This window comes from Staurois parvus, unplaced genomic scaffold (assembly GCF_062004578.1).
Source record: "Staurois parvus isolate SC_StPar_1 unplaced genomic scaffold, SC_StPar_1.0 ptg000222l, whole genome shotgun sequence".
In the NCBI taxonomy this organism is placed as follows: domain Eukaryota; kingdom Metazoa; phylum Chordata; class Amphibia; order Anura; family Ranidae; genus Staurois; species Staurois parvus.
Genome location: NW_028318018.1, coordinates 639,944 through 742,577, shown reverse-complemented (window position 1 = coordinate 742,577; position 102,634 = coordinate 639,944). Strand labels below are relative to the sequence as shown.

The following is a 102,634-nucleotide window of genomic DNA, read 5'->3' as shown; positions in this document are numbered from 1 at the left end:
AATATGAGGGCAGACAGGACAATTCCAATACAATTCATTACAGGAGGAATCAGGGGGCCGGCTTGTTAGAGCTTACAATCTAAAATGGAGGGTCAACTGATACAAAAGGTAATAGTTTGGGGGGATGGGCTGATGGAGAAAAAAAAAGTACAGATATTAGGTGGGTGCAGGATAGGCTTCTCTGAAGAGAAGGTGTCACGGTATGGGAGCGTGCCAATTATTAATCCCCTTATTAGTGCCTTGTATCACATGCCCTCAGTGTCCTGCTCTGTATTGTTCCAATTGTTCCCTGTGTCACTAGGCCAAATGGCCAAATCAAATTACTCTGGGTCCCCTCCCTCCTGGCCAGCTGGCTGGGAGCTCTCTGCACACCTCCCAACCTGCTTTTCATCTATGCAGACATCATCCCTGGCCCCAGGATGTCCCTGTCACCAGCCTGATTCTCCCTGGGGTCTAGTGTTCCCTTCCCCCTCCCGGTTGCCAAGGCGACCGGGGAGCGTCCTGCAGCAGTTTAAGAGGTGGATGCTGGGAGCTCCTATTCATTCTGGTGTGTAGTCTGCAAGGGATCTCAAGCTTCGGCGAGACCCTTGTGAATAGACTCTGCAAGCCTACCCCAGCTTCACGGAGACCCCACAGGAGGGAAGAGACAACCAGAGAAAGCCTACCTGTGATTGCGAGAGACCCCACAGAAGGGGGAGAGACTATGCCAGCCTGTCTGCTTTTTGCCAGAGGCCCCACAGAAGGGGGAGAGACTAACACAGCCCATCTGCCAGAGCCAGAGGCCACCTGCCTGATCCGGACTCCACAGGTACCTGCATTCTGCTTCTACCCCTGGGAGACCAGGCACCCTGTTGGATCCGTGAGTACCTGCTTCCCCCCTGTGTTACCTGAACTGTTGCGGTGGTGACTCCAGGCACCCCTCTCCTGTGTCGGACTACCCCTGTTACAGGGACACCCCCTTGGCTCTCCTAGTGGACTAAAGTGGGTGGGGCCCCCTCGTTACCCTTTAGTGGCAAATCCACCCTCTCTGCCACCCAACGTATTGAAGGACTGCCGTCTGTTTGTCTCAATAAAGCTTTGTGCGTCTGCCATCCACTCTGTGTGTTCTGTCCTGCCTTCCCTCCGTTACATACTGGTTGGCAGCGGTGGGATCAGGACACTGAGGAGATGGCAGACAGCGAAAGCCAGCAGATGCAGGAACAGGCCCGGCCCAGTGAATACAGGAAGTGGACTGTGGCATGTCTGCAGGAGAGGGCTGAGGAGCTGGCCCTTTCCTGGAGGGGCCTAGCCAAAGATGATCTGATCACCGCCATTGAGGAGGCAGACCCCAAAGACGCCCCAGGAAAAAGCAGATCAACCCCAGCCTCCCCAGCACGCAAGGATCCTGGGCCCAAGAGCCCCTGGCTTACTCGGGTGGAGGAAGAGATGGCCCTCCTGGGGTCAGACGCGACAGCAGAGGACAAGCGAGAGGCTATCCGGAGGGCGCATGAAAGAGAGAGCCAAGGGAGCCACCGTGACCTAAGCTGCCCATCCAGCCCCAGGGCCGCGGGATACCCCCCTCCCCAGGTCAGCCGCAAGGACTTTAAACCCTTCACAAAAGCCGCCGAGGATGTAGAGGTTCTTTCAGGACTTTGAGCAGCAGTGCCAGCTCATGGAGGTGCCAAGCACGGATTGGATACGGCACCTCGTGGGTCTGCTCGAAGGGGGTGCAGCTGCGGCCTACCGCACTCTGGACTATGTGGATGGCCGGGATTATGCCCGGGTCAAACAGACTGTGTTGGAATATTATGCGGTGACCCCAGAAGTGCACCGGGCGCGCTTCCGTGACCTTCCCTGCCATGTGGAACCGTCCTATAGGATGTATGCGCACAAGATGTCACAGTCCTGTTGGAAGTGGCACCGCAGAAGAAATCATTCAAGCATTTTTGAAGGAGCAATTCTACAACCAATGCCCGGCGAAGGTGCACGGATGGGTAAGAGAGAAAGCCCCTACCACCCTTGCAAAGGCGGCTGCCCTGGCTGATGAGATTCTGGCCATCAAGCCACACTGGAAACGGCAGTCCCCTGAGCCGTCAAGGGCCCTGCCCCCCACCACCTCTGCCAAAACGGGCCCCCCACCTACCACTGCCAATCCCGCAGGGCCAGAGCCCAGTTCGCAGGGCTCCCCATGAAGCACCGCTGCTACGGATGCAACCAGCCAGGGCACCTCCAAGCCAACTGCCCCACCTCTCGAAGCCGGCGCTTTACCCGTCCGGTTCACTACCTGGAACTCCATCCAGCAGAAGAACCACTGCCCCCGCCTCCCAGCGAATGGATGAGCCCCCCAGACGCCAACCAACCCTGGGGGGTTTACAGTGTCCACCCCCCCGGGGGCTTCATACTCCACCCAGAAACAACGCCACCTGCAGGCCGTGCGGGTAGACGGGCAACCAGCCACCGGTTTTCGGGATACAGGGGCCTTCCTGACCATCGCTGATCCCCGAGTGATCCGGCCGGAAGCCATCCAACCTGGCCCTGGATTCGCCATCGAGCTGGCGGGAGGAGCCAGACATCACATCCCCAGGGCATCCGTGCGCCTCGACTATGGGTTCGGGGAGCAACAGTGCCAGATCGGCGTCATGGGTGGCCTCCCGGGGGATATCCTGCTCGGCAATGACCTAGGGGAGCTACGATGCCAGTACGTCAGGGCGGTGACCCGGTACCAAGCGGGTCGAGGTCCTCCTCCAGATGAAGCCACCATGGGACCTTTCCCCAGCATGCACTCGGTGAGCGAACCCCTACCTGACGCAGACCTTCCCCTGACCTGGGATCGGGAGACCTTTAAGCGGGAGGTAGCCACAGACCCAACCTTGGCTAAGTTTAGGACCCGGGCTGCCGGAAGGCGGCAGGAGGGGGATGGGGGCCAGCTTTGGTGGGAGCAGGGGTTGTTGTACCGCACAGTAGGCCCAAGCCGCCTGGGTCAACCCTCTGCTAGCCCCACACAACTGATAGTGCCCAGACGGTTCCGGTTCTCGCTACTCCAGATAGCACACGACATTCCAGTAGCTGGCCACCTGGGTAAGAGGAAAACGGGGCTGCGGCTGACCCAAGCCTTCTACTGGCCAGGTATTACCCAGGACGTAGCCCACTTCTGTCAGACCTATGACATCTGTCAGGAGGGGACGCCCAGGGGACCACCCCAAGGCCCCTTACCCATCATTGACGAGCCCTTTCAGCGGGTAGCTGTAGACATCCTGGGGCCCCTGGCCCGGCCCAGTAAGGCCGCAAGCGGTACATCCTCACGGTAGTGGATTATGCCATCCACTACCCCGAGGCTGTCCCCCTGTCCAGCATCTCTGCCCCCAAAGTAGCCGAGGCCCTAGTCACCGTTTTCTCCCGGGTGGGTTTCCACAGCGAGATCCTAACAGACCAGGGTACCCAGTTCATGTCCGAGGTGGTCCAATCCCTCTGGCGCACGTGCGGGGTACGGGCGATCCGGACCACTCCCTATCACCCCCAAACCAATGGCCTCTGCGAGCGCTTCAATTGCACACTGAAGAGCATGCTGAGGTCCTTCGTTGATGGGGAGGTGGACTGGGAGAAGCTCCTTCCACACCTGCTGTTTGCATATCGGGAGGTACCGCAAGAGTCAACGGGGTTCTCCCCCTTCGACCTCCTGTACGGGCGGAAGGTCCGCGGTCCCCTATCCTTGCTCCGGGAACATTGGGAAGGGCAGATAAAGGACACAGGTACCCCCGTCATTCCCTATGTTCTCGAGCTACGGGAAAGGCTGACCCGCCTGGCCACCATGGCCCACAGCCACCTCCAGGCAGCCCAGACACGTCAGAAGGTCTGGTACGACCGCAAGGCACGCGGCCGCGAGTTCACTGAAGGGCAGCAGGTGCTCAAGATCGTTCCCAACCCCCAGAACAAACTCCAGCACATCTGGGAAGGACCCTACAAGGTCCTCCGTAAGATAGATGAGACTAGTTACGTCATTGGTCTCGACTCCCGCAACTGCCAACAGCGCACGGTCCGCATCAACATGTTGAAAGAGTACCATGACCGGGCTCTGCCAGTGCTCGCTGTCTGCCCCGCCTCCACGGGCGGAGCAGATGAGGGAGCCCTGCCCGATCTCCTGCAAGCCACCAAAGTCACCACTCCCCTAGATCAGATTCCCACGGGGGCTCGGCTGAACCCCCGCCAGATGGCCCAGATGCGGGCCGTGATAGCGGACCGGGCCGTCGCCTTCTCAGCCACCCCAGGCCGCACCGGGTTAGCCCTCCACCACGTGGAGACCCACAGTCAGAAACCCATCCAGCAGTCTCCATACCGAGTCCCCGAATCCGTGAAGGCAGCCATTCGGGCAGAACTCTCCGAGATGCTCCAGCTGGGTATCATCCGACCCTTCCGCAGTCCTTGGGCCTCCCCGGTGGTGCTCGTGCCAAAGAAGAATGGGACCACCCGCATTTGCGTGGATTACCGGAGGTTGAATGACTACACTGTCAGTGATGCCTACCCCATGCCCCGCATAGACGACCTGCTGAACCGTCTGGCCGGAGCCCGCTACGTTAGCACCCTAGACCTCAGCAAGGGCTATTGGCAAATCACTCTTACAAAAGAGGGCGTTGAGCGCTCCGCCTTCATTACCCCGTTCAGCCTGTATGAATTCCTCGTCATGCCCTTCGGCATGAAAAACGCCCCTGCCACCTTTCAACGGGTCGTGGACCAACTACTGGAGGGATGCCAAGAGTTCGCGTACGCTTACCTAGATGACATAGCTATCTTTAGCGACACGTGGGAGGAGCACCTGGCCCACGTGGGGGCCATCCTAGACCGCATCTGCAGGGCCGGGCTGACAGTGAGACCAGACAAGTGCCAGCTGGGAATGGCAGAGGTACAGTACCTCGGGCACCGAGTAGGGGGGGGACACTGAAACCTGAGCCAGCCAAGGTTCAGGCCATTTATGACTGGCCCACTCCCCAGACCAAGAAGCAAGTGATGGCATTCCTCGGCACTGCCGGCTATTATCGTAAATTTGTACCTAATTTCAGCTCCATGGCCCAGCCCCTGACCGACCTGACCCGGAAGAACAGTCCCCGGATGGTGATATGGACCCATCCTGTGAATCCGCCTTCCATGCCCTCAAATCCGTCCTGGCGAGCAACTCCATCCTGGCAGCCCCTGACCACAACAGACGCTATCTCGTGCAGACAGACGCCTCCACCTATGGCCTAGGGGCTGTCCTCAGCCAAGTCAACGAGGCTGGGGAAGAACACCCCGTTGCCTTCCTCAGCCGCAAACTACTGGACCGGGAAGTTGCCTATGCTACAGTGGAGAAGGAGTGTCTGGCCATAGTCTGGGCCCTGAAGAAGCTACAGCCCTACCTGTACGGCCGGGAGTTCACCATCGTCACCGACCACAACCCCCTCACATGGCTGAACCGGGTGTCTGGGGACAATGGGCGCCTCCTTAGGTGGAGCCTGGCCCTCCAGCCCTACAACTTTACCATTCGTTACAGGCGGGGAAGCCAGCACAGACCCACAGTAGCTAGACCCCACAAGTGCCTTCCAGGGAACCCGGGTGGGTCCCCCTTATCGGCACTTGTGAAAAGGAGGGGGGAGGAGTGTCACGGTATGGGAGCATGCCAATTATTAATCCCCTTATTAATGCCTTGTATCACATGCCCTCAGTGTCCTGCTCTGTATTGTTCCAATTGTCCCCTGTGTCACTAGGCCAAATGGCCAAATCAAATTACTTTGGGCCCCCTCCCTCCTGGCCAGCTGGCTGGGAGCTCTCTGCACACCTCCCAACCTGCTTTTCATCTATGCAGACATCATCCCTGGCCCCAGGATGTCCCTGTCACCAGCCTGATTCTCCCTGGGGTCTAGTGTTCCCTTCCCCCTCCCGGGTTGCCAAGGCGACCGGGGAGCGTCCTGCAGCAGTTTAAGAGGTGGATGCTGGGAGCTCCTATTCATTCTGGTGTGTAGTCTGCAAGGGATCTCAAGCTTCGGCAAGACCCTTGTGAATAGACTCTGCAAGCCTATCCCAATTTCACGGAGACCCCACAGGAGGGAAGAGACAACCAGAGAAAGCCTACCTGCGATTGTGAGAGACCCCACAGAAGGGGGAGAGACTATGCCAGCCTGCCTGCTTTTTGCCAGAGGCCCCACAGAAGGGGGAGAGACTAACACAGCCCATCTGCCAGAGCCAGAGGCCACCTGCCTGATCCGGACTCCACAGGTACCTGCGTTCTGCTTCTACCCCTGGGAGACCAGGCACCCTGTTGGATCCGTGAATACCTGCTTCCCCCCTGTGTTACCTGAACTGTTGCGGTGGTGACTCCTCGCACCCCTTTCCTGTGTCGGACTGCCCCTGTTACAGGGACACCCCCTTGGCTCTCCTAGTGGACTATAAGTGGGTGGGGCCCCCTCGTTACCCTTTAGTGGCAAATCCACCCTCTCTGCCACCCAACGTATTAAAGGACTGCCGTCTGTTTGTCTCAATAAAGCTTTGTGCGTCTGCCATCCACTCTGTGTGTTCTTTCCTGCCTTTCCTCCATCACAGAAGGGTTCTCAGGGATCATCTAAAAGTGGACAGAGTAGGAGATAGACAGATTGGGGTAGGGAGTTCCATAGTATGGGAGAGCCTTGGGAAAAGTCCTGGAGATGAGCATGGGAGGAGGTGACAAAGAAGCTAGAGAGTAGGAGGTCTTGGGAGGAACAAAGAGAACAATTTGGTTGGTATTTTGAGACTGGGTTAGTGATGTAGGTGGGGGCTAAGCTGTGGATGGCTTTGTAAGTTAGTATTTTGAATTGAATTTGTTGGCAGAGTGGCAGCCAATGAAGGGATTAGCAGAGAGGAGTTGGGTTGGTTCCTGGTCAATCAGCCACATTCAATCAGTGTATGGTCATCATAACCCGAATGGTGTGTATGAGTAGAGGGATGATGAATAACATCCTCCCAGGAGGAGAGACCATTCCCAATCATCCTACAAGACTTCATTCAATGTCAATCTGCAGCTTCTACAGCCGGCATCGAAGTACGGACTGAACTTTTCCTGTTCTGTTCTTTGTCCAAATGGCGGACTAATTGCTGATATATAGTAGCTGTATGTCTACCACTTCTAGACAGAGCACCTTCCTTCCTGTCATTGGTGGTAAGAAACCAGCGGATGGCTACCAGTGATGTCACCCGGCCCCAGTCAGGAGTCCCCAACCATGTAAGTAAAGGGGCGCAGATAGCATGACATCACTAACCAAAAAGAGTCACACGCTCATATTTGGATAATGACATCACCCTGGAGACCGCGCCCCTCTTTTACATTTAGCGTATAGGGACCAGAAGTCGTCATTCATGGTCAGTGCAATAATGGATCATATGTATTCTCTGGAGTTGTCATCATGATTGATGCTGATCTGCATTGCTGGACAACATGGCTGACGGATTTACAATGATGGACATTTTAAAGTCTTTCTATTATAGAGCGTGGATATAGGGAGTGAGGGGTCCAGGGAGAGCGGGTATAGTGAATGCGAGGTCCGGGGAGAGCGGATATAGTGAATGTGGGGTCCGGGGAGAGCGGGTATAGTGAATGCAAGGTCCGGGGAGAGCGGGTATAGTGAATGCGAGGTCCGGGGAGAGCGGATATAGTGAATGTGGGGTCCAGGGAGAGGGGATATAGTGAATGTGGGATCCAGGGAGAGCGGATATAGTGAATGCAGGGTCCGGGGAGAGCGGGTATAGTGAATGCGAGGTCCGGGGAGAGCGGATATAGTGAATGCGGGGTCCGGGGAGAGCGGATATAGTGAATGTGGGGTCCAGGGAGAGGGGATATAGTGAATGTGGGATCCAGGGAGAGCGGATATAGTGAATGCAGGGTAAGGAGAGCATGGATATACGGAGTGAGGGGTCCGGGGAGAGAGGATATAGTGAATGTGGGGTCCAGGCAGAGTGGATATAGTGAATGCGGGGTCCAAGGAGAACAGATATAGTGAATGCGGGGTCCCAGGAGAATGGATATAGTGAATATAGTGAATGTGGGGTCCAGGGAGAGGGGATATAGTGAATGCGGGGTAAGGAGAGAGCGGATATAGTGAATGCGGGGTAAGGAGAGCGCGGATATAGGGAGTGAGGGGTCTGGGGAGAGCAGATATAGTATATGCAGGGTCCAGGCAGAGCGGATATAGTGAATGCGGGGTCCCAGGAGAACAGATATAGTGAATGCGGGGTCCAGGGAGAATGCAGGGTCCAGGGAGAGCGGATATAGTGAATGCAGGGTCCGGGGAGACCAGTTATAGTGAATGCGGGGTCCGGGGAGAGAGGATATAGTGAGTGCGGGGTCCGGGGAGAGCAGATATAGTGAGGGGATATAGTGAATGCTCTCCCCGGACCCTGCATTCACAATATCCCCTCTCCCTGGACTCCGCATTCACTATATCCGCTCTCCCCGGACCCTGCATTCACTATATCCGCTCTCCCCGGACCCTGCATTCACTATATCCGCTCTCCCTGGACCCTGCATTCACTATATCCGCTCTCCCCAGACCCTGCATTCACTATATCCGCTCTCCCCGGACCCCGCATTCACTATATCCGCTCTCCCCGGACCCCGCATTCACTATATCCGCTCTCCCCGGACCCCTCACTCCCTATATCTGTGCTTTCCTTACCCTGCATTCACTATATCCCCTCTCCCCGGACCCAACATTCACTATATCTGGTCTCCCCGGACCCCGCATTCACTATATCCGCTCTCCCCAGACCCCGCATTCACTCTATCTGCTCTCTCTGGACCCCTCACTCCCTATATCCGCTCTCCCCGGACCTCGCACTCACTATATCCACTCTCTCCTTATCCTGCATTCACTATATCCCCTCTCCCCGGACCCCGCATTCACTATATCCACTCTCTCCTTATCCTGCATTCACTATATCCCCTCTCCCCGGACCCCGCATTCACTATATCCGCTCTCCCCAGACCCTGCATTCACTATATAGCTCTCCCCAGACTCCGCATTCACTATATCCGCTCTCCCCAGACCTCGCACTCACTATATCCACTCTCTCCTTATCCTGCATTCACTATATCCCCTCTCCCCAGACCCTGCATTCACTATATAGCTCTCCCGGTACCCTGAATTCACTATATCCGCTCTCCCCGGAACCCGCATTCACTATATCCACTCTCCCCGGACCCCGCATTCACTGTATCCACTCTCCCTGGACCCTGCATTTGCTATATCCGCTCACCCAGACCCCACATTCGCTATATCCGCTCTCCCCGGACCCCGCATTCACTATATCCGCTCTCCCCGGACCCCGCATTCACTATATCCGCTCTCCCCGGACCCTGCATTCACTATATCTGGTCTCCCACAGTCCACAGAACATGGAAATACAATTATTTTAGTAAATTTAAGCATGTACATGTACTGTACTGAGTTGTAAAGTGTCCCTTGTAAAGTGTCTCCTGTGAGAAATGTTTGGGCCCCAAAGATCCCCATCATGGCCCCGACACACACAATTCTTTTCACTCAATAAATTCTTTATTATAGTTTTACTTCTAACAAGATTGTAATCATAGAATCAGGAAATAACAAAGGAAGGAATCTGATTGGTCAGGAAGATCCCTTGTCTGGAATGTGGGGGCGGAGTCATTATTATTGGTGTACAATACAATACACAACGTGTTCCATTATTATAACAAAGTATTGTAGAAAAGATCCCAACATGTGACATGGCTGAATGAATGCTGGTCATATTAGTTCATCTATTCTCTAAGTGGGGCGGTATCTATTGGGCCAATCCCTTTTACAAACCACACATAATATCACCCTTCAAAGTGAAAACAGAAACAATTTGCACAAAATCAAAGAGTAGAAATATTTTCCGGTGGATCCCCTCTACCCAGACCCCATATGTAGACATAGAACAACAAGCTGTGTTCCCTCTCGTGCCGCACTCCTCCAACCACCCAAACCCACACAGAAGCAAAGGGAAATAATGAGAGGAAAGTTCCCCCCTAGTTTGGGGCGGAGTTCTCCTTCCCTCCTGTTGGGGGATGGGAGAAGGATGGACTGAAGACAGAGAGACGCTTCGGGGTCACCACTGTTCTGTAGAGCCTTGAAATGAAGGACATCAACTTCAGAAGTTCTTGTTGTCTGTGTAAAGTTCCCCGATAACGAGATCTGGGCTCTCCCGGCTTCTAGCTCTGTAACCCGCTATATCAATATCAGGAAACGCAACTCCGACACCCAAGAAGGGCTGAAGTTGTGTCCTTCATTTCCAGGATCTACTGACCACTCTGCACCCCGACATTTACTGCACTTCATCCATGTCTTTGGGGGCCTCTCATCTCCTTATGAACTGTTTCTTCCATGATGAAGATCAGCCATGGAGTATATCTGAGGTGTATATCAGGGTGTGCTTCTTCCCCACATGAGAGCTGGGATGTCCAGCAACATTCATCTAGAAGACATTTCCCGCACTTAAGGCACTAATACACCTCTAGGGTTGTGTGGGACCCCTGATGTACAGGAAGACAGGACTTGAGTGAGGAACATTTCCCTCACTCAGGACAGGAATACGGCTTCTCTTCCGTGTGGCATCTCTGATGTGCGATAAGATGGCATTTCTGTGAAAAACTTTTCCCACACTCAGGACAGGAAACCGGCTTCGCTCCCGTGTGAGATCTCTGATGTCTGTAAAGATCGGACTTCACTGAAAAACATTTCCCACACTCGGGACAGGAAACCGGCTTCGCTCCCGTGTGAGATCTCTGATGTCTGTAAAGATCGGACTTCTCTAAAAAAACATTTCTCGCACTCAGGATAGGAATACGGCTTCTCCCCTGTGTGAGATCTCTGATGTTTGTAAAGATCGGACTTCACTGAAAAACATTTTCTGCACTCAGGACAGGAATATGGCTTCTCCCCTGTGTGAGATCTCTGATGTCTGTAAAGATCGGACTTCACTAAAAAACATCAAACAAGAGATCCATGTGCTCAAATCCATACAGCTAGTGCATGCATTTATCCATCAGGTGCTAAAGGGGTGTAACCACATTAACTCTAGAAATTCTGAGGCTTAAGCTGCCAACTGCGTCAAAGTAATCCCTCTATGGCCAGTCCTACTCTGCTCTGCCTACGCAAGTGCTACTGTGGACACAATGCTAACATAGGAGAAAAGACACAATGGGGGAGAGCTACAAGGTTCAGGTCTGGCTACTGACCCAACAATACAACAAACAAGAGATAGGACTGGCCATAGAGGGATTACTTTGACGCAGTTGGCAGCTTAAGCATGTATGTTGTTGCATAGTCTGCTTGAAAGGGTATATACCAGAGTGCAGAGGGTCCTCAGAATTTAGCTAAAAAACATTTCCCGCACTCAGGATAGGAATATGGCTTCTCCACTGTGTGAGATCTCTGATGTGTGTAAGGACTGGACTTCTGTGAAAATTTTTTCCCACACTCAGGACAGGAATACGGCTTCTCACCTGTATGAGATCTCAGATATTGGTAAAGACTGGACTTCATTGAAATAATTTCCTGCACTCAAGACAGGAATATGGCTTCTCCCCCGTGAGATCTTTGATGTGTGTAAAGACTGGACTTCACTGAAAAACATTTTCCACACTCAGAACAGGAATATGGTTTCTCCCCTGTGTGAGATCTCTGATGTTTATAAAGATTGGACTTCTGTGAAAAACTTTTCCTGCACTCAGGACAGGAATGTGGCTTCTCACCTGTGTGAGACCTTTCATGTTTGACGAGGTCTGATTTTTGTGCAAAACATTTCCCACACTCAGGACAGGAATACGGCTTCTCCCCTGTGTGAGTACTTTTATGCACATTAAGATTTGATTTATAGGGGAAACATTTCCCGCACTCAGTACAGGAATATGGCTTCTCCCCCATGTGAAATCTTTCATGTCTGTAAAGATGAAACTTCACTGAAAAACATTTCCCACACTCTGGACAGGAATATGGCTTCTCCCCAGTGTGAGATCTTTTATGCTCATTAAGACGGGATCTATAATGGAAACCCTTCCCGCACTCAGTACAGGAGAACTTCTTCCCTGTTGGAAGGCCGGCCCGGTCCCGTACAGTCTGAGGTTCCTCAGGATACGAGGAATCTGATGGTCCATCTACACTGGGTGGTGCCGGATGGACATTGGAGGGAGCCGGGTTTTCTCCTGGACTATACTGTGTGATGTCCTCATCTTCTACTTTCCAGTCTGGAGACAAAGTGAGACAATCCTCGGAGGTTTTCCTCATCTCCCGGCCATGTACTAAAATACAAAGACAAAGAGGATTACTAGACAGGAGCTGATTGGTTCCCCCAAACCAAGACTCCGCCCACATTAGGCAGCTTGGTCTCTGAGGAGCTTACAATTCCACCCTCAAGGGAACTAGGAAATGGCTCCTCTGATCTCCTACCAGGTCATTTTTTTATTCATGGACCTTAGTCAGAGAGTGAGGAAACAAACAGAACTGTCTTTTATAGGAGGGACAGTGATGAGGGGATTATAGGATGAGGGTCCCCACTCCCTCTATCACTCATCACCATCTTCCCTACACAAGAAGTACTGCACTTCCTTATTTAGTCCATGATTTAGTCATGAAGAACAGCGGGGCTGAGCCCCACCAGAGGTCAGAGAGTGAGGATGGGGGGAGAACAACCAAGATGAAGACTGGACTGATCCTGAAGACCACCATCATTGGGGTATTGACTCCTCCCTCATTATCACTTTCTGTTTAAGGGTCCAAAGTTGGAGGATGTTATCACATTATTATCACCATGTAAAAGTCTGTGCTCCAATCACATCATCCGATATAAAATGTCCAGCTGGGAGGAAATGGGTGCAAAAGAAGGATTATATAATTTACAATTTATTATATATTATACAAATGTTAGGACTATACAATTCATGATGTAATGTACAAAAGAGTATATAGTGCAGGGGTCAGGAGTATGTAATGTACAACACAGAGTATATAGTGCAGGGGTCAGGAGGATGTAATGTACAACATAGAGTATATAGTGCAGGGGTCAGGAGTATGTAATGTACAACATAGAGTATATAGTGCAGGGGTCAGGAGTATGTAATGTACAACATAGAGTATATAGTGCAGGGGTCAGGAGTATGTAATGTACAACAGAGTATATAGTGCAGGGGCCAGGAGTATGTAATGTACAAGTTATATAGTATAAGGGTCAGTACTCACAGAATTAGTATTCTGTAATCAGTGGAAGCTTAAATGTTTACTGTAGAGGGGTGGTGTTGAACGTGGTATACTTGGACAGGGGGTGGCTGTGGACGTGGTATACTTGGACAGAGGGGCGACGGTGGACGTGGTATACTTGGACAGAGGGGCGGCGGTGGACATGGTATACTTGGACAGAGGAGTGGCTGTGGACATGGTATACTTGGACAGGGGGGTGGCTGTGGACATGGTATACTTGGACAGAGGGGTGGCGGTGGATGTGGTATATATGGACAGAGGGGTGGCTGTGGACGTGGTATACTTGGACAGAGGGTTTGCAGTGGACGTGGTATACATTAGCACAATGTATACAGTCCTCCGCTCACTCTGATGGGAATACATTGGACCTTGTTTTCTCCCGTCTTTGCACTCCCTACAACCTCACAAACACCCCCTTTCCTCTCTCTGATCACAATCTCATCACCTTCACAGTCTCCTCGTCTTCAAACACCTATCCCTCCAAGCAGCAAACAATTACCTGCAGAAACCTTCACAACTTGAACCCGGCTCCTTTCCACTCTGCAACTGACCAACTCTATGACAGAATCTCTCCCCTGTCCTGCCCTGACCTGGCCACTGCTGTCTACAACAGTTCACTTTCATCCACATTAGACTCACTTGCTCCTCTAACCACACGAAGCATCAGGCCCCGACCATTACATCCGTGGCAGACTGACCACACCAGACATCTTAAATGACATGGTCGTGCGCTGGAGTGATTGTGGTGTAAAACCAAATGCCACCAGGCGTTCATCAGATATAAATCTGCTTTCTTCACATACAATTCCTCTCTTCATGCTGCCAAACAAGCCTACTTTGTCACTCTCATCAATAGCTTGTCATCCAGTCCTCATCATCTCTTCTCTACTTTTAACTCTCTACTTTCTCCACCTCCACCCAGTACCTCACTCACTGCTCACAAGATTGCAAATCACTTCAAAAACAAGATTGATGCAATTCGTAGGGGCATCGCCACTGCACAGACATCCATCCCACTTACCATACCTTATACTAAACCTCCCTCAACACTTTCCTCTTTTGACCTTCCTACTACTGAAGAGGTCACTAAGGTTTTCTCAGAAGCCCATCTCACCACGTGTACCCTGGATCCTGTCCCCTCACAACTACTATGGTCACCCTCTTCTTCCATCCTATGCTCCCTCACTCACATCTTCAACCTATCCCTCTCTAACGGTGCCTTCCCCACCCCTCTAAAGCATGCACACATCACTCCCATACTTAAAAAGCCCTCCCTGGACCCCACCAACCTGAACTACTTAAGACCCATCTCCCTGCTGCCATTTACCTCTAAACTCCTAGAACGCTTAGTCTACAATCCCCTGAGCTCCCACCTCACCGACAACAACCTTCTTCACCCTTTACAGTCTGGCTTTCACTCACTACACTCCACTGAAACTGCCCTACTAAAACTCACTAATGATCTACTAACTGCTAAAACCAATGGCCACTACTCTGTACTCATCCCAACCAATGGCCACTACTCCGTACTCATCCCAACCAATGGCCACTACTCCGTACTCATCCCAACCAATGGGTCACTACTCCGTACTCATCCCAACCAATGGCCACTACTCCGTACTCATCCCAACCAATGGCCACTACTCCGTACTCATCCCAACCAATGGCGACTACTCCGTACTCATCCCAACCAATGGCCAGTACTCTGTACTCATCCCAACCAATGGTTACTACTTCATACTCATCCCAACCAATGGTCACTACTTCGTACTCATCCCAACCAATGGCCATTACTCCGTACTCATCCCAACCAATGACCACTACTCCGTACTCATCCCAACCAATGGTCACTACTCCGTACTCATCCCAACCAATGGTCACTACTCCGTACTCATCCCAACCAATGGTCACTACTCCGTACTCATCCCAACCAATGGCCACTACACCGTACTCATCCCAACCAATGGCCACTACGCCGTACTCATCCCAACCAATGGCCACTACTCTCTACTCATCCCAACTAATGGTCATTACTCTGTACTCTTACTGCTTGACCTCTCTGTGGCTTTTGATACAGTTGACCATCTCCTCCTCCTCAAAAAACCCCACTCTCTTGGCCTCAGAGACTCTGCTCTCTCCTGGTTCTCCTCCTACCTTTTGCAGCACTCCTTCAGCATTACCTATAATGCTACCTCCTCCTCTTCACTCCCTCTTTCTGTAGGGATCCCTCAAGGTTCTGTTCTTGGACCCTTCTCTATTCTATCTACACCTCCTCCCTTGGTCACTTGATAAACTCCCATGGCTTTAAGTACCATCTCTATGCTGATGACACACAAATCTATCTTTCTACCCCTCACCTCACCCCTTCAGTCTCCTCTCACATTTCTAACCTACTAAGCAACATATCGGCATGGATGTCACTCCACTTCCTCAAGCTCAATCTTTCCAAAACTGGGCTCTTAGTATTCCCCCCAGCCCGTGCCCCCTCCCCTGACTTCTCCATCAAGATCAATAACACAATCATCAGTCCCTCCCTCATGTCAGGGTACTAGGTGTATTCCTAGACTCCCATCTGTCCTTTCACCCCCAAATCCAATGGCTGTTCTAATATTGTAGACTTCACCTCCACAACATCTCCAAGATACGCCCGTTCCTAACCTCGGAAACCACTAAGCAACTTATTCAGTCCCTTGTTATATCTCGCCTTGACTATTGTAACTCCCTCCTCGTTGGCCGTCCTCATCGCAGGCCATCCCCTCTTCAGTCTATCATAAATGCTGCTGCCAGATTCATCCATCTTACTAACAGTTCTATATCTGCCACCCCTCTCTGCCAATCCCTCCACTGGCCTCCATTCAGTGTCCTTCACCCCTCTCTGCCAATCCCTCCACTGGCCTCCATTTAGTATCCTCCACCCCTCTCTGCCAATCCCTCCACTGGCCTTCATTCAGTATCCTCCACCCCTCTCTGCCAATCCCTCCACTGGCCTCTACCCCTCTCTGCCAATCCCTCCATTGGCCTCCATTCACTATCCTCCACCCCTCTCTGCCAATCCCTCCATTGGCCTCCACCCCTCTCTGCCAATCCCTCCCTTGGCCTCCATTCACTATCCTCCACCCCTCTCTGCCAATCCCTCCATTGGCTTCCATTCACTATCCTCCACCCCTCTCTGCCAATCCCTCCACTGGCTTCCCATTGCCCAACAGATAAAATTCAAAACACTAACAATAACGTATAAAGCCATTTATAACTCCGCCCCAAATTACATCTCCGATCTTGTCTCTAAATATCACCCAACCGTACTCTCCACTCCTTGCAAGGACTCCTCCTGCTCTCTAACTCCCTTGTTTCCTCCTCCCATGCTCGTCTCCAGGAATTCCCCTCATCCTCTTTCTTCAGGGAAGCCTAGCATGCCCTCAGCTAATACTGGAATCTTCTGCTCTTCCAACCAGTACAACCCCCCACAGTTACTACCTTTTGTACCACTAGCCCCTCCCTCCTAGATTAAAAGCTCCAAGGAGCAGGGCCCTCCTTTTCCTCTTGTATTGAACTTTATTGTTGCTGTATTGTTGTCAGGGCTGGAGTGGGGGAATAAACAGGCAGGCCTTATGGTAAGGTCACGCACCGACTGACGACAGCAACCACCCACAGGCTGGAGTCCCTCAGGGCACGGAGTCTAGGCCCCAGGCTGCCTTTCACCAGGGCCCCTGATGGTGGGGATGGACTTGACGCAGCCTGAGACCAGGTAGCGACCCCCAAGTAACCTCAGCTGCGGTAACGGCTGCCGCCAATGGCGTATAGCTGGTGGGAGCCAGATGGGAAGACATATAGCGTGGTCGGACAGGCCGGGTCAATAACGGCGGGACAGACAGTACAAGACAGTAGGCAAGAATACTCAGGTCACGGGTCGGTATCCAGTAGAGCAACGAGAGCTGAACAAGAGCTTGCGGCAATGAAACATACAGGACACAAATGCAAAGAGCAGCTGCAGACAGCAGGCTTAAATGTGATCAGCCACACCCTCCTGGAGGAGGAGACACAGAGGCCTGAAAGCATAAAGGCTCCCACCTTGCTTTGCAGAAACCTAAGATGGATGCCAGCACATGGAGCAGCAAGCTCTGAGGAAAGGTAGGACCTTGACAATTGTCTCCCGTTATATTGTAAAGAACTGAGCAAACTGTTGGCACTATATAAATCCTGAATAATAATAATACTTGGAGGGGCGTCAGTGGACGTGGTATACTTGGACAGAGGGGTGGCGGTAGATGTGGTATACTTGGACAGAGGGGTGGTGGTGGACGTGGTATACTTGGACAGAGGGGTGGCGGTGGACGTGGTATACTTGGACAGAGGGGTGGCAGTGGATGTGGTATACTTGGACAGAGGGGTGACAGTGGACATGGTATGCTTGGACAGAGGGGTGGTGGTGGACGTGGTATACTTGGACAGAGGGGTGGTGGTGGACGTGGTATACTTAGACAGAGGGGTGGCAATGGACAAGGTATACTTGGACAGAGGGGTGGTGGTGGACGTGGTATACTTGGACAGAGGGGTAGCGGTGGACGTGGTATACTTGGACAGAGGGGTGGTGGTGGATGTGGTATACTTGGACAGAGGGGTGGCGGTGGGCGTGGTATACTTGGACACAGTTCCCCACACACGGCTAATGTGTAAGGTAAAGTATATAGGCTGGAAAAATCTGAATGTAAATGGATAGAAAACTGGCTAAAAGATCATATTCAGAGAGTAGGGGTAACTAATTCATACTCTGCATGGTCTAGGGGTGTCAGTGGGGTACCCCAAGGTTCAGTGTTATTAGTGGGGTACCCCAAGGTTCAGTGTTATTAGTGAGGTACCCCAGGATTCAGTGTTATTAGTGGGGTACCCCAAGGTTCAGTGTTGTTAGTGGGGTATGTAGCAAGTGAGCATAAAGAGATGGACGCGGTCATCCATCTTGCTAAAGATCCTCCATCTTGTATCACTTCTATTCCCAATCAGCTTCCCTCCAATTTCCCCCCTCCCTCAGGAATGTGGTCTGTATGATACCAGAGATCACAGGCACAGTGGGACAGCTCATGGTTATAAATCCCAACCTAGCTTGTGCCTGGATGTCTGTTAGCTTCTCAATCTGAGATATCGTAAAACCATAAACCAGTCCTTCACTGAGCTTTAAAGACATTCCAGCTAGGTATAAAACAGACTCACATTTAAAAATCCCCTTTTCCATATAATTTGATATCTGGAGAGATGAAAGACTTACATAAAACCAGGAATATATTCAGATCGGTCATTTTAATACAAGTCGTCTGATACCTTACACCCACCTAGCTGAACTCTACAGGAGAGCAGAAAATTATATCTCCTTAACCGTCCCAAGCAGGTATGTCATATTTAATATCTAGACGTTCAGCAGATCATTCTGTATATTAATCTACTAGTGGCTAGGCTGCTACATGCACCGAGGGTAAATTATGAATCATGATATAAACTGCGAGGGATTTTGGTTCTAGCTTGGGTCTCCGCCTGCAACACCCTCCCCAAATGAGGCGATTGGTTCTCTGCTTCAAGGAGACACCCTGCTGAGTTCCAGGAAAATACTTTTATGCTTGGAGCAGAAAGTTAAGTTGAGTAGGTCGTGTTGAAGTTGAAGAATCCTCCCTTTTAACATCAGAAATAACTTTGGGAGATAAGGCACCCTTTTGGCTCAGGACCCTTGAATCTGCATAACCCAGGACTTTTGACAAGTACTCTACCTCTCTAAACTTCTGTTATCTCTTTGCTGTGTTATTGTGCTCTGTATTTATATAATTTTTCTACATCTTTTTCTGTAAATATTTTTATTGCACCCTTTTGATGTTTTAGTAATAAATCTTACTTTCTGAAAGTGTTGAACTGTTTCTAAAGCTCTTTAATGCAAACTAAGAATCCCTGTCTATGAAGAGCGCTACTGTGTGTTTTTAAACCTCTATATATCTCTGCCTGCAGTGACAGTGGTATACAGACGATTATTCAACATCATAGTGTTATTGCTGATATTGGCGAGTTTTCTCCTTCTCTGTACAAAAAGGAGGTGGTGGCAGTGTGAAGGGTTAATTGCGCAATTAACCTGACCCAGTAACAATCACTCTCAGGCTGCAGGTACACAGATTGTGGTCCATTAGCTGGAAAACCTTTGTGCAGGGTGCAGCTGGGAGTGGCACTGTTACATTGCGGTTTTAGATTGGCTAGTCCTTCGGTCACGAGTTTGGTGAGAAGGGCTGGGGATCTGACGTCACAATCATCACAGGATACCCCAAGGTTCAATGTTATTAGTGGGGGATGCCAAGGTTCAATTTTATTAGAGGGGTACCCCAAGGTTCAGTGTGATTAGTGGGGTACACCAAGGTTCAGTGTGATTAGTGGGGTACCCCAAGGTTCAGTGTGATTAGTGGGGTACCCCAAGGTTCAGTGTTATCAGTGAGGTACCCCAAGGTTCAGTGTTATCAGTGGGGTACACCAAGGTTCAGTGTTATCAGTGGGGTACTCCAAGGTTCAGTGTTATTAGTGGGGTACCCCAAGGTTCAGTCTTAGTGGTGTACCCCAAGGTTCAGTGTTATTAGTGGGGTACCCCAAGGTTCAGTGTTATTAGTGGGATACCCCAAATCTTGTTTCTAACCTCGGAAACCACTAAGCAACTTATTCACTCCCTTGTTATATCTTGCCTTGACTATTGTAACTCTCTCCTCATTGTCCGACCTCATCGCAGGCTATCCCCTCTTCAGTTTATCATGAATGCTGCTGCCAGACTCATCCACCTTACTAACCATTCTGTATCTGCCACCCCTCTCTGCCAATCCCTCCACTGGCCTCCACTCAGTGTCCTCCACCCCTCTCTGCCAATCCCTCCACTGGCCTCCACTCAGTGTCCTCCACCCCTCTCTGCCAATCCCTCCACTGGCCTCCACTCAGTGTCCTCCACCCCTCTCTGCCAATCCCTCCACTGGCCTCCACTCAGTGTCCTCCACCCCTCTCTGCCAATCCCTCCACTGGCCTCCATTCAGTGTCCTCCACCCCTCTCTGCCAATCCCTCCACTGGCCTCCACTCAGTGTCCTCCACCCCTCTCTGCCAATCCCTCCACTGGCCTCCATTCAGTGTCCTCCACCCCTCTATGCCAATCCCTCCACTGGCCTCCACTCAGTGTCCTCCACCCCTCTCTGCCAATCCCTCCACTGGTCTCCATTCAGTGTCCTCCACCCCTTTCTGCCAATCTCTCCACTGGCCTCCACTCAGTGTCCTCCACCCCTCTCTGCCAATCCCTCCACTGGCCTCCACTCAGTGTCCTCCACCCCTGTCACCGTTCACCCAAATGCCACGCCCACAGCGACTAGCTAACCGAGGCACGCACGTGCGGACATGACTTGGGGTAAGAGGGAAGAAGGAGGACTTAACTTATAATATATCTACGTATATAAGACCAGCCGTGATACACTTTCACAACACGCACTACCTCTTGGCCACCACCAGAAGGGAGACTCCACTCCAATCCAGCTAGCCGACCACACACTGGCAGATACAAATCCTATATACAATCTGGTGCACTGATTAGAGTTGAGGAGCAGCCCAGCAATCACACACCCTTTTAGGATCCCTCTAGCTATCCTACAGCTAGGAACCCGGTGTGAATCACTTTTCCACTGTCCACACACCCCCACACCAGACACACCACAAACGGTAGCTTGCCACCACACAACAGTTTATCCGCAGAACGGTCTGTTGGGACACCCCACACACACAGATCTCCGTCTGGCAGATCCGTTGACTTTACAATCTGCACACAATCTGCCAACATGCAGTGGAATTGCATATAGATTGGCAATGAGCTTGACCGAGCATATAAAGGCACTAAAATACAATACAATCTAATCTCTCCAATCAAATCTCTCCGGAGATATGAGCCCGTGCTAAAATACACAGAAGTCACTTATTAATTTTAAGATTTAATATCCTGAAAGTGGGGAGTGCATAAAATATGTACAAAGTATACAAAGTTACAGAAAATACAAAACATACAAGAAGACACTCAAATGACTATTCACTATAAAATAAAAGGGAATAAATAACAGAAATAAAACTTTTACCAAGATCTATCCTGCTACTGGAGCAAGTCAGAGAAAGTCAGCAATCTGTTAGTCAAATAGAACTGGCTCCATACGAATCACCCTGTCTATATCTCTGGGTCCTCAATTTATGGGAATATGGACGTAGGCTGGACATTAGTTCTTGGCCAATTGACTCTGGGGGGTGTTCCTGTACCCGCCCACAGGATGTTCTGGGTGCTGACCTGCCCAAAGTCAACTGGACCAGGAACGGCTTGAATCACCAAATCAGGTATTGAATTTCCAACACCAGCGCATCAGTCCGATTGCGACAGTACCAATCACTGTTCCGCTATCGCACGCCACATAACCATTTCCTGCATTTTTCTGGGGTTCTACATAGGTCACAAATATAGTTTTATATGCTTATGTAGCCTACAGAATTCCCCATCAGAAGGAAGTATTTTCATCTCTCTGCAACTGCAATTTTAGCTTTTACATACTCCTTTGATCTCCTGATATACTTCAAAGCTCTGGTCTTCCGCTGTCATGAAGCCAACCCGTCTCCAGCCGTTTCCTTCCATGTTTCCCCAGAAGGTGACAAATCTTATTAGCACCCAGGTGCCACTTCTAGCCTGAGGAAGCTCTGTCTCTTTTCAAATGCTAATGGCTGACCATCTGCCTCTGAGTACCAATGGCTGAATATTTCTTTAATGACAAGAAATTAACTACATTTACAATTACATATTGCTACAGGTCACATCTTATCTACTCAATTCTGTACATTTATGTCACAACCCCTCTCTGACAATCCCTCCACTGGCCTCCATTCAGTGTCCTCCACCCCTCTCTGCCAATCCTTCCACTGGCCTCCATTCAGTGTCCTCCACCCCTCTCTGACAATCCCTCTACTGGCCTCCATTCAGTGTCCTCCACCCCTCTATGCCAATCCTTCCACTGGCTTCCCATCCAACGGATCCAATGGATAAAATTCAAAACACTAACAATAACATATAAAGCCATTTATAACTCCGCCCCAAATTACATCACCGATCTTGTCTCTAAATATCACCCAAACCATACTCTCCGCTCCTCAAAAGACCTCCTACACTATAGCTCATTTGTCTCCTCTTAACATGCTCATCTCCAGTACTTCCCCCATCCTCTGGAACTCTCTACCCCAATTTTTCAGACTATCACCTACTCTGCTCACTTTTAGTCGATCTCTGAAAACTAATCTCTTCAGGGAAGCCTATCCTGCCCTCAGCTAATACTGGAATCTTCAACTCTTCCAACCAATCCATCCCCCACAGTTACTACCTTTTGTACCACTAGCCCCTCCTTCCTAGATTGTAAGCTCCAAGGAGCAGGGCCCTCCTAACCCTCTTGTATTGAACTGTATTGTTGCTGTATTGTCTCCCATTATATTGTAAAGCGCTGAGCAAACTGTTGGCGCCATAAATCCTGTATAATAATAAGGCTCAGTGTCATCAGTGGTGTACCTCAAGGTTCAATGTTATTAGTGGTGTACCCCGAGATTCAGTGTTATTAGTGGGGTACATCAAGGTTCAGTGTTATTAGTGGGGTACCCCAAGGTTCAATGTTATTAGTGGTGTACCCCGAGATTCAGTGTTATTAGTGGGGTACATCAATGTTCAGTGTTATTAGTGGGGTACCCCAAGGTTCTATGTGATTAATTGGGTACCCCAGGGTTCAGTATTATTAGTGGGATACCCCAAGGTTCAGTGTTGGGACCCTTATTTTTAATATATATATAAACAATATGGGGTGTGAGATTATAAATCCCATTCCAGTCTTTGCAGATGACACCAAGCTGTGCTGGGGAATAACGTCCTTACAGGATGTCTCCAACTTACAAACCGACCTCAATGCTCTGTGTAATTGGGGTATTATGGGGCCAATGAGGTTTAATGTTGATAAATGTAAGGCTCTGCACTTGGGGGCTAAGAATATGCATCATACATACTAGGGGGGGACAACTGGGGGGGTCAAAGGTGGAGAAGGATCTGAGGGGGTCAATTGTGGAGAAGGATCTGGAGGAGTCAATGGTGGAGAAGGATCTGTGGGGGACAATGGTGGAGAAGGATCTGTGGCGGACAATGGTGGAGAAGGATCTGTGGGGGACAATGGTGGAGAAAGGTCAGGGGGACAATGGTGGAGAAAGATCAGGGGAGGTCAATGGTGGAAAAGGATCTGAGGGACATTGGTGGAGAAGGATCTGGAGGGCAATTGTGGAGAAGGATCTGGGGGGGTCAATGGTGAAGGATCTGGGGGGCCAATGGTGGAGAAGGATCTGTAGGGGTCAAAGGTGGAGAAAGATCAGGGGGAGAATGGTGAAGAAAGATCAGAGGGGTCAATGGTGGAGAAAGATCAGGGGGTCAATGGTGGAGAAGGATCTGGAGGGAAACTGTGGAAAAAGATCTGGAGGGGTAGAGGTCAGTGGTGAAGATGGATCTGAAGGGGGTCAATGGTGGACAAGTATCTAGGGGGGTCAATGGTGGACAAGGATCTGGGGTTCTTGTAGATCACAAGCTTAATAATGGCATGCAATGCAAAGCTGCGGGTTCTAAAGCGAGCAAAATCCTCTCTTGTATTAGGAGAGTTATAGACTCCAGAGAGAGATATCACCCCCCCTCCCCCGGGTACAAATCATTAGTAATACCTCATCTGGAATATGCAGTTCAGTTTTGGACACCAATTCACAAAAAGAACATTGGGGAACTGGAGAAAGTACAGAGAAGGGCAACCAAACTGAAACGAGGCATGGAGGAGATCAGCTATGAGGAGAGATTAGAGGAACTGAATGTATTCTCTACTGAGAAGAGGAGATTAAGGGGGATATGATCTCCATGTATAATACATAAGGGGGGATATGATCTCCATGTAAAATACATAAGGGGGGATATGATCTCTATGTATAATACATAAGGGGGGATATGATCTCCATGTATAATACATAAGGGGGGGATATGATCTCCATGTATAATACATAAGGGGGGATATGATCTCCATGTATAATACATAAGGGGGGGATATGATCTCCATGTATAATACATAAGGGGGGATATGATCTCCATGTATAATACATAAGGGGGGATATGATCTCCATGTATAATACATAAGGGGGATAAGATCTCCATGTATAATACATAAGGGGGGATATGATCTCCATGTATAATACATAAGGGGGATATGATCTCCATGTATAATACATAAGGGGGGATATGATCTCCATGTATAATACATAAGGGGGGATATGATCTCCATGTATAATACATAAGGGGGGATATGATCTCCATGTATAATACATAAGGGGGATATGATCTCCATGTATAATACATAAGGGGGGATATGATCTCCATGTATAATACATAAGGGGGGATATGATCTCCATGTATAATACATAAGGGGGATATGATCTCCATGTATAATACATAAGGGGGGATATGATCTCCATGTATAATACATAAGGGGGATAAGATCTCCATGTATAATACATAAGGGGGGATATGATCTCCATGTATAATACATAAGGGGGATATGATCTCCATGTATAATACATAAGGGGGGATATGATCTCCATGTATAATACATAAGGGGGAGGTATGATCTCCATGTATAATACATAAGGGGGGATATGATCTCCATGTATAATACATAAGGGGGATATGACCTCCATGTATAATACATAAGGGGGGATATGATCTCCATGTATAATACATAAGGGGGATATGATCACCATGTATAATACATAAGGGGGGATATGATCTCCATGTATAATACATAAGGGGGGATATGAACTCCATGTATAATACATAAGGGGGGATATGATCTCCATGTATAATACATAAGGGGGGATATGATCTCCATGTATAATACATAAGGGGGGATATGATCTCCATGTATAATACATAAGGGGGGATATGATCACCATGTATAATACATAAGGGGGGATATGATCTCCATGTATAATACATAAGGGGGGATATGATCTCCATGTATAATACATAAGGGGGATATGATCACCATGTATAATACATAAGAGGGGGGGATATGATCTCCATGTATAATACATAAGGGGGGGATATGATCTCCATGTATAATACATAAGGGGGGATATGATCTCCATGTATAATACATAAGGGGGGATATGATCACCATGTATAATACATAAGGGGGGATATGATCTCCATGTATAATACATAAGGGGGATATGATCTCCATGAATAATACATAAGGGGGATATGATCTCCATGTATAATACATAAGGGGGATATGATCTCCATGTATAATACATAAGGGGGGATATGATCTCCATGTATAATACATAAGGGGGGATATGATCTCCATGTATAATACATAAGGGGGGATATGATCTCCATGTATAATACATAAGGGGGATATGATCTCCATGTATAATACATAAGGGGGGATATGATCTCCATGTATAATACATAAGGGGGATATGATCTCCATGTATAATACATAAAGGGGGGGGATATGATCTCCATGTATAATACATAAGGGGGGATATGATCTCCATGTATAATACATAAGGGGGGGATATGATCTCCATGTATAATACATAAGGGGGATATGATCACCATGTATAATACATAAGAGGGGGGGATATGATCTCCATGTATAATACATAAGGGGGGGATATGATCTCCATGTATAATACATAAGGGGGGATATGATCTCCATGTATAATACATAAGGGGGGATATGATCACCATGTATAATACATAAGGGGGGATATGATCTCCATGTATAATACATAAGGGGGATATGATCTCCATGTATAATACATAAGGGGGGATATGATCTCCATGTATAATACATAAGGGGGATATGATCTCCATGTATAATACATAAGGGGGGATATGATCTCCATGTATAATACATAAGGGGGGATATGATCTCCATGTATAATACATAAGGGGGGATATGATCTCTATGTATAATACATAAGGGGGGGATATGATCTCCATGTATAATACATAAGGGGGGATATGATCTCCATGTATAATGCATAAGGGGGATATGATCTCCAAGTATAATACATAAGGGGGGATATGATCACCATGTATAATACATAAGGGGGGATATGATCTCCATGTATAATACATAAGGGGGGATATGATCTCCATGTATAATACATAAGGGGGATATGATCTCCATGTATAATACATAAGGGGGGATATGATCTCCATGTATAATACATAAGGGGGGATATGATCACCATGTATAATACATAAGGGAGGATATGATCTCCATGTATAATACATAAGGGGGAGGATATGATCTCCATGTATAATACATAAGGGGGGATATGATCTCCATGTATAATACATAAGGGGGGATATGATCTCCATGTATAATACATAAGGGGGATATGATCTCCATGTATAATACATAAGGGGGGGTATGATCTCCATGTATAATACATAAGGGGGATATGAACTCCATGTATAATACATAAGGGGTGATATGATCTCCATGTATAATACATAAGGGGGGAAATGATCTCCATGTATAATACATGAGGGGGGATATGATCTCCATGTATAATACATAAGGGGGGGATACGATCTCCATGTATAATACATAAGGGGGGATATGATCTCCATGTATAATACATAAGGGGGGGTATGATCTCCATGTATAATACATAAAGGGGGGGGATATGATCTCCATGTATAATACATAAGGGAGGATGTGATCACCATGTATAATACATAAGGGGGGATATGATCTCCATGTATAATACATAAGGGGGGATATGATCTCCATGTATAATACATAAGGGGGATATGATCTCCATGTATAATACATAAGGGGGATATGATCACCATGTATACTACATAAGGGGGATATGATCTCCATGTATAATACATAAGGGGGGATATGATCTCCATGTATAATACATAAGGGGGGATATGATCTCCATGTATAATACATAAGGGGGGGATATGATCTCCATGTATAATACATAAGGGGGGATATGATCTCCATGTATAATACATAAGGGGGATATGATCTCCATGTATAATACATAAGAGGGGATATGATCTCCATGTATAATACATAAGGGGGATATGAACTCCATGTATAATACATAAGGGGGGATATGATCTCCATGTATAATACATAAGGGAGGATATGATCTCCATGTATAATACATAAGAGGGGGTATGATCTCCATGTATAATACATAAGGGGGGATATGATCTCCATGTATAATACATAAGGGGGGATATGATCTCCATGTATAATACATAAGGGGGGGATATGATCACAATGTATAATACATAAGGGGGGATATGATCTCCATGTATAATACATAAGGGGGGATATGATCTCCATGTATAATACATGAGGAGGGATATGATCTCCTTAATAATACATAAGGGGGATATGATCTCCATGTATAATACATAAGGGGGGATATGATCTCCATGTATAATACATAAGGGGGGATATGATCTCCATGTATAATACATAAGGGGGATATGATCTCCATGTATAATACATAAGGGGGGATATGATCTCCATGTATAATACATAAGGGGGGATATGATCTCCATGTATAATACATAAGGGGGATATGATCTCCATGTATAATACATAAGGGGGATATGATCTCCATGTATAATACATAAGGGGGGATATGATCTCCATGTATAATACATAAGGGGGGATATGATCTCCATGTATAATACATAAGGGGGGATATGATCTTTATGTATAATACATAAGGGGGATATGATCTTCATGTATAATACATAAGGGGGGATATGATCACAATGTATAATACATAAGGGGGGATATGATCTCCATGTATAATACATAAGGGGGGATATGATCTCCATGTATAATACATGAGGAGGGATATGATCTCCTTAATAATACATAAGGGGGATATGATCTCCATGTATAATACATAAGGGGGGATATGATCTCCATGTATAATACATAAGGGGGGATATGATCTCCATGTATAATACATAAGGGGGATATGATCTCCATGTATAATACATAAGGGGGATATGATCTCCATGTATAATACATAAGGGGGGGATATGATCTCCATGTATAATACATAAGGGGGGGATATGATCTCCATGTATAATACATAAGGGGGGATATGATCTCCATGTATAATACATAAGGGGGGGATATGACCTCCATGTATAATACATAAGGGGGGATATGATCTCCATGTATAATACATAAGGGGGATATGATTTCCATGTATAATACATAAGGGGGGATATGATCTCCACGTAAAATACATAAGGGGGGGGATATGATCTCCATGTATAATACATAAGGGGGGATATGATCTCCATGTATAATACATAAGGGGGGATATGATCTCCATGTATAATACATAAGGGGGATATGATCTCCATGTATAATACATAAGGGGGGGTATGATCTCCATGTATAATACATAAGGGGGATATGATCTCCATGTATAATACATAAGGGGGGATATGATCTCCATGTATAATACATAAGGGGGGGATATGATCTCCATGTATAATACATAAGGGGGGATACACTCTCCATGCATAATACATAAGGGGGGGATTGCTGTAGGAAAGTCCTGGATTCTTTCTTGGATACACAGAATATAACTGGATATAACATTTATAGGGAAAGTTGATCCAGGGAATATCCGATTGCCTCTCGGGGGATCAGGAAGGAATTTTTTTCCCCTGCAGGAGCAGATTGGATCGCGCTTTGCTGGGTTTTTGCCTTCTGGTGGATCAGCTGTGGGTGTCGGATTATAACTTTTATTTTTATTGGTACAACTAGATGGAATGTCTTTTTTCAGCCAGACCAACTATGTAACTATGTAGGTCCCACACCGCTGCCTCCCATCTCCTGAGACTGCAATCAGTGACTTGGGTCTGAGACACTACAGACATATCCCTCCACCCGGCACAGCCAGCAGATAACAGAGAAGGTCCCCTGGAGGAGTCAGGCACAAGGCAGGAGACCCCAGTCACATGTCCTGGGTGCCTACATTATGCAATGCTTAGAGTAAAAATCAACATTTTGCTGCCAGCCGAACCCCAGAACCTCCATAAATCCAGTCTAGATACATAAATTGTGTCTGCAGCACAGAGAAGGAAGATTATCCGAGAGAAATCCAGGAATACAGGATGGGGAACACAGCTCAGGAAAGTGACCAGGGGATTACAGGCTGATATCACCCAGTCCCCGCCCTACTCTGGACCAATCAGTGAGCAGTATGGGTGGAGGAATGGATTTAGTGTTCATGACCCACCTGTGCTGATCTCTGTAGGAGTGTCCTCCTCTATAAATGTCCCCGTTATTCCATCCTCCTCCATAGACTGCTGATCATCCCTCACATACGCCTCTTCTTCTTCTGCTTTCACCTCAAATTCTATATCGATTGGATCTCCACTCTAAATCAAGAAAATGATAAAGAATGTCATCTGTAAAATGTAAGGTCACATAAAAATATCCACACATTGTCTCCATGAGTCCATGTTCTAGATGCTCTATCCAACCAACCTTGTAATGGTGAGGGATGGTGTGACCTTCCTGTGTGGAATCCCGGGAATACAGAGGACGGGGACATCTCTCTGGTGGGTTCCTGGTATTAGGTGGCTCCATCATATCCTTGTGTCCTTCTGAAAACTCCTCCATCACTCCATACTCCTCATCCTCCTCTTTATACTCTTCTTTAACATCAATATTATCATCCCCGAGGATTCCACTCTGAAAGATATAATAAAACATTCATTGTAACAAACATGCTGTGTATAAATCACAACTACCAATAATTGTCATCATCTACCTGATGATGGTGAGGGATGGTGTGACCTTCCTGTGTGGAATCCTGGGAATACAGAGGGCGGGGACATCTCTCTGGTGGGTTCCTGTAGCTGGATGACTCCACCATGGTGTCCTGGTACAGATCTTTGTGTTCTTTTAGAAGCTCTGATTCCTCCATCCCCCCATCCTCATCCTCTTTTATCTCTTCTTTAACCTCAACTTTAGGATCTCTCAGGTTTCCACTCTGAATATATAATAAAATGCCATCAATGGTAACAATGCAGATAATGTACAGATCCTAATGATACTATCAGTGATTGTTCCTCATCTACCTGATGATGGTGAGGGATGGTGTGACCTTCCTGTGTGGAATCCCGGGAATACAGAGGACGGGGACATCTCTCTGGTGGGTTCCCATGACTGGATCCATCTGTAGGAAACACACACACTGACTGAATCCATTGTTTCTATGTGTTTATCAGATGATGGGGGATCTAGGTGGATCCTCCGTACTGCTCTCTCCTTTACAATAAAGTCTCCTCTTACCCGGTGATGTGAGGGGCGGCTGATTGTCCATCATGACGTCCTTGTAGAGATCCTTGTGTCCTTCTAAATACTCCCACTCCTCCATGGAGAAATAGACAGTGACACCCTGACACCTTATAGGAACCTGACACACACAATGATACAGTCACCATCCAGACACATCCCTTGTCTGTTACTGGAGAATGTCCCAGAATTCCCGGCACCGCTCACCTCTCCTGTCAGCAGCTCAGTGATCTCTCTGGTGACTTCTAGAATCTTCTTCTTCTTTCTCTCTTCTATCAGGGAGGGAGGTGGAGGCAATGTGATGTCATATGATCTCCAGACTTCACAGGAGGAAAACTCTACATCTGAACACAAATAGTCACATCAAATGATATTCCCAGAATCCTCCTCACCTCTCCAGTCATGTCTATCTATTATCCACTTCAATATCGGGCACTTTCACCCCCTCCCAGTTAAGGCAAATTTTCATCTTTCAGCACTCTTGCACTTTGAATGACAATTGTGCGGTCATGCAATACTACACGTATGAATGTTTTTTATATTTTTTGAGATAGATAGAGATTTTTTTTAAGGTATTTGATTATCACTGTTTTTGTTTTTTGTTTGCTATATAAATAAAAAAATACAAAAAAAAAATTGGGAAAAAAAACATTTGCTCTCTTTGTTTTTGTTATAAAATTTTGCAATGAAATAATCTTTCTTCATACATTTAGGCCAAAATGTTTGCTGGTACATTCTGGGGGTAAAAATAATCCAAAACAGTCTATATTATTTAGTCTGTGAGAAAGTTATAGAGTCTACAAACTATGGGATATATGTCTGAAAATTGATCAGTTGAGACCCTAAAATGCCAGATGCTGGTATGACGTATAGCAGTGATGAGGACGTTGGTATGAGGTATGACAATGTTCAGGATGCTGGTATGGTGTATGGCGGCAATCAAGATGCTGGTATGGGGTATGGCGGTGATCAGGATGCTGGTATGGGGTATGGTGATCAGGATGCTGGTATGGTGTATGGTGGTGATCAGATTGCTGGTATGGGGTATAGAGGATGCTGGTATGGTGTATGGCAGTGATCTGGACTCTGGTATGGCGGTGATAAGGACATTGGTATGGTGGTGATCAGGATGCTGGTATGGGGCATGGTGGTGATCAGGACGCTGTTATGGGGTATGGGGTGATCAGGACTCTGGTATGACGGTGATCAGGACATTAGTATGGTGTATGGTGGTGATCAGGATGCTAGTATGGCATATGGCAGGGATTAGGACTCTGGTATGGTGGTGATCAGGACATTGGTATGGTGTATGGTGGTGATAAGGACATTGGTATGGTGTATGGTGGTGATCAGGACATTGGTATGGTGTATGGTGGTGATCAGGACACTGGTATGGTGTATAATGGTGATCAGGACATTGGTATGGTGTATGGTGGTGATCAGGATTCTGGTATGGTGTTGTTTTTGTGCGCTCTGGGAAAGGTGACAGGTGGTGGCTGCAGTTATACTAGGACTACACTATGGCAGTGATCATGGACAATGGGCCAGTGATCATGGACACTGGGGTGGCTGGCACTGCAGTCTGTGAGTGTGCTTGTATCCTGACAGGCTTCTGTACATTCACAGGCTGCAGCATCGATTCTCTGTGTTCTCACAGTGACAGCAGAAAGAACCGATACTTACTTTCAGTTTCTATTGTTTACTATGTGATTGCGGTGATTGGATACAACAATCACATGGTAAAACACCTTGTGATCCTCTGTGTCCAGGTAACATAGCGATCAGAAGGCTCTCGGGAGCACGCTCTGTGAGCTGCACAGGAACCACTAATGTAGGCTGACATACAGGTACATGATCCCACATTGGCACGGCTTCCCGATCGCCATTTATAGGCAATGGATGGACAGGAAGTTATTAAAACTGCACTTCAGGCTGAGGTATCATTTACCCACACAGGGCCTCCCACTCCATAGATTACATGTCAAAGCAAGCAATTCTGATGTCATTACATACAACACGGGACCAACTGTCCAACTCTGCTAGTGAGGATACCAAGGGGCCCCCACATCCTAAGAGAATCAGAAAGAAAGGCAGAGGGAGGGACATTGGGAGGAGCTGTGAGGTCAGTGTGATGTCATAGGATTCTCTGACTCTGGATGGAGGGACATTGGGAGGAGCTGTGAGGTCAGTGTGATGTCATAGGATTCTCTGACTCTGGATGGAGGGACATTGGGAGGAGCTGTGAGGTCAGTGTGATGTCATAGGATTCTCTGACTCTGGATGGAGGGACATTGGGTGGTGTGTATGGATTTGGCGGCGTGCTGGTGCCAAGTTTCCTCCCCCCAGGGTCACTGCAGGTGTGGAGAAAAGCTGTGTAAGAGGATATGGAGGAGAGATGAGGAGGAGATCCAGGAATCAGGAGAAAGGTCAGGGCAAGCAACAGACGAGCGCATCCAAGAGACCAAGCCGGGGTCACTACACAGAAAATCAATCCAAGGAAACAACAGGCAGGACGAGGAATAGCAAGAAGGAGCTGAGAGACAAATGAGAATATTGCTCAGCCAATGGGAGATGATCTCAGCATGACTTCCATCATGAAGGAGATGAGGGGGAGGGGAGGAAGTCACTGAAGGTGACCATAGATCCATGGAAATTCAGCTGGTTCAGCAGGGATCGCTCACATTTCCATCCATGTGTGGCCACTGCCGGATAAAAGCCACTCCCCCAGCGGCTGCAGCCAATAGCTTCAGTGCTGATCTGTGTATTCTGAGAGCGGAGGAGTCCCCCCCCATAGTCAAAAAAATGTTCCGGCCCCGGAAGTGGGGGAATGTTCTGCCCCTGAAGGGGTTAATCTGGGTTCCCACATTATATATGTGTGTATCATCTGCTGGAGATAAAAGACGTCACAGTGACTATGGAGGAAGAGGACGGACATGACTATGGAGGAAGAGGATGGACATGACGGGGGGTTACTGGGTGTAAATAGGAAATAAAATCTTATTACCTCCTCTGCTGCCACTTCCACCAACATCTCCTCTCTACTTCCTGTCTGTACCTGACATCACTTCCTGTCTGTCTTCCATAGAGACTTCCTGTCTGGGTAGAAGTGAGATCCTCCCCTTGTGGAGCTCAGAGGAACTACAGCCCTGAGAATCATCTGGTAGTGTGACCCCGGCCTTGTTCTATGTGTTCAGCATTCTGACTGTTCTCTTGTCATATTTGCCCTTTATATATCCTTTGTGGGGAAGTTACAGACCTGGGTTATCCAAGCTAATCCATAGGATGTCAATCAGCATATAAAATCCTCCATAACTCAGCAGCAATGTCCCGAGGCTTCCATCTCACACAGTATAACAAACTATTGATATTATTGTCTGCCTGGGGCCATGGCTGGACCTGGAGGTGACATGAGAGATCCTCATCTACAAAGCTTAGTTCACACTGTAGTGATACAGAAATATATATCTATGTGAGATAAATACAAGACGATGATATCGTGAAGAGGGATTTAGTTGTGAGAATATTGCAGATATACTCCATTTGTAGATATCAAAGTTTCCATCTGAAGACATTGTATGAGGGATCCCTAGATCACAGATGAAGAGTGTAGACTGTATAGTAAGAACCCAAATCCATGGCACCGCTCCAACCTGCACCTCCTAATGACCATGGACCAATCAGATGACAGCACCTGTAGTCCGTCTCCTCTCCAGCATGAAAATATAGGAAGATGGAGAGTCACACTCTGCAATCAGCTCATTCTTCATATTTTATTCTGTTGATGATGAAGTAACTGCATACATATAGTCTCCACCCGAACCTCACTCCCTGAACACGTTCCACCATAATGGGCTTGTGCACATAGAGTAGTCTGAGGAAGAGGAGACCGCTCCTCCAAACAGGTCAGCCATTTCAGGGTCCTCTGGTGATGTGGAGATGATCCGGCTATGGCAGTGGTCTGTGAGTATATATTTCCTTGGATACAATAAAGCTGTGATTTTTGGTATTGTACTAGGCTGGTCGCCCTCGTTTTCCTCGTCTGTATAGCACATTGAGTTGTGTTTGGGCTACTCTATCCTTGTGAGCAATCCGAATGGGGTGAAATGCAGAATCAAATATGAAGAATGGGCTGATTCCGGAGTGGGACTCTTCATCTTCTTGTAGATGGTCTGGTCACAGATCACAGGAGAAAACAGGAGAGATTGGATGTGATGAAGAACACCTTCCAATGGAGAGGATTTCCATCAGAATGATTGAACCTCACTCTGTAAACTATAGACACAAATCAGAAATAAAGGACAGAGTGTTAGAAGGAATGTAGGGGTTCCCTTTGTGACCTGGTATAGTTCCCTGAGATTTGGTGAGATTATCCAAGAGAAATGGAAGAATCCTTATTATGAGTGTGTCATGAATGGGGGTGCCAAATATTCGGGTAAGAAGGAGGCCAGCTGACACCCAAGGTCTTGTCCTCTATTATGTGTCCTTGGCAATCAGTAGATTGTTGCTAGAACCCCCCCATGTTCCCCGGTCAGAACACGGGTAACAGCAGTACAACAGCATTCACACTCTAATATCCCATGGCTACCACCAGGTGTCAAGGACACAAGCCCAGCTACCCAAGGTGTTGTCCTCCATTATGTGTCCTTGGCAATCAGTAGATTGTTGCTAGAACCCCATGTTCCCCGGTCAGAACACGGGTAACAGCAGTACAACAGCATGCACACTCTAATATCCTATGGCTACCACCAGGTGTCAAGGACACAAGCCTAGCTACCCAAGGTGTTGTCCTCCATTATGTGTCCTTGGCAATCAGTAGATTGTTGCTAGAACCCCATGTTCCCTGGTCAGAACACGGGTAACAGCAGTACAATAGCATGCACACTCTAATAGCCCATGGCTACCACCAGGTGTCAAGGACACAAGCCTAGCTACCCAAGGCACGGACCTTGTTTGGTGTAGTAGGAAATGAAGGCAGAACTTGGTTTCGGTAGGACAACCCAGCTGTGATATAGTATTCACAGCCTGCAGTACCTCTGGCCACCACTATAGGGAGATGTCACCCAGATCAATCTGGCTGGCCACACATAGACAGATACAAATCTCACATACAATCTGGTGTATTCGCAGGGTTGGGGGAAGTCTAGCAATCACCACAGACTTCTGATATTCCTCAGACTACCTCCCAAGCTAGAATCCTTGTTATCACTTTTCCTACTGCCCATGAATACCCACAAACACCAGACTCACGATGTACGACAGCATGATTAACCCCCAAACTCCTGCGCTGCCACTAATCTATTCACCAAACTCAGGATAAGATATACAATGTAATATCTAATAACATTCAGAACCCCCGAGCTGCTGCAACCACCCGAATGTGTTCCCACATCCAGCAAACGGTAATTAATAATTAATGGTGCTGCGCTGCGCTCAATCACAAAGACTCCTCCCCCTTACTAGTGTGTCATTATAATTGTGTAACATTGTGCTATAAACAGCTGTAACTCCAATCCACCGTCTTCATTTGTGATAATAAATGTCATACTAGAACATCATTCTAATGACATAAAGCCGGGCCATACACTGGTAGACATCAGATCTGACAACCACCAACTTCATTTATGATTCTTCTTCTATATATAATAAAAGTAAACTCCCTACAGAGCCCCCAACCCACAATGTGATAACAGGTGTAAGCAGTGTGGGAATACTGGGGTCGTAGTCAGCACATCAACATGTTATCTGTGAGGCTCAGTGAGGTGACAGATCATTCATCCGTATCTATGTCTACAGGGATGTCAGATCATTATTGCCATCTAGGTGTTCATTCCTCCAATCTTCACACTCCAGAGCCAACTATTCAGATTTATAAATTGTGACCATTTGTCTTCTACTGACCACTAAATGAAGAGAACACTGTATCTGTAATACTGAACATTGAATTCCAGGAATATCTGTCATATCATGCCACCTTTACAGGGTATGTTACATCCCAACCATTGCTGGTGTCCTCCATGTCTATGGTCACCTTACAGAGAGTATCTGAGCTATGTTCCAGAAGGTCCTGCCAACATTCTATACCAGACCCTTATCTGAGCATGCCGGCCAGGCCATGAAACAGGAGAGGGGAGCGTGCAGATTCCACATCTTACACCATGCCCTCAACATGGGGGGACTTGCCAGGGGGGGCACCCCGGGAAACACCTTGTTCCCATGTTGATAAGGACAAGTGCCTCTTGGTAATCCTACTTAATCACAAAAATATAGATTGTAAAAAAGAAAACAGTTTAAAAAAAAGTCCCATGATGTAGATCAATGTCTATCATGAAGTCCAACAACCACCGAAAAAAAAAATCTGATGACCAAATGTGAAAACCCAACTCACTGAATGACAGATCCCCGACCTATCATCTGCAATATACAGGAAGGGGAGGGGATAGTGATGTCATCATTGCCCAAATCTGGGGGTCAGGAGCCATTTCCACCCTTTACTCCCAGCTGGGGGGCTTTGTATCCATATACCAGATGTTCTACAGGACTAAATCTGCAATAAATGTTACTGCAAAATCAAAGGGGCCAAAATGTGTCCCCCGAGCAGTCATATATTTCTGTCCCCCTTGGTGGGAGTGGAGGTGACCCCTCTATAAGGATCTACAGTCCATACACACCCAGCACAAGGCCAGGGTTACACTACCAGACGCTTCTCGGGGCTGCAGTTCCTCTGAGCTCCACAAGGTGGGGATCTCACTTCTACCCAGACAGGAAGTCTCTATGGAAGACAGGAAGTGATGTCAGGTACAGACAGGAAGTGATGTCAGGTACAGACAGGAAGTGAGTACAGACAGGAAGTGATGTCAGGTACACACAAGACTTTCAGTGTGGAAGCAAAGCAGAGAGGAGACGTTCCTGGAAGTGGCAGCAGAGGAGGTAATAAGATGTTATGTTCTATTTACACCCAGTAACCCCCCATCATGTCTGTCCTCTTCTTCCATAGTCATGTCCGTCCTCTTCCTCCATAGTCATGTCCGTCCTCTTTCTCCATAGTCACTGTGACATCTTTTATCTCCAGCAGATGATGATACACACATATATAGTGTGGGAACCCAGATGAACCCCTTCAGGGGGAGGAGTTGATGATAATATATTTGCTCCCAAAGCTGGCCTACATGGTTCAGTTTTATCGTTCAGCCAGCGGGATGACCATAAAAACTGAAGTGATTCCCCCATCCACACATTGGAGGTGGATGGGGGAATCCTCCCCTCTGCACTCTTGTATTCTGACAATGGGGGGACTCCTCCGCTCTCAGAATACACAAATCAGCACTGAAGCTATTGGCTGCAGCCGCTGGGGGAGTGGCTTTTATCCAGCAGTGGCCACACATGGATGGAAATGTGAGCGATCCCTGCTGAACCAGCTGAATTTCCATGGATCTATGGTCACCTTCAGTGACTTCTCAAATCTCCCTGTTCAAATGTCCCTCCATCCAGAATCTATATATTCTATGACATCACACTGATCTCACCGCCCCTCCCTCCATCCAGAGTCAGAGAATCCTATGACATCACACTGACCTCACAGTTCCTCCTCCCAATGTCCCTCCATCCAGAATCAGAGAATCCTTTGACATCATATTGACCTCACAGCCCCTCCTCCCAATGTCCCTCCATTCAGAGCCAGAGAATCCTATGACATCAAACTGACCTCATAGCTCTTAGGATGTGGGGGCCCTTAGCATCCTCAGTAGCAAAGTTGAACTGTTGTATGTAGTTGTCACGTGTTGTATGTAATGACGCCAGAATTGACACATTTTTAACCTATGGAATGTGGGGGTCCTGTGTGGGTGAATTATACCTCAGACTGAAGTGGGGCTTTAATAAAATGGGGACTTGAATTGAGAGGTGAGGAGGATTATGGGAATATTATTTGATTTTACTATTTGTGTTCAGATCTAGAGTTTAAAAAATCTATACTGGACGAAGGTATGTTCCCCTTCGCACCATCTGGCCAATTGATGAATCTAAAATATATTACCTTTACTCAAACATATAAACAATGTATGCTCAGCTGTAATTGATGCCTTTATATAATCCCATTTTAGATGAAGTGACGGCATACAAGGAGGTCCTGTAGTTTGATCATAAGCCTATCAGCTTGACTCTATAATCTCTGTTGAGGAAATGGAGTTCCCCCCCCTGGACAAAACTAATTGGATTGTATAATCTATCTTGTTACATATATGTAATACGGGTACACTCATCCACAGGCCTGAATGTCATCCTCTCGTGGATAAGCCCCATACATCACCATATCCAGACAAAATACCTCACTGTCTTGAGGAATGCAAATGATGCTTTGTAAAATGCAAACCTCTCCAAAAAAATGGAGCGGAGTGAATACCATGTGCATTGAAAAAGTGTTCCCAAAGAAAAAAGAATCTCTACATGTTTCACTCCAGAAAACAGAGCTTTGTCAGGGATACAAAGAACCAAAATAGGTCACATAGTGGTTGGAAGTTGTGCTCAGCTGCACACGGTGGCACAATGGCACCTATCATTTGTTTCACCTCTATATATAGAGATGATCATCAAAATGCCCCCCCATCACACACAAAAGGAAGGAAGGTAAATCCTTCATTTACACCATGAGGTGCCCTTGATCCTAAACGGAAGATCCATTCTGCAAAAGACATTTATCTCGGCCCCCTTTTCTAGGACCTAGATTATATTTGTCAATAATCCAAAAGTCTAAGAGATCAGGCTATCTATCATGTTTTTGTATCATATGTCTTGCTACTGGTCTACCCTTGTTTGGAGCAATATCATTCACATGTTCAAGAACTCTTCTCCTAAAGGGGCAAATTGCTTTTCCTACATATATTAGGGGGCATGGGCATTGTAAAGCATAAATCCCCCCCTCTGCGCTGCAATTATAGCAATCTCTTATTTTAATAATCTCCCCAATTTTAGGAGTAACAAACTCCTTGGTATTGCTGAAGAAAGTCCGTGCCTTACAGTGACCACACCTGAAACTACCTTTTGGTTTCTCAGGCAGCCAAGTGTGTTTCATTGATGTATTAGAGGTTTTTTCTAGATGACTATGTACTAACATGTCTCTCAAATTCCTCCCCCGTTAGTAGGTTATCTTGGGGTCTGTAAATAGGATCTGTGATAGATATTTGTCTTCACACAAAATGGTCCAATATCTCTTTATGATGTTGAAAATCTGCCCTGATTGATTTGAATATTTACCTATGATACGCATGCCTTGCTGGTCATCCACTATTATGTTTTTCTTTTCTTTTTTTTGTATAATCTGTTTTTATTAAAGATTTTAAAAATAGAAGGTAAAGAAACAGTAAGGATAAAGACACACAGAAACATATAGGGCAGATATCAATATTAGAAAAGGTTCCAATAGCAGACCCAGCGTACAATGATGTAATACAAGTATAGGTCCAGCACATGGTACAGTACAGATGACATGCCACATACCCCCACCCGCTGTCATGGCAGCGAGAAGCTTCACAAAACGTATCACCCATAGATCTGACCGCCACGCAGGAGCTACGTCTCTGCTCGAGGCCAGCCAATCTCAGGGCGAAGGATCAGACATGCCCCCGTATACTTCAAGCTTCAAACTTAGACAGTAAAAATACCATTATATAGCACAAAAGGCATTTGTAGAAACTCAGCACTCGTGTGTGAGAAGGCGAAGCATATAAAAATAATCCAGAGAAAAGAAAAATAAAAGAGGGGAACAAAAGAAAGAGTACAGGAGGCCGTATAGGGCCAGTAGAATAGGAATAGTAACACAGGATTGAGGGCACAATGCTCATGCTAAAACAGGAGGGGGACAATTCAGGGAGCAGAACCTTGGAGAGACCCACCACATGGCAAGCTGGCCATAGAGTTTCTTGGTCTAGGCATGCAGAGGGACACCAGCTGGGGGAGGGGGGGTCTGGAAGCCCAGATGGGGGACCCAAGGAAAGGATTGAGAATTGTAGGGAGCCCGTATCTGGAGGAGAGTCAACTGGGTCCTCTAATTCCATAGAGTAGTACAACCACCCATCCCAAATGCCATGAAATTTCTCAAGGTTGTTTTTGACAGTATGGTTCCAGCGTTCGGCCTGATAGACCCTTTCAACCTCTTGCTTCCACTCTGCTACTGTAGGGCATCTACTCTGCTTCCATAGGCATGGTACTAGGCACTTAGCAGCATTCAAAAGATGCAGAGTAACACTCTGTTTATACGTTTTGATTGAGGAAGGGGTGCCATGAAACAGATAGTGTAGAGGGGTGAAATCAATAGGTTGAAGGGTCGTTTTCTGGATCCAGGGGGAAATATCCCTCAAAAACTTTTGAATCTTGGGGCAATGCCACCAAAGATGTAAAAAGGTGCCTTCCTGAGGACACCCCTGCCATCATCTATTATCAGACCCAGGGAAAATCTTAGCTAGCCGAGAAGGTGTCCTGTACCACCTAGATAAAAACTTATATCACGACTCTTGTGTTTTGAAACTAATGGACAAAGCATTGTAGTAGCAATTATGGCAAACCAGAAAACTCCGGACATGGACTTGAGGAATACAAATGATTTATTAAAAACAGCGCTGTTTTGACCCAGCCGGGCACAAGCCTGCAAAGCTGAGTGAGTTATAGAAAACTTCTTACAAGCGTATATACCAACGATTACGTCACAATACATACATTCCTCTTTCACTTCCTATATTTTCAACAGGGTTCCTAAACTCTGCAGAATAACCTTGGACAGCAGCTGCAGATAAGAATACCAGCTACGAGCCGGTACACAGTATTCACAGGAAATAAGGGAGGAGGGACTATGAGCCAAAAACCTTGCAAGCAGATACTGAAGTGTGGGGTCTTGTGAGCTACTATGGTGTATGCTAAAATATTTAAATATTACCAATACTGTGTGGTAAAATCGATACAATAATGAGATTATCATAACAATTGTGTAAAGAAATATGAGAAAATGAGTGGTTCGCTTACACTATACACATCCTCATACCATTGTGTCATAGAAAATAAAGTCAGAAGTGGTGTCGCGCTCCACTACCAATTGCAAAAATGTAAATAAATAAATAATTGTCCAGCTTCAATAGAGTGTATATTATGCACACTTTCGAAGCTGGACTGTTATTTATTTAATATTTATTTATTCACATTTTTGCAATTGGTAGTGGAGCGCGATACCACTTCTGACTTGCAAGCAGATCCTGTTAGAAATGTTACGGTTTAAAGGGGAACTCTGCCATATCTGGGTGCTACCACATTCCCCCCTTTGATGCTATCGTAGCGATGGTTTGAATGAGATAAAGCATCACCAATTAACCACTAACTACCCAAATCATACGGGTCTAAGGGCAGACTTACTGATCTTGGACAGCTAGGGGTTGATATTACCACATGGCCATTACATGGATTGCAGCCTTACTATTGGACAGCTGGATAAGCTCGGCAAGGACTAAAGGCTAGCGTCATGACTTTCCTCTCCCCATGTTCCCCATGCTACACAACTCCACTGAGGACAGTCATTTCAGAATTCATTATTGCAGCCATTTCCTCGCTTCCCTAAGTAAATATACTTACCATTTGCTAGGTACTCCCTTTCCCATTCTAACCCCCCCCCCCCCCCCGCAACCTTTCCTGGGGGAATAGTTTAGGTTAATAGCAGAGCATACATCAAAGATCCGGCTCGCTGCAGCATTGGGATTGGTTATCAGGGTACGGTTTATCAGCTTGCCTGTGGAGCAGTAGCTCCATATGGTCACCCAGGTTTTAGTGGGTCTATAGGTGGGGTCATAACAGGTTACCTGGTTCCCTACCGTGCACATTGAATAAGTTGTTTCATTATGTACACAAGTGTCAGTCATTGTTCCCTCACCTTGATAATGAGAATGCCATAGTAACATTCTAGTGGTTACAGATCCTACTCTTGTAGTCTCCATACATGGGTCACATGATCTGCCCTCCCCCCTCTCGTTCTAGTCAGGGTTATTACTATGGCTACCAGCATTTTATTAAAACATTTTTATCAGGTATCCTATCCGTGTATATTCCCATCTTGTGCTGTGCATTGGCCAGTCAGCTTCCAGGTGTGACTGGAGCAGAGCTGGAATTCTTCCTTCTGGTCAGATGTAACCTTTTCTTCCACCATGTGTAGACTCAACAGCTTCCAGGTATGTGCTGAGAGCAGGGCTGGAGTCTTTCCTTCTGATCTCTTTGGTCAGCTTCAGCTTTAAGGGGTCTTGAGGGTCTGCTTTACTTTGTGGTGATACCACAGATTCCTGGCTGAGCAGCTCGCTTTGCTCTGGATTGATGTATCCAGGGGGTCACCTTGGCCACCTTGATGGCTGTGGGAGTGGATAGAAGAACAGTGTAAAGACCACCATCTGTGCCCTAAAGGGATTACGCTCCACTCCTTTACCCACACTGCATCTCCTGGTGCAAAGGGATGGATGGGGTTGGACAGGCGTATGGGGAGTTTCTCTTGAACCCACTTCCCTATATCCTGCATGTTCTCCCCCAATTTCTGTAACAGTTCATGGTTCACCACCCTTCCTATCTGGTGTAAGTCTCCCTTGATACCTCCAATGATGGGTGGGGGCCTACCATATAGTACTTCAAAAGGGGACAAATTTGTCCTCTTTGTTGTAGTACTCCAGATTCTCAACAAGGCAATGGGCAGCATCAAGGTCCACTTCATTTGGGTTTCCTGACAGAGTTTTGCCAGTTGTAACTTTAGGGTGCGGTTCATTCTTTCCACTTTTCCAGATCTTTGTGGCCTGTATACAGTGTGTAGTCTCCGAGTGGTCTTGAGCATGGCTGCAAATATCTGAAGGCACTTGTGAACAAAGGCAGAACCATTGTCTGAGCCTATGGAGGAGGGATCTTCATATCTAGGGATAATTTCCTGTATTAGGCATTTGACCACTTCTCTGGTAGTTTCAGTTCGTATAGGCCAGGCTTCCACCCAGCCTGAATAGGTGCAGACGGCCACCAGCAGATATTTATATCCTCCTGAAGGGGGCATAACAGTGAAGTTGACCATTAATTCTTCCATTGGTGAGGCCCTACTGCTTGTACTCTGGGAGTTGGTACAGGCCCTTGTCTTGGATTGTTTCTGGTTGATTCCACACATCTACTGGCTGCTGCTTGTGCTTGCGTGGATAGACAGGGAATGTAAATATATCTCTCTAGGGCCTTTTCAATGGCTGTTTTGCCTGTGTGTGTTCCCTTGTAGAATTCTGTCACTAATTCAGTTGCTACAGCAGCTGGAATGACCATTCTTCCATCCTGCAGTTGATACCACCAGTCTTAATGTACTTTCCAGGTTCAGTCTCTATCCATTCTTGTTCTGCCTTTGTATAGACTGGGTCCCATTCAGAGAGTGGTATGAGAACAGAGGGGCCATAATCTGTTGTGGGGACCACTGAAGTGCTGCCTCTTTGGCTGCTTGATCTGCTTTTCTGTTGCCTTTGGCCACCTGGGAGTCTCCCTTTTGATGACCCCTACAGTGTATTACTGCAACTTCCGAGGGGGCCCATACTGCTTCCAAAGGTTCTAGTATTTCTGTCCCATACTTGATGCCCTTTTCCCTGGATGTGATGAGTCCTCTTTCCTTGTACAGGGCTCCATGAGCATGAAGAGTCAGGAAGACATACTTAGAGCCCACATAATCATTCAGTCTTAGGCCTGCAGCTAGTTGTAACACTCAGGTCAGGGCAATTAATTCCACTTTTTGTGCAGAGGTCCCCTGTGGTAGGGCTGTTGCCTCAATCACCGTTTCCTGTGTGACCACTGAATAACCGGCATAGTGGATTCCATCCTTTACGAAACTGCTGCTATCAATGTAATATTCAACATCTGGCTTTCCCAAGGGACTGTCTCTCAAGTCTAGCATAGACTTCATCCATTGCCTGGAGGCAGTCATGTATTAGGGGTTCTTTTGAGGTGGGGAGCAGGGTGGTGGGGTTCAGAGTGTTAGTCTCTAAATGGATTTGAGGATTTTCACACAGCATGGCCTGGTATTTGACCATCCGGCTGTTAGTAAACCAGTGATTTCCCTTATAATCCATCAATGCCTGAATGTGGTGTGGAACTCCTGACACAGATCTCTTGACCCAGTGACAACTTGTCAGCTTAGGCCACCAAGAGGGCTGTTGCTGAGATAGCCCACAGCCAAGGTGGCCAACCTTGAGCTAGTGTCCAGTTTGGAAAGGTACACCACTGGCCGACATTTTATAAAAAATTTTTTTTCACAACTCTGAGTTTATTAAAAAAGTCACATAAGGACACTTTTTGTTGGGGAATATTTATTTTTTGAATATTTTTTGATTATTTATTTTATTCTTATTGATTTTAACATATGATTGGTTAAACACTGTGTTCATCTAGTAAGAAGGAGCGCTGCCCTTTTTTTTTATTTACATGCACACCTGGTTAAGGGTTAGGTGAGCTGCTCTTTCACATTTGCATATTAATTTGCACATTAATTGGTTGATTGATTTTTTTGTGGCTCTGTCCATATTCTAATTATCTTAATGTGGCGTTTGTCTGGCCAAACCTAGTATTTCTTCCTCTAGACCTGTTAATGTATCACCTCCCACGTTGGTTGTGTTGGCATTTTTTACTTGGCTTTGGGGTCCCCCCTCAAGCAGGCCCTGGGCATTCTCTGGAGGCCATAGACCTGACCTTTGGTCTTATGTCCTTTTCCCCATTGCAGATTTTGTAATACTTTGCCCCCCCCTCCATCCCAGGCCAAGAGAGCCATTTGGTTGTCTTGGTAAGTGTGGCCCCCGCCAGGGCATGTGTTGTAGTTGGAGCCAGACACCTATTGCCCTTCTGTCTTTTTTCTCATTGCAGGATTTTGACGTATCTGCCCCCCCTTGGGCCAAGAGGGCCAGTTGTTTCTTTTGGTAAGTGTGGCCCTTCCTCCAGGGCATGTGCTGTCTTTGGAGCCCAGACAACTGACCCTTGCCCTTATGTCCCTTTTTTCTGTTGCAGATTTTCACCCTAACACACGGACATCCCACCACTTAGGACCTGCTGCTTCTGCTGCAAACAGCACCTAGTCAGACTCACTGCCCACTTATCCTCCCATGGCACCCCCAAGGAGGCAAAGAGTCCAGGGTTCCAGGGGGGGTCATGGTGCCAGGGGGGATACTAGGCCCCCCACTGGCCGTGATGCCAGGGGGGCTACTGGGGCCCAGGGGTCCACTAGGGCCAGGGGGGGCATGGTGGGCCGGAGGTCTGGCTGTGATGTAAGGAGGTCACAAGCTGGTGGCAGAAGGGGCCAGGCTTCCTTCAGAGAAGAGGCGGAAGCTGAGCTGAGTACCTCACCTGGGTCTGATGCCTCCCCTTTGAGCCCAGGAGAAGGGACATCAAGGGCAGGTAGAAGGTCCCGGTCCAAGCCCAACTTTCCACCCTTCTCCCGCAATGAGACCTGGGCCCTGGTGGTTGCTTATGTAGAACGGGCTGAATGCATCGCAGGGCACAGGTCCTCCCGCAGTGGTCAGGCAGCAAAGGACCGTCTGTGGAAGGAAATCACGGTGGCCGTAAATGCAGTGGGCAGGATGTTACGCAGGAACCTCAAGAACGTGAAGAAGCGTATGCGTGATCTGAGGCGGAGATTAAAGGAGAAGCTGACTCTGTGGGCTCAGCAGGGACATGTTACAAGACGAGGGGTGGACCCTGACCATCTGCAGGACCTGTCTCAGACAGAACGGGCACTTCTGCCGATCATCAGCCTCAACACGATTGTTGGGGTGAAGGCTCATGGAGATAATGATGATTGCCACAGTGGTAAGTACACTACACATGTCCATATTGTGTCTTCAAAGTTGTGTTATCTTTTTAACATTTACCATTTGTTGTTTATTTTGTTTTGTGTTATAGCCAGTCCCAAGGCAGAGGCAGCCCCAGCCAGCCCATCAGAGGACAAGCCAGAAGATCACACATACGCTGATCCAGAGGTGTTCCCTCCTGGTAAGTACTCATTGGGAATGCACCCCGTAATGTTGAACAGGCTGCTAGAACATCAGACATCATCTCACATGTCAATGTCCTATTCACAGCACAACATCAGCAGGAGGAGGAGGAGCGGCTCCCCCCACTGCAGTCAGGAATGGAGGAAGATCTGGGTATGTATTAATGTGCTTGTCTAGAACAATTATAATCACTCAGGATCAGCCAATGAGCATCCTCTTAGGAATGCAGAACAAACCAATGCTAAACTCTGTGTGAACACAAATATATCTCCACAACACACTGGATTTCTTTGGGGTTCCTCACTGTATTGCACTCAAACCCCTAGAGAAATCCGTGTGAAAACTGTTACCACACAGAAATGTGTCTAATCCCTGCCAAATGTCCTGGGACCAGTTTCCCCGGACCAAGAAAAGCGGGTAACCCCACCAAACCAAATGGGGGAACTAACTGATGAGAGCAATAAAGGTCCAAACATCACTAACTAGCTGACATCTCCCGAGCGTTCCAAATCAGACTCGTCCTCGCAACTTCACAACTTCTCCCAGACACAAAAACATTCCACGCATGTAAACACATACATGTAATCTGACCGACGTCAACATGCTCAACTCTGACAGTCCCAGAATATCCAATGTGTTTGGTGTTTAGTGACATCATATATCATGCCTGCTCAATATACAGGAAATGATCCACTACAGGGACCCATCACCTCCCAATCGTGCCGCTCACCTTCAGGTTTGAGCCACACAAAGGGAAGGTCAAACACACTTTGGTCACCACTATGGGTGGCAGAACTGGCAACATTCCTCCACTTCACTTGGAATCAGTAAGTCTCATTTTAAGGCCGCAGGTCTCCAGGCAAATCCTTGTTAAAAGTAAAGCCCAAAAGAGCTCATGCTTATTTACATTTCCATTCAATGAGTTTATTGGCCCCCTTAAGGATGCTGATTTCCAGAGTAGTGTTTAACCACTTGTCACCCGCACTGTAGCTGTCATTTGGCTACAGTCTGGGGAGGGCGTCCTATGACATGCCCTCCCACATGCCCCTGGGGGTGCACACCCAGCCATCTCAGGGGTCGCTGTGTCCTACGGACACAGCTGATCACATGATGTGGTAAAAGGCCAATCACAGCGGCCTTTTACCACGTGATCACGGTAGATCACCGATAAATGCAGTTGCCGGTTATCGGCTGCACTTTCCTCATGCTGTCACAGTGGGAGGAAAGTACTGCAGATAACCGACAATTGGCAGAGGGTGGATCGGCACCGATCACCAGCTCACTGATGATCATTGACCTGATGATACCCCACTTCCTGGACAACTTCGCCGCCTGGCTCCCCTTGTTCCTCTCCTCTGAGCTACCGACCATCATCCTCGGGGACTGCAACATCCCCATCAACGACAACAACCCGGCTACTTCCCAATTCCTCCACCTAACCTCCTCCTTCGCGCTCACACAGCACACTCAATCCTCCAACCACTTCGGAGGGAACACCCTGGACCTCGTCTTCTCCCACCTCTGTACCCTTAACCAGTTCTCTAACACCCCCTTCCCTCTCTCCGACCACCACCTCATCACATTCTCCATCTCCCCTTCCCCCAACTCCCCCCCCCAAAAACGCCAAACCATCACCAGCCGCAACCTCCGCAACCTGAACCCGGCCCCCCTCCACTCTGCCGCCGACTGCCTACACGACAGCATCCTCCCACTGTCATGTCCTGACATAGCCACCACCTTGTACAATGACTCACTGTCAGCTGCCCTAGACTCTCTGGCACCCCTAACCACACGCATCATCAAACCCAGACCGCTTCAACCCTGGCAGACCGACAGCACTAAACGCCTCAAACGTCGCAGTCACGCACCGGAGAGACTGTGGCGCAAAACCAGGTCCCCTCATACTTTCTCCCTCTACAAATCTGAATTTCTCATCTACACCTCCTCCCTCCACGCCGCCAAGCAGGCCTACTTTGTTAACCTAATAAACACCCTCTCCTCCTGCCCTCGCCGACTCTTCACCACCTTCAACTCCCTGCTCTCTCCCCCCCTCTCCTCCACTCAGTACCTCACTCACCGCCCACGAGATTGCCACCCATTTCCACAACAAGATTGACGCTATCCGTAAGGACATCGTCAACTTGCAATCTACCTCCCCACCTAGCCTCCTCACCCCCGTCACCCCCTCATCTCCCCCCTCATCTGCCCTCACAACCGCACTGCCCCCCACCTCTCCCAAGGCCCCGCCCACCATAACCCCCCCTGCACTGCACTCCCTCAGCCCTGTCACTACTGAGGAAGTCGCCAAAGTCCTCTCAGAAGCCCGCCTCACTACCTGCCCCCTGGACCCTATCCCCTCTCAACTCCTCCTGTCACCACCCGCCTCCCTCATCCGCTCCCTCACCCACATCTTCAATCTCTCCCTCTCTACTGGCGCATTCCCTTCCCCCCTAAAGCACGCGCATATCACCCCCATCCTCAAAAAGCCCTCCCTGGATCCCGCGGACCCCAACAACCTCAGACCCATCTCCCTGCTGCCACTCACCTCCAAACTCCTTGAACGCATAGTCTACGATCGCCTAAGCTCCCACCTTACAGACAATAACCTCCTTGACCCACTACAGTCCGGCTTCCGTCCCCTACACTCCACTGAAACTGCCCTCCTCAAAATCACTAACGACCTACTAAACGCCAAAGCCAAGGGCGACTACTCTGTCCTCCTTCTCCTGGACCTCTCTGCGGCCTTCGACACAGTTGACCACCCCCTCCTCCTTAATAAACTACTCTCCCTTGGCATCAGAGACACCGCTCTCTCCTGGTTCTCATCCTACCTATCCCGACGCTCCTTCAGTGTCACCTACAATGGTGCCACCTCCCCCTCCCTCCCCCTCTCTGTTGGGGTCCCCCAAGGCTCTGTCCTTGCACCCCTTCTCTTCTCCATCTACACCTCCTCCCTGGGCACACTCATACACTCCCACAGCTTCAATTATCACCTCTATGCTGACGACACCCAAATCTACCTCTCCACCCCTCTCCTCACCCCCACTATCTCCACCCGCATCACTCACCTCCTAAATGACATCTCAGACTGGATGTCGCTACATTTCCTCAAGCTCAACCTCTCCAAAACCGAGCTCCTCGTCTTTCCCCCTGCCAACACCCCCCCCCCCATCCTATCCATCATCACCAACAACTCCACTATCACTCCCGCCCCGCAAGCCAAAGTCCTTGGCGTCATTCTTGACTCGAACCTCTCCTTCCAACCGCATGTCAAATCACTCACAAACACATGCAGGCTCCATCTCCACAACATTGCCAAGATACGTACCTTCCTCACCCCAGACACCACCAAACTTCTAGTACACTCCCTCATCATCTCACGCCTTGACTACTGTAATTCTCTTCTCACCGGCCTACCCAAGTGCAGGCTCTCCCCGCTCCAGACCATCCTGAACTCAGCGGCTAGACTCATCCACCTCACCACCCGCTCCACCTCTGCCACCCCCCTCTGCCTCTCCCTCCACTGGCTCCCGATTGCCCAACGCATCAAATTTAAACTTCTAATCCTGACCTACAAAGCCGTTCATAACACTGCCCCTGACTACCTCACCAACCTGATCCCCAAGTACCGCCCTACCCGTACCCTTCGCTCCTCACAGGACCTCCTTCTATCCTGCTCCCTGGTCTCCTCCTCCCATGCACGACTGCAGGACTTCTCCAGGTCCTCCCCCATCCTCTGGAACTCACTGCCCCAATCCATCAGACTGTCGCCTTCCCTCCTCACATTCAGGCGCTCCCTCAAAACCCATCTCTTCAGGGAAGCCTACCCCACCCTCACCTAACGGCCATTCTCCCTCTTTCCTCCCACCCCTCATTCCCCTCAGCCACTTCCTACTGTACCTTTACCCCCTCCCTCCTAGATTGTAAGCTCGAAAGAGTAGGGCCCTCTTACCCCTCGTACGCTGTTTGTTGTTGTTGTACTGTGCCATGTATTGTCCCCCCTCTATTGTACAGCGCTGAGCAAACCCTTTGGCGCTATATAAACTCGAAGTAATAATAATAATGATCAGAGCCCAGCAGTGCTGCCAGTCAGTGCTGCCTATCTGTGCCACCTCATCAGTGTCCATCAGTGCTGCCTATCTGTGCCACCTCATCAGTGTCCATCAGTGCTGCCTATCTGTGCCACCTCATCAGTGTCCATCAGTGCTGCCTATCTGTGCCACCTCATCAGTGTCCATCAGTGCTGCCTATCTGTGCCACCTCATCAGTGTCCATCAGTGCTGCCTATCTGTGCCACCTCATCAGTGTCCATCAGTGCTGCCTATCAGTGCAGCCTCATTGACACACATCAGTGAAGGAGAAAAATTACCTGTTTGAAAAAGAGAAACAAAGACAAACATTTTTTGATTTAAAATTTTTAGCTTTTTTTTTTGTTTATAGCACAAAAAACAAACCACCCATCAGAGATTAAATACCACCAGAAGCAACCACTATTTGTGTGAAAAAAAAGATAAAAATGTCATATGGGTACAGTGTTGCATGACCACAATCGTCATTCAAAGTGTGACAGCGCTGAAAGGTGAATATTGTCCGGGGCAGGAAGGGAGTCTAAGTGTCCGGTAGCCAAGTGGTTAAAAAAGCCGTGCTGACCCTGCTGGCAGTAATGTCTAGTGGGCCCCTCTCCTGACTTGTTTCATCATGTGATCTGGGACTTCAGCATAGGAAAACTTGAGGTCAACATCAAGAAATGTAGCTGCTCACCCAATCATCAAGTTCCAAGTGAAGGCGACCATTTTGCCTTTGTTCAAAATGTAGAGGCCAAATCAAATACATACCATGACTGGGTATTCTTGGGGCCATTTTCCTGGAGTCCAAAAACCCAGCCAGATCCAAATAAAATTACACGAAATTCAATGCTTGAAAAAGGAATCCCCAGGGGCAAATCATTTAAAGTGCTCCTCCCCCCCCCCCCCCAAAAAAAAATGGAACCCAACTAATGCTTTGGGCCTCTTATGTAAACTTGGGGCCAATAATTAGACTGCTTTGTTTTGGCACATCACATGACTAGCAGGAAGATCTATTCCTTTGCCAGACTTATCCACCGAGAATCTTGGAATTTAAGTCACCTAAAGCCCAAAAGGCATCATAAAGACTAATCTATTGTTCATTGACAAATACACTATATTGCCAACACTGCTGGGATGACTTCCTTTCCGCACACATGAACTTGAATGGCATCCCAGTCTTAGTCCGTAGGGTTCAATATTGAGTTGGCCCCGCCCTTTGTAGCTTAAACAGCTTCCAATCGTCTGGAAAGGCTGTTTAATGTTTTTGGATACTCTGAGACTGCCACATGAGTTCATTATTTTCTTTTTCACATTGAGTTTGCAGGAGACCTGCGGTTTAAAAGTGATTAAAGGAGTTTTGGATGCATTGCTCTTGGTCTCTTCAGATCAACAGTTATATCAACAATTCTTTTGGGTGCATTTACATGCATTTGGTTTTGGAAATATTTTGGGGAACATTTAGATTTGATCCGACCCCTTTTTTTTTTCTGGGTGACCCTTCTATAACCTATTGAATCCTTTTTGGAATGTTGCCTTAACGACAAATGTTATATCTTTTGCTTTAATGTTTGAAGCCCATGGTCAAAATGGCTGCAGTAGCTTATGGGCATAATGGAGCCATCCTAACATCTGCCTCCTTGTTTGGCAGGAAAGGTGGCCCCTTATTCTTGTGGCCCCTGCTCCTGAGCCTTACCATGCCTCTTTCTACTCCCTACCAGTCTCCTGGGCTGTGGCTGCCAGTGTCCTATTTGTCTGGATAAACTTGGGTGAAGAACATACCAATGAGCAATCCCTCAAACCTTGGTCACAAATGTCACATCATACATGCAGCCTAAGTAGTATCTGTTGCTAATCATCATCTTGAACTCTATTTGCAGATCATCTTTTGCCCCTGGAGACCCCAGCTGTTGGAGTGGGAGAGGAATCTACATCTGATGTTGGGGTACGGGAACTGCTGTAATGGGGTGGGGATGTACAAATGCATGTTACATGTGTATTTGGGAAATGGCATGGTTTTTTTTTTTTTGTTTTGTGGTGCAGGGAAGTTCAGGCACTCCAAACTTACATGAAATGCCGTCACCTCCACCTGAGTTGCCTGAACATCCGGTAAGAGATGCTAAAGATGTTCTCCCTAATGAGTCACCCATTTAGAGTATAACTCCGTTCCTGGCTGGGCAGGATTTGGCAACGTGATGTGTAACTTACTTTTTTCGGATCATTGCTTAGTCATGAGCTGGAGGGAGTGATGTGCATGTGACAAATCAGCAGGAAGGTATCAGTCTGGGGAAAGATGCCAAACCATTCATTTTGGTCAAATGCTGATCCAGTGTAATGTGTCAGGGAAAGGCATTCACCAATACCTGGTCCTAGGGGTGGGACAAGAACATGAACTAGTGTTTGGTGTCAGACGAGCCCCCTGTCCTACTGTACCCTTGTGCTGTGTGTTAAACACTCTTTCATTTTTTTGTTTGTTTCTCCTTGCAGCCAACATTGGATCCAGCTGGATCAGCACCCCGTACACCTGGACCCAGCCCCCTTCTCAAGCTTGGGGAAAGGCTTTTCAACATGGAGAGATTATGGGAGCAAAGGAGGCTTTCTAATGCATCCAGTAATATAGAAAGATTACTGGTGCTCCAACATGAAGCCCTGCTTGGACTTGTCACCGCGGTCAGGGATCAGACTACAGCGCTGCAGGACCTTAGTCATCATATCCGGGCCTTATGTCAAGCAGGGGCTGAACAAAATGCACCTTCGGCCAGAGGCTCCCAACCCCTGTGCAGTAGTAGTTTGGGGCCAATGCCAAGGTTGCCACAGAGTTTCCCTGTAGAAAGTACCATGGAAGCAGCAGGGGAACAAGCTTTGGAGGTGCCAATTCTGGAACTACCCACTCTGGAGTAACCCCCTCAAGAAACCTCACCCGAAGACCAGTATGCCTCCTTCCCCATGGATCCCTCTTCTGCACCTTCCTCACACTCCCCTTGACCACACCCCCACTTTCACACCCCTCCCCTTGTTTCTACATGCCCCTCCTCTCAATCCCGTTTCCACCCTTACCTTCCACGTGCTGCCCATTCTCCTCAGCCCTCAAATGCCCCTCCCCACATTCTCCCTGTCTTCCATTCCCCCCATTCAACTTCTCCCCCAGCACTCCCTCCCCACCACTCTTCCCCAGCCCCCCACACACTGTACCTCCCCAACCCTCACACCCACCCCCTCTGCAGCAGCAGCCTCCTCCTCCCCATTCATTTTGTATTTTTTTTTGTAATAAACATTATTTGGAAAGTAGCAGAACGTGTCTTTCAAATTGTCAGAAATGCATTTGGGGTAATAATGGTGGCTTGGTCATGTCGGGAATCCAACACAGGGGCTTTTCTGAGTATGGCTACCAATAATTCCAAATAGCGAACACTAAAAAAGCAGCACTTCAGAAAGAAAACTAAAAGGTGACCCTTCCAGAGGCATTGGTGGTGAGACTCTTTGGCCTTTCTGCTGCTTTCACCTGGTGGTCTGTCCTGCAAATAGTTTTAGCTGTTCCCCATCACACAAGTTCTCTGGCACATGTGGCGGTTGGCCATTATCTGCTAACCATTTGGCTGCCCCAAGGGAGCTTAGAATTCTCAGTGGACTCTGTGGGCAAGGCTAACGTTCCCCAATATGGGAACACACAATATTGCAGCTTGTTTTCTAAGTGTCGGCTAGCTTTTGTCTTTTTGGGGTGCTGGTTTTGGCCAAGACTCCTGCATGGAACACTCACCTCCCCAGAGACTGACACTGCTGTCCAAATATGTTCCCTGTGCTACTTCATTGACACACACTATACAAGAAGTGTGTAATATCCAGGACACCAGGCGTGACACCAGGACACAACTTACACACAGTAAGCCTGCCAAGGAATGCTAGAGACACAGAAAAGTTGGGAGATAAGAAGAAGGCCTTCTGTTGTTTGGACTATCATTATGCTGGACTAACTGGACCCAGACTAAGTTTGCTTTACACCCCGTGTAACATCTTGCCCCGAGATTGGTTGGGGAGCATAGGATCTTTAGCTGCCTGATTCTAGATGTGTGTGCCTATGGAATTTATGTGCCCAGTGGACACTTGTTCCTCACTTCATTCCCTCCCCACCTCTTGTTGTCAAAACACTGACATGTGAATGAGCAACAAGTTGGATCCAAGTAGTATGTGTGGAGCAGACAGACAATTTGCCCATTAGGGCCCCTTCTTTTCTGGGGGACATTGCATGTAACTGGTCTCATCCATAACTGATAGTCCTTCCAAGAGCAGCTTTCAAGTCATGTGACTTCTGTGTAATGCCAATCCCAACTAGAGATGAGGTGATGGGAATCATCTTGACAGAGCTGGGCCACAGGATCCCCCCACACATTGTCTACTTGGCTGCACCCCCTTTTGGCAGTCTGCACAACTCCACTCCACCAAGCTATGTAGAAGTCCCTGGATGGAATGAAGATCTACTCCAAACGTGAACAATGTAACGTGAATGGAGTGTTCTGTGTAAACTGTTGCAGCATTTCACAAGAGGAAGCAAACCAAGATTGGGAGTAGCTGCAGACAGCAAGCAGACAACTTCAATCTTTATGTATCCCAGCTTAGGATTGAAGGAGCTGGTTTACCTCTCGGAAACATGCAATCCTATCTGCTACAGTCCTAAAGCTGGACTTGCCAGAAAACACTTCATTTGGACATTACCAGACATTCCAGGTAAGCAAGATTGTCCAGTGCAGCTGGAGCTAGCAGAGTCCTGCAATGCTTTAGAGCAGTGGTTCTCAACCTTTCTAATGCCGCGACCCCTTAATACAGTTCCTCATGTTGTGGTGACCCCCAACCATAAAATTATTTTCGTTGCTACTTCATAACTGTAATTTTGCAGTGGGAGGAATAGTGCCCCATCACTGATGTCAATGGGAGGAATAATGCCCCATCACTGATGTCAATGGGAGGAATAGTGCCCCATCATTGGTGTCAGTGGTAGGAATAGTGCCCCATCATTGGTGTCAGTGGGAGGAATAGTGCCCCATCATTGGTGTCAGTGGGAGGAATAGTGCCCCATCATTGGTGTCAGTGGGAGGAATAGTGCCCCATCGTTGGTGTCAGTGGGAGGAATAGTGCCCCATCGTTGGTGTCAGTGGGGGGAGGAATAGTGCCCCATCGTTGGTGTCAGTGGGGGGAGGAATAGTGCCCCATCGTTGGTGTCAATGGGAGGAATAGTGCCCCATCGTAGGTGTCAGTGGGGGGAATAGTGCCCCATCATTGGTGTCAGTGGGGGGAATAGTGCCCCATCATTGGTGTCAGTGGGGGGAATAGTGCCCCATCATTGGTGTCAGTGGGGGGAATAGTGCCCCATCATTGGTGTCAGTGGGGGGAATAGTGCCCCATCATTGGTGTCAGTGGGGGGAATAGTGCCCCATCATTGGTGTCAGTGGGGGGAATAGTGCCCCATCATTGGTGTCAGTGGGGGGAATAGTGCCCCATCATTGGTGTCAGTGGGGGGAATAGTGCCCCATCATTGGTGTCAGTGGGAGGAATAGTGCCCCATCACTGGTGTCAGTGGGAGGAATAGTGTCCCATCACTGGTGTCAGTGGGAGGAAAAGTGCCCCATCATTGGTGTCAGTGGGAGGAATAGTGCCCCATCACTGGTGTCAGTGGGAGGAATAGTGCCCCATCATTGGTGTCAGTGGGGGGAATATGGCCCCATTATTGGTGTCAGTGGGGGGAATAGTGCCCCATCATTGGTGTCAGTGGGAGGAATAGTGCCCCCATCATTGGTGTCAGTGGGAGGAATAGTGCCCCATCGTTGGTATCAGAGGGAGGTATAGTGCCCCATCGTTGGTGTCAGTGGGAGGAATAGTGCCCCATAGTTGGTGTCAGTGGGAGGAATAGTGCCCCATCGTTGGTGTCAGTGGGAGGAATAGTGCCCCATTGTTGGTGTCAGTGGGAGGAATAGTGCCCCATCGTTGGTGTCAGTGGGAGGAATAGTGCCCCATCGTTGGTGTCAGTGGGAGGAATAGTGCCCCATCATTGGTGTCAGTGGGGGGAATAGTGCCCCATCACTGATGTCAATGGGAGGAATAATGCCCCATCACTGATGTCAATGGGAGGAATAGTGCCCCATCATTGGTGTCAGTGGTAGGAATAGTGCCCCATCATTGGTGTCAGTGGGAGGAATAGTGCCCCATCATTGGTGTCAGTGGGAGGAATAGTGCCCCATCATTGGTGTCAGTGGGAGGAATAGTGCCCCATCGTTGGTGTCAGTGGGAGGAATAGTGCCCCATCGTTGGTGTCAGTGGGGGGAGGAATAGTGCCCCATCGTTGGTGTCAGTGGGGGGAGGAATAGTGCCCCATCGTTGGTGTCAATGGGAGGAATAGTGCCCCATCGTAGGTGTCAGTGGGGGGAATAGTGCCCCATCATTGGTGTCAGTGGGGGGAATAGTGCCCCATCATTGGTGTCAGTGGGGGGAATAGTGCCCCATCATTGGTGTCAGTGGGGGGAATAGTGCCCCATCATTGGTGTCAGTGGGGGGAATAGTGCCCCATCATTGGTGTCAGTGGGGGGAATAGTGCCCCATCATTGGTGTCAGTGGGGGGAATAGTGCCCCATCATTGGTGTCAGTGGGGGGAATAGTGCCCCATCATTGGTGTCAGTGGGGGGAATAGTGCCCCATCATTGGTGTCAGTGGGAGGAATAGTGCCCCATCACTGGTGTCAGTGGGAGGAATAGTGTCCCATCACTGGTGTCAGTGGGAGGAAAAGTGCCCCATCATTGGTGTCAGTGGGAGGAATAGTGCCCCATCACTGGTGTCAGTGGGAGGAATAGTGCCCCATCATTGGTGTCAGTGGGGGGAATATGGCCCCATTATTGGTGTCAGTGGGGGGAATAGTGCCCCATCATTGGTGTCAGTGGGAGGAATAGTGCCCCCATCATTGGTGTCAGTGGGAGGAATAGTGCCCCATCGTTGGTATCAGAGGGAGGTATAGTGCCCCATCGTTGGTGTCAGTGGGAGGAATAGTGCCCCATAGTTGGTGTCAGTGGGAGGAATAGTGCCCCATCGTTGGTGTCAGTGGGAGGAATAGTGCCCCATTGTTGGTGTCAGTGGGAGGAATAGTGCCCCATCGTTGGTGTCAGTGGGAGGAATAGTGCCCCATCGTTGGTGTCAGTGGGAGGAATAGTGCCCCATCGTTGGTGTCAGTGGGAGGAATAGTGCCCCATCGTTGGTGTCAGTGGGAGGAATAGTGCCCCATCGTTGGTGTCAGTGGGGGGAATAGTGCCCCATCGTTGGTGTCAGTGGGGGGAATAGTGCCCCATCATTGGTGTCAGTGGGGGGAATAGTGCCCCATCATTGGTGTCAGTGGGGGGAATAGTGCCCCATCATTGGTGTCAGTGGGAGGAATAGTGCCCCATCACTGGTGTCAGTGGGAGGAATAGTGTCCCATCACTGGTGTCAGTGGGAGGAAAAGTGCCCCATCATTGGTGTCAGTGGGAGGAATAGTGCCCCATCACTGGTGTCAGTGGGAGGAATAGTGCCCCATCATTGGTGTCAGTGGGGGGAATACGGCCCCATTATTGGTGTCAGTGGGAGGAATAGTGCCCCATCATTGGTGTCAGTGGGAGGAATAGTGCCCCATCATTGGTATCAGTGGGAGGAATAGTGCCCCCATCATTGGTGTCAGTGGGAGGAATAGTGCCCCATCGTTGGCATCAGGGGGAGCAATAGTGCCCCAACATTGGTGTCAGTGGGAGGAATAGTGCCCCATCGTTGGTATCAGAGGGAGGTATAGTGCCCCATCGTTGGTGTCAGTGGGAGGAATAGTGCCCCATAGTTGGTGTCAGTGGGAGGAATAGTGCCCCATCGTTGGTGTCAGTGGGAGGAATAGTGCCCCATCGTTGGTGTCAGTGGGAGGAATAGTGCCCCATCGTTGGCGTCAGGGGGAGCAATAGTGCCCCAACATTGGTGTCAGTGGGAGGAATAGTGCCCCATCGTTGGTATCAGAGGGAGGTATAGTGCCCCATCGTTGGTGTCAGTGGGAGGAATAGTGCCCCATAGTTGGTGTCAGTGGGAGGAATAGTGCCCCATCGTTGGTGTCAGTGGGAGGAATAGTGCCCCATCGTTGGTGTCAGTGGGAGGAATAGTGCCCCATCGTTGGTGTCAGTGGGAGGAATAGTGCCCCATCGTTGGTGTCAGTGGGAGGAATAGTGCCCCATCGTTGGTGTCAGTGGGAGGAATAGTGCCCCATCGTTGGCGTCAGGGGGAGCAATAGTGCCCCAACATTGGTGTCAGTGGGAGGAATAGTGCCCCATCGTTGGTATCAGAGGGAGGTATAGTGCCCCATCGTTGGTGTCAGTGGGAGGAATAGTGCCCCATAGTTGGTGTCAGTGGGAGGAATAGTGCCCCATCGTTGGTGTCAGTGGGAGGAATAGTGCCCCATCGTTGGTGTCAGTGGGAGGAATAGTGCCCCATCGTTGGTGTCAGTGGGAGGAATAGTGCCCCATCGTTGGTGTCAGTGGGAGGAATAGTGCCCCATCGTTGGTGTCAGTGGGAGGAATAGTGCCCCATCGTTGGCGTCAGTGGGAGGAATAGTGCCCCATCGTTGGCGTCAGGGGGAGCAATAGTGCCCCAACATTGGTGTCAGTGGGAGGAATAGTGCCCCATCGTTGGTATCAGAGGGAGGTATAGTGCCCCATCGTTGGTGTCAGTGGGAGGAATAGTGCCCCATAGTTGGTGTCAGTGGGAGGAATAGTGCCCCATCGTTGGTGTCAGTGGGAGGAATAGTGCCCCATCGTTGGTGTCAGTGGGAGGAATAGTGCCCCATCGTTGGTGTCAGTGGGAGGAATAGTGCCCCATCGTTGGTGTCAGTGGGAGGAATAGTGCCCCATCGTTGGTGTCAGTGGGAGGAATAGTGCCCCATCGTTGGTGTCAGTGGGAGGAATAGTGCCCCATCGTTGGTGTCAGTGGGAGGAATAGTGCCCCATCGTTGGTGTCAGTGGGGGGAATAGTGCCCCATCGTTGGTGTCAGTGGGGGAAATAGTGCCCCATCATTGGTGTCAGTGGGGGGAATAGTGCCCCATCATTGGTGTCAGTGGGGGGAATAGTGCCCCATCATTGGTGTCAGTGGGAGGAATAGTGCCCCATCACTGGTGTCAGTGGGAGGAATAGTGTCCCATCACTGGTGTCAGTGGGAGGAAAAGTGCCCCATCATTGGTGTCAGTGGGAGGAATAGTGCCCCATCACTGGTGTCAGTGGGAGGAATAGTGCCCCATCATTGGTGTCAGTGGGGGGAATACGGCCCCATTATTGGTGTCAGTGGGAGGAATAGTGCCCCATCATTGGTGTCAGTGGGAGGAATAGTGCCCCATTATTGGTATCAGTGGGAGGAATAGTGCCCCCATCATTGGTGTCAGTGGGAGGAATAGTGCCCCATCGTTGGCATCAGGGGGAGCAATAGTGCCCCAACATTGGTGTCAGTGGGAGGAATAGTGCCCCATCGTTGGTGTCAGTGGGAGGAATAGTGCCCCATCGTTGGTGTCAGTGGGAGGAATAGTGCCCCATCGTTGGTGTCAGTGGGAGGAATAGTGCCCCATCGTTAGTGTCAGTGGGAGGAATAGTGCCCCATCGTTGGTGTCAGTGGGGGGAGGAATAGTGCCCCATCATTGGTAATAGTGACACCAATGATTGGGCACTATTCCTCCCACTGACACCAATGATACTTACCTTGCTGACCCCTGCTCCAGCCTGGGCTCGCTCGCTCCCTCCCTCTCCCATGGTACAAACACTTACCGGTCAGATGGCTTCCTTCTCCGGCCGCTTTCCTCCTCTTCACTCGCTCGTGCTTCGCGGTGCCGCTCGGCTCCTCCTTTCCAAGCTCCACCTCCTCGCCGGTGATTGGCCGCCTGTGTGCCTCTCTTGAGCTACAGTTCCGGCGGCCAATCACCGACGAGGAAGGATTGATCCCGGGGGTGTGTCCAGATGACAGGGACGGCATGTCATCCCGCCCACACCTGCAGACGGATCAAGGAGCGGTGTCTCGGTTCCTAAGGCCATCGGAAATATGTGTTTTCCGATGGTCTTAGGCGACCCCTGGGAAAGTGTCGTTCGACCCCCAAAGGGGTCGCGACCCCCAGGTTGAGAACCGCTGCTTTAGGGACATGCAGATCAGCTCCAACTGCAATGAAGAAGATTGCCGACCTGCAAAGGCTGAAGAAGACACAACACAGGGCACTGTCCAAGAGAAATAGAACATTTATTTACAAATTTATAAAAATCTTAAAACATCTTAAAACCAAAAAACTAAAAATGTTGCTTAATATAGGCCACAAGTCCAGGCTGGTCCTTGGCTGGGTCCACCTCCAGGGCTTGCTCCAGGGTCTGGATGTGTCGGCACACCCAGCACAGGAGGCCATGAATGTCAGGATTGGGGAACAATGTAGAAAAAGCCAAACAAAATGTATTAGCTGTAATAAAAACCAACAACAGCATGCAATACTTGTCTACCTTTGTCCATTATCCTGAAAGCACTCTATGCTGTTGTCACCTCATAATTGGAACACAGAACTTACATTTCTTGCCTGGATGATATCATGGCCCAAGGAGTGAGCTTGGAATCCTTAGTCCTAGATTACCCGCTTCCCACCCGCAATGTACTGTGGCCAGGCGGCAGCTACAGGCAAAGCAATGTACTTGTACGTCACTCTGGCTGTACTAACACAGGAGGCACACCACACACCCGAGCCGGCACACAGCGCTCCCCTCCCCCGACTGCTGTGTCTGGCGGATACAGCGGAATGAAGATCCCAGTGATTGTAACCCGGTGATCATGTGATCTCTAGGTGATCCCAATGTAAGCAATTATGAATCAATCTCATTCATAACAGCTCTGCTTCTCCTCCTAGTGAGCTGTGATTGGCCCACAGCTGTCACATGATACATGGGGCCAATCACAGCACCCTGTACCATGTGACCAGCTCCAGCCAATCACAGATCATTATCTTGAGCTGTCAAAAATCGAACTCACTGATGACAGTTGATGAATGAGTTCGGTTCTGACAGCAAGCTTTGCATTGAAGGAGAAATGACCATTATTTCTCCTGCAAAGAAAAGTGTGGAAACAAAATCCCTGATCACCCCCCTTCCCCCCCCCCACAGTAGTACAATGGTTACTATGGTAACATCCTACTATTCTGATAAAAGTATTAAAAAAAAAAGTTAAATACCATATTGAGAATTTAAAAAAAATGTTTTTAAGGTTTTTTATTTACTTTCTTAACTACTTGCCGACCACTTACCTGCATTTTGTGGGCGAGCAGCAGCTCTTGGCAAAGTGGCGTAATCTGCATCACTTCCTGTTTTGGGGTGTCAATGCACCTGCGGCCCCCACTGCCCCCCCGGTCGGTCCAGGGAGAGAAGAGAGAACACGGCACCGAGTAAAAGCACCACTACATTGTACACACACACGATAGATTAGCACATTTAACCCTTTGATGGCCCCGTCACCCAGCCAGTGCCATTAGTACAGTGTCAGTATATAGAATGTATCACTGATCTCTGTATTCCTGCCACTAGTGACATCACATAGTGTCAGGGTCAGTAAGCCCCTCCCAGCCAGGGTCAGCTGGCGTTAGATTGGCCGCACACTGTCGCACTCACGCTATAGGTCGCTGATCACCGCCATTACTAGTATAGTGTTTGTACGGATCAATATATTGATCATGAACAGAACTATACTAGTGCCGGCTTTGTATAGTGTCCCCAATACTCAGTGTTAGCCGGATCGGCCCGGTCACTGCCAGCACTAGTGTTCAGCCCCTCCACTGTTCTTCACAGAAGATTTGTACCAATTGTGGGCCAAGGCAATTTATACACCACAATACATGGCCGCCCCCCAAATTCAGCTCTTGTCACACAATTCACATGGAACTCTATCACCGTTTATGAAATTAAAACTTATTGGGCCGAACCCCCAACATCGGCATTACAGAAAAGAATGAATTGCAGTCATATTGGTCCGCAGACCCGATTCATCGTATGTCCGTGTTCTCTGCTGGTACATATATGTCCAACATGGACCAGCAATGTACTGGAACGTCGCTGGACTTGGAGTGGTTATACCGGGAGGATGCTTGCAGCTACAGGCATCATTCTAGTGCTGCTTTATTAGCTGGAGGTCGGCTTTCATGTAAAAGTAATCCGAGTGGCCAATTAGCTGCAGAATTGTGCTTACAAGCAGCAAGATGGGACATCATTATAAATGATTTCCTACAGCAGCAAATCTGATGAGATGAATGAAGTGGGTGTAAAGTGGAAGCAGTGGATCTGCAGGGAGCAGCATCTTGAGCACAAAGCACTTTATGTTGTGGATGGATTTGCACACGGTTCAGTTTCCTTCATTTATTGATAAACCCCATAAGACCAATGAAGTGGGTGTAAAGTGGAAGCAGTGGATGTGCAGAGAATAGGATTTGGAGCCCCGAGCTCTTTATCTCTGAATGTCTCCACATATTTGTAGTGTATTTGTGATGATTTCTGTGCACACACAATAGGACAGAGCTGTGACACATAATGCTCTTCTAGATGACAGGGAATCCTTCCCTTTGTTACAGCAGCAGTCCGCTAGAAGGTTTTTGTAGGTTTGGAGTTGTTACACATAGCGCGGGTTTTATCCATTTATAGTGATGACATCATTGCCCAAATCTGGGGGTCACCAGCCATTTCCACCCTTTACTCCCAGCTGGGGGGCTTTGTATCCATATACCAGATGTTCTACAGGACTAAATCTGCAATCAATGTTACTGCAAAATCAAAGGGGCCAAAACCCCTCCCCCGAGGAGTCATATATTTCTGTCCCCCTTGGTGGGAGTGGAGGTGACCCCTCTATAAGGATCTACAGTCCATACACACCCAGCACAAGGTCGGGGTCACACTACCAGACGCTTCTCGGGGCTGCAGTTCCTCTGAGCTCCACAAGGTGGGGATCTCACTTCTACCCAGACAGGAAGTCTATATGGAAGACACACAGGAAGTGATGTCAGGTACAGACAGGAAGTGATGTCAGGTACAGACAGGAAGTGATTTCAGGTACAGACAGGACGTTCCAGGGGAGAGGTGAATCAGGAAGAAGTAGAGAGGTGACATTCCTGGATCTGGCGGCAGAGGAGGTAATACGTAGATGAACCCCTTCAGGGGGAGGAGTTGATGATAATATATTTGCCCCCAAAGCTGGCCTACATGGTTCAGTTTTATCGTTCAGCCAGCGGGATGACCATAAAAACTGAAGTGATTCCCCCATCCACACATTGGAGGTGGATGGGGGAATCCTCCCCGCTGCACTCTTGTATCCTGACAATGGGGGGACTCCTCCGCTCTCAGAATACACGGATCAGCACTGAAGCTATTGGCTGCAGCCGCTGGGGGAGTGTCTTTTATCCGGCAGTGGCCACACATGGATGGAAATGTGAGCGATCCCTGCTGAACCAGCTGAATTTCCATGGATCTATGGTCACCTTCAGTGACTTCCTCCCCTCCCCCTCATCTCCTTCATGATGGAAGTCATGCTGAGATCATCTCCCATTGGCTGAGCAATATTCTCATTTGTCTCTCAGCTCCTTCTTGCTATTCCTCGTCCTGCCTGTTGTTTCCTTGGATTGATTTTCTGTGTAGTGACCCCGGCTTGGTCTCTTGGATGCGCTCGTCTGTTGCTTGCCCTGACCTTTCTCCTGATTCCTGGATCTCCTCCTCATCTCTCCTCCATATCCTCTTACACAGCTTTTCTCCACACCTGCAGTGACCCTGGGGGGAGGAAACTTGGCACCAGCACGCCGCCAAATCCATCCCCACCATTAGGGGCTCTGGAGACAATTGTCTGCTATTTACACTCCGTTCCTCCGCACGTCACCTGATCACATGACAGCTTACTTCCACAGATTCCGGACAGATTTCTGGATGGTAAAGGTCACTCTTCAGTTGAGGAGAGGTAGGACGCACCCAGGAACAAAGATTTGGTTTGCATGGGAGCCTCATATAGCGGACCCCTCAAATGTCCCCATCCAAATGTCCCTCCATCCAGAGTCTATATGTCCTATGACATCACACTGACCTCACAGCTCCTCCCCCCAATGTCCCTCCATCCAGAGTCAGAGAATCCTATGACATCACACTGACCTCACAGCTCCTCCTCCCAATGTCCCTCCATCCAGAGTCAGAGAATCCTATGACATCACTCTGACCTCACAGCTCCTCCTCCCAATGTCCCTCCATCCAGAGTCAGAGAATCCTATGACATCACACTGACCTCACAGCTCCTCCCCCCAATGTCCCTCCATCCAGAGTCAGAGAATCCTATGACATCACACTGACCTCACAGCTCCTCCTCCCAATGTCCCTCCATCTGGCTTTTTCCCTGATGCTCTTAGGATGTGGGGTCCCTTGGTATCCTCACATGTAAAGTGGGACTGTTGGTCCTGCGTTGTATGTAATGACATCAGAATGCTGCAACAAGCCTATACCCTGCGTAGTGTGGGGGTCCTGTGGGGGGAATTATACCTCAGCCTGAAGTGGGGCTTTAATAAAATGGAGACCTGAATGGAGAGGTGAGGAGGATTCTGGGAATATCATTTGATGTGACTATTTGTGTTCAGATGTAGAGTTTTCCTCCTGTGAAGTCTGGAGATCATATGACATCACATTGCCTCCACCTCCCTCCCTGATAGAAGAGAGAAAGAAGAAGAAGATTCTAGAAGTCACCAGAGAGATCACTGAGCTGCTGACAGGAGAGGTGAGCGGTGCCGGGAATTCTGGGACATTCTCCAGTAACAGACAAGGGATGTGTCTGGATGGTGACTGTATCATTGTGTGTGTCAGGTTCCTATAAGGTGTCAGGGTGTCACTGTCTATTTCTCCATGGAGGAGTGGGAGTATTTAGAAGGACACAAGGATCTCTACAAGGACGTCATGATGGACAATCAGCCGCCCCTCACATCACCGGGTAAGAGGAGACTTTATTGTAAAGGAGAGAGCAGTACGGAGGATCCACCTAGATCCCCCATCATCTGATAAACACATAGAAACAATGGATTCAGTCAGTGTGTGTGTTTCCTACAGATGGATCCAGTCATGGGAACCCACCAGAGAGATGTCCCCGTCCTCTGTATTCCCGGGATTCCACACAGGAAGGTCACACCATCCCTCACCATCATCAGGTAGATGAGGAACAATCACTGATAGTATCATTAGGATCTGTACATTATCTGCATTGTTACCATTGATGTCATTTTTATTATATATTCAGAGTGGAAACCTGAGAGATCCTAAAGTTGAGGTTAAAGAAGAGATAAAAGAGGAGGAGGATGAGGATGGGGGGATGAAGGAGTCAGAGCTTCTAAAGGAACACAAAGATCTATACCAGGACGCCATGGTGGAGTCATCCAGCTACAGGAACCCACCAGAGAGATGTCCCCGTCCTCTGTATTCCCGGGATTCCACACAGGAAGGTCACACCATCCCTCACCATCATCAGGTAGATGATGACAATTATTGGTAGTTGTGATTTATACACAGCATGTTTGTTACAATGAATGTTTTATTATATCTTTCAGAGTGGAATCCTCGGGGATGATAATATTGATGTTAAAGAAGAGTATAAAGAGGAGGATGAGGAGTATGGAGTGATGGAGGAGTTTTCAGAAGGACACAAGGATATGATGGAGCCACCTAATACCAGGAACCCACCAGAGAGATGTCCCCGTCCTCTGTATTCCCGGGATTCCACACAGGAAGGTCACACCATCCCTCACCATCATCAGGTAGATAAGGAACAATCACTGATAGTATCATTAGGATCTGTACATTATCTGCATTGTTACCATTGATGGCATTTTTATTATATATTCAGAGTGGAAACCTGAGAGATCCTAAAGTTGAGATTAACGAAGAGATAAAAGAGGAGGAGGATGAAGATGGGGTGATGGAGGAGTCAGAGCTTCTAAGAGAACACAAAGATCTGTACCAGGACACCATGGTGGAGTCATCCAGCTACAGGAACCCACCAGAGAGATGTACCTGTCCTCTGTATTCCCGGGATTCCACACAGGAAGGTCACACCATCCCTCATTATTACAAGGTTGGTGGGATGGAGCATCTAGAACATGGACTTGAGGAGACAAAGTGTGGATTTTTTTATGTGATGTCACAATCATAAATCTTACATTTTACAGATGATATTTTCTCTCATTTCCTTGATTTAGAGTGGAGATCCAATCGATATAGAATTTGAGGTGAAAGCAGAAGAAGAAGAGGCGTATGTGAGGGATGATCAGCAGTCTATGGAGGAGGATGGAATAACGGGGACATTTATAGAGGAGGACACTCCTACAGAGATCAGCACAGGTGGGTCATGAACACTAAATCCATTCCTCCACCCATACTGCTCACTGATTGGTCCAGAGTAGGGCGGGGACTGGGTGATATCAGCCTGTAATCCCCTGGTCACTTTCCTGAGCTGTGTTCCCCGTCCTGTATTCCTGGATTTCTCTCGGATAATCTTCCTTCTCTGTGCTGCAGACACAATTTATGTATCTAGACTGGATTTATGGAGGTTTTGGGGTTCAGCTGGCAGGAAAATGTTGATTCATGAGCATTACTAGACCTAGGTACTTGGGTCATGTAATTTGGGCCTCCTGCCCTTTGCCCGGGTCTAGTAGGACCTCTGACAGAACATTTCTCCCAGGGTTCCTTGCTCTGTGGTCTGGCTGTGCCGGGTGGAGGGATATGTCTGTAGTGTCTCAGACCCAAGTCACTGAGTGCAGTCTCAGGAGATGGGAGGCAGCGGTGTGGGATCTCTGCAACTTGTCTACAGTAAACATTTAAGCTTCCACTGATTGCTGAATACCAATATTATGAGTCCTGACCCTTACACTGTATAATTTATATTGTACATTACATACTCCTGACCCCTGCACTATGTACTCTATGTTGTACATTACATACTCCTGACCCCTGCACTGTATACTCTATGTTGTACATTACATACTCCTGACCCCTGCACTGTATACTCTATGTTGTACATTACATACTCCTGACCCCTGCACTGTATACTCTATGTTGTACATTACATACTCCTGACCCCTGCACTATATACTCTATGTTGTACATTACATACTCCTGACCCCTGCACTGTATACTCTCTGACCTCTGGTGGGGCTCAGCCCCGCTGTTCTTCATGACTAAATCATGGACTAAATAAGGAAGTGCAGTACTTCTTGTGTTGGGAAGATGGTGATGAGTGATAGAGGGGGTGGGGACCCTCGTCCTATAATCCCCTCATCACTGTCCCTCCTATAAAAGACAGTTCTGGTTGTTTCCTCACTCTCTGACTAAGGTCCATGAATAAAGAAATGACCTGGTAGGAGATCAGAGGAGCCATTTCCTAGTTCCCTTGTGTGATGGAAGTGTAGGCAGGACACAACACACACGGAGGATGATAAACACACAAAGCTGTATTGAACTATGGGAGGCACTCAATCAGGGTAGGAAGGTAGCGTCTGGGTACCCAAAAGGGGAAGAGAGGGGAGGAGCCCAAAACAATTGTAATCCGGCCCACGATAGGGCAATTTGGGTAGCAATGGCCTGAGAAAGTATTAATCCAAGCAGGCAGTTCCAGGCAAAGGTAATAGGGAGGTTCAATGGAGCAATCCAGGTAAGAAAGGTCTGAGTGTTCAATGGGGCAGTCTAGGCGGGACAAGAGGGAAATTCAACGGCAGTCCAAGCAGGGAACATAGGGGCATTCAATGGGGCCAGTCCAGGCAAGGTAATAGGGGGATTCATGGACAGTTCAGGCAGGGAAAATAGGGAGACCCATGGGGGGTAGTTCCGACAGGCGGGTCTGAGCACTCACGGTTAAGCAGCAGTCACCTCGGGCACACAGCAAGCAGGAGTAACCTCTGGCACACAGCGGATAGCAGGCAGGAGTACTCATTGGCACACAGAGGATAGCAGGCAGGAGTACTCATTGGCACACAGCGGATAGCAGGCAGGAGTATTCATTGGCACACAATGGATAGCAGGCAGGAGTACTCGTTGGCACACAGCGGATAGCAGGCAGGAGTACTCATTGGCACACAGCGGATAGCAGGCAGGAGTACTCATTGGCACACAGCGGATAGCAGGCAGGAGTATTCATTGGCACACAGCGGATAGCAGGCAGAAGTATTCATTGGCACACAATGGATAGCAGGCAGGAGTACTCATTGGCACACAGCGGATAGCAGGCAGGAGTATTCATTGGCACACAGCGGATAGCAGGCAGGAGTATTCATTGGCACACAGCGGATAGCAGGCAGGAGTACTCATTGGCACACAGCGGATAGCAGGCAGGAGTTTTCATTGGCACACAGCGGATAGCAGGCAGGAGTACTCATTGGCACACAGCGGATAGCAGGCAGGAGTACTCATTGGCACACAGCGGATAGCAGTCAGGAGTACTCATTGGCACACAATGGATAGCAGGCAGGAGTACTCGTTGGCACACAGCGGATAGATGGCTGGAGTATTTGTTGGCACACAGCGGATAGCAGGCAGGAGTACTCGTTGGCACACAATGGATAGCAGGCAGGAGTACTCTTTGGCAGATAGCAGGTAGGAGTACTCGTTGGCACACAGCGGATAGCAGGCAGGAGTACTCGTTGGCACACAGCGGATAGCAGGCAGGAGTACTCGTTGGCACACAGCGGATAGCAGGCAGGAGTACTCGTTGGCACACAGCGGATAGCAGGCAGGAGTACTCGTTGGCACACAGCGGATAGAAGGCAGGAGTACTCGTTGGCACACAATGGATAGCAGGCAGGAGTACTCGCTGGCACAGAGCGGATTGCAGTCAGGAGTACTCGTTGGCACACAGCGGATAGATGGCTGGAGTATTTGTTGGCACACAGCGGATAGCAGGCAGGAGTACTCGTTGGCACACAATGGATAGCAGGCAGGAGTACTCTTTGGCACACAGCGGATAGCAGGCAGGAGTACTCGTTGGCACACAATGGATTGCAGTCAGGAGTACTCGTTGGCACACAGCGGATAGAAGGCAGGAGTACTCGTTGGCACACAATGGATAGCAGGCAGGAGTACTCGTTGGCACACAATGGATAGCAGGCAGGAGTACTCGTTGGCACACAATGGATAGCAGGTAGGAGTATTCTTTGGTACACAGCAGACAGCAGGCACCTCTAGCCCCCAGGGATCAGCAAAGTACTCAGCTGGGTCTGGCTGTGGGGGTCTGGCCTCAGCTCAGACCTCCCAACAGCTACTCACGGTGATGTACAGGGGACCAACAACCTCCCGGGTCCCGCTCTGGTCCTCTTATGCTGGAGCAGGACGCTTCCTGGTTGCCCTGGCAATGGCCGGTCCAGTGTCGGGTTGCCGGGGCAACGAGGCACGCCCCCCTCACTCTGGCCACGCTCAGGGAGCGCACCCTTTGTCTCTGGCAGGCGCAGAGCATGGGAAGCCTCGTTCTCACGTTGCGCCCACCGGGAGGGGGGGGTTCAGAGACACCCCGGAGGCCCGTGCTATGCGGGTCCAGCGGGGTGCCTGACTCCTCGGCAGCTTCCCTGAGGAGAGGTGCTACCCGCACCACAGGGGGCGTTTTCTCCTTGTGCAGGATGTGAGGAATCTGCAAGGGGAAGGGAGGGAGGAGGATCAAAGGAGAGCGAGGGGAGAGCTGCTGCAGACCACCTGAACTGAGGGGAGGAAGGGACAGCAGGCGAGGGGGCGACCGTGACACCTTGAGGGTGGAATTGTAAACTCCTCAGAGACCAAGCTGCCTCATGTGGGTGGAGTCCTGGTTTGGGGGAACCAATCAGCTCCTGTCTAGTAATCCTCTTTGTCTTTGTATTTTAGTCCATGGCCGGGAGATGAGGAAAACCTCCGAGGATTGTCTCACTTTGTCTCCAGACTGGAAAGTAGAAGATGAGGACATCACACAGTATAGTCCAGGAGAAAACCCGGCTCCCTCCAATGTCCATCCGGCACCACCCAGTGTAGATGGACCATCGGATTCCTCGTATCCTGAGGAACCTCAGACTGTGCGGGACCGGGCCGGCCTTCCAATAGGGAAGATATTCTCCTGTACTGAGTGTGGGAAGGGTTTCCTTTATAAATGTCGTCTTAATGTGCATAAAAGATCTCACTCTGGGGAGAAACCATATTCCTGTACTGAGTGCGGGAAATGTTTTTCTGTGAAGTCCAGTCTTTACAGACATCATAGATCTCACACGGGAGAGAAGTCATATTTCTGTCCTGAGTGTGGGAAATGTTTTTCAGAAAAGTCACATTTTTACAGACATCAAAGGTCTCACATGGGGGAATAGCCATATTCCTGTCTTGAGTGCGGGAAATGTTTTGCAGACATGTCTAGTCTTTATACACATCAGAGATCTTACATGGGGGAGAAACCATATTCCTGCGTTGAGTGTGGGAAATGTTTTTCGGATAAATCCAGTCTTTACACTCATCAGAGATTGCACACAGGGGAGAAGCCGTATTCCTGTCCTGAGTGTGGGAAATGTTTTCACAGAAATCTGATCTTGACAAACTTTAGAGATCTCACACAGGGGAGAAACCGTATTCCTGTTCTGAGTGCGGGAAATGTTTTTCACAAAAGTTTCATTTTTACAGACATCAGAGATCTCACACAGGGGAGAAGCCGTATTCCTGTTCTGAGTGCGGGAAATTTTTTTCAGTGAAGTACAGTCTTTATACACATCAGTGATCTCATACAGGGGAGAAGCCATATTCCTGTCCTGAGTGTGGGAAATGTTTTTCACAGAAGTCCCATCTTTATAAACATCAGAGTTTGCACACGAGGGAGAAGCTACTTTCCACTCCTTAGTGAGGGAATATTCCGCACTGAAGTCCTGTCTTCCTGTACATCAGGGGTCCCACACAACCCTGGAGGTGTATTAGTGCCCTGAGTGCGGGAAATGTCTTCTAGATGAATGTTGCTGGACATCCCAGCTCTCATGTGGGGAAGAAGCACACCCTGATATACACCTCAGATATACTCCATGGCTGATCTTCATCATGGAAGAAACAGTTCATAAGGAGATCAGAGGTCCCCAAAGACATGGATGAAGTGTGGGACCGGGTTGGCCATTGATAGCAGGAGAAGAATAAAAATGGAGTCCTGCCCTGTGATTGGCTGAGTACATTTTGTGGTGGGAGATTTCACAAACACTTGGAGGTCTATTACTAATACTTTGTGGACAAATGTTCCAAGCACCCATTAGGCCCACAGTTGTAGGTGAGGACAATACTTGCATGGTGGGGGATCACTGAAGAGGTGGGTGGTAATAAAATGTCCCAATTCTAGAAGAGTGACTGATGGTGTACACATGGAAGCAATGGAATTGTGTGTATACCGGGAATGAAGGAGTGATTGGTGAATGCACATATTGGGACTTTCCCGTGTCTTTCTCCATACATGTTTCTTCTTGTATGTTTCCCGTGATACAAATGTCTGTGTATATGATCGGCACATGATGGTCTGTCTATGACAAACGTTTCATTGATCTGATCATTTCCATGGTGATTGTAGACACATTGTGATTGGTTGATGGGGGATGGAAAGCACAGAGAGCAGGAAGTAGAGCGCCATCCTTTCTACCTTTCTCTATTCCTAGTTCAGATTTGTAGCAGAAATCCCCAACATGTAGCAATACACGGACAATTGATATCAGACAATGAGGCAGAGGAAGGCCAATCATGAAGCTGGGGGTGGTGCAGCATAGACTGGAACAGGGTCCTCCAGGAGTGCAGCTCATACTGCGGGCAGAACTCCTCCTACTGGGACATTCAGGCTTCACACAGCTACAGCTGCACTCCCGGGACTGCCACGCCTGGACTGTATATGGGGCGGGTGTGGAGGGATGACGAGCAGGGATTGGCTAATGGAAAGTGGGAGCATCTCTGAGTTACCGATGGATATTCAGTATATGGAGATCAAGGAGAGTTCATCGTCTGCCGGCTATAGATGGGGCCCTTCAACAGTTGGAGTATAGGGGATGATAATGACTGGGTCAAATCTGCAGAGAAGATGGAGTAATGGGATCTCATTGGATGAAGTGGGGTAGAGGTGTCTGCTAGCAGTGTCCACGTGTGAGAAGTAGAGTGGAGGTGGGGGAGGGTAGAGGTGTCTGCTAGCGGTGTCCACGTGTGAGAAAGAGAGGAAGTGGGAGAGGGTAAAGGTGTCTGCTAGTGGTGTCCACGTGTGAGAAGTAGAGAGGAAGTGGGGGAGGGTAGAGGTGTCTGCTAGCTGTGTCCACATGTGAGAAGTAGAGAGGAAGTGGGGGAGGGTAGAGGTGTCTGCTAGCGGTGTCCACATGTGAGAAGTAGAGCGGAAGTGGGGGAGGGTAAAGGTGTCTGCTAGCGGTGTCCACGTGTGAGAAGTAGAGCGGAAGTGGGGGAGGGTAAAGGTGTCTGCTAGCGGTGTCCACGTGTGAGAAGTAGAGCAGAAGTGGGGGAGGGTAAAGGTATCTGCTAGCGGTGTCCACGTGTGAGAAGTAGAGAGGAAGTGGGGGAGGGTAAAGGTTTCTGCTAGCAATGTCCATATGTAAGGCACAGAGTGAAGGTTGGACAATCTCCCTTCCACCAATCATGACTGAAGATAAAACTGAGGTGCAGGAAAGGGGGGTGAACAGGTTCTGGATCAGATAGGATGATGTGAAGAATGCACAGCGGGCTGCAGTGGAAACCACTGATTATGGTCAGTATGGATGTCCCTGTGTCTCTGGCTGCTGGTGATGAATGTGGTTCTATGTACCTGCCACTGGAAGATGTGGTGTCACTGAACTGGTTGCTGCTAACATAGGATGGTCACTAGAAGATGCGGTGTCACTGAACTGCTTGCTGCTAACATAGGATGGTCACTAGAAGATGTGGTGTCACTGAACTGCTTGCTGCTAACATAGGATGGTCATTGGAAGGTGCAGTGTAACTGAACTGCTGTCTGCTTACGTAGGACAGTCACTGGAAGGTGCGGTGTCATTCAACTGCTTATGTAGGATGGTCACTAGAAGGTACGGTGTCACTGAACTGCTTGTTGGTTACATAGGATGGTCACTGGAAGGTGCGGTGTCACTGATCTGGTTGCTGCGTACGTAGGACGGTCACTGGAGGGCTGGATGTAGAACTCCCGTGGCGCTGTTTCTCTCCACAGAAACTAGCAGAAGGGCAGCACACAACTGAACTCTCCAGAGTCCCCAGGACAAGACCCCGAGACCACCAATTACAGTAAATTTAAAAACTCTCCAAGGATCCCCTGTTGCTTTGGCTCTCAAGCAAGTTGTAGTCTCTGGGCTGCTTTATTCTTCAGTGTTAGCTGAGGGACTACATGTCCCAGGATCCTCTGCTTTCAGAGTCAGTAAGAGTGACCTCCCTCTAGAGGCAGAAAGGTGATGCAATGATCTATCCATGAACATAAGGGGAAATGAAACAACCTGTTGTGTACTCTGTAATGTCTCCTTTCCTCCATCTCTTAGTAGCCTGCACCTGGCTACACATTCCCCCCACTAGGAATCTTTGGTCCCCAAAGATGGGACAGGGTCTATTCTCTTTTCCATCCAAACAAGTGAAGTGGATGGGGGAATCCCCCTTCCAGGACATTGTATTCTGAATATTTAATACACTGATAAGTGGCTGCAGAAGACAGGATACCCACCAAGGGACTGATGATGGAACTCAACTACTGTATGCCCACTCTTCCCACCCCCCTACTCCATTAACAGAAGTCAGTACTATAGCTTCTATAAATGGAAGACAATCTATGAATGGAGGAGGCATACCTTGAATCATTTACCTGTTACCACGGTGGGGGTAGGGGGATTGTAAGATGGAGAACTAAAGAGGAAGTCATCAGTACAAGGGACACTTCGTAGTGACAGTAAGTACTGTCTGTTGTGCTGATTTTGTAAAGAAATGTTTGGCTAACCTTAGGCTTTATATTAATGACAGATCCCGGGGGCTTTGTTCTGTTAGTAAACAAAGGGCCAAAGATTCCCTTCATCTATACCAGACTCCTATCCTAGATGAGAGTCTACTATAGATGTTAATGGGGACCCTAAAATGGCATTGTGTTCCCCCTAAAAACACATAGCAGACCCTTATCCTAGATGAGTCTACTATAGATGTTAATGGGGGACCCTAAAAATGGTATTGTGTTCCCCTTAAAAACACATAGCAGACCCTTATCCTAGATGAGAGTCTACTATAGATGTTAATGGGGACCCTAAAAATGGCATTGTGTTCCCCCTAAAAACACATACCAAACCCTTATCCTAGATGAGTCTACTATAGATGTTAATGGGGGACCTTAAAAATGGCATTGTGTTCCCCCTAAAAACACATACCAAACCCTTATCCTAGATGAGTCTACTATAGATGTTAATGGGGGACCTTAAAAATGGCATTGGGTTCCCCCTAAAAACACATACCAGACCCTTATCCTAGATGAGTCTACTATAGATGTTAATGGGGGACCCTAAAAATGGCATTGGGTTCCCCATAAAAACACATAGCAGACCCTTATCCTTGATGAAGATCTAATATTGATGGTAAGTTGACTCCTCACAAATAAATGGGGTAGGCCCTCAAACTGTCATACCGGACCCTTATCTGAGCATGCAGCCTGGCAGGACAGATACAACAGGGAAAAGTATGAACCCCCCTCCCTCCTTCACCATACCAAGACACATGCCCTCAACTTGAAGGGTCCCTGGCAAAGCACCTCGTCTCCATGTTGGTGAGGACAAGAGACCCTTCCCCCAACCCTGGCCTGGTAGTTGTGGGACCTGAGTAAGGGGGACTTGTAGGAGTCTGTAGAGTGACTTACAAATGGATCCAAGGATACTCCCCCCCCACACTTGAATGAGTAAGAGGTACAGACATATCACCCCACTCATTCACAAACAGTAAACAGGAAACAAACACGGGCACAGCTTTTTACAATTCCTTTAAAGTGTTCCTGAACCCCCAACAGTGACATCAGTCTGTAGATGCAGTAAAGCATGCTTGTTATACTCACTGTGGACCCTAAGGGGTTAATCCTCTGCATTGTGTAAAAAGGCTGTTTGATCCTGTCTTCTCTGTTCCTCCCTTTTTCAAGTGACCACCTCTTATCTCCTGATAAGACAGACTGAACCATAGGCATTTGCACATGCTCAGTTTAGTGTGTATTGCTAAAGAGGTTTTTTTCTTTCTTGGGAGAGTGCATGTGATCAGCACAGGGCCAATCAGCACTGTCCAGACAGAGGATCAGGGGTCCTGCATCCTCCTAGAGCAGAAAGAAAACTCCTACAAGCTTTAGCTAGTGCTCTGCTGGACACTGATAGAAGTCATAAGACTTCTATAAACTGCTGATGAGAAAACCGATTTAGCAGTTTATATTTGCTAAAATAATTGCATTTCCATGTTCTGTGTAATGTGGGAGACCAGATATAGTGAATTCAGGGTCCGGGGAGAGCGGATACGGTGAATGTGGGGTCCGGGGAGACCAGATATAGTGAATGCGGGGTCCGGGGAGAGCGGATACGGTGAATGTGAGGTCTGGGGAGAGCGGATATAGTGAATGCAGGGTCCGGGGAGAGCGGATATAGTTAATGCGGGGTCCGGGCAGAGCGGATATAGTGAATGCGGGGTCCGGGGAGAGCGGATACAGTGAATGAGGGGTCCGGGCAGAGCGGATATAGTGAATGCGGGGTCCGGGGAGAGCGGATATAGTGAATGCAGGGTCCGGGGAGAGCGGATATAGTGAATGCGGGGTCCGGGGAGAGGGGATATAGTGAATGCAGGGTCCGGGGAGAGCGGATATAGTGAATGCAGGGTCCGGGGAGAGTGGATATAGTGAATGCGGGGTCCGGGGAGACCGGATATAGTGAATGCGGGGTCCGGGGAGACCGGATATAGTGAATTTGGGGTCTGGGGAGAGCGGATATAGTGAATGCGGGGTCCGGGGAGAGCGGATACAGTGAATGTGGGGTCCGGGGAGAGCGGATATAGTGAATGCGGGGTCCGGGGAGAGGGGATATAGTGAATGCAGTGTTCAGAGAGAGCAGATATAGTGAATGCGGGGTCTGGCGAGAGCGGATATACTGAATGCAGGGTCCGGGGAGAGCGGATATAGTGAATGCGGGGTCCGGGGAGAGCGGATATAGTGAATGCGGGGTCCGGGGAGAGCGGATACAGTGAATGCGGGGTCCGGGGAGAGTGGATACAGTGAATGGGGGGTCCGGGGAGACCAGATATAGTGAATGCGGGGTCCGGGGAGAGCGGATATAGTGAATGCGGGGTCTGGGGAGAGCGGATATAGTTAATGTGGGGTCTGGGGAGAGCGAATATAGTGAATGCGGGGTCCGGGGAGAGCGGATATAGTGAATGCGGGGTCCGGGGAGAGCGGATATAGTGAATGCGGGGTCCGGGGAGAGCGGATACAGTGAATGCGGGGTCCGGGGAGAGGGGATACAGTGAATGCGGGGTCTGGGGAGAGCGGATATAGTGAATGCGGGGTCCGGGGAGAGGGGATACAGTGAATGCGGGGTCCGGGGTGAGCGGATATAGTGAATGCGGGGTCCGGGGAGACCGGATATAGTGAATCCAGGATCCGGGGTTTAGTAACACTTTTATTAAGAAATAAAAAGTCTTTAAAATTTCCAGCATTGTAAATGCATCATGAATCATGTTGTCCAGCAATGCAGATCATCATCAGTCATGATGACAACTCCGGAGAATACATATGATCCATTATTGCACTGACCATGAATGATGGCTTCTGGTCCCTATACGCTAAATGTAAAAGAGGGGGCAGGGTCTTTAGGATGATATCATTATCCATATGAGGTGACACCCTCAGACGAAGTTGTGTGACGAAACGTGTTAGGGCGTGATCGAGCAGTGACATCATCATGTATGCCGCTACCACATGGCTGGACCACATGACCACAACCGCATCATCTGTTGCTGACTACGGCTGGTGAGACTCCACTGTGTGCTGGGAGCAGGAGATTGTGTGCTGCAGGCTGCAGATGGTTTTATATACAAAAAGGCTGTATATTTACTTGCAGAATGTGAGTGTTTTTAAAGGGGGAATTTTGAAAAATAAACATTAAATCGGTATTATGCTATAGTGAGTGTTCTATCTATTCACATGTGTCTTATACTTACCATGACAGAGAGTAATGAGATCAATCAACTGATGAAGGAGTATTATTGTTATGCTGCTGAATGTTCCACATCCATTGATATGTGAAGGATATGCTGGTTAATCACCAGAATGTGGTGAGTTGGCACTTTGATGGGGTGTTGAGCACTGAAATATTCACCATTGTGGAGAAAATATTTCTATTGGAGAAAGATTTCATATCTTCATTGAAGAAAGATTATATAGATATTTGGACTTCACTTAGTGGACTTTTTTGTATGATTTAATTATATATATATTTTTGGGCACATATTGGCACTTTATTTGGTGGCAGTTTTATTTTATTATTTATATATTTTCTTATATAATTTTACATGTCATTTATATTCATTTATACACTGGTTATATTCATTTATACACTGGTTATATTCATTTATACACTGGTTATATTCATTTATACACTGGTTATATTCATTTATATACTGGTTATATTCATTTATACACTGGTTATATTCATTTATACACTGGTTATATTCATTTATACACTGGTTATATTCATTTATACACTGGTTATATTCATTTTGGTATATTAGTAGGTTGAGAGCGCTGTTTGTGGGATATTCCATTACAGAAATAATTATAAAGGATACGAAACAAAAATAGAATCAATAGAACTAAGGAAATCAAATTAGAACACATAAAGATCTGCCGAGTGCTGATTGTCACACACAGGAGACATGACCGAGTGCCGGCTGTCAGAGGACTCCACACACAGGAGACGCGACCGAGTGCCGGCTGTCAGAGGACTCCACACACAGGAGACGTGACCGAGTGCCGGCTGTCAGAGGACTCCACACACAAGAGACGTGACCGAGTGCCGGCTGTCAGAGGACTCCACACACAGGAGACGTGACCGAGTGCCGGCTGTCAGAGGACTCCACACACAAGAGACGTGACCGAGTGCCGGCTGTCAGAGGACTCCACACACAGGAGACGTGAACGAGTGCCGGCTGTCAGAGGACTCCACACAAAGGAGACGTGACCGAGTGCCGGCTGTCAGAGGACTCCACACAAAGGAGATGTAATTGAGTGCTGGCTGTCAGAGGACTCCACACTGAGATTTACTATTGAAGAGCATCTAAAAAGAAAGCGCCCGCAGCAGACGGCTAAATTGTGTCCTGCACATGCTCATATACAGTGAAGGAAATGTGTATTTGCTCCCCGGCTGATGCTGAATGTTCGCCCCTCACACAGAAATGATCGGTCTAACAATGGAATGTTCGGTGTAACACTGAGAGACAGAATACAACAACAAATTCAGCAGAAATGCGTCTAACAAATGATGACGGATCTGCATGTTCATGAGGGAAAGAAGGATTTGATCCCCTTCACAAAACATGACTTAGTACTTGGTGGCCAATCCCTTGTTGGCAATCACAGAGGTCAGACGTTTCCTGGAGTTGGCCCCCAGGTTCGCACACATCTCAGGAGGGATTTTGGCCCACTCCTCTTGGCAGATCCTCTCCAAGTCATTAAGGTTTGATGGCTGACGTTTGGCAACTCAAACTTTCAGCTCCCTCCACAGATTTTTCAATTGGATGAAGGTCTGGAGACTGGCTAGGCCACTCCAGGACCTTAATGTGCTTCTTCTTGAGCCGCTCCTTTGTTGCCTTGGCCGTGTGTTTTGGTTCATTGTCATGCTGGAACACCCATCCACCACCCATTTTCAATGCCCTGGCTGAGGGAAGAAGGTTCTCTTCCAAGATTTGATGGTACATTGCCCCGTCCATCATCCCTTTGATGCGGTGCAGTTGTCCTGTCCCCTTAGCAGAAAAACACCCCCAAAGCAGAATGTTTCCACCACCATGTTTCACAGTTGGGATGATGTTCTTGGGGTCATAGGCAGCATTCCTCCTCCTCCAAACACGGCGAGTTGAGTTGATGCCAAAGAGCTGGATTTTGGTCTCATCTGACCACAACACTTCCCACCAGTCCTCCTCTGCATCATTCAGATGTTCAGTGGCAGACTTCAGACGGGCCTGGACATGTGCTTTCTTGATCAGAGGGACCGTGCGGCACTGCAGGATTTCAGTCCTTGTCGGTGTAGTGTGTTACCAATTGTTTTCTTGGTGACTGTGGTCCCAGCTGCCTGGAGATCATTGACAAGATCCTCACGTGTAGTTCTGGGATGATTCCTCACTGTTCTCATGATCATTGACACTCCACGAGGTGAGATCTTGCATGGTGCACCAGACCTAGGGAGACTGACAGTTGTTTTGTGTTTCTTCCATTTGTGAATGATTGCACCAACTGTTGTCACCTTCTCACCAAGCTGCTTGGCCATAGTTTGGTAGCCCAGTCCAGCCTTGTGTAGGTCTACCATCTTGTCCCTGACATCCTTGGACAGCTCTCTGGTCTTTGCCATGGTGGAGAGTTTGGAATCTGATGGTTTGATTGCTCCTGTGGACAGGTGTCTTTTATACAGGTAACACAATGAGATTAGCAGAACTCCCTTTAAGAGACTGCTTCTAATCTCAGCTTGTTACCTGTATGAGAGACACCTGGTAGCAAGAAATCCTGCTGAATGATAGGGGATCAAATCCTTCTTTCCCTCATGAACATGCAGATCAGTCATCATTTGTTAGACGCATTTCTGCTGAATTTGTTGTTGTATTATGTCTCTCAGTGTTACACCGAACATTCCATTGTTAGACCGATCATTTCTGTGTGAGGGGCGAACATTCATCATCAGAGGGGATCAAATACGCATTTCCTTCACTGTATATCCCTGCATAGACGTTGGAAAAGCATCTAGTTCTTGACTGTCATGAATTCCCTAAAAAAACTATTTTTTACCCACTGAAAAAATGTTTTAACAGGAATATATTGTTTAAAGTGAAGTCCAGATATTTGGGAAAGCAAATTTCAATGTGAACGTTTGTGCAGTGATTGTTCGTTGTGTTAGACGTGCTTCTAGGACGTCTGCTTTCTTATACGGATTCCTGGATTGTGCCTGGTTAGTAAATTCACTTTCCCGTCTATTTGTTAGACTCTTTCTTTAATAAATGTCTTTGCCGCCTAAAAGTAGACGGATTCCAAAGAAAAATAGACGTTAGCCCATGGAAATGTGCCTAGAGGCCGTCTATGTAGTAAATCAGGGCCTTAGTGACACATATTCTCCTAGCATCAGTACTCACCATTACTAGACACTGGAAAAAAGACTTCTCTAAAAGACGTCATTGAGCGGGTCCAGACCCACTTCACCTATGAGAAATCTTTAGCAGACCGAAATATGACCAAATCTGACAAAGCTTGGACTCCCCGGTCCACCGGGTTCAGAACTGGATACTCTAAAATGATTATTTCCTGGAACTAGAAGGATTGTTAGGAATTATTCAATATTTCCTTTTTTCTCTTTGTTAAACTTTAACGCAGCACCTAGACTGTGATATTTTGTCGCTTTTCACTGTCCGATTTTTGTTATGTTGTTGTAACTATATTCGTAAAACCAAATAAAAATGTATTATGGAAACATATAATACTGCAAATCTAAATGAGCCCCAATTCTTTTTGACATTTTTTTCAATTGTTTTAAATGTTAGAATTTTTTTAAGTTTTTACAATTTTTTCACAATATATTTTATGGGGGCATTTGTGAACCACTAGGGGTCTAAACAGACCCCCGATGTCTCACTTCTGAGATGGAGAAAGGGATTGGGAACATTCCTTAATTTGATTCTCTGTATCCTCAGCTGTACTGCAGAATGAATGAACAGGGGCCAGCTACAGACTCCTGTTCAATCATAGGCTGAAACCAGGGAAATAATGTGTACTATGCTTCAGTTATGGATGGACACAGCCAGTGCGCTCATTCTGAAAAGGAAGGGGCCAGTAAATGAAATATTTAATGACCCCTTCCCCCACTCTCCATCCTGAAACATCCCCATGTGCTTGTAGCAGCCAGTGGTAGGGGCAGGAGGGATGGGAGGGAAAGCCAGGCAGCGTTTGGGAGGAGGCAGATGGGGGTAGAGGGGGCTGGAAAACAGGATAAATCAGATGGTGGACAGGAACATGCAATCAGTGTGCTGGGGATGAGGGGGTACAAGTACAAGAACCGATCCCTGGTCCATCTCTACCTGCAGCCACTAAAAGCCGGCAGTAGGAAGAAGAGGGGGAGCTTTCAGTGGATGCAGGGAGAGATGGACAGGAGATCAGTTCTTATAATTGGCCCCCTTCCCCCACCTTACTGATTGCATGGGGGAAAGGAGGAAATAAAGGCGGATATGAAGGGGAATCTGTGTACGGGGAACACCTAACAATCACCACCATTTTATTCTCCAGGGCCTCTGATGTCACAGAATAGATGTTTGGGGGTTTATCTCATCTTCAGGACCAAAATCTGCATTTTCCCATGTGTGCAAAATCATGCAGAAACAGCTCTGGCAGTGAGAGGGTTAATGTGGGCTAGATGGGATCCCTCTGCTGGGGTGACATTAGAGCTCCCCCTAGCTGCAGCCTGGTAATAACCAGGGGCGGACTGACCATTTGGAAACTCGGGCACCTCCCGAGGGCCCGGGGTCAGTAAGGGGCCTCATGAGATGCCCCTGGTACATTTTTCATAGGCTTTTTTGAGTTTGGGCAAGGACACAGGGGCCCCATGATCCCCTATTGCCCAGGGGCCCCATGAGTTGTCAGTCCCCCCCTTGTAATAACATTGCTGGGAGGTCTATTAATTTCTCTGCTCCATACTTCCCGTCTTTATATAAACGTCTCCTGACATTTGGGGGTCTATTCATAGAATGTGTAGAACCATTCACCTGGTGAAAGTGCATGTCCATTCCTCCTGTGTGAATGGGGGGAAATGGATGTTATTAGATCTGCTGCTTGAATGTTTTCCATGATTTAATATGGAAAATACCACATGTGCCACTAGATGGCGCTAATTGCTATTATACTTAGTGCCATCTAAAGGCCAAGTGTGGTATTTTCCATGTTACATCAATGGTTGACTTGTGTGCTGCAGAGTCTACAGTACTCATGCGTGTCGGAGTGTGATCTCAGGGATGAGGATGAAGCCGTGTCTGACCAAGGAAGATAAGGGGGCTATTTATATAAAATGACATTATGGCCACTAGATGGAGGCAATGTTCATAGAAAATAAATACAGCCAGAATGTTGGTCACTTTTGTTCCTCGATTTATTTTTTTTAGACCCCTACATGGTTACAAAATCTTCCGCCACAAAATGTACTCAGCCAATCACAGGGAAGGACTCCATTTTTATTCTTCTCCTACCATCAATGGCTGACCTGGTCCCACACTTCATCCATGTCTTTGGTGACCTCTGATCTCCTGGGATGTCCAGCAACATTCATCTAGAAGACATTTCCGGCACTCAAGGCACTAATACACCTCCAGGGTTGTGTGGGACCCCTGATGTACAGAAAGACAGGACTTCAGTGAGGAACATTTCCCTCACTCAGGACAGGAAGGTGGCTTCTCCCCGTGTGAGATCTCTGATGTTTGTAAAGATGGGACTTGTCTGAAAAACATTTGAGATCTCTATGAGATCCCATGTGAGATCTCTGATGTCTGTAAAAACTGGACTTGTCTGAAAAACATTTCCCGCACTCAGGACAGGAATACAGTATTTATACGTGAGACCTTTGATGTTTGACAAGTACCGTTTTTCGTACAAAACATTTCCCACACTTGGAACAGGAATATGGCTTTTGCCCTGTGTGATACATTAGATGTGTGACAAGTTCCAATTTTCGTACAAAACCTTTCCCACACCTAGGACAGGAATATGGCATTTCACCTGTGTGTAGTCTCTGATGATTTTTAAGGCTGGACTTATCTGAAAAACATTTCCCGCACTCAGGACAGGAAAATGGCTTCTCCCCTGTGTGGGATCTCTGATGTATGTTAAGATTGGACTTCTGTGAAAAACATTTCCCACACTCAGGACAGGAATACGGCTTCTCCCCCGTGTGAGATCTTTTATGCACCTTAAGTTTGGAGTGAACACGAAAACACTTCCCGCACTCAGAACAGACATATGACTTCTCCCCCATGTGACTCCTCTGATGTGTAACAAGTTCTGATTTTTGTTCAAAACATTTCCAGCACTCAGGACAGGAATACAGCTTCTTGCCAGCGTGAGATCTCTGATGTGTGGAAAGATGGGAGATCTTTAAAAAACATTTTCCACACTCAGGGCAGGTATATGGCTTATTGATCTTGTGAGATCTCTGATGTTTGTAAAGATTAGACTTTTGTGAAAAACATTTCCCACACTCGGGACAGGAATGTGGTTTCTCACAGTGAAACTTCTGATGTATTTGAAGATAGGACCTACGTGAAAAACATTTCCCACACTCAGGACAAGAATATGGCTTTTCTCCCGTGTGAGATCCCTGATGTCTGCAAAGATGGGACTTCTGTGAAAAACATTTCCCACACTCAGGACAGGAATACGGCTTCTCTCCTGTGTGAATTCTGTTATGCACTTTGAGATCATATTTAAAACGGAAACATTTCCCACACTCGGTACAGGAGAAGCTCTTCCCTGTTGGAAGGCCGGCCCGGTCCCGCACAGTCTGAGGGTCCTCAGGATACGAGGAATCCGATGGTCCATCTACACTGGGTGGTGCCGGATGGACATTGGAGGGAGCCGGGTTTTCTCCTGGACTATACTGTGTGATGTCCTCATCTTCTACTTTCCAGTCTGGAGACAAAGTGAGACAATCCTCGGAGGTTTTCCTCATCTCCCGGCCATGGACTAAAATACAAAGACAAAGAGGATTACTAGACAGGAGCTGATTGGTTCCCCCAAACCAGGACTCCGCCCACATCAGGCAGCTTGGTCTCTGAGGAGCTTACAATTCCACCCTCAAGGGAACTAGGAAATGGCTCCTCTGATCTCCTACCAGGTCATTTCTTTATTCATGGACCTTAGTCAGAGAGTGAGGGAACAACCAGAACTGTCTTTTATAGGAGGGACAGTGATGAGGGGATTATAGGACGAGGGTCCCCACCCCCTCTATCACTCATCACCATCTTCCCAACACAAGAAGTACTGCACTTCCTTATTTACTCCATGATTTAGTCATGAAGAACAGCGGGGCTGAGCCCCACCAGAGGTCAGAGAGTGATGATGGGGGGAGAACAACCAAGATGAAGACTGGACTAATCCTGAAGACCACCATCATTGGGGTATTGACTCCTCCCTCAGGAGGAGCAGGAGGTCATGGGAGAAGCGGAGAGGATGGTTTGGGTGATATTTGGAGACAAGATTGGTGATGTAACTTGGGGCAGAGTTATAAATGGCTTTATATGTTATTGTTAATATTTTGACTTTTATTCAATGAGCAATGGGAATCCACTGGAGGGATTGGCAGAGAGGGGTGGAGGACACTGAATGGAGGCCAGTGGACGGATTGGCAGAGAGGGGTGGAGGACACTGAATGGAGACCAGTGGAGGGATTGGCAGAGAGGGATGGCTGATACAGAATGGTTAGTAAGGTGGATGAGTCTGGCAGCAGCATTCAGGATAGACTGGAGGGGGGATAGCCTGCGATTAGGTAGGCCAATGAGGAGGGAGTTACAATAGTCAAGGTGAGAGACAACAAGAGTAGTTCAGGATCAGGATGTACCAATATTGGTGTAGAAATGAAAAATAAACTTTATCTTACTAAAAGCAGTGTGTGCCTCCGGTGACCATACAAAGGGCACTCCTTTCTTTGTCAGCTCTGTAATTGGTGCGATTACCTTAGAGATGTTTCTTATGAATTTCCTGTAAGTTGGCAAATCCAACAAATTGTATTTCCTTCACGTTTCCAGGTACAGGACAATCCACCACTGCCTTGATCTTCTCGGGATCCATGCTCACTCCTTCTGAAGAGATAATAAATCCCAAGACCTGGATCTGGGTTTGTTCAAACTCACATTTCTCCAGTTTGAAGTCGGTTCTTCCTTAATCTTTTGAATACAGTGCAGACACGCTTGAGATGCTCCTCCAAGTTATCGGGAAGGATGAGAATATCATCCAGATATACAATAACAAACTGGTCCAACAGATGTCAAACACATCATTGATGAAGTGCTGAAAAGTCGCGGAAGCGTTGCATAGGCCAAAAGGAATAACTAGGGACTGGAAGTGCCCATATCTGGTTGTAAAGGTGGCTTTCCATTTGTCTCCTTGATGAATGTATACAAGGTTATATGCCCCCCGTAAGTCAGGTTTTGTAAAGACTTTGGCAGAGCGGAGTCTTTCCAGAATTTCAATGATTAATGGGAGTAAAGGTTTTTAATAGTGATTTATTCTAGTCCCTGAAATCGATGCATGGATGCAAAGTGCAATCCTTTTTCTCAACAAAGAACAGGGCTGCCCCTGCAGGAGATGTTGAGGGTCTGATAAAGCCCTTCTCAAATTCTCATCAAGCCACTCCCTGAGCACCTTTAATTCAGGTTCTGACAGATTGAAAAGGCGGCTGAATGGTATTTCTGACCCTGGAAGCAGTTCAATGGGACAATCGTAAGGGTGAGGAGGAGGTAATTGATCGTCATTCTTTTTATCATGGATATCTCAGAACTCATAGTATTGTGGAGGCAGGTTGTCATATGACTGGGTAGTTACCACATCAACTTGTGATTCCCTGATTGGTAGAAAACTTGTACAACATGGTTCCCTACAATGCTCCTTGCAATGAGGGGACGTAAAATGTATAGTCCGTTCTCCCCAACTGATGGTGGGGTTATGGGTAGAAAATCAAGGAATGCCCAAGATGACAGGAAATTTAGGCGATGTAATCAGCTGAGAGCTGATGGTCTCATAATGGTCAGCCTCAAATTAGAGTACCAGGGGAACCGTTTCATGGGAAACACCGGTCCTAAAGGTGAACCATCAACCGTCTCCATATCAATGGGGCAGAATTGTTTCTTGGGAGATTATTGTTGTTGTGGGCAAATTCTATGTCCATAAAGTTCCGCCCGACCCCAGAGTCCAGCATAGCAGAACATGGAATTTCATGGCCCTCAGTGATAAGATTGATAGGGACAACAAAATGAGACTGTATAGAATACACTTTTATGTCTTCATAAATCAATGGGGAGATAGACTGGTAATGGAGTATATTTGTTCAGGCACTATACTTGGGGATTTCAACATCCCTGTCAACAATGACAACCCGGCCACATCCCAACTCCTCCACTTAACCTCCTCCTTTGCACTTGCACAGTGCATACAATCCACCACCCACTCCGACGGAAGTATCCTGGACCTTGTCTTCTCCAACCACTGCGCTCCCCACAACCTCACTAACACCCCTTCCCTCTCTCTGACCACAACCTTATCACCTTCTCTATCTCCTTGTCCTCTAACCCCTACCCGTCTAAATGTCATACTACCACCAGCCGTAACCTCCGCAACCTGAACCCTGCCCCCCTCCATTCTGCAGCTGATCAACTCCATGACAGCATCCTCCCCGTCCTGCCTTTTCCTGGCTATGACCGCCTATAACAATGCGCTGTCAACAGCCCTTGACTCACTAGCGCTTTTAACCACACGCAACATCAGACCCCGACCACTCCAGTCCTGGCAGACTGATCACACCAAAACTCTCAAATGACACAGTCGTGCCCTGGAGCGACTATGGAGCAAAACCAGATTCCAACAAGCCTTCACCCGCTACAAATCTGCCTTCCACACCTACACCTCCTCCCTCCACACAGCCAAACAAGACTACTTCCTGACCCTCATCAAGGCCCTCTCCTCCAATCCTCGCCGACTCTTCTCCACCTTCAACTCTCTACTCTCGCCACCCCCACCTCACTCATCGCCCTTGAGATTGCCAATCACTTAAAAAACAAAATTGACACAATTCGCAAGGACATCGCCGCAGCTCACACTCCCCCCAAACCCGTCCCCTCTCACACAGCAACCCCCTCATCACCCCTCTCCCTCAACATAACTCCGCAGAGACTTCATCGCTGCTCAAACTCCCTCCAACCCTGTCCCCTTTCACACAGCTACCCCCTCATCACCCCTCCCCCACGGCCCCACCACTGCTCTGACCTCCACCCCACCCAACATATCTCACACTGAAGCCCCCTCAACACTCCACACCTTTGACCTTACTACCATCAAGGTCTCCAAGATCCTCTCTGATGCCAGCCTCACCACCTGCCCCCTCGACCATATCCCCTCACAACTCCTATGACCTCCCTCCCCCTCCATCCTACGCTCTCTCACCCACATCTTTAATCTCTCCCTCTCTTCCAGTGCATTCCCCTCCCCTCTGAAACATGCACACATCACCCCCATACTTAAAAAGCCCTCCCTGGACCCCAATGACCGGACAACCTCAGACCCATCTCCCTGCTCCCATTCACATCCAAACTCTTTGAGCGCCTAGTCTACACCCGCCTAAGCTCTCACCTCAACAACAACCTCCTTGACCCCCTACAGTCCGGCTTCCGTCCCCTACACTCCACCGAAACTGCCTTACTCAAACTCTCCAACGACCTGCTAACCGCCAAAGCTAATGGCCACTATTCAGTGCTCCTACTCCTTGACCTCTCTGCGGCCTTCGACACAGTCGACCACCCCCTCCTCCTCAAAAAAACTACACTCCCTCGGCCTCAGAGATTCTGCTCTCTCCTGGCTCTCATCCTACCTATCACAACGCTCTTTCAGCGTTACCTATAATGCTACCACCTCCCCTTCCCTCCCCCTCTCTGTTAGGGTCCCTCAAGGCTCTGTCCTCGGGCCCCTTCTCTTCTCCATCTACACCTCCTCCCTTGGCCAACTAATACACTCTCACAGCTTCAACTACCACCTCTATGCCGACGACACACAAATCTATCTCTCAACCCCCCACCTCACCCCCTCGGTCTCAGCCCAAATCACACACCTACTGAAGGACATATTAGATTGGATGTCACTCCACTTCCTTAAACTGAACCTCTCCAAAACCGAGCTCCTTGTCTTCCCCCCCAGCCCGGACACCACCCCCCATTGATTTCTCCATCACGTCCAACAATGCCTCCATCAAACCCGCCTCGCAGGCCAGAGAACTTGGTGTCATTCTGGACTCCAACCTATCCTTCCAGCCCCAAGTCCAATCTTTAACAAACTCGTGCAGACTCCACCTCCGCAACATCGCCAAAATCCGCACGTTCCTAACCCCAGAAACCACTAAACAGCTCATCCACTCCCTCATCATATCACGACTCGATTACTGCAACTCCCTCCTCACTGGCCTGCCTCACCACAGGCTATACCCGCTTCAGTCGATTCTGAACACAGCTGCCTGACTCATTCACCTCTCCAACCGCTCCATCTCTGCCACCCCCTCTGCCAATCCCTCCACTGGCTTCCGATTGCCTAATAGATCAAATTCAAAATCCTAACACTGATGTACAAAGCTGTCCACCATACTGCCCCGAACTACATCACCGACCTAATATCCAAGTACCACCCAACACGCACACTCCGCTCCTCACAAGACCTCCTTCTCTCTAGTTCCCTGGTCTCCTCCTCCCATGTCCACTTCCAGGACTTCTCCAGGGTGTCACCCATCCTCTGGAACTCCCTGCCCCAACCCATCAGACTATCACCTACTCTCCTCTCCTTCAGGTGCACCCTGAAAACCCACCTCTTCAGGGAAGCCTACCCCACCCCCTGATAACTTGCTGACCTCCTCCACTCTTCCTACCACTTCATCCCCCACAGCTATCTCCTCCTGTACCACTATCCCCTCCCTCCTAGATTGTAAGCTCGAAAGAGCAGGGCCCTCGATCCCCTCATGTTTTGCATTGTATTGGTATTGTTCTGTCACATGTTCTGTCCCCCTTTGTAATGTACAGCGCTGAGCCAACTATTGGTGCTTTATAAATACTGTATAATAATAATAATATACTATCAATCGCAGCAATTGTTCTTTTATCTTTGCTGTGACAATTAACTGTGTAATGTCCAGAGTCCCCACAATACAGACATAAGTTCTCCAAATGTCGTCTCTTTCTTTTGAGTAGAAATGGATTACTTAATAGCATCTACCTGCATAGGTTGGATGTGTTAGAATCTGGAGAAACTTTTAGATCCTTCTGAATGAACTGATCAGTAGGAAAACGTATGTCACCAATACTTCCAAACATTCCCAGTCTCTCCTTCCTCCTTTCTGTAAGTCTCTGATCAATTCAGACGCATAATTGGATGAAAGCTTCAAGATCATTAGGAATCTCTACTCTGGTGAGCTCATCATTTACCTGTTCAGAGAGCCCTTGGCGGAACTGATTCTTTTGTGCTGCTGGGTTCCAGGTGGTATCTGAGATCAATCATCAGAATTCAGCTGTGTACTCAGAAACAGAGCGGCTACCCTGCAGTAAACTATGCAGCTTTGCTTCAGCAGTAGTACAATGGTTGGGATCCTCAAAGTCCTGGTTCAATGCAGTCATGTTCTATATGGGGAGAGGCCCAAGCTAGGGCTTCCTCAGTCGGGAGGTTTATAACAAACAATACTTTCTGTTTCTCAGAATTAAATGCAGCAGGTTGCATCTGGAAAAAAATGTGGCATTGGTTAAGGAAACCTCTGTAATGGCGTCGGTCTCCATTGAACTTGACTGACAGAGGCATGCCTGTGTTAGCAACATCGCGGGAACATAAGTCCAGCAATCGTCTTTGAGCATGGATTTCCTCCTGTTGCCCCTTTAACACACTTTCCAGAACATTTTTCTTGGTAGGTAACACCGAACTCTTGCAGTTCTGAAAGTTGGTGCCTGAAAGGAGCCACGGTATTTGCTATAGCGGCCTCCATGTTTGGGTCAGATTTTCCTGTGCCGGTCAGAGGTCAGGCTCAGAGACCAGTAGTTATAGCAGAAGACCAACCAACAGGATAGGTATACAGGCAGGTCACCCTGACGGATGACATGGGCTCACCTGAGGTGCGGGGTCTAAGCACTAACCAGTATCACCAGAGCTCCAGATGGTGGGTATGGGTTTTGCTGCGTGTTAGTACCAGGTCACAGTAGTAGTAGTCAATAAACAAGCCAAGGGTCAGTTACAAGTGGCTGCAGGTTGGGATGAAGCAGAATCATAGACCAGAAACAAGCCAAAGGTCAATAGCAAAGCTACAGACGGTAGCAGGAGAGACAAGGGCAAGATATTGGATGGAGAAGGCACAAAAATCTGCCAACCAGGAAGTGCAGAGACATGACTTAAATCAGGAAGTTCATGGGAGGAGCAAAGAGTTCAAGGTTCAGCAGAAAACACATGGATAAGCAGAGTGCCGTCCATTATATCAGGTAGCTCAGTGAGAAGAGTTTCTGCCAGACACAGTAGAGTTCCTGGGTTCAGGTCCAGGTTCTGACAGGTGTCTAGGTTTAGCAGAGGCAATGAATTAATATGTAGCTGAACCCCAGAACCTCCATAAATCCAGTCTAGATACATAAATTGTGTCTGCAGCACAGAGAAGGAAGATTATCCGAGAGAAATCCAGGAATACAGGACGGGGAACACAGCTCAGGAAAGTGACCAGGGGATTACAGGCTGATATCACCCAGTCCCCGCCCTACTCTGGACCAATCAGTGAGCAGTATGGGTGGAGGAATGGATTTAGTGTTCATGACCCACCTGTGCTGATCTCTGTAGGAGTGTCCTCCTCTATAAATGTCCCCGTTAGTCCATCCTCCTCCATAGACTGCTGATCATCCCTCACATACGCCTCTTCTTCTTCTGATTTCACCTCAACTTTTAAATCTATTAAATCTTCACCCTAAAATAAGAGAAAATAATATCTGTAAAATATAAACTAACATGAAAAATGCACAAATTGTCTCCACAAGACCATGCTCTAGATCAGTGGTTCTCAACCTTTCTAATGCCGCGACCCCTTAATACAGTTCCTCATGTTGTGGTGACCCCCAACCATAAAATTATTTTCATTGCTACTTCATAACTGTAATTTTGCAGTGGGAGGAGTAGTGCCATGTCATTGGTGTCAGTGGAAGGAGTAGTGCCCCATCACTGATGTCAGTGGGATGAATAGTGCCCCATTGTTGGTATCAGTGGGAGGAATAGTGCCCCGTCACTGATGTCAGTGGGATGAATAGTGCCCCATTGTTGGTATCAGTGGGGGGAATAGTGCCCCATCGTTGGTGTCAGTGGGAGGAGTAGTGCCCCATCATTGGTGTCAGTGGGAGGAGTAGTGCCCCATCATTGGTGTCAGTGGGAGGAGTAGTGCCCCATCATTGGTGTCAGTGGGAGGAGTAGTGCCCCATCATTGGTGTCAGTGGGAGGAGTAGTGCCCCATCATTGGTGTCAGTGGGGGGAGTAGTGCCCCATCATTGGTGTCAGTGGGGGGAGTAGTGCCCCATCATTGGTGTCAGTGGGGGGAGTAGTGCCCCATCACTGGTGTCAGTGGGGGGAGTAGTGCCCCATCACTGGTGTCAGTGGGAGGAGTAGTGCCCCATCACTGGTGTCAGTGGGAGGAATAGTGCCACATCATTGGTGTCAGTGGGAGGAATAGTGCCCCATCATTGGTGTCAGTGGGGGGAGTAGTGCCCCATCATTGGTGTCAGTGGGGGGAGTAGTGCCCCATCATTGGTGTCAGTGGGAGGAATAGTGCCCCATCACTGGTGTCAGTGGGGGGAGTAGTGCCCCATCACTGGTGTCAGTGGGGGGAGTAGTGCCCCATCACTGGTGTCAGTGGGAGGAATAGTGCCACATCATTGGTGTCAGTGGGAGGAATAGTGCCCCATCATTGGTGTCAGTGGGAGGAATAGTGCCCCATCATTGGTGTCAGTGTGGTGGAGGGGAGAATAGTGCCCCATCATTGGGGTCGGGGGGGGGGGAAATAGTGTCCCATCGTTGGTGTCAGTGGGGGGAGGAATAGTGCCCCATCATTGGTGTCAGTGGGAGGAATAGTGCCCCATCATTGATGTCAGTGTGGTGGAGGGGAGAATAGTGCCCCATCATTGGGGTCGGGGGGGGGGGAAATAGTGCCCCATCGTTGGTGTCAGTGGGGGGAAGAATAGTGCCCCATCGTTGGTGTCAGTGGGGGGAGGAATACTGCCCCATCGTTGGTGTCAGTGGGGGGAGGAATATTGCCCCATCGTTGGTGTCAGTGGGGGGAGGAATACTGCCCCATCGTTGGTGTCAGTGGGGGGAGGAATACTGCCCCATCGTTGGTGTCAGTGGGGGGAGGAATACTGCCCCATCGTTGGTGTCAGTGGGGGGAGGAATACTGCCCCATCGTTGGTGTCAGTGGGGGGAGGAATACTGCCCCATCGTTGGTGTCAGTGGGGGGAGGAATACTGCCCCATCGTTGGTGTCAGTGGGGGGAGGAATACTGCCCCATCGTTGGTGTCAGTGGGGGGAGGAATACTGCCCCATCGTTGGTGTCAGTGGGGGGAGGAATACTGCCCCATCGTTGGTGTCAGTGGGGGGAGGAATACTGCCCCATCGTTGGTGTCAGTGGGGGGAGGAATACTGCCCCATCGTTGGTGTCAGTGGGGGGAGGAATACTGCCCCATCGTTGGTGTCAGTGGGGGGAGGAATACTGCCCCATCGTTGGTGTCAGTGGGGGGAGGAATACTGCCCCATCGTTGGTGTCAGTGGGGGGAGGAATACTGCCCCATCGTTGGTGTCAGTGGGGGGAGGAATACTGCCCCATCGTTGGTGTCAGTGGGGGGAGGAATACTGCCCCATCGTTGGTGTCAGTGGGGGGAGGAATACTGCCCCATCGTTGGTGTCAGTGGGGGGAGGAATACTGCCCCATCGTTGGTGTCAGTGGGGGGAGGAATACTGCCCCATCGTTGGTGTCAGTGGGGGGAGGAATACTGCCCCATCGTTGGTGTCAGTGGGGGGAGGAATACTGCCCCATCGTTGGTGTCAGTGGGGGGAGGAATAGTGCCCCATCGTTGGTGTCAGTGGGGGGAGGAATAGTGCCCCATCGTTGGTGTCAGTGGGGGGAGGAATAGTGCCCCATCGTTGGTGTCAGTGGGGGGAGGAATAGTGCCCCATCGTTGGTGTCAGTGGGGGGAGGAATAGTGCCCCATCGTTGGTGTCAGTGGGGGGAGGAATAGTGCCCCATCGTTGGTGTCAGTGGGGGGAGGAATAGTGCCCCATCGTTGGTGTCAGTGGGGGGAGGAATAGTGCCCCATCGTTGGTGTCAGTGGGGGGAGGAATAGTGCCCCATCGTTGGTATTAGTGACACAAATGATGGGGCACTATTCCTCCCACTGACACCAATGATACTTACCTTGCTGACCCCTGCTCCAGCCTGGGCTCGCTCTCTCACTTACCTGTCAGCTGTCTTCCTTCTCTGGCCGCTCTCCTCTTCACTCGCTCCCTCGGTCTTCTTTGATGTCCGCGCGCTGCCGCTTGGCTCCTCCTCTCCAAGCTCCACCTCCTCGCCGGTGATTGGCCACCTGTGTGCCTCTCCTGAGCTACAGTTCCGGTGGCCAATCAGCGGCGAGGAGGCGGAGCTGCTGAGCGATCTTGGAGGTGTGGCCGGGTGACAGCAGCGTATCATCCCGCCCACACATCGCCGGAGACTGCAGCGGTGTCTCGGTTCCTAAGACCATCGGAAATATGTGTTTTCCGATGGTCTTAGGCGACCCCTGGGAAATGGTCGTTCGACCCCCAAAGGGGTCGCGACCCCCAGGTTGAGAACCGCTGCTCTAGATGCTCCATCCCACCAACCTTGTAATAGTGAGGGATGGTGTGACCTTCCTGTGTGGAATCCCGGGAATACAGAGGACGGGGACATCTCTCTGGTGGGTTCCTGGTATTAGGTGGCTCCATCACATCCTTGTGTCCTTCTGAAAACTCCTCCATCACTCCATACTCCTCATCCTCCTCTATAAATTCTTCCTTAACAACAATATTATCATCCCCGAGGATTCCACTCTGAAATAAATAAATTATTGTAACAAACAAACCTGTTTATAAAGCAGAACTTCAGTTGCAATCATCTACCTGATGATGGTGAGGAATGGTGTGACCTTCCTGTGTGGAATCCCAGGAATACAGAGGACGGGGACATCTCTCTGGTGGGTTCCTGTAGCTGGATGACTCCCCCATGGTGTCCTGGTACAGATCTTTGTGTTCTCTTAGAAGCTCTGACTCCTCAATCCCCCCATCCTCATCCTCCTCCTCTTTTATCTCTTCTTTAACCTCAACTTTAGGATCTCTCAGGTTTCCACTCTGAATATATAATAAAAATGACATCAATGGTAACAATGCAGATAATGTACAGATCCTAATGATACTATCAGTGATTGTTCCTCATCTACCTGATGATGGTGAGGGATGGTGTGACCTTCCTGTGTGGAATCCCGGGAATACAGAGGACGGGGACATCTCTCTGGTGGGTTCCTGGTATTAGGTGGCTCCATCATATCCTTGTGTCCTTCTGAAAACTCCTCCATCACTCCATACTCCTCATCCTCCTCTTTATACTCTTCTTTACCATCAATATTATCATCCCCGAGGATTCCACTCTGAAAGATATAATAAAACATTCATTGTAACAAACATGCTGTGTATAAATCACAACTACCAATAATTTTGGTTAATCTATATGTCCTATGACATCACACTGACCTCACAGCTCCTCCTCCTAATGTCCCTCCATTCAGAGTCAGAGAATCCTATGACAGATAGACTCTGGATGGAGGGACATTGGGAGGAGGAGCTGTGAGGTCAGTGTGATGTCATAGGATTCTCTGACTCTGGATTGAGGGACATTGGGAGGAGGAGCTGTGAGGTCAGTGTGATGTCATAGGACATATAGACGCTGGATGGAGGGACATTTGGATGGGGAGACTTGAGGGGTCCTCTATATTAGGCTCCCATGCAAACCAAATCCTAGTTCTTTACCTTTGACCTTTGACCTTTACCATCCAGAAATCTGTCCGGAATCTGTGGAAGTAAGCTGTCATGTGATCAGGTGACGTGCGGAGGAACGGAGTGTAAATAGCAGACAATTGTCTCCAGAGCCCCTAATGGTGGGGATGGATTTGGCGGTGTGCTGGTGCCAAGTTTCCTCCCCCCAGGGTCACTGCAGGTGTGGAGAAAAGCTGTGTAAGAGGATATGGAGGAGAGATGAGGAGGAGATCCAGGAATCAGGAGAAAGGTCAGGGCAAGCAACAGACGAGCGCATCCAAGAGACCAAGCCGGGGTCACTACACAGAAAATCAATCCAAGGAAACAACAGGCAGGACGAGGAATAGCAAGAAGGAGCTGAGAGACAAATGAGAATATTGCTCAGCCAATGGGAGATGATCTCAGCATGACTTCCATCATGAAGGAGATGAGGGGGAGGGGAGGAAGTCACTGAAGGTGACCATAGATCCATGGAAATTCAGCTGGTTCAGCAGGGATCGCTCACATTTCCATCCATGTGTGGCCACTGCCGGATAAAAGCCACTCCCCCAGCGGCTGCAGCCAATAGCTTCAGTGCTGATCTGTGTATTCTGAGAGCGGAGGAGTCCCCCCATTGTCAGAATACAAGAGTGCAGCGGGGAGGATTCCCCCATCCACCTCCAATGTGTGGATGGGGGAATCACTTCAGTTTTTATGATCATCCCGCTGGCTGAACGATAAAACTGAACCATGTAGGCCAGCTTTGGGAGCAACATATATTATCATCAACTCCTCCCCCTGAAGGGGTTAATCTACATATTACCTCCTCTGCCGCCAGATCCAGGAATGTCACCTTTCTACTTCCTCATTCATGGAACTTCCTGTCTGTACCTGACATCACTTCCTGTCTATGCCTGACATCACTTCCTGTATATACATGACATCACTTCCTGTCTTCCATAGAGGCTTGATTTTGCAGTAACATTGATTGCAGTTTTAGTCCTGTAGAACATCTGGTATATGGATACAAAGCCCCCCAGCGGAGAGTGATTGAAGTAGATGCAAAGTGGAAGCGGAGGAGGTAATCTGTATATTAATCTCTTCAGGGGGATGAGTTGATCTTTGCTCTAACACAATGGACGCCGTTTTCCACTCACTCTGATGGGAATACATTAGACCTTGTTTTCTCCCATCTTTGCACTCCCTACAACCTCACAAACACCCCCTTTCCTCTCTCTGATCACAATCTCATCACCTTCACAGTCTCCTCGTCTTCAAACACCTATCCCTCCAAGCAGCCAACAATTACCCGCAGAAACCTTCACAACTTGAACCCGGCTCCTTTCCACTCTGCAACTGACCAACTCTATGACAGAATCTCTCCCCTGTCCTGCCCTGACCTGGCCGCTGCTGTCTATAACAGTTCACTGTCATCTACACTGGATTCACTTGGTCCTCTAACAACACGAAGCATCCGGCCCCGACCATTACAACCTTGGCAGACTGACCACACCAGACATCTTAAACGACATAGTTGTGCGTTGGAGCGATTGTGGTGTAAAACTAAATCCCAGCAAGCATTCACCCGATATAAATCTGCTTTCTTCACATACAATTCCTCCCTCCATGCTGCCAAACAAGCCGACTTTGTCACTCTTATTAATACCTTGTCATCCAGTCCTCGTCGTCTCTTCTCTACTTTTCTCTCTCTACTTTCTCCACCTCCACCCAGTACCTCACTCACAAGATTGCAAATCATTTCAAAAACAAGATTGATGCAATTAGTAGGGACATCACCACTGCACAGACATCCATCCCACTTAGCATACCTTATACTAAACCTCCCTCAACACTTTCCTCTTCTGACTTCGCTACTACTGAAGAGGTCACTAAGGTTTCTCAGAAGTCCGTCTCACCACCTGCCCCCTGGATCCTGTCCCCTCACAACTACTACTGTCACCCTCTTCCATCCTATGCTCCCTCACTCACATCTTCAATCTCTCCCTCTCTACTGGTGCCTTCCCCTCCCCTCTAAAGCATGCGCACATCACTCCCATACTTAACAAGCCCTCCCTGGACCCCACCAACCTGAACTACTTAAGACCCATCTCCCTGCTCCTGTTTACCTCTAAACTCCTAGAACGCTTAGTCTACAATCGCCTGAGCTCCCACCTCACCGACAACAACCTTCTTCACCCTTTACAGTCTGGATTTCGCTCACTACACTACACTCCACTGACACCGCCCTACTAAACCTCACTAATGATCTACTAACTGCTAAGACCAATGGCCACTACTCCGTACTCATCCTAACCAATGGCCACTACTCCGTACTCATCCCAACCAATGGTCACTACTCCATACTCATCCCAACCAATGGCCACTACTCCATACTCATCCCAACCAATGGCCACTACTCCATACTCATCCCAACCAATGGCCACTACTCCATACTCATCCCGACCAATGGCCGCTACTCCATACTAATCCCAACCAATGACCACTACTCCATACTAATCCCAACCAATGACCACTACTCCATACTAATCCCAACCAATGGTCACTACTGTGTACTCATCCCAACCAATGGCCACTACTCCATACTCATCCCAACCAATGGCCACTACTCCGTACTCATCCCAACCAATGGCCACTACTCCGTACTCATCCCAACCAATGGCCACTACTCCGTACTCATCCCAACCAATGGCCACTACTCCGTACTCATCCCAACCAATGGCCGCTACTCCGTACTCATCCCAACCAATAGCTGCTACTCCGTACTCATCCCAACCAATGGCCACTACTCCATACTAATCCCAACCAATGGCCACTACTCCATACTCATCCCAACCTATGGTCACTACTCCATACTAATCCCAACCAATGGACACTACTCCATACTCATCCCAACCAATGGCCACTACTCCATACTCATCCCAACCAATGGTCATTACTCCATACTCATCCCAACCAATGGCCACTACTCCGTACTCATCCCAACCAATGGCCACTACTCCATACTCTTACTACTTGACCTCTCCATGGCCTTTGATACTGTTGACCATCTTCTCCTCCTCAAAAAACTCCTCTCTTGGCCTCCAAGACTCTGCTCTCTCCTGGTTCTCCTCCTACCTATTGCAGCTCTCCTTCAGCATAACCTATAACTCCTCATATATATATATATATATATATATATATCCTCCTTTCCACTTACTCTTTCTGTAGGGGTCCTTCAAGGTTCTTTCCTTGGACCCCTGCTCTTCTCCATCTACACCTCCTCCCTTGGTCACTTGATAAACTCCCATGGCTTTAAGTACCATCTCTATGCTGATGACACACAAATCTATCTTTCTACTCCTCACCTCACCCCCTCAGTCTCCTCCTCACCTCACCCCCTCAGCCTCCTCCTCACCTCACCCCCTCAGCCTCCTCCTCACCTCACCCCTTCAGTCTCCTCCTCACCTCACCCCTTCAGTCTCCTCCTCACCTCACCCCTTCAGTCTCCTCCTCACCTCACCCCTTCAGTCTCCTCCTCACCTCACCCCTTCAGTCTCCTCTCGCATTACTAACCTACTCGCATTACTCCCCCACTATAATGTACAGCGCTGAGCAAACCTTTTAGCGCTATATAAATACTGTATAATAATAGTAATAATACTAAGTGACATATCGGCATGAAAATTATGATACAATTGATGCTGCGCTCCCACACTTGTACTTATATAAATAATTACATCAAAATGAGGTTTCAGTGACACCCCTAGTGAATCCTCCTGAGTGTAATTATCACAAACCCAATTCTTCATATTATTATACAATCTTATACAGTGATGTTTGATAAACCATATGAAATAAAATATAAATGTGCAAAACACATAATAACTCAATACATAAACCCACTTGTGTTCCTAAACAGGATGAAATCACAAACTGGTACTAAACCACACGTGATAAAACACTTGGCATAAATGAATGCCCAAAGGTGCAGTGGAATGACAAATGGCACTATTGTGCCTGTAGAAACAACCAATAGGACAGTCAGGATAAATCATCCCTGTCTATAGGACAATCTACAAGGACTATAATGAATCCTTCAACATAAATGTGTGACCACCACTCAACAAGTGCCCACATGTACCAAGGTGTAAATTGCCGTGCTCCAGTCCCCAAACTTGGGACTATACTGCTATATAAATAGCAATAAAAAAAAAAATTAAATCAAATATTGAGTGAAGTCACAAATGAAAATCCAGTGACACTCCAAGACTTCTCCAGAGCCTTCCCAATCCTCTGGAACTCTCTATCCCAATATATCTGACTATCACTTATTATGTTCCCTTTTAGGCGATCCCTGAAAACCTATCTCTTCAAGGAAGCCTATCCTGCCTTCAGCCAATAACGGAATCTTCTATTCCTCCTACCAGTCCATCCCCCACAGTTATTACCTTTTGTACCGCCAGCCCCTCCCTCCTAGATTGTAAGCTCCCAGGATCAGGGCCCTCCTAACCCTCTTGTATTGAAATGTATTGTTGCTGTATTGTCTCCCATTTTATTGTAAAGCGCTGAGCAAACTGTTGGTGCCATAAATCCTGTATAATAATAATATAAAATAATCATGATTAATATATCTTGCTCCCAAAGCTGGCCTACATGGTTCAGTTTTATCGTTCAGCCAGCGGGATGACCATAAAACCTGAAGTGATTCCCCCATCCACACATTGGAGGTGGATGGGGAATCCTCCCCGCTGCACTCTTGTATTCTGACAATGGGGGGACTCCTCCGCTCTCAGAATACACAGATCAGCACTGAAGCTATTGGCTGCAGCCGCTGGGGGAGTGGCTTTTATCTGGCAGTGGCCACACATGGATGGAAATGTGAGCGATCCCTGCTGAACCAGCTGAATTTCCATGGATCTATGGTCACCTTCAGTGACTTCCTCCCCTCCCCCTCATCTCCTTCATGATGGAAGTCATGCTGAGATCATCTCCCATTGGCTGAGCAATATTCTCATTTGTCTCTCAGCTCCTTCTTGCTATTCCTCGTCCTGCCTGTTGTTTCCTTGGATTGATTTTCTGTGTAGTGACCCCGGCTTGGTCTCTTGGATGCGCTATATATCTCAGTCTGAAGTGGGGCTTTAATAAAATGGAGACCTGAATGGAGAGGTGAGGAGGATTCTGGGAATATCATTTGATGTGGCTATTTGTGTTCAGATGTAGAGTTTTCCTCCTGTGAAGTCTGGAGATCATATGACATCACATTGCCTCCACCTCCCTCCCTGATAGAAGAGAGAAAGAAGAAGAAGATTCTAGAAGTCACCAGAGAGATCACTGAGCTGCTGACAGGAGAGGTGAGCGGTGCCGGGAATTCTGGGACATTCTCCAGTAACAGACAAGGGATGTGTCTGGATGGTGACTGTATCATTGTGTGTGTCAGGTTCCTATAAGGTGTCAGGGTGTCACTGTCTATTTCTCCATGGAGGAGTGGGAGTATTTAGAAGGACACAAGGATCTCTACAAGGACGTCATGATGGACAATCAGCCGCCCCTCACATCACCGGGTAAGAGGAGACTTTATTGTAAAGGAGAGAGCAGTACGGAGGATCCACCTAGATCCCCCATCATCTGATAAACACATAGAAACAATGGATTCAGTCAGTGTGTGTGTTTCCTACAGATGGATCCAGTCATGGGAACCCACCAGAGAGATGTCCCCGTCCTCTGTATTCCCGGGATTCCACACAGGAAGGTCACACCATCCCTCACCATCATCAGGTAGATGATGACAATTATTGGTAGTTGTGATTTATACACAGCATGTTTGTTACAATGAATGTTTTATTATATCTTTCAGAGTGGAATCCTCGGGGATGATAATATTGATGTTAAAGAAGAGTATAAAGAGGAGGATGAGGAGTATGGAGTGATGGAGTTTTCAGAAGGACACAAGGATATGATGGAGCCACCTAATACCAGGAACCCACCAGAGAGATGTCCCCGTCCTCTGTATTCCCAGGATTCCACACAGGAAGGTCACACCATCCCTCACCATCATCAGGTAGATGAGTGACAATTATTTGTAGTTGTGATTTATATACAGCATGTTTATTACAATGATGCATGCAGTAACGAGCCAAGACAATCGAAGATTCTGATAGTGTAGTACTTTTATTATCCACATTAGAATAGTAAACAAATAGCTGAAAATCTTACTCACATGTGTAGTGAGCAGCTGGTAGCAGGGAATTCCAAAATGGCCGCCGGCCGTCCACAGGGGCCATGCAGAGTGACATCACAGGGTATACAGCCCCTCCTAACGCGTTTCGTGCCATTGCACGATTGTCTTGGTTCGTTACTTCCGAGCCCCCCCTCCTTCAAGGCTTATTGGGATGATCTGGTGGCCACATCAGGATTGGTTAGACTCCCCCCGGTGGTGAGACGACTACACGCCCTCTGATATCTGGTGTCCCTGAGGTTGTGATGTTTGCCCAGCTGATGCAGGCCAGATGACCACTCTGTGATCCAGTTCCAGTTTGCAGTAGCCGGATGACCAGGAGTTGGTTAACACTCAAATGCGCATTAAGATTGCGCTCTCTGGTTAGTGCAATCTACACTCATCTCTGCGGGAGGAATATGGTCACAGAAGTCACATACTGTGTCACCTTTTTGTCCTAAAAATTTTTTTTATGTATTATGCACCGCAAGAACACTCTTGTTGAAAGAATTATACTCACCATCATTAATATTCCTGGACTTTTTAGATAATTCTTAAGATCCTTTCTAATATTAAGTGGTGTTCACTTTACTAGT

The 102,634-nt window shown here is 48.3% G+C and overlaps 2 protein-coding genes and 1 pseudogene across 4 annotated transcripts; 2 read left to right on the top strand and 1 right to left on the bottom strand.

Annotated features, from left to right (window-relative positions):
- The first annotated feature begins 37,534 nt into the window (after positions 1-37,534).
- LOC149460669 (uncharacterized) lies at positions 37,535-54,054 on the top strand. Of its 2 annotated transcripts, XM_089679338.1 has the most exons (8): positions 37,535-37,619; positions 45,579-45,631; positions 45,720-46,517; positions 46,611-46,700; positions 46,790-46,855; positions 52,647-52,711; positions 52,810-52,875; positions 53,254-54,054. In XM_089679338.1, the coding sequence occupies exons 3-8, from the start codon at positions 45,815-45,817 to the stop codon at positions 53,665-53,667; spliced, it is 1,404 nt and encodes a 467-aa protein (XP_089535464.1). In that variant the 5' UTR covers positions 37,535-37,619; positions 45,579-45,631; positions 45,720-45,814; the 3' UTR covers positions 53,668-54,054. The 2 variants fall into 2 exon arrangements, with proteins under 2 accessions (XP_089535464.1, XP_089535465.1); XM_089679339.1 differs by lacking the exon at positions 52,810-52,875.
- A 12,589-nt stretch (positions 54,055-66,643) lies between these two features.
- LOC149460668 (uncharacterized) lies at positions 66,644-72,881 on the top strand (annotated as a pseudogene). The gene is made up of 3 exons (XR_016313034.1): positions 66,644-66,895; positions 67,020-67,161; positions 70,663-72,881. The product of XR_016313034.1 is annotated as an uncharacterized LOC149460668 (transcript).
- Positions 72,882-94,186: 21,305 nt separating this feature from the next.
- LOC149460667 (uncharacterized) lies at positions 94,187-95,188 on the bottom strand. The gene is made up of 2 exons (XM_089679361.1): positions 94,937-95,188; positions 94,187-94,867 (listed from the first exon to the last, which is right to left on the bottom strand). The coding sequence occupies exons 1-2, from the start codon at positions 95,186-95,188 to the stop codon at positions 94,568-94,570; spliced, it is 552 nt and encodes a 183-aa protein (XP_089535487.1). The 3' UTR covers positions 94,187-94,567.
- Positions 95,189-102,634: the final 7,446 nt, after the last annotated feature.

Coding starts and splice junctions, on each gene's coding strand:
- LOC149460669 (XM_089679338.1), top strand. CDS start 45,815: ATGGCACCCCCAAGGAGGCAAAGAGTCCAGGGTTCCAGGGGGGGTCAT. Junction 46,856..52,646: donor AGGAATGGAGGAAGATCTGG/GTATGTATTAAT, acceptor CTCTATTTGCAG/ATCATCTTTTGCCCCTGGAG. Junction 52,712..52,809: donor AATCTACATCTGATGTTGGG/GTACGGGAACTG, acceptor TTTGTGGTGCAG/GGAAGTTCAGGCACTCCAAA.
- LOC149460667 (XM_089679361.1), bottom strand. CDS start 95,188: ATGTCATTTTTATTATATATTCAGAGTGGAAACCTGAGAGATCCTAAA. Junction 94,868..94,936: donor CCATTCCTCACCATCATCAG/GTAGATGATTGC, acceptor TATTTATTTCAG/AGTGGAATCCTCGGGGATGA.